We start from the raw sequence: 144179 nt of genomic DNA, 5'->3' as shown, positions 1-144179 counted from the left end.
GCCACAAAGGCAGTTGGTTTTGGTAAGCCAGGTAATGCAGGAAATCATTGTCAGATAGCATCAGATCTCCTATTTCCCCACTCCTCTTCTTTGCTCAGCCCAGCAGCCCATGTTGATCAGTGAGACAAGCCCTGGATGTACACCGAGCACAGCAAAACGCTATGGCTATATGCACCATAAAAAGCCAGCCCTGCTTTGTAATCTACCTTACAACCTCAAATGGCTACCACTAAAAAGACAACAGATGCTTACGGATGCCTGTTGTGTCCTCAGGAAAGGAATACAGAGTACCTATCACTAACTAGCTGCTAAATATCAAAGCACACTTCTTTTTTATTCAAATTCATGCTTATGAATTTTTATCTCTGTATGTCACCTTTTTGCAATAAGGAGTGATGAGAATTTAGGTATGCTCTGTACAAGTCCTAGTCTTCACAAATACCAACACAAAAGCAGGCCAAGCTTCTTCCATTCCTCTCGCAAACCAGCTGCGGCATGATCCTCTCTTATACAAAGGTTATTTTACACTTCTATGGTCTCAAAATAAGAATACAAACAGGTCTTATTGAGGCATGCTTATCATATAATTTACACTTGCTTTGAGGGCCCATTATGCTTCTAAACCAACAGAAATATGTTTTACCAAGTAAACAGGAGTTAGTGCTCTTGCTCACCTAAGGACCGTGTCCTGGGTCCTAGAGATGAGGTCCTCCATACACAGACCAAGAGGGAAACACACACTGATGATGAGGAGGCAGAACAATGCACAGTGCTTAAGCTTTTAAAAATATTGCACCTGCAGATAAGAAACCTGGAAGAAAACATATCATTCCTTTATCCACAGCGTATATTTAGAGTAATTCAGAGGAGGCAAATACAATCTGATCAATAAAGGAGCTTCTGTCTTCCACACTTGCCTCCTCCTCATGAATCTTAACCAAGAGAAATAATAATAAGTGACAGAGAAGGTTTATAGTACTTTAAATAAGAAAGTGAGCCTCCTAAAGCTATGAGCAACATTCTCTGGATATCAAAAATAATAACTGGTTTTGCAGCAGTGCAGCATGGAAACACAAGGGTATAAGATATACTGTACTTTAAGCTCTGTTTGATGAATCTGAGCACAGTTCCTGGGGGATAGATTACTTTAAACCATGCTCTTTTACTTTCTAATCCTGACTTGATTTGATTTGTACTTTAATACAGCTGCCTGGCAATTCAACAGCAAATAGAGACTATTTATGTAATCATATTGTAAGTAGTGGGACAAGAAGAAACTCTCTAGAACCTTTTTGGAAAATAGTTTGTTGTACTTTTTTATTTATTGAACAGCAGGGCTTCAGGCTTTTCAGTGCTCATTATAATTGGTTTTCTGCTTGAACTTTCAAAAACTGTCATGTCAATACTCAAACAGAATTTTTTTGCTTACTATATGGCTGTGGGCTCTATTTTCTCGTGTGCTACTTGGCAAAGTTCTTGTAATATCTTAGAGGCAAGTTCTAGAGTTTTAGTTGCTATTTAAGAAACTGGAAGGCAGAGTTATTTTATCTTCTCCATTGTTCTTGTTCTTTCCCATAATTCATTACTGCCATTTGTCGGGATTTAGCAAACTGAAGAGGAAGTTGTCAGCCTGCACCAGCTCTGGAAGTCATGGTATACTGGTGGTGTGGTTTCTACTATTAAAAATGAATATATGACTCACAATGAAATCTGTAACTTTGAAGAACAAGTATTCCCAGTGCAAACAGGGACAAAATCTAGTGAATCACAAGAAAATCTATAGGGCATCAATTAAAGACCTACTGGCTAATCTCAGGTATCTCCTTGTATTCCTCATGTTGGTCATTCAAAGCAGAGTCGTGCTAACACACCATCCCAGTTCTCCAGCACCGTGGAATAGGTGAATCTCAGTGGAGGGGTTGCCTTGTTCCCCGTGCCGGGGCTGGAGCCGCTCTGCACCCCAAAACAGTTTCCAGAAACACGGATATTTATATTCCTGAATGGTTTTGCCTTGCCTGCTCCTTTGTTCACTTGTAAGCAGCCTGTAATATCACTGTAACATTCTATGATGTTACAAACACTGGAGAATAAAAAAATTAAATGAGGTTAGTGCCTTGTCCTGAAAAAAAAAAAACCAAACCAAAACCAGACAGTTTGCGAGCAGCGAAAAGGCTGTCACCTGCTGTGTTTCACTATACAGATACTCTAACATCACAGCCCTAAAACAATGATATGGAAAATTCAACTTTGGCTATTTTAGTACTTTGACAAAGAAAGAAAAACTTCTCTATTTGCAGTTACTTACTGGATTATTAAAATAAACAAAGAAACAAACAAACTTGGTCAAGCTACTGTATACATAAGAAAAATAAAATAGAAATACAGCCTTAAAGCTCTCAGGTTTTTTGATACTGACATTGCTAATTAAACAGTAAGAGAAGGAGGCAAGATCTCTTTTCTTAAACCTAAATAATGGCAAAGCTTCATTTTAAAATAAGTCTTTTTAGTATTTAAATGTAGCTGTAAAACCAATTTTCATTCATATCATATCATATCCCTATACTGTAACACAGGCTGTACTAAAGCTGAAGGAGTTTAATGGATACAAGCTTAGTCTGAATGAAGAACAGTGAATGGAAATGTACAGGTAAGTAGGAATATATATAACTGAAAATCTGCTTGCTTGAACAGCATTGTGACTAAACAAATACGTATCGTTATTAAAATAAAAAGGCAGAATTTTGCTGTGAACTCATACCAATATGCAAAAGGAAAAAAACAGATCGTTGTTCTTTATAAATTCACATTAGGTTACAAATAAGTGACAAAATACATGCTTAGGATGCCGTAAATTTTTTCAAGTATTTAACATTGTTAACAGAAGAAAGCAGGCTATGAAATATTTCAAGTACATATAGCTAATTTCATGGAAATTCAGTGGAGAGAAGAATAAAAGCCTTATATAATAGAAAATGCTACTTGAAACAATAATACAATATGCAGCACATATTAAAATCCATTATTTCTGTCAAATATTTAGTCAGCATGAATGTGTAAACATATGCAACTGTGTGGTTTTATGTTATCCAAAATCTGACACACACTGTTGGACTCTGGAAATACAAGAGGGAAATTCTATATAGCATGATTTCGGTGACCAAAATTCACATAAAATTAATATTTAAACTTAAAGCAAACATGCATGGAAATGCTCTTAATAATAGGCTGAATAATGCCCTTGAAGCTTTTTTTTTTTAAATTACTGTGCATTTTATATTAAAAAGACATTCAATATAGTCCTCACTACAGAATTTATATTTGCTTTTTCATTTTCTTATTAACTCATGCTTTTTCTGTGCTTGACTTATGAAATCCTAATACTGCAACCCATTTAAAAAAAAAAATAAAATATTCAGTTGATTAAAAAAAATACCTGAAAATACAGTTTGTAATTTTTCTGCAGCATTTCCAGTGACAATAGAGGGTCAATAGTTTGGCAGAATCAAGAGAGATCATGGTTTATCTAGTATGTTTGACAAATGAAAAAGGGAAAGCATTGCAGTTTTGGTTCCTAAAACTATATCAAGGCTACTCTTTTAGTCAACTTGGAAATTTATATACTATACACTAACCCTCCTTTAATATCCTCTCTCTCTTTCCTCTGGGCATTTATTGCTGTTCTTTCTAGTTCAGTAACCAGTGAGCAGAAGGTTCATTACAACTAATTGAATTGGAAACTTGTCTGCCCTGGGAAATATTAACTCTTTGTTGTTATCTCTAGGAAATTCCTTTTGTTATTTTCCTTTGAATTATATTTTAGGCCTTCACGTAGCAAACACTACCCTGAAAATATTTTCATCTCGCAGCCTGTCTAGACAGTGACTTTCAGGAGGCTCCTTTTCCCCCACCCAGTTTTTCACAGCAATATTCTACGTGGGTGAAGTGGAGCGTGGTGCTCGGTACAGCCACCACACAGCCCCGTTAACTTCAAGAGCTCGCGAGAAATAAAGCATCCTGTGGCACCTGCTACGGCTCCTTCCCAAATGTTAAACAGCAGAACTACAGGTTTAGGAATCCTGGCTGTTGTGATGGAAGTTATCATGGAACAATAAACCCCGAGTGGATGCGACATTAAATACAAACGATTAAACATCGCAGGGAAACGATGGGGTGATTAGCCTGCACAGTGTAGTGAATCTTGGTGTAACTTCCTTCTTCCACTCATTTGTGGGCAATACTTACCTAACAGATAGGGAAATAGTTTCAGGACAGTGCTTTGTCCAGCTCTGTGTAGCTTGAAAATATTGATGAAATAAAACACTTGATAATAGTCACAGTGGTAGATTTTTGACAGCTTTAAAAATCAATTGAAAATAACAGGCAACCCACTGTTGCTAATAAAAGTAAATATTTATGACTGATTTGACTGAGCTTCAATACCAGTCAATCACTTTCTAAAGGATCTTTGCAATTCATTAACCTCTTTTTACTGGTCTTGTCCCTGTTGGTATTAGCCATTAAAAGGGAATACGGGAGGGGGGCTTGATTTTTCTGTTCTCATCATTCATAGCTTATTTGTTCATTCCCTCCATTCCCATACGTTGCTGTTAAATTGATTGTCTGTTTAGTCATATGAATGATAAAGTAGCTCTGCCAGAAAGAATGAAAGCATCCATTAATTTCTGAGAAGGGTGGGTTTCTTTGATTCAGCCTCAATCTAAACCAAAACTACTTCCATAGTTTCCTACAACACCAGTAACTAAATTTAGACCATAACATATTGCTGATAAGTGCCATAATTCTCCTCACAAACTTTTCAATGCCAAAACTTCAGGGAAAAATATATTTGTTAATATCTATTAAAGACTGTTGTTATCAGAATGGTATCCTTAATCTGCAACATGATGCAGTAGGAAGAAGGACAGATATTTTGATTTTCTAATTTAAATATGATTTCTGAATAACAATGTTTGCACGCTATGATGGAAGAAGAATATATGATTCTATGATTCTTCCTTTAAATAATGAAGATGATGGTGGTAGGTCTGACTTACCAACCTATACCAATTCCATGTTTGTTTGGGGTTTTTGGAACTGATGAACTACAGCATTATCTAAACATAGCGTTAGAACAGAAGAATGGTACAGTACCTTGACCCTTTAAAATATCTCAAAGAGATATCGGAGACTATGTATATAGGCAGAATATTCTTCTTACACCGATACCCGCAGTGTTGTAGCCAAAAGGACTTCTAGCTGCACAAAACTTGCTTTGTTATTGAAGAACTAGCTGCAGAGACACATAGAATCTGTCAACTGGAGGGCAACTTTGTATTATACATCCCCTCTAAGAAACACTTTCTTCTTGTCTTAGAATCCTAGAATGGTTTGGAAGGGACTTTAAAGACCATCCAGTTTCAAGCCCCCTGCCATGGGCAAGGACACCTTCCACTAGACCAGGTTGCTCAAAGCCCTGCCCAGCCTGGTCTTGAACACTTCCAGGGATGGGGCATCCACCACCTCTCTGATCTTTACCATTGCTGCCTTCTTTACTCTTGCCCCATAATCAGGGTATAACGATGAAGAAAACTGTCAAGAATTACTGTGGTGTGGGACAGCCTATCACTTTTAACAGCTGAAGATGCATATGATGTAATTGCTTTCACCAAAACCACCAGCTTCCTCTTTTTCAGAGCACTACACAGAGCACTTTTAGAACAGAACACTGTAAAAGAGAAGGTTGGAAAGTTAGATGTCCAAGGAACAAAGCAATGCTATCCTTGGAAAACTCTCCAGCTCTGCAAATCAGCATTAGGCAAAAGGGGTTCATCTGCACGACCATGCTCTAAAACATCCATTGCAACAGCACAGGAGCAACCACAAGCACTGTCCTTCAGGATAGCAAGGGGACAGCTTATTTACTATTACAAACAGCTTTTTAAGCACCACAGATAAGTCAGAGTCAGAAACAAATCTTTCCCTTCCATCTCTACTTCATGCCTTAGCTTAAGGTCCCCTCTCAAACCTCGTTCTGTTGCCTTTTCAGGGGCAATGAAGGGACTTGCTGAGGGACTAGCTGGCAGCAGAGTGTCCCTAACACACTGCGCTTACTGCTCCACTTAAAACAACAGGCATCCAGGTATGGAATGGCAGGAGGAAGGATAGCCAGAGCTTTGAATTGTTCTGGGCATGTCCAATTACAGGTTTTGCAAAACAGTCTTTCAGACAGGGTCCTTGCAGCAGTCACTCATCCTCTTGTCACCTTCAGTCTGGGGTACTGCGACAGGCTGTAGCACAGGGCTGTGCCAGAAGGTCACTCATTCTCCATCTGGTGCAGAAGGTGGCTGTGGGATTATTTAATGCCATCAGCTGAAGACAATATATCTTTATATCGCTATGGTAGAGGCCATACTAATTCCTCATGCACCACCAGGACCAATTCAAAATGATGATTAGAGTAACAGATGAATTATTTGCAGGGAAAATGTTTTTGACAAATGTACCACCCTTTCCTGCTTATGAATTATCCCTATACAAACTTCTGTTGATACTAATTTATTACATTAATTTATAAGTTACTCTGATTTATTCAATGACTCATTTACAATATCAAAGATAATTAAAGATTGCCCATAGCCTATTCTCAAGCCTTTTGGCTTAAGCATTTATTTTTCTGCCTGATTAGTCATTTAAGTCACACGATGTTGTTTCTAGTCATTGATAGCTACCCTAGAAATTCAAAAAAGGCTTGTATCCCCAGCTGAGGGAACTCAGTCCAGATGTAAATGCCTTAAAACTTTTGGCAGGGAACTTTCAATTCAAGAACTTTTAAGTCTGGATTTTTTTCTCCTGACAGTGCAGCCCAGGTTGAGTTTCAGGAAGTGAGGCACAACTTCATTTCTGCAAGCTTTCACACAATGGAGAGTTGAGAATGTACTTTCATCTGCTATTCAAGGTATTCATTTCCTGCAGATTTCATTATTTAAGGTCACTCTCTCCTTTGCTCCAAGGTTCAGCCTAAATTTTCCTAAGAAGGGCAAGGTTTATGAACAGCAAAACAACTGCTACCGAATCTTAAAAGACAAGTTCTTAAACTTTCCTTCTAGGACTTATCATCATCACGTGTTCAATGTGATGCTTGTGATGCTGCATTACCATGTTATATGATGAATATACTGATTTAACTTCATAATCGGTATCATGCCTGCTGCATGCTCACCTGGCTTCTAGCAGTTTATAGGCCATGGCTGTAGCAACTTGGGCTGTTGAGAAGGCAGCTCTGAACTCATCTAACTCAGCTTCTCTGAAAGACAAGATCTACGCAAGCCTAGACAATATAAATTCTACTTAGGTTGCAACTCAGACAATAAGATAATGATCATAAAATCCATTCTATCATCCTCTTTCTTTGAGGATGAATGAAATTCTCTTTCTGTGTTTGCAGAAGGTAAGAAAGCCATATGAAACCTACAGACAAAGGCGCACAGTAAGAGGGCCAGGAGGACATTAATACCTATTTATCTTTTCACAACACCTATCCTGTTGACTTTGTCCAGGTTGTTATTCAGATCCAGCACACAAAAACACAAACATGGCAGTAACTCCAGGTCAGTTCCCATGCTTGCTTCCCCATGTGACAGTGGCAGCAAAGGCACTGGCTCTCGGCACACAAAAGCAGTGCGATCCTGAGCCTCCAGTGTCCCAGGCTCCAGCCCGAGATGCTCCCCAGCCTCGCCCTGTGGAAAGCACCGAACCCCTTCCATCAAACCTCTATCTTCCTGCAGAAGTTGCATTTGCAACTTTTCTGCATGACAGCAACCGTTATGTAACATTTAAAAAATAAACTTCTAACTTCAGTTCAATTTTACAATTAATGATCCATATGTTTCACCTATTTCAGGACATCTATATCCAAAGAAAATGCATAGGAACCAGGCACTCAGACACTCTTTCCCTTCAGACAAAGTTCTGCTGACTGCAAGGGGCTCTTAACTTGATTCCTTGTAGATAAATACAGAACATATTTACAGCTGCCAATGACAGATGTTCAGTGTAAATATTATTCCAGCAGATTTTTTAATCAGATGGTGTAATGCATGAGAGTGTCATTAAAAAAAAAAAGTATTAATACAGTGAAAAAATTGCCATTTGAAAGGCAAAACTATTTCTGTAGAACGCATAATGAACTTATTTTTCTCATCAGCAAAACAATGCTACAAGACACACAAAACTTATTTCTTATTTGAAAGAAACCAAATAATTAAAAGTTATATACATGTTCACCTTTATGTTCAGGTGCAGAGGAGTCCCACACACCGTGACCTGTATTTGTTCAGCACCATGGAAACCATTTCACTCCATTATCCAAACATTATTTACATAAAACCGAGGGGGAAAAGGTAAGAGAAAATAAAAGTGACACAGGCAGAAATAATGACAGCAATCGGATTCATGGTAGAGAAGTGGGCAAGGAACCAAGAGGGCTTTAATGAGATTTACATTCACTGAGGGGAGCAGTTTATGAGGAGCTGATTGCATCAAAATGGGATAAAAAGGGAAAGTCAAGCCTACATGAAGTAACACTTTCTCCTTTCTGCACTGCACTAGTAGTACAACTACTTTATTAGAGTGATAAATCTTACCTAAACAGAGCAGGGGAGACTTGGCAGGAGAAACACAATGGTACGACAGGTAAACGAGCAGGTAAAGTTGGTGAACACACTGTATTTGAAACAGGCAATCAAACAATGGTCTAAAAGCGGGATACACACCTTTCTGATGGGGAGAGACAATTTCTGTGCAAGGCTGAAAACAGCTACTCAACAATCATGTGCTGGTTAAAATATTTCAAGATTGCTACTTTGAGACTGCTCTTCGCATCACCTTTCCACTGCTGGTAGCAACTGCTTCAGAACTGAACGCACAACAGCAAAACAGTTTGCTAAAATATGTTTCCATTTCAACCTGCTGAAGTTTTAAAAATGTTCTTCCCTCTCAAAAGGGAAAAAATATCCAGGACAATCAGAAAATCAAGAGAAATATTAAGAAAAGCTGAGTTTAGTGCAGACACTTCCCTGTTTGCCCAGTTCATGAAGCTGCTGAAGCAAAGAATTCTGCAAACAGAGGAAGGGAAAAAACAAGCAAATTGAGAACCTCCTCATCCAGTTTTTCTGCCTCAGGCTGAGTAAGCTACACCTCAACCGTAACTGCCAGCCTCTCCCAGGACAGCAGCTCCAACCACAGCATCAGCAACCCTGTCCATGGGCAGAGCACATGCACCAACCAACTCTCCTGTAATGACTTCCAACCAATTCATAACTGAGCATTGGAATACTGAATGTTTAATGTCACTTAATTAAAAGAATTTCATTTTAATGCCTTTTGCACATTTAGAGACAATTAATGCAAGGTATTAATTACTCTTAAATCACATTTCAGCCAAGATGAGTTAAGGATGACCGACTGTCCACAAGATGAACCTTTTCTGATTTAACAAAGGATGGGAATTCTCTGATGAGATACTGAAATGTTATTCCAAGTGACCTTTGAGCTGAGGAGTCGGAGAGAAGCAGAAGCATTGAAGGCTTCCTCTATCAACACCACCAGCACAATGTGGCAGCGCAGCCACTGCTATCGCAGAGGACAGAAGAAAACTTCAGTGCTCTGGTTACAGCCAGTTGTAGGCTGACCTCACCCTTAATCTGATCTGAACATACTATCCTCTTCCTCATCTATCACATCTTACCATTAGAGGTTTCAGAGCACTGTGATGTTGAATGTGCTACTAACCCTATGTCCTATTCCCATCTTACTCATGGCTACATAATAAGCAAGTAAAACTATTTTATGTGTACAATGCATTTATCTATGTGTGGTTTTCAATGATTTGGAAGGAAAGAGACCACAGATACTTAAAATAATTTAGATATCCAACCATTCTAAATTTTTAATTTTAGGATAACATGTCTCCATACCATGCCTCCTCTTACCTGAGTAGTATAACCAAACTCCTTAATGGCAAGGAAAAATAAACTAACCTGCATTGGAATTCCCCTACTGGAAGATGTTAAACAGAATTACAACAAAAAAATCTTTTACCTTTAACTTTCTGTGGAAAAATAAGTGGTAACTTTCATGCATTATAGCAGGAAATATAACTAGTCACTAATAAACTGTCTCCTTATGTCAGACTGAACAACCATTCTGAAATACTAGCCCCAGTAACTACTGGCTGCTCTAAAGAACATGGGCCTAGTACAGACCTATGTTTCTGTTTATCAGCTAGCACAAAATGAAAGGACCTGGCTGTATGAGAACATCTTTTTCCCACTATCCCCCATTTAATTGAACTGCATGACAAACTGATGCTTGTGTGGGTTTTTTTTAACTTGCTCTTGCCTTTCAGTATATTACAACGAAAGAGCACTGTAGGTGACATAAGGTATGATTTGCTTCAGATACAAACATTGAAGATCATCTTATTTTCACTGTTTACAAGCCCTTACCATCCCATTGACGTCATTGTATTCACTCTTGATTGACGGAGATGTGCAAGAACAAAGGACGCTTCACAGTAAAAAGGACAGCAGGGAGCAGAAACAGCAGAAGCAATGAGACTAAGACGTATGCCAAGAAAATACCATCATGATGTGAAGCCATGTCTGTTGGTTTATAGATCACTGGACACTAAAGAAGGCAGAATAAAGAAAAGAAGTTATCAGATGACTGAGAAAGCTGGAAGTTAAAAACACACCAGCAGCTACTTGAACACTGGAAAGGAGACCAAATACATCACGAATTGGATACCACTGAATATAGGCAAGCATAACAGGTCTTTTTAAACATCGTAAAACTTGATATTTTCTCATTAAGGATCCCTTCTAATTACAGAAGGATGCATAGAGCTAGAAGGACAGATTTACCCGTTGCTGAAATGCTCTTAAAACTAGTTTGTCCCCTTCTTTTAGGACTAATCAAGCACTCCTGCAGATTCCTCTGGGTAAGTCTCACCAGGTGCAATTTCACAGCTGATCTCAGATCTAGCTTAAATATTTCCTTTGTGACTGATGCAATATCATTTCCTTCCTTTTGAGTAATTCTACCTTTGATCTCTCTTCTCTACAGCTTTTCTTTTCATGTGTCAGTTTATATGAGGAGCATGTACCCCAAGAAAATGCTTACCAATCTTCACTGGTATATGTCCTAATATATCCCATAATAGCAGACATCCTAAATTATGCTAACTAGCCTGAGCTAAAAAAAATGGGCTTTCCAAAACATACTACTGTATGTAATAATTAAGAACCATCAACTAAAACATAGCATAATACCTGGTTTTTAGTTGTTTGTGATTTGTTTTTTTAATTTTGATTGTAAAAGAAATCTTTGCTGAAATTTAATAAAAATTACCCTTCCCACTCTTTAGTTGAGGAGGAGCAAGACCAGTGTTTTCAGCAAGGTAAACTCTACCTGTTTCATTACTTGCCCTCCAGAAAGGAAAAAGGCAAACTAAGTGTATGCAAAAATCTTAAAAAAGTAGATTGCATAGGAAAGATACCATAACATGCACATTCACTCTTTTCAAAAATTGTTGAGCAGAGACTAACTGCAGTGTCTTCACTGTGAAGTTATCAGTATATCTGACCAAGATCATTCTCCCCAGGCATGGCTTTTGGTTTTAAGAAATCTCAGTGAATACTTCCACACCTTCTCTGAAAGTTCCAATCAATACAAAAAATGAACCACACTTTGTAGACACTGTGATCACATCAATTGCTATTGTATTTGTAATTACATTCATTTATCAAATGTGCTAGTAGGATGATCATAATAATCTCAACATATCCATAAAACTATCTAACTAACATTATCTCAAGGTGTGCACACATCCCCAAGTCATGAATCATCCATCCTATGTTAGGAATTTACCACCATAAGTTACAGACAAGTGTTTATGAAAAAGAACCTTTCCTCTAAAACATTTAGAGACCTTACTCTCATGAAATATCTTCCCTTGCTCATTTAGCCTCCATAAAACAAAAATCTCTGTCAAAGTGTTTAATATCACTCACCCGTGCTACTGATGGGTAAACAAGAAAAAAAAATATTATTTTTTTTTAAAGAAAGATTCAAAACTCTTAATTTCACCTTTACAAGAGCATATTTTGTTTATGAAACATTGACAACAGCTGACCAAGAAGAAAGTAGAGAACAACAGTAGTACAAAGAATATCAGTATTTATTAAATGCACCTCACAAATACTACATTGCTACCTGCTTATTTTGAGAAAGCAGGAGGTGACAGACATCAGATTCTTGAATACAACAGAGTATTCAAGAACAGTAAATAGAAACATTGGATAGAAACTCTTTCTGTCCCCCAGCAATCCCTAATCTGGTGTATCTCTATTTCTCACAAACACTTCAGACAGCTGCTGAATGCACATATTTAAGAAGAGGTTTATACAAAATATACATCATGTGTGCACTAGTTAAGTGAATGGAAAAAAAAAACAAAAGTAAAAGGTGGCAAACACAGTCTTTGAAGAATCTACTTTCTACTTTCAATCCAAGACTTGTCCATTTCTGTGCTCTTTCCCCACACACATCCAAATGATACACTCTGTTGCTCACACTAAGACAAATCCCTGAATAGAGCCAATGGAAGAACCATCCAACTGGTAAGCAAGCATGTATATTAGAAAGATTAAAGATTAACTAGCATTTTTCAAGAATTTTTACAATTCTGCCACTTGTCAGTTACTTCCATAGCGCTAAGATCTTGAAGTGCAGCCATATGCAAAGGCTGGTCTGACCTGTGAACCTAATACAATAAAAGATACCTGTGGTCTTGAAGAGTAGATGACTTTGGATTTTGGGCTGGACAGAGAAGAGAACTGAAGATGACACTCATCCAGTTCATCCACTCATCCATCTTCAATGCCATCCACTCATGAAATGAAGGTGCATCACAGCTCCGCATCAGAAAATCCTACTGCAAGACAGTCATGTTCACCCAACAAGTCAGTAAGCCTCTGAGCAATGTGGTATATTTTAAAGGTATGCTTAAAAGGCTAGAGCAATTGTTTTATCCCTAAAAGCATCAGACAGCTTTTCGACACCAAGCTGATGCACACTTTTTTGCTATTTTATTTCTCAACAGTAGCCCTGTATTTTTAATAAAATGTCATTCTGGTCCTATTTTCCCACTCAGTCACTAATGCTGTGGGGCAGAGTGATCCACAAAGCCACACAGAAGCTGCTGGAAGAAAAATGTAACCCTTTAAGAATAGTATGAATTAGTCATGGGGCACTTGCTAAGCCAGCATAATGCTAAACATGGACAGACGTTCAATTACATGACGTGGAGCACACTGACACAGCTGTTCTGCACCTAAAGTATGAAATCACTTTGTTTAGAAAACAGTATAGAATAAGGCACATACAGGAAAGGAGCATTACAGAGTTCTTGAGGGCCAGTATGAGATTTCATTGCCGCACAATGCAGCATGCACATCATCATATTAAAACAGGAATCAAAATCTGTATCAGTGCCTGCAAATTGAAGTTGCTCTTCCTATTCCTCAATGCACTCATGCAAACAGGCTGCTGCTCACCACCCTCTGTGCCCATATGGATCTTCCACCAGGTGGAATACCACCTGCCCATATGAATCTTTCTCCCAGCCCCTCCATCTGCACTCAGGAAGCTGCAGGGACATTGATGGGCAGGACTTTCATACTTTCATCAAAGACTTCATATGGGTGGATGATAAAAAGGCCATAAACATTCAGATTTTGATCATTCATAGGTATTTCTAGAGCAAACACCCTCAACCACTAGCAGGCAATACAGCATGCATCTAATGGGATGCACTCTGAGCCAGACCCTGATTCCCCATATTCAGTATTACATTCCCCTCACACCACAAGGTGTTCTACTGATTTTATAGTAATGATGATGATGTCAAGAACAAGGGAAAGTATGGGAACCTGGTCCTGTAAATCTTACCTTTATTTATTTTACTGAATTCTTGTACGCAAGGCTTGCCTAATTCGTTTAGCACACACCTCTGGAAAACTTACATCTGAAACATTGAGTTTCACTCTTGAACATGAACATTTCCTAGACCTTCAGAGAGAACCAAAAGTTCTTGAAAATCTCTGGTCCAGACTTCCACCTTTTTCCTTGCATGGACAACAACGCTGATTTTTATGATCCCAAGCTCACAGAAGTCAATGGAGACTTTTTTCCCTCCTACGAAAATGATCATGGATCATATCCTAAAGAAGCATGAAGCGTTGAGTCAAGACCTAAACCACAATCTCATTACAACTTTATCTATGGTTACAGAACAGGCTTGTAACCTTAATTTACGTATTTGTTTTTGAAAAAAAGGAATGTTGGTAAATCAGACGCATAAATAATTTCTAGAATTACAAGATAGCCCCCAATATATGACATTTCTACTGTTTAAAACATCAGTCTCCTACCCGAATTTTATCAAGAGTCAATAAAGGTACAGAAGACATTAGTAAGTGACATTTTAGGTACTAATTGATAAAAATCCACTAAAAGAGGATTGGCAGTATAATCTCAGCTATTATGATTGATTTGTTAGTTAAATCTGTGTTTTTAATCAATTGCCCTCCAGATAAATAGGTGGTTTAGCCTGGGTGGTATGTTAGATTGCTAATGAAAGATCTAGGGTAATCCCTCAACAGTTATGTAGCCCTGTGCTTACAAAACAGCCTCATATACTGAATCCATTAGCAAAATTTAGGTATTTAAGCACTGTCTTTTGGATGTCCTAGAATATTAATTATGCCTAATATATATAAAACGTATTTAATTACAGCAAAATGTGAACCTGGATGAATTAGCTACACACATAAAAAATTACACACATCCTTTTCTCTGTTACGAACGATTTAGCATCAGCTCCAAAGCATGAGCTTTGTAACGTAGATGTTCATAGTGAGAAATCAGTTGTGAAGGGGCTTCAGAAGAAATGTAAAGATCAGAGCATCAGAGACCTCTTTGGTATTTGTTCCACAGGCCTCAGGCATCACCAGAAGCAACCTCCACCATCACACCAGCATATGACCAAGACCATCAACAGGTGCCAGGTAGACCCACAGCAGCGTCTGCACCAGAGTGAAATGATTCCCAGCCCAAAAAGGTTTCAAAGGGACATGTAGCATTTCAACTACCAGCACGCATGGAAATCCACATGCCTTCGACATGCTTTTCTTGTGAGCAAGTGAGCATGGAAGCTCTCGGAAATCGTAAATACCTTCAAAAGAATGGAAGACTGAGAAATGTTTATAAACTTCTGCTTCATTCAGCTACTTCTAATCATTTCCAGCTACCAGCCTGAGTTACCAAAGTGAACGGTTATCCATCTTCTGACCAACATCCCAAACTTCTCACCATTCTGCCACCACTAGCAACTGACATTTAAAATCTATGTTGTGTTTTTCTACTGCATCCACCTTAAGCAGCAAAAGGAGCTCTAAGTATTGGGTTTGAACAATGCAGTTTTCCCAAAATGGAAAAATAAATTCCAGAGACATCTCTGTCATTTCTTGTTTTGAAAGGAAATTAATTTCCATGCAGTTTATTATGTCAGGAAACTTCTGGACAAAACCTTCAAAACAGAGGCCTCATTTCTCTACAGTTATTAAGGGTCAGATTTTCTCATGTCCCCTTTGGGAATACCTTTGCCACGCAAAATCACAACTTACTGCCTCAGTGATGCACAGTGACCCAAACTACATGAGCATTAACTGAGACGATCATGAGACTGTCAACTGAAACATGTGAATAAAGCAAGCAATTAATTTTAATTATTTTGAGCCCCAAACCCTTGAAATAGCAGCTTCAGAAGAACTGGCAAAGTACTACTAGTAAATAAATGTTTCCACAGCTGAGTCACAATGGCACTATGTCTTATGTGACCTGGGAAGCCAAGGTACGTGCAATGAATAACTCTGTTTTCAGATTCACATAGCATATGTATGTTAGGCTTGAGCAGTGAAGGATTTTGCCTGCATATGGAAACAGGCATCAGGAAACACCACAGCCCACCCAGACACATTAAAACTCTTTGTTCAACCTTTGGGCAAACCAGCTTCAGAAAACTGAAGGTAATTTTTACTTCATTTCTCACCCTAAGTTCATTTTTTGTGTTTGGTTGGTTGTGTCATTGGGGGGGGGGGGCCTTTATGTTACACTTTAGAAATATACATGTCTTAAGTAGCCCAAAATATCATATATAAAGCAATTATCTGTTCTGGTTAAACATATTTTTAAAACATTCTAAAAAATAACATTGCCTCTATGCATGGATATATATCTCTGTTGAGCATGGACAACGTACAATTGTTCTGCAGCTCCACTGCTGTGTTCCTGAAACTAGTGAGATCAAACCAATCTAATAGGACTCGCTTGGCTGCATCACAGTTGTTCATAAAAATGGCCTGTGTATTACCAGTACATAAAAATCAGGAAACTGGGCATCTCGTCTGATCCCGGATCAGAGTACAAAGGCAAGAGAGACACAGCATATATGTTGTAATACAGAATAATCACCACTCATATCATATTTCTGAATAAAATAGCACATCAACATTTTTCTGCATTCTTAGACATACCCTTAGCTTCAAATTTAAAGGATTAAATGATCACTCAACAGCATGTGTCTTTGTGCCTGTACCACATTACCTTGCAAGCCTTGGCCACCCTTGTTTCACAAGCGGGATCCACAAGCACAGACGCATGCAGCAGAGGAAGGTTCGACATTGGGAACGGCATGGGTAAGGTCAGGCAGTCCTCCCTCGTCCACATTCCCTCTGCCAGGTGCAGACTGCAGCCATCCCACCATGCAGAGGGCAGCACAGGCAGCAGCATCCTGCCCAGCCCAGCCCTGGGTGCAGGGCTCACCACTGTCACAGCACCATGGGCTCATCTGGGGTGAACCCCAAAATCCCCATTTTGTCTGTTGTGCTCACAAACTGCCCATCTGCAATGACAGGCACGAAGCCATCTCTCAATAGAAATCACATTCAAAAACTGTAGTTAGTAAGAATTTTAATTTGTTGACTTTACACTTCAAAAAAAAAAAAAGTTTTTCCCAAAGCAAAGGCAAAAGTTGTCAGACCTGATCTACCCTACCCATGCCCTTGGCGGCTCTGAAGGAGCCGGAGCTACACCAGGACCTCCTGAGCATGTGAGGCCCCTGCAGGGAATAAACTGGACCAGATAATCCTTGAGATCGCTTCAAACCTGATATTCTAGGATTTTATGATTGATTTCTTACCCAGTACCCACATACCTTCACAATTAGTGATATCATCCTAGACACACACATATCTTAGAGTGTGTCATTCAAAGCACACACGCACATGGCTGCACAAGAAGAGCAAGTCCCCACTTTGAGACTGCCATGGAGAAAACATCTTCTTACATTAAGCAGCAAAGATGACCAAGACAACTTACAAGAATGCCATGGAGACATCCGCTCTTCTGTACATGGCTGAGATGCAAGGACAGTCCAGCAGAAAGCCCTGGAAGGAAGCTGGTGATGCATGAAGAATTGCAGCAACAGGTCTCTTCAATGAGTGGATCTCGGTAGAATTGCCCACAAGAAAAGGACAGTGGATGACAGTTCTAACCCATGCCAAAAATGTGGCACTCTGACTACAATTCTGAAGTTACAGTATCAAAACAAGAAAAATCACAACTAAGGCAGAGAACTGGTCACAGTAAGAACGAATGATGTTCAAGTGTCAGTTATCCTAAACTTGCATGAGAGAAAAAACACTCTAGGTTTAACTTAACATTCTAGCTATTATTTCATATTCACTCTTCAAAACATGAAATTAATTACCAAACCCAAAATTTCCACTTTTCCTCTATAATCAAAGTAATTTCAGAACTTTCCAAAAGCACGAAAACTCTACCATACAGAATCTGATTTAATGCAGCAGCCAAGAAAAAATACTCATTAAATCTTCATCTTAAAATACCAGATCTGCATTGCTTTTTTCCACATTTCAGCACTTTCACCATTGCTTAATCTTAAAATGTTAAAGCCCTTGACACTCACCGCTATCCTGCGTATTCACCTGAAACAGCTTACCTGCATAACTTCATTGCATTCTGATGCCATGCTTTTTCCATACTGCATTCAATGCGAACCATAGTCTTTTAAGCAAGTTAAAGCAAGTCCAAGTCCATGTAAACCCATGAAATTTGGAACAGTCCAGGCTTAAGATTTATGCCTAAAGTATCACTACACTTCTGAATGAACGTAGGTAGGTAGTCTGAAGATAGTCTAACCGCCTCATAAGCTGTAAGCACATTGTTGGCCACCTCAAGAACACACAGTAACATCACAAGGATTTTAAAGTCTGAAAAAACGCAGACTGTGAGAAAAAGGGATGGGCACAATTAAAAGATCTGTCACATACCTACAGCCTAAATCTAACATAAGTTCCTTAACCCTGGAATTCCCTAACTCATCTAATTCAGATGTGGCCAAGGCCTTATGAACACCATTTCTAAACTATCTTAGTTCTCTCATAGCCTTTTCATAGTGAAACCTTCCCAGGAAGAAACATCTTCCTGAGGAATATATTCTATTGAAGATCCATGAGACATAATTTAAAATACAACAGGAAACATTCGCCTTTCCCCACTGCCCCATCACCAAAATGCCAGAATCTCAGCAAGACAGACAAAAGTATCCTACCATTTTAAAATTCCCATTAAAGTATTTAATCTTGGAAAAAGAAATAATCATAAAGTGAGAAGCTATAAAATCCAAAAAGTTTCTGTAGAGTGTGGGATTTTTAAAAATGTCTAAGAGAAACGCAATAAATATACACTAAGATAAAATTGTAAGTGGCAAATTATTAAAGTGTGAGGCCAGTATTAGAAAATACTCCTTATAAGTAGAGAAAATGCAATCATGCTGCCAATGAAAAGCAGTCAGTTACAATAAATAGTGTTTGAATGCATCTCATATGCTTTCAATGCAATACACACCAAAGGAGAACTGTCAAATTGTTATAATTTGCATGGGACAATTACAAAGAAGATAAAATATTCTTTTGAAATGCAAGTTATTTTTTTTCTTTTGGAGTTACCATGATCAACAGTGATTCCCTGCATCCAAATCACCAGAGGCAGTAATAAGTCACAGAACTTATGCTGTAGACAGCACAGCGAACAGAGGGTCACCGACTGTTTTGAAGATACATTATCAGATATACTTCCCACCCTAAGTATTCTCAGGACATTAGGGGGTTTTTTCATATCTGGGTGTTAAAAAAAAAATAAAAAATCACATTATAGATGCTAGATATCAATTCCTTCTGTCCATCCTATTTTCAGGTTCTACTTTGTCATTGATATCTTTGGGCCCCTAATTCCTTACAGACGGTTTTCTTGGTTAGAGTTGCAGACACTGAAATCGTGACCTCAGGTGCCTTAGTTAATGTAAGGAAAGAAAAAAAAGTATTGGTAAATTGTTAGCATGGTATTTTTTGTGGCCCACAGAAAGTCCTTGTTCATTTATTTCCATGTCATTAGAGAGCAGCCAAAAGTCAGTCCAGGTCAGAGCTTAAAACTGTACTTCAAGAGGCAGAGCTCCCACATTTACCCAGTCCATGTTGATGACTGCCATCCCCGTGAATCAAAAGAGTAGAGAATATAAGGGTGATGCAGTACAACCTTCCAGCCACTAGAAATTTTATGTACTCTCTTTGGGCTTATGTTTTAGCTTAGGTGTTTTTCTCCCAGCTACTTAAAAAATTACAGGGATTCCACTATCCCAGACAAACACTTCCTAATGTCTATGGCTAGTTAAGAGCCTAATAAAACAAGAACACAACCCTGATTAATCAGTACTAGTGGCCATTATTTAATTTCACTTCTGGTTTCTGTAAACTGAGTATTATTTCTGCCAGAAATCCTGTATTTTTTTTTTTTTTTGTAGTTGCTGTTTATAGTGTATTATTAAAAGTAATGAATTACTTTATTGGTCTCATTATCTCCATAAGAGACACACAAATGCTGTATGCTGCTTTACTTACTCTTTGCGAAACAGCTTATCTTGCAGAAAATGTATATCCAGCCCGGAACACGAGCTCCATACAAGGAACGCCGTACCAACAACTTTATGTCAATTTCCAGAAATAGAGAAATACATGAACAGATGAAGATCCAGATTTCTTCATCTGCTGATACTTTAAGCTACCACACCTATCGTACATCTGATGCCATCTCTAAAGAGAAAACCCTTTAACAAAACAATCCCACAATTCTGTTATATACCAAGAAGAAAAGAAAGAATATAAGCTAATTAGATAAAAATTATTCTATATATAAACATCCCTACAAATGTCCAATATCTGTCAGAAGTTCTCTCAAAGAAACATGATTTTTTTAACATATTGCTCTTGAGAAAACTCTGCATTTGTGACTAGGACCAAAATGAAAAAAAGAATCTTCTTTGTACTCAACAGACAGCAACACGAATGCAATAATTTAGGAATTTTAGTGCATTTGAATGCAGAACTGTCGACTCCTCACAGAAGGGTGGTTCTCAGTCTGAAATGGGAGAATTTCCTCTTTCCAGGATTTTTAAAGCTTGGGTTGCTTGTATTCAGCAAACAAAAAATTTTGGTCAAGTAAAGGAAATCAGTTAAGGGAAGTTTTACTGCAGGGTAGGCATTCCCAAGAAAGTAATGCCTGGATTCCTTAAAAATAATTTTACTGAAATTAATGGGCCTCATGTCTTTCTAATTGTTCTTCTAGTACCTCCCTACTTTCCGTAGCACTTTTTTTTGTATAATTTATTACAATCAGGTTTCTTCAATTTATCCCATATTCCTCAAATTCTGGTAGTCTAAAGACTAATCCTTTTGAGCTACTACCTTTCATATAAACCCCCAGGTGGATTTCAAGTATGCTATGATTACTAGACCCTGGATATTCACCAGTTTCCATCATATTTATCATACTTGCTTCATTTCCTAGGAGAAAGAGTCTGATTCATTAAAAATTATATGCCCCATTTAAGCAGGTTTTCTGCATACTTTACTCAGGAAAAAATGCATTCAGCATTTTTTACCGCATAAAAGTATGTCTTTTTTTTTTTGATTTATCAACCTTTTATACCCTACCTATAATTGGATGCCTCTCAGTCATGTACCCTAGTGGTACATAACTCCTGAGAAGGGACGGAACAAGCATTTCCAACTTCCAGCTCAGAAACCACAACTATTTCGGACAGAACAAATATCACATGTTTTTACTGTTTATGGTATTTTTGTGTTTTTATTCAAGCACCTCAATTCACAGCTTGAATTCCCTGGAACAGTTAAATTCACACTAAGCTTTGAAAGACTGATAACCACGTATTTGTGGGTCAGATGCAATCCAAATAATACCAAGGGTTTGGGGTTCTTTTTTTCAGAAGCACAGATTTTCACATTACTGTAATTTATCTATCTTTATTACTTTGGAGATTTAAGTGACCATTTGCTGTTAGCCAATGCCACACTTAAGCTCAGGAACTTTTAATAACATCTAGGATGAAATTCACTCTTGGGCACAGAGCTCAAACACAGTTCTCTGGTCCACCTGAAGGCTTCAAGATGGAGTTTACATAGACAGGCACCTTTGCACAACCTCTTTATATTATGACAAATTTCATAGCTGAGGGGGGAAAAAAAGCCTTTTCAACAGTTACCTCATGAAAGAGTTTTTTCCTTTTATTTCCGTTTTGGTTGGGGGTGAGGTTATGGGATAAGGAAAGGGCATTAGGAGGAGGTAAAACAAATAGCAAGAGACAAATAGCTCTGTGGAAGCTGATGACCAAAAAGAGTAAGAGAAGGCTGTTCTCTACTAGCACACTGTTGTTTTGGAAATCCTGAAGTCAATACTGAAACTAATACTTCCATATCTTTTAAATCTGAGGAGATCTGAGACAGAAAGTTGGGTTTATAATGAACCCCTCTCATAAACGACTACCAGAAACTTAGAAGAGTCATTATTAACATTTCTAGAGTACAACTGAATTCTGAACATCAATACACATCAAAGCATAATTCTTATTTAATAACACTTTACAGTAGTCACCATTAACCAAAAAAACACCCCAGTATTTACCAAGTCTTGCTGATATTCAACCCATAGGAAAATGAAGGTGGTATCTGATATACAAGAGCATTTGCAGAATTGACAAGGACTACCTTTTAAGCAGTGACCAACTACTGAGCACTTTCATAAGAGAAGCTAGTACTAGCTTCAAAGAACACCCATGGAATATTACATGTAAGAGTTACCACATCCCTTTATGGTTAGTATATTCAGGCATAAAGAAACTTAGAAGTATAAAGAAAGATTCACCTATAGTTCAAACGTATAATTCTAAGATTATATTAAACAATAAAAGATTACCAAACTGAGTAAAGCACTGCATCTCTTAATCTTGCCACTGTTTACAATGTGTTGTTGCGCGATTGTTGCAATGATCTAAACCCAGGCTTAAGAAAGCAGCAGTGGTATTATTAATACACTAGAACACTACTGTTTTACAACACACTTTGACGAAGAACAAAACGCCCCCAAAATCAAGATATTTGTTTGCAATGCAAGGGGCATTTGTTCCATAACACACTTTTATGATACCTTGAACTGTTATACAATATAACCAATGACTGAATCATGCAGTGTCATGGATGCTCCTGCAGAAGATGGTCACTTGCTAACCTTTACTAAGGTGTAGTAACAGCAACAATGAAGAATCCACAGTCTCAGTCCCTGCAGATGTCATTGAGTTTTACATGCAGAACTGGACAATGCCCAAGAAATGCACATATCAATGGGGAAATAATCTTTTACGTAGCCATATGAAGAATTGTCATAAAAACATGCCTAGAATGTGGCTGCACTAAAATACAAGTTGTCTGCGTAAGAACAGGGAATCAAGCTGTTCTCTAACTTTAAGCTTTTGAGCTCCATTTTGAACTCAGTAATTATACAACACGAAAAGTTGGCAGTTAGCATGGAGAACAGATTTAGCTGCTGACAAAATGCTACTATTCACAAAAGTTCAACCAGTCAGAATTTCAGTTATTCAGAAGTGCTCTACTTGCAGTGTTATGGGTACGTTATTCAATAGTGTCTATTCCTCAGGCTAGCAAAAGCCATGACAAACTATACAAAACTTTTCATCATATACAACAAAACTGAAAAATGCCAGTTTCAATTTTATCTGGAATAAACAGAGAAAAATCACACTGCAATCAGAGTTTGACTTAGCTTTTATTAGTCTCCCATTAAATCAGAACCACAGTAAAGATGCCAAAAGCTAAGTTTTTTTCTTCCATTTTGAAAAACTTAATCACAGCTTTGCCTCAATATGCCTTTTGATACTGGTTACACAGTTTCTTCTGATTATTCAGAAGACAACTGACTTGCTCAGCTTTTGGATGCTGCACACATCCTAACCCGCACCGTCGGGCATACCACCTACTTATGCTTACATCAACCTGAAATCTGTGAAACAGTTACGCCAATGTCAGCACAGAAAAACATATGCTAGGCATAAACATCTCCAATATGTAAGTACCGCTATGAGCTCTCATTTCTGCATGCAAACAGCATATAATTCTGGAGCGTTTTTTAATGAAATAGGATCCAGTTAAATTTTTTTAAAACTATAAATAAAATTATTTTGCAGACTTTCCATCCCCTAAACTTAAAATGTTATTTTTGTGCATGTTTTCCACTTGTTTTACTATCCAGACCACTAATATCCCCCTAGAGATATCTTTCGATTTTGTAATCACTCCTGATGTTCCTACAATTCCATTTTATCTATTTGTCAAGCATCTCATGCTAGAATACATCTTTCTGCAGACACCATTTCAGTCAGCACCTACCTTATCAATCGGTTTTGCTCTTCTTTTGTATTGCACTGCATGCACAACTTTGCATTTTTGTGCTTTGTATTATACCCCCAAAACATTTAATTATGTTTAAATGAAAGAAAGAAGGCGCTTAGTTACTTGCTATAAGTTTCCCTCCCTCGTGCAGAACATGGCATTCATCCCAGCCAGATCATGGCAGCAAGATTAAATTGTCCAAAGTGTTTACTGGGAGAAGTGCCTCTGACATGGAATAAAACTCTGGAAGGCATCGGTGGGAGGAACAAGAAGAGCTTTAAAGATTAGAAGGCCTAATGGAGTTTGGAGGGGACGCATTTTAAATCTATCAAACTCTGACATTTGAGGTAGCTTTATATTTTGCTTTAAGAATAGTACAGACCCCAGTGAATTATATAATGGAATATGCCTCCCCAATGTAATCAAAGTTGACCTAACAGATTTGTCTTTCTGGCGATACAATCTACTGAAAATCTTTACTGTAAGGAAATCAGAACCAGATTCTAATGACAAAGAGAAAAATCACTTTTTAAATATATAACAGGCCTAGGGAAAGCAATTCCTACCAATTATAAATACCGCAGTGAAAAGCGCAGTCAGGAAACTCGTAGCTCTCCTCTCCCTGACTTCTGAAGAATGTGTGCCTGCAAGAATTTGACGGGGTTCAAGGCAGCAGATCCAAGAGGAAGGCTGGTGGGGAGAGAAGAGTTCAACATTGCCTGCAGGAGGTTAGGCGCTGCAGTCCACAGGCCTGAGACAGGGAACAGCAAGAATTAAGTAAATATCTCAATACAGCACTTGAGTAATGCACAGGACTTCACCTTAGTACGTACCCTCAGCCTTCCTAAGCAGCCCATAGGAAAAGGGTGTTTCCCAACTCAGAGCAGCTGAGGTGCCAAAGGAAGAAGCTGGTTTCTTTTCACTGTCTGTGTCGCTCAGGTTCTTTGGATAAGCATTTGTGACGGGACACCTAAAGGCAGAAAACAGCAATGCTTCTGACACTGCATGTGGGAAACTGCAGCGCTTTCCTGAATGTCACTGGGAATGCTGAATAAATACGCCCCATTTAAAAAAATACATATATATATTTATTAGCCTTGAGAATAAACCTCCTTTCTCATCTAGAGCAACAAAAGGAACGGACATCAAACTCGTATTATAAAAATATTTCAAGCGACATTTTTCCAGGTCTGTGCAAAGAGACATGGCTCTGAATTTGTATAACATGTAATTTGTATAGACATGCAAATGATTCTTCCCCAAAAATGTTTGATCAAGTCAAGTTCACCTGTTGCTATCTAACCTCAATTTTAGAATTGCTTTAATTGCAGAACATAAGGCTGATATCTACAAAGTTAAGAGCGAAGACTAAAATTCTAGAAGTGGATGCAGAAATTCAAATTTACATTGCCAAGCAACTGAGCAGGAGAACCTGAACCAAAACGCAGAGCCACTGCTAGTCTCATGAACTTGTACAATAAAGCCAGTCAGACTCCATTTCTTAAAATACGGAATTAATATTCTTATTCAATTAATTTTGCCATCTTTACTAAATAATTTGCTTGATGAATCAATTCTTTTGGTAAATAACCATTTATATATACCATCAACTTCTGTGTGGGCAAAACTGATTCTTCTTCTGGCACTAATTGCCAGTTTTCAGAGCCAGTAGGGAAGGTGGCAGGGTGGGTTAGCGGGTGAACTGAGGGAAACTGGTACAGAGCACCTGGTGTCAACAAATCCACAGGTGACCAAGGCAGCACCTTCCTCTGCAGCAGAGAGTGTAAACCAAGTTCAGCAAATCAACGGGGCCACAGAATACCCTGTTAGCTTTCAGCTGCTTGGAACCTGTGTTCATTCAAACCAGCAAAATGGATGGTGACACACTTGTATATTTTTCCCTGGTTTAGTTAGCTACCAAGATCCCCCTTGGCTATTCAGTGCAATATGGGAACTCTTAAGGACAGATTTTTGTTTAGATATTTATAAGACCACTGAAAAATGTTATAACATTTTTAAAAATGAGGCTTTCCAGTAAGCACCATCAATTTCCTTAAAATGTTTGCTGTGAAACCTTTATCTCATAGAAAAGCTAAACATAAGGATACAGAGACAGAGAAGAGATATTTCTGCATCTATTTGAAGAAATCTCATCCATAAAGAAACAAATTGCCATGGTAATTATCACTATCTTACTTGTAATTGTAAGAATAACCGTACATGCTTTATACATATGGACCGTTCTCATTCCGTTCGCTTTAATTCTCTCTAGAAAGAAATGATCTTTTATGAAGCAGAAGTATTAAATGTGTTTTGGCAACCAGGAAGCGGTGGCTTATTGAGGTGCTCTGCCACAGAGCAAGCCCCATCTGCAGATCTTGAAATGTTCCTGGTTGTGCTTCAGAACAGTATTCCCAGAGACTAAAACACCAAAGGTTCTAGGAACACTAATTCAATATTCACCAGCAAACCTGAGAATTACCATTAGGACAGTGCTACCGAAAGAATCACAGATGTAACCTCCATTATAGCAGAGTTAGTTTACGTTAGACTTCCCCTCAAAACTAATTACTGCAAAACAAGGGTTTGTATTATCGACATTATGAATTATTTAAATATCAGGGGGGTGAGGAGATCTACTGTGGTTTGGGTTGTGGGTTTTTTCTTTTAAACTGTGGCAGAGCATCATGTAAAACTAAAATTCAAATTTGCATTATAAAGCTATACATGAATTAAAATTTAGTTCTTCTAGTGTCTGCAGAAAATCTATTCTGAAAGACCAAATAGTGACAGTACTCATATTCCTAGTCCTATTAGTCAGTGGAAATAAATCAACAAATTTTTCTAAACAATAGCCAGCTACCTGTCAGGAATGACTACTATCTGCCCATTCACCCAGTCTTCAAACACAGCAGGTGATACCACAAGCCAAATCAGAAATTCAGTGTAATTAAATAATACTTGTGTGTTTATTCCCCAAATGTTTGTTAAACACTTGTAGGCAGCAGCTGGTTTGATTTCCACTTTCACGCAATTAGTTGAATAGGAAAAGTCGTACTGTAGGCTGGCAGAGCTCGGCATGGAGCTGCAAGGCTCCAAGACTACCCAAGCCAAAGACAGAGGGACTTAACCCTCATCCAAGCACGGAGGCGATTTCCCCCAGAATAGCAGTCTAGGGAAGGCCTGTGGATTGCAGGCAAACAACGTGCGCTTAATCCATACTTGGTGCAATGGAGTTAAGGCAGGCTATGAAAGCACAGCTCTACAGCTACCTTCTAAGAGCTGGTACCAAGACATGATAAAGCCTTGACAAACAGATGCAGGACTATGCGTGTTAGCCATTTTGCTTACCTAATATATGGCTATATATTTTAAAGGCTGCTCTTCCATTACATACATCTTTCTTGGGGATGGTATTTCTAAATATATGAAATTTCAGGGAGCATATTTCTATTTCCAAACAGGATTAACTGGGAGACAGATTACCATAGTTTAAAAAAAATCCATCTGCTGTTGATGGAGGGAGAAAGGAGAATCCAGGTCACAGCGAGGACCACCTCCCCATCTCACGATCAGGGCTTTTTCCAAAAGGTACAGCTACAGGCTACAGGACTTGGAAGACCAATTTCAGCAAGCCCTAAGGGAAGACCCAAGCACTGAGAACGTGCCTGTAACCATTTAGACATACTAAGAAGCTGACAGTTAACTGCTCTGGGAAATCCTCAAATTTCAAGATCTGCAATAGAGAACTGGCATTTACAGCTTAATCTTAGTCTTTGTATGCCTAAACTGTATTTAGAATTTGTATGCTTAAACTGTATTTATTAGTCTTGAGGATTAATAAATAAAACTATGTAATAATTTATTAATCCCTTTGAGTAGAGAAAAATTGGATTCCAAAACTTTTTTAATTTATTCACTGCTGGTGCAAATTCTTACTGAAGCTAACGACTGCCCACATAAGAATTAAGTGCATGCTTCCAAATGTAACCAAGCACAGTAAAATAATCTCATAGAAAAAAAAACCTTAATTTTCACATTACTAGTGGCATCCCAGCTTTGTTGTCATCGATTTGGGGAAATGTTTTATGACTCATTTCATGATGAGGGTTGTCCCACAGCTTTGAACCAAATACGTTTCAGAAGAAAAAAAAAAGTTTACCTTGCCTAAGAAAAATATTTGCAAGTAAGCTACAGACACAATAACCCATCATCATTACACTGAAAGCTTTCTGCATTTCACCTAAACATTTCTATTAAGTATTTTTAACGACAATAAAGCCCTGTGTCTGATTTCTGAGCCCACAGCTACAACATGCACAGCACATGTGTGTTGGCTTATGTTATCCTGACAACATGCAGAACAGAAATCAAGTTTATGTGCCTGCATGGCTGATGGTCCAAGGCAGCACCAGTGCTGATGGTAAGACAAGCAGGCAGGTAAGTGATTGCAAGGTTTGCAGGTGGATCTGGATATTATGCCTGTAGCAAGGAATCACCATGTCCCACAGGCAGCAGGGCAGTGCACAAAGGGGCTGTCTGCACCTACCGCTGCTCCACAGACTCACATTTAGCTGTGTCTGCTCTTGGCATTTTGCTTTATTAACACAAACCAAAACTATTTCCCCTTAAGATTGATAGCTTCTTTTCTCCTGGACAAGGACTGAACAGCCCACGTGGCAAGAGCCTGTGTACACGCGTACCTGTGGGTCTAAGGAGATGCTCATGCCCTTTCGCATCTGAGAGACTCAGTCAGCAGTCTCCTATTCAGTCAGCAGAATCACTCACTGCTTTCCCAGAAGAGCCAGCCCCAGCTGGCAGGATAAAGTATCATTTTTATCACAAGGCAAGTGCTACCTGTACTAAAATCATGTCTAACAAAACAAGGTCAGACTCGATACAGTGAGAAATACTACAGCCAGCAGGTAACTTCTATAACTTAACTTCTGCTGCAGTGTTTTCTACAGATCAGGCATGGACCTTACATTAAAAAGAATGAAGATAACAAATAGGCTCATTTTGTAATTTATATGTTTTTCTACTAAGATAAAAGAGGTGGCCAGGCTATAAATTTGCCAGTCCTAGTAGCGCAAGAGTACTTCAACTTACTGCTTCAATAGTTCTAACGCTGAAAATATTGTGCAAGATTCCTGTCTGTAAAATCCTATGCCATAGCCATGTCTGGGCACAGAGTGTTTCCCAGCTTCTCAGCCCAAAAATTAAAGCACTCAGAGTATTTTTTGCAATTTGTGTTTCATTATTTTTGGCTTACAGATGTTTAGAGCAACTGCCCTTTAGAAACCTGGAATTAGAAATCACTCATTAGTTAAATTTGTCTTCTTCTGCATGGAACTGTAGTTCTAATATTATTTATGTAATATATATGTAATATCATTTATGAGTGGGGGGAAAAGGCATGGATTTAATTTACGGCATCAAAAAGGAAAGATTGATACAATGAGTACTGCAAGCAGATACTGGAGTGGAGAAAAGTGTAGTCCTGCACCTGCACCAAGACTGTGGTTTTGATTTACACAAGAGTTTCCATAGGAATGGAGTGGCATGAAATTGGATTTCATCTACGTGATACAAATTCCATGGAATCTTCACCACAGGTGCGTTAGGACGAACGGTATCAAAACCAGTGCAGAACCAAGCCAAGTTTGCCATAATGAAACAGGCGTCCCCCATGCTCTCCCCAGTGCCACCACCGCCTCCCCTGTGGTGTCCCAGCTGCTGCAGGCTTCATCTGGTGGTGATGGGGAAGTCTTGCCCCAAAAGTCACCTGTTCTCACCTTCCCCAAGAGGACAGGGAGCAGAAGATCTATTAAAGCAACCTCACAACTCCCTGATCTTACACTGAGAACTGATCAGCCCTGGCTGCTCTCCAAGTGCAAGGAACACAGAAGTTCAAAATATCCTACTGCGTGCATTCATCCTACCTTTTACTCCTGATACATGTACGTATATGAGGAAAACGGAAGCTAAGGTTTTTTACAAATTTTTTTCTCAGGTTTTTAGCTTAAAGTTAAAAAAAAAATTAAAAAATCAAAAACCTATTCCTATTAATAAATGCAATTAAACTTCAAGCTAGAATATTAATACTAGCTCTTAGTCCTTTATAATCTCCTATTTTTCTCCAAAGACAGCTACAGGACTAAGGTGTTCATGAGAATCTGTACACAACACTTTCACAGCAGGCATTTGAGATCTAACAAATTTTATCATCCATGTCCTTTGTATCTTCACATACCATAATCATTTTGAAAGCTTCAACACATGTTTTCAAATGGTGTCACTCTCTATAATGAGATAGGCAAATCAGGTTGTTACAAGAGAGTCTTAATTGCACTACATCATTCGAGTTGTAAATGCTTATCTAATTACTGTCCAGGTAGGACAATCCGTAAAAGAAGAGAAAAATCCATTCTTTCTAAGCCCAAAACAAAACAGACTTCCATTACTCATAAGCATGCCATACACACGCTTCTCAGACACACCGCAACAGTGGGTAAACACAAATGGTTTGAGGAGGTGCATCACTTTTTCCCCTATTAATGCTTCAGGATCCCTGGCTTCCAATGTTTTGCAGTCCTCAAGGCATATTTCATATATTGTTTTTAAAGCTTATTATAGACCCCGAGGAGGAAAACTTAGATCAAATACAGTTTGACAGGTAAAGGGCATTGTGAAGACTTCGTAAGCGTATCTGCTACAGGGGGAATGTGCACACGAGGTAGAGCACCCTTTCTGTGCCATGCAGAAAGATGTACCCACATAGATTTTTCCAAGCACTCCTTGCTACCAGTTAGGAAAATCATCATTTTACTTTTGTGAAGTATAAGCACTACCTTATTCTTTTTGTGCTTTCCTTCTCACTGTCACTCAGTACCAGCTGCAGAAACCGCAAACCAAGAAGGCAGAAAAAACAGCATCACAGATTTGAAATAATGCATGTAAAACTAAATCCTTTTGTGTAAAAATCAATGCACTTCATAGCAACTACAGGAAAGCCTATAAACACGTGGACATTTTAAAAAGTCCTTCTGCTTGTCCATCAATCCAGCCAAGAGGAAAAGCTTACATTTTCACAAATGGTGAGCATTTTTACGCCTGTAACTTCAGAATATCTTAATGGTAGAGGACTCATTATCCATCTCATCCTGTAAACCATTCATATCTCCAACATGTCTAGATGCAGGTACCCAAAGCCTCCACTCACTTTTGAAAACAAACGGCCTTGGTCAACTTGGTTTAAAAGCTGAATTTTGATATATATAACGTATTTTGTTCTTAACATAATTTAAGAAACAATAGTACGTTACTCTCTTCAAGACACTAGCTGTTAGGCCGAGAAGGGTTCCTGCAGTAACAGTTATAGGAAGAAAAATGCTGTGAAATAGTACATTACAGACTTCTCTTTTTAGATACATGGGATTATAAAATACCTAAACCTATTACTGTAATAATTTCTACTTCTACAATTCCATCTAAAAATCTCAAAACTTTCTGCTCAATCTTCGCAATGCTCATGTCTATGTTCCAATTTTTTCCACATACTTGACGACAACTGTTTTTTAACAGCAGAATGGCCAGGTACTGAGATATTACACAAGAAATTGGATGGGGCTTTGGGCAACCTGGTCTAGTGGAAGGTGCCCCTGCCCATGGCAGGGGGGTTGGAACTGGATAAGCTTTAAGGATGTTTCCAACCATTCTGTGATTCTGTGATTCTATGATTCTATGAAATTTACTGTAAGAAAAGCAGATGAAAACAGCACTGAAAATAACGTGGAGGTCAAATTTATGTCATTTATTAACTTCATGTAATCAAACTCAGTTTAGCTGATGTATTAAAAAAAAAAAACAAACCAAAAAACAAAAAACACACAAACCACAAGAGGAAGACAGCCACAGCTATTCATTCAATGTCCATGAGCTGGGCACGCTCAGCTCTGGGCTGAGCCCCCATCACTTACGCCATGCCTCTGATTCTCAGCAAGGACACAGTCCCACATGGTGTCACAGCTGCCGAGTTCTCCTTACATGCCCTGCAGCACTATCATCAGGGAAATCTGTTGCAAGAAAGATCTGAGAACAACTGACAGCAGATTTACTATATATCCCACAGATATAGTACTAGAGGCCTTCAGAAGACTGTCTGGAAAAAGCAACTAAGACTGGGCATAATCTAATACACAGACAAAGAAGAGCAATGCGTCTGGTGGTTATCTTTAACTATATAATGGGGTTTGATCAAAAGCCCACCAAATGAAGAGCTTCAAGTAGAACAGGCAGTTTTTCAAACCTGAGGAATTGCACCTTGTCTTTGACCTGGAGGAAACCTATCCATCTTTTAATTGCAGCTTTCAGAGTCAACAAAGCCTACCCATCTTTTAATTACAGCCTTTAAATCAACATGCTCCAGCTCTTATTTTCCCAAATGCTTCCCTAACTGAGGGTTGACTCCCTCCTTAGAGCTCCTTTTTCCCAAAACAGGAAGACATTGCTTAAAGCAGCACCAGTCCTGTTCCCACGTTCTTCTGATGGAAGCAGGTCAGCCTCATAAGCTGTGTATCACATCAGTTCATATAAATGACAGAAGGAAAGACATTTAATTTACCCCACTCAAACAAGGTCCATTTCTTCAGGCCTTCTGAAACAATAAGGAGTAACCCAGACCTTGCTAGCAGTTGTGTGGAGCTGACAGGCTGAGACACATTGCAGTCAGATGATCATCACGCACTGAGAACACACGTGGCATTATACAAATACCTCACCACACACCGAGAGAAACAGAGAAAAAAGGTTGTTAGCTGAAGGAGGAACTGAAGGCAGACCAGTTGCATTCTGCAAGTTAATTATGTTGCTTCTTCGAAATAGTTGCCTGAAAACTAAAAAATTAAAAAAAGGAACCAGAAATACGGTATACATAATTCCACAGCAATATCCAAGAAGATAACAAATGCAGTATTACCACTCAGCAGCTAAGATTTCTGCTTAAGCCCCAGCCTTAGTGACTGGTGAGTTCTGGCTTAGGAGAAGCAGGAGAGGTGGCAGGTGATCTTCCTGGGGATGTCTGACTTCAGCACTGCCTTACAAAGGCACTCAGTGCTAAAACATCCTAATTTCCTAGGTTCCAAATACTTGGAACACAAAGTAACTCAAGGGACTGTTCTGTTAGTTCGTTAGCATGAGCCATGCGACCTTAATGAGGTTAAAGGAAGCCGCAACACATTTAATTCCAACATTTAATGAACCCAGGGCTCAAAAGGTGCCATGTGTTTGCTTTCAGAAGTCAGCAGAACTTCAGGTCCCTGAGCTACTACTGATGTGTTCTTGCTTCGCCATCACTAACAACTTCATTAGGGGCAGCCCCGCTGTAAACAGCTACCTGAGCAGGATCTAGCTGGTGCTGTGGAGAACAGAGTACCAGTTCAGCAGAAGGACCCCAGAGGCAGAATGGCTCCCCTCCCTCACCTGCCTGCAGCTCCTGCCTGTGAGATGCCCAACGCACTACAGCCTGGCACATTCCCAGCCTGCCCCCTGGCCTTGGGCTAGGTGGTTGCTCTTGCATCAAACTAAACATCTCAAGGGGACATCAATAAGGTAGGTTTGTGTAGGTTTGCTCCCTTGGATATTTTGGGGGAGCTGTTGACTTGTTTTTTTTTTTTGGTTTTGGGGTTGTTTTTTTTTTATTTAAGTGAGTGTCCCTTCATTTTTTGAGTTCACTTATGGCCAGTTCCAGGCATTCAGATTTCAGCTCAAAACCAAACCAAAACGAGGTAGGTTTCATAAAGATTTACTGCTGATGCCTATGTTGATGAGGACTTTTTCCTTCTTCAGCTTTCTTTTCTCTAGAAAGTTGGTATTTTTGCACTGCTTTAACCCAGGAAATTGTAAAAGTTGTTTTGGGTTTTTTTGTTTGGGTTTATTTTCTTTTTGGGGGGGGGGGCTTGGGGAGGGGTCGAGGAGGGGGGTGTTGAGATATTTCATGGATTCTATTTGTTTTTCCCTCACTGCTGTCTGGTAGGAATATATAATCTTTCCTTCAGAAAGTATGCACATCTACAGGCAATACAGAGAAATGCCAAATTGTAAACTTAAATACAGATACACTCTCCCAAAACCTGAAATTAAGCTATTGTTATTACACCATTCAAGGAATCGAATGACTACTAACCATAATTTAGCTAAGATCAAGTGTAAAATCTGTTTAATAATATCCGATACATCCTCTATCTGGGAGATTATATCCTGCATTTGCAGGGCATTGACTCAATAATCTAATAGGTCTTTTCCATCTCTGACTTCTATTAGCCTATGAATTATAACAAAAGGACCATTAGGCAAACCATAATTGTGGAAACAGCCTTTGACACATGAGACTAACTACTGCCATGGTACAGGAAAAAAACCCTAAAATTAAAACATGGACAGACAATTGAAAGTAAAGCTTTCCTTTTATCCAAGTGTTAACTCGCTTGATTAAAATCACAAGAAAACCTCAGAAAGTCACAGAGAAGGCACTTTTTCTCCCCATCCTGTTAGGTAAAACTGCCCTGTTTTGACAGCACAGCAAATGCTGTTTTGTCACTGAAGGAAGGACTGGGGTTTATGTGGGATGTTTCCTTAACTGCTGCATCTACCCAACCAAACTTGCCCAGCAGTCCAGACTGATGCTGTTAGACTACCTCGGTTCTGCTGGGGAAGGTCCCATGCCTTGGCTTCCAATGAGCTTTACCAGGGGAAGGAAAAAAAGACAATCCAAAAAGCCCAGAAAAGGCACAATGCACACAGCCAAGGTTCATCGCCTGTGAAACTGCTAGGAACAGCTCTGCTTATCACACATTCCTGCAAATAAGGTCATCAGCTTCGCAATAACCTTAGAGAAAAGATGAGTTAACAAATGAAGTCACACATTTTAATACATTTACAGAAAATGTAAACCTCACAAGAGCCTAGCAGTGGAGACACCTGCAAAGAGGATCAGCAAAAAATTCAGATTTCAGCTCCCTTCTGCAAGGGCTCGTTTAGATTTCTGAATGGATGCTGCTCATTGTGTTAGCAGTGCCCAGCTACTGCTCTCCCTTGACGTTGCAGGAGCTGCCAGAATCAGCGTGAGACAGGAGGGCTGCCGACATGGATGTGTTATTTCTTCCGAGCATCCACCCTGCCCTGATAGCATGTGCGGTTGTGGGCGCTGCACCCCAGGACAGTCCTGCCGCAGGGGGATTGCAGGACCCTTGTGTCCGCTTGAAACTGACCAAAGACCTGGGATCCGTATCAGATGTGTGAATAGCTGAGTTAATTCCAGAACTATTCACTGAGCATGAAGGTAACCACACACCCAAGTCCTGGGCCGAGGCCTCAATGCTCTCAATGCCCAGGCACAATGCTTTCAGCAGGTGCACAGACCCCCAAGAGTGCAGAGATCTAATATAGCAGGTGAGGGAATGAACACACCACGAAGTCCTGTCTCAATCCCACACTTTCACAGTCAGCACTGCAGGGATGTCACCCCTCTGTTCAGAGAAAGGGCTAGAGGAGCTCATCAGCATTTGGCATCAGCAAAGCACCACTGACACTAGACGTGAACCATGATCAGTGCCTTTCTAACAAAAATCACAGCTTTCAGTTTTTTGTAAAATTTCTCAAGCTTAATTAATAAGTACTTTTTTACATGAACAACTATTCCTTTTTTCCATTACCTTCTAACACAACTGTTTATGCAAAACACATTCATTAAAGACAGTTCTGCAGTATCATCTGTTTATGCTGCTATTTGCAAATAGTGCAAAGAAAAAGCACTGGCTAGTATCTTACCTTTACAGATTCTACTGCTTCCAAGATGCCTAGCTGTAGGAACTGCAAACTGGAGCCAAGCCCATGCATCCATTTGTTGTACAGGGCTCCTCACACAGCTGTGCCACTGCACCATAGAGCAGACTTGCAGCACATCTGCTCGGCCAGCCCCAGCCCTCTGTGCAAGGATGCTGCCAACTGCCTTGCCATGCCAAACCGGGTGGCAGAGAGGGTTTATTATTGTTTATGAAATAGAGGGATATCCAGTAGGGATTAGGAGGACTCTCAAGATCACTTCTGTTTGTGACTAGAACAGGATTTGAAAACAGGTCTTTTCAAATGGCAGTGAGTAAAATTATACATTTCTGCAACAACATGCTTAGAGCTATATTAACACTTTCATTTTAAAAATCAGTTTTCCAAGAGGTTTATGACTTGGCAGTAAATATTCTCCATGAGCTAACAGCGGCCACACCTGAATTATTTTTCTCATTAAAATCAGATCCTGAGAAATATCCATGCAAAGAGCCTGTTGACTGAACAGAACCCATGAAAAAGCATATGGGCAAAACCCACTTGGGTTAAACAAGAAAGCTTTACCCATTTACAGTGATGACATGCTCGCTTTCATCACCTGCTGTACTTTATAGCCACTGAGTTCAGCAAACAGCCACGAGCAGTACAGGAAACAATCCTGCACTAACAGGAGCGACAGTATGAGTTTAGTAGAAATGTTAATATTGACTCTATCACAAACACAACAACCACATTTAAACAGGCTACTCAGCATTTCATTCTGCTGGGCTCCTGCATTCAGAGAGCCTGGGCTGCTCCATTTCGCCTTTTCACCTCAAAGCACATTTCCAGTTTTCATTTTGTCCGCATGCCCCATGACAAGCTCATTAAACTCAGTTATATTTCCTTCCAGCTCAGATTTAAACACCTTTTCTTTAAAGTTACTTCCTTCTCTATCCGTGGTCTGCATTATTTCTGCACTAGAGAGCAGAGCAAGAGTTAATCTGGAAGATAAAGTCATCCTGAGCCTGGCCCTAATTCCTGGACCAGGCTTGTCTCAGGGGGTCAGAGTGGGTTCCATTCACTTACTGGTTTCTGTACGGCCATCTCTAACCTGTTTTTTGTTGGGGTTGGTTGCTTTGTTTTGTTTTGTTTTGTTTTTTGGGGGGGTGGGAGGAGAGAGAGCAGGAGGGGCACAAAAAACCCCACAAAAGTATTACTTTCATCTATAAAAACATGACAGACTTGCTGTCTGCCTTCCAAATCACCAGTGCAGATGCTCAAACACCTTGAGCTTACCACCATCAGCTGTACCAGTGTCCCTGGAAGCCTCGCCCAGAGCCAGCGCTACCTTGGTGCTCCGCCCGTGGCCCTTCCAGCCATGCCAAGGTGCTCACAGCCTGGCCCTTTTTAATTAATCTTTCATGTAAGATTGTGAGGCACCACGTTACAAGTTCAGGTACGTTGCTATCTTCCATATCCCCATGCACTGATTTGTAATTCAGTCTAAAACACTGGATTTGATGGCATGGGTTCTTCTGCATTAAAAGAACTCAGCACTCCTATTTTTTTCCATGTTTGGCTGAAGAAAGAACGCTGCAGTATTAATCCCAATTAAATATTTGCTTGAATTGTAAATGAATTGTGGATGTACGAATAAAAACAACATGGGGTTTCTCTCTGAAATTGCACTCCAGTGCAAAAACATCTGTAAATGTTCTCAGGGTTTGTGCATCCTCTGATCACCACAGAAAATAAACCTGCTTAGAGGGTCCACAGTACAGCTACCTCTAGGATTACAAAAATAATCATTCCTATTTCACCCCTTGTTTACTGAACCTGCATCTTTCTTGCCTAAGACTTTAACAAAGGCACAGACAGCAGATGTTTGTAGTTCATTTTAGCTAACAATCTCACTGGTTTCACTAATAACTTTTTCCAGATTACTTTATGCCATTATTTCATATTTGTTTGCAGTTCTGTTAAAAACACAACTCAAACAAATGTCTTGTAGGAAACATGTATTTCTCCCTCACAAGCCATATTGGCCACTTACTTACAAATGGTTACAGAAGTAATGTGAACACATTAAATTTATTTTGTTTTGTTAGGGAATTAGATTAAATACAAATTTTGCAGTTCTTCAAGTTCTGTAAGCTCCATCTTCAGGAATTAGCACAAAGATTTATTTTTATAGATGTTTTTCAGGAGAAAAGACATCAGTATATGACTTGAAATTAATCTGTAATAGGCGCAACTGTGTTTTATTTCCTTGCTTATGCTCTCAGTTACACAGTAGATTATTCTTGTTATAAATATCATAGACACATGATTTGGGGTTTCTGTTCTTTCTGACCCTCTACCATTTATGGTGTGTATATATAGATATATGATATGACATATATATGATGTTTATATATATGATGCTATACTAACAAGTCCTTAGTTTCAGCAATTTGTTAATGCCAGTATACTCATGTGCTTAAGGTTCATAAAATAGAGTCCTGTTTCAAAGCCAAACTCGTAGCCAGGTAATGGAAGTCACACCAGTACTCAGGAATCACATCCATATTATTTGGACACATCATCTAGGGAAATACCCAATTTTACAGTAAAATAGAAAAAGTCATATTACAGCATCTAGTCACTCAGCTTCTCAAAATGCTTAGTTACAGTTGTAGAGAAATGTTGTGTTTTGAAAATAGGAGACTCCTGAACCTTCACTAAGTAAATTCACTAAACAACCTTCACTAAGCAACTTCACAAAACCCCACAAAAAGCACTGTTTGCAGGAGCAGCACATTCCATGTCCATGGACTCAGCAGATTCCTGCTTCTACACTTCTATGTTTGCCATTTCTTACTCTGTTCTTTACAGGAGAGTAAAACTGTCAAAACTAAGGATGCTAAACTACTCAAATGGCTCTGAAACAAGATTACCCAATAGCTTGACAAAGGTATGGCTGCTTACAAAAAGGATGTTTAGAAGTGGAGAAATATATTTAAAAAATATGTGGGTGTGTATATATATATTTAAAATAAAAATAAATTAGAAAAACCCCCGAGTTTGCAAGGCTACCTGCTTCACTGAGCTTCCCAAGGCGATGCCTTGATGCCAGCACAGCGAGTGCCTTCCGCAGGCTGGGAGTGCAGAGGCTGCGCATCTCGCCGCAGGCTGCACCCCCCCATGCTCAGCACCTCTCAGCCAGGCTGCATCCCACCCCAGGAGCAAAGCAACCTGGCCAGGGCTGCCAGGGAGAGCTGCTCACCTGCCCTCCCGCCAGGAGGCAAGGAACTGTCATGGCGGCTGTCAGGGAGCAAGCGGAGATGAAACCAGGAGAAATATCTGGGACAAAAAAAATGTCAACCCATACCAACTCGGGGACAGTCTGAAAGAGGATAACATTTAGAAGCAGTCCTACAGAATTAGCCACATCGGTGTTAACACAGAGCGATCCCTGTGTCTTAGAGCTACCGAATCATCTCCAGAACCCTCCAACAGAGCTCTGTAGAAGCAACTGCATGTGGCCCAAGAGAAGCGTGACACCCTGCCTCTGAGCAGCAAGCAGGGTTGCAGCTTGCACCTTTTCTTTCTAAATGCTCATGCTTCCAGTTTCTCAGCTTCGTGTTTCCCAGGAGCACACTTAAGTGCCAAACAGGCAAGAGTACAAGTGCTGCAAAGCTGCAGAGTACCCGTTACAATACGCGGAGTGGACCTTGCTGCAGCCACGGGCCTTGAACCAGCTCAAGAGGGCTCCAGCTGCTGCTTCCTCCTCGCCTCGTGCGGAGGTTGCTGGGACACAGCATCCCCCCCAGCTCATCCACTAAACGTTGTGGCTGTTCTACACATTCCAAACCCAGATTGAGTACAACTGAGCAGACGCTGCTTTTGATCTGAAAGGCAGACCCATTCTGCTTTAGCGGCAGTTCCACTCCCCACACCATGACCCAAGCCCATCCCTGGCTCATGGTGACGTCCCCTCCCCAGACCCAGAACATTCCCTGAGGGGCTGTCGGCATCCACTCGCTCCTCCTGCAGCAGAAGCCCTTGTTGGCCTTTTACGTTTTGCTCCAGAGCTTGTCGCTTCACTTTATTTCTTTGTGAAGAAGCTGGAGGGTCTCTTGGTTTCAGGTATGTACCTTAACTCTTTAAGCAAGATGTGCCACCATCAACGCTGGCCTCACCTCTTCCTGGCTGCATGCCATGGCGAGCACCACCAACATCTCACCCTGTAATCCATCCATGCAACCGCCATATCGCCGGTTGAGCAGCTGTTTCAGTAACAAAATGCAGGCATTTCTCAGCATTTAAGGATTCCAGATCCAAACCATTTTTGCAAGTTTTTTCCGAGAATGGGAACACATGGAAAAGACTTTTTGCCATTTATTTTACAACTGGATTACAGATAAGTTTTATTGTCTGCAATTCTGAGTTATCATAGTATACGGTGTAATCTGCATGGAACATTAAAATGATACAATAATTAAAATTTTGGATTGATGTCTTTTTGTAGAAAACCAAGTTAGTCAAGAAAAATTAGCTAAGTAACATTATTTAGTATTTATTAACATGTGCAAGCCCCTATGTCTTTAATAAGATCTGCAACGAGCATTAAAAGCTATTTTTGCCAGTGCTGTAGAGCAGATTTGTCCTATTAAAGCCATTACAAACCTGAAGTGCTGCGATTTGGAGCATTAACCCAGCACACACAGCAACCACCACCGCTGCCGAAAACTGACTGTAACAGCCACCACCGTGGTGAACCGGAGGGACTGAGGCCCCAGCCCTGCCAAGAGAGGTTACACAAAGAAGCTGTGTGGCTGCATACAAAAGTTGTTCAAGTATAATTTCTCCTAAACAGAAACAGTAAACTCTTTCTACATTCTGAAAGCCGCTCAGTCGTGAAAGAGGGAGCTGACAAGAAAAGTGATAATTGACCAAAACACCCGATAAAGTTGTAGACGTTCCCTCATCTGAGTGAGGGTCCCAAATTTACCATTGAGATTTGGTGTCATACAGAATGCTGTGTACAGGTGTGGATAAAAATTAGAAATTATCTGAATAGACATGAGGCCTATTCAGCTAAACTTATTGTTTGCATTTATCCAAAACTAGTTTTATCATCAGTCACTCGGTAGCCTGGCACGTTCTCCATCTTACGGAAAAAACTGCACTGGCAACTCAAGCAATTGCAAATCATCTTGCTGAATTAAGCAGGGCTGTGTGTTAGTACTGTAATAAACCCAATACATTTATATTGCATCTGCATTAAGTTCTAGTTGTGCAGAAACCTCTTGCCTTCAGATTTTTACAAATCTGGATGCCTGACACAGGGTTTTTTGCAAGAGAACACAAATCATCTGTTTTGTCAAAACGAGCTCTTCTGGTCCTAGTTACACCACAAATTAAAATGCAATAATTCCATTATTTACCTAGACACATACTTTGAAATAAAATAAATAAAAAAATAAAAAAGCACCAAACAACCAAAACAACCCCAAACCCACAAAGCTGAAGTTTCTTTGCAGATCTGCCTCCAAACCAGCCCAGACCACAATAGTCTGGCAAGGGCTACTATTTACTACTAAAATAGGGGAGCAAAGACAGGAGGAAATCAGGAAAACAGAGAGAGAGCGCACACCATATAGAAAATGTCAAATATGTCAAAACGTTCATGAATACCAACATCTCCCTCTGCACCACAACCAGCTGTAAAGGTTACGTAGGGCTAACGTTTCAGCAAGTGCAGATTATGCAGCAGTGGGTTTACTTATACATAAAAAAATCAGCTACAGGTGCATCCAGAGTGTTTTTATGTATGCAGCCAGCACAGGGATTTCTACCACCAAAGAAAAGTCAGAAGGGTAAAATCACATAAAACATGAATTTTCCAGCTTTGACACAAATTCTTCTTGGCTGCTCACTATGTATGTGACATATACAATGAGGATAATTAGGTAAAAGACTAAGAAAGCAAATGTTGCTGATTGCATTCCAAAACTAATAAAGCTCCTACACAGATCTCGTGCCTGCAGTAATTCATCTTCCAGGTACTAGGCTCAGGAAAGGTGGTTTCAGAATACGTTGCGACGCTTTCTTGTCCCTAAGTCACCAATGGTGAATTATATCGGAATTACCTCAGATGAGCAGAGTTTTATGGAACTCGAAGCGTAACACATGCAAGGCATACATAACATTACCCAGGCCCCCAGATAAATGAAGCTTAAATTAAATATCTCAAGTTGAATACGATGTACTGTAAAAGCAAACACCTGCCCTGAGCTCACCCCCAGTTTGTTTGTCAAGTGTGTAGACCCTGGTGTGTTTGGGGAAATCACACCTTTGTGCAATCTTCTCATCCTTCCACAGCAGGAGGAGAAAGGTGCCCGGCACTGGAGAGGAACGACAGGACCGTCCACCACAGAACCACACAGGCTTCGCTGGAGATAGAAATGTGACTTTTGGATAGATAAAGCATGCATCAGTGCAGTGAAGGAGTAACTCTGCTGTGGACAGTGCAATTGTGTGAGAGAGGAAAAAAAAGTGAGGTTCAAATCAACCCAGTGGCCCGATAACAAACTACAAAAAGGAAATCCTGAGGGAACAGGATGGAATGGGTTTTGTCTGCTTTCTCACACAAGACAAACAGAAAAAGCAGTAACAGATTTCATAACCAGCACGGAGCTAAAATAATTAAGACAGTTACTAGTCGAAAATATTGTAAGCCTACAGAAATAAAACCTTTTCATAAATTGTCCCTGTGATACTACCACTTAAAAATTATTCCTTCAGTTCCATATTGTGTGTTGAGATTTCACTACAAACATTTTTCTAAACGTCTCTACAGAGTGTTCACTTCTTTCATTCTTCCCCTCCTTCTCTCCCTCCTTCCCGGCGGTCTGCAGAGCCGGCAATGCCACGGACTCCTCTCAGGGAGCCCCGAGACTCTGGCAGCTCTCTCCTCTCCGCCCTGCCCCGCCTGCCGCGGGTGACCCCCTGCCGCGGGACCCCGGGCACCGGGACGTGGCCTCCCACGCCACCCGCCCGACCCACCCGCCCGGTGCCCAGTGCTTAGTGCTTGGTGCCCGACCCCGGCCCGGCCCGGCCCGGCCCCCCACCCCTGGTCCCCCGGTACCGCGCCGGGCCCACCGGAGCTGCGGGCGAAGGAAGAGCCTTGGGAACCGGCCGGGAGACAGAAGCTCCCGGCAGCAGAAGGGGAGAGCCGCAGGGTGTGAGGCGGCTGTCCCGCGGCGAGGGCGCCTGCTCTCCCCTAGCTGCGGGTCATTAGCGGCGCTGGAAAAGTTCTCGCCGAAGCCGCCGCAGGGAGCGTTCGGAGGAAGCAGCTGCTGCTGGACGGGGAACGGGAGCGGCGGAGGGTGCGGTGAGAGCTGAAGTCCCGGCGAGCTCAGCCCTGCGCCGGCGGCGGCGCCGAGCTCTGGGCGGCAGCGCCCGACCCTGACCCGCACCGCTCACCGCCGGCTCCGGCTGATGCCCCTTTTCACGGTTCTTATGAATCCCTCGCCTAACCGAGCAATCAAGTCCCTGCCCGACAAACCCAAAGGGTCCCTTCCGCCAGCCCACCCACCAAACAGCTCCCGGGCTCGGCGCTCGCCCGCGCTTCCCGCAGCTAACCGGGGTACCGACCGGCGGAGCCGCCGACAGCAGCGCACCACCGGGCCAGCACCCCGGGGGTCACACCCCCCACCCCCCCTACGGCACGGCTCCCTTGCTTCCGCGGGTGAGCGGTGGCCGCGGGAGATGCGCGGTCCCTCACGTCCCCACGCCTCCGACATCCCGCACCGTCCCCCGTAGGTCTCTCCATGGCAGAGGGCAGAGTAAAACTGATTTCGGGGGTCGCGCTCTATCCCCGCGGGCATTTGATTTGATCCCCCCCCCCCCCTCCCGGCTCAAGAGGCTGAAGTTTCCTAAATCCCCAACCCTGCCGCCGGAGTCGCGTTCCCGCCTCCCGTTCTGTCCTCTTTCCCGGGATACTCGTGCAGCGTGAGCGTCCCCGTCCCACGCCGAGCCCCCTCTCGCCGTGCCCCGCGGGAGGCTCCCCAGCGCTCTGCGGAGCCGCCCGCCCCGGGAAGATCCCCAGGAACCGGGACTGTTTGGGAGGCGGCGAACGGGCAGCCCGGGCGCAGGGACCCCCGGGCCGAGTCTCACGGAGCCGAGCTCAGGGTTCCCGGTGGAGGCGCTCGCCCCGCTGGGCGGCGGGGGGTGTCGGGGAGCCAGAGGGAGCGACGCCGAGGACAGAACCGGCGAAGAACCCACCTCCGCGCCGCGGCTTCTCCTCATCTTCTTCTTCTTCTTCCCGCGAAGGCGCGTGCCGGCGGCCCCGCGGCTGGAGGGGAACCGCCCGCCCGTCTGTCCGTCCACCCGCCCGTCTGTTCGTCGTCGGGGCGGCTCGCTCCGGCTCCAGCACCGGCACCGTCCCGCGTGGGGGAGGCGGGAGGCTCCGCTCCCCACTTCGGCGGAAAGAAGACGAAATTCCATTCGTTTACATGTTTTATTGTTGTAAACATTAAAATCGTCTTTCTCAAAGAAAGAGTTATCGAGAGGGAAAAAATAAAATAAAACAAATAAATCAGCGTTTCGAACGGTCGTACACCACAGGGAGGAGGGAAAGGCAGTGACTCGTACCGTGTGCCACACCGGAAACGTACAAAGAAAACCACCACAGAATATGGCAATATTAAAAATATTACTCGAACATAAAATAATATATTAACCGACAATTTTAGACATAAAAAACTGGAACAAAACAAACCAAAAATTCAAAGTGCTCAGTAATTTCCAGGGAGTTATGTATATTATAAGCACTCTGGAAACAGTCAAAAGCTGCTGCATGCAAGATTTGTTTAGCTTTAGACAACAAAATAATCAAGATATAAACTTCTTTTTTTAATCAACATCAACAGTACATACAACACTTACAAACAAGGGGTGTCGGACGGTGTTTACAAACACGATGTGTCCCATTGGGGAAGAGTTCAGGGTTTGTAATACTTGTGCCCACCTATTTTACAACTGAGAAAATGTTTGAAGCTTAGATAACTACCAGTCTTTATAAAAGCTAACAGACTACATAGTGTCTGAAATACTATTTATATAATATAGACATTACTGAAATAGCAAGTGCCTATAACATTGTCACCCTAGAGTTGTCATGCTTTCCTGGTACAGAGAGATTTAGTTTTCTTTCTCTTTAGTCTCCTTTTTTCCCCCCCTCCCTTTTTTTTTTTTTTTGCAAACACGTTTAGCTTTTATTTTTAATCTTTTTTTTAGAATTGTTTTCCGTATTTCTTCATAAATAGGCACAGAATAATTTTTAAAAAGCCAAACTGCATCTGATAAATTTACAAGCCTTTGCCTTCTTTAAAGACATGCCACCCACGTAACATTTAGGTTGTATATATATTACAGCTTTCTTTTACAGCAGAAAACTTTAGTCTTTAGGAGGGTGAGACTTGTGGGTCACCTTAACACTTTGTTTGTCACCGTGTGAGTCTTAGTTGCGTTGCCAGATATGTTCATCTTTTTAATCAGAAGTCCTTAATAATAAATTCATTTATAAGCTGATAATAAAAAGTTTATACCATGGTGTTGTGTAGTCCATGATCTGCATCCATGATGGCCCAGAGCCAAAAAGCCCGCTCAGGTTCTGCCTGCAGGAGTTAGCAACACTGGTTTGGGGGGGAGTGCGCACCCAGGGGTGCCACTGGGGGCCCAAGCCAAGTCCCCTTCAGCCAGGCGACGTTTCTCTTCAGTTCAGTGCAAGTGCACAGGAAGAGTCTTAAAAAGGTAAAGTGTCCAGAAAAAGTTTGTCGATTATTGCTGGCGGTGGCACCAAATCTTCCAGTTTCAGGTAGAAAATGCGCTGCAGGCCCTGCGTGCAAAGCGTGCGGAGTTCGGGGAGCTTCCCCAAGAGTTTAGACAAGTAGTTGGGGCGATTCAGCCCCCCGTTATTAAAAGTCACATGGTCTTTGAGACAATTCACAATCTTGTTTTGAAGCTCTTCCACCCTCTTGGGTTCTTTAAGCCCATGCCGCTCTGCAAAAGAGAAGGATGCGGTACGTTACAGGTGGGACAGGGAGAGGAAGATGGCAAGAGGGGATGGGAGCTGCCAGGGGGCTGAGAGACACTGACCTGTGACCATGGCCAGGGCAGCGATGCAAGAGAAGGCAGAGATATCGATGTTCATGTTTTGCAAGTTGGAGGAAAATTCAACAATGGAATCAATCCACTCCCCAAAGCCGCGGACGCACTGCAACCGGTGCAGGACTACCCCGTTGCAGAAGATAAGCTTGCCCTCCACTGGGTTTGACCTGGAAGGAACGTGACAACCCCAACATGAGCAGATGAATGAATGAGTAAAAAGGAAAAAATCAGATAGAGAGAGAAAGAAAAGAAAGAGGAGAAAAAGAGACAAGAACAAAAGATAAAAAAGAGAAAGAGGGAATGGGAGAAAGAGAGAATGGTGGGAGAGAGAAAGAAGGAAGAGGGGGAAAGAGAGAAAGAGGCAAGGGGGGAAAGAGAGAAAGAGGCAAGGGGGGAAAGAGAGAAAGAGGCAAGGGGGGAAAGAGAGAAAGAGGCAAGGGGGGAAAGAGAGAAAGAGGCAAGGGGGAAAGAGAGAAAGAGGCAAGGGGGGAAAGAGAGAAAGAGGCAAGGGGGGAAAGAGAGAAAGAGGCAAGGGGGGAAAGAGAGAAAGAGGCAAGGGGGGAAAGAGAGAAAGAGGCAAGGGGGGAAAGAGAGAAAGAGGCAAGGGGGGAAAGAGAGAAAGAGGCAAGGGGGGAAGAGAGAAAGAGGCAAGGGGGGAAGAGAGAAAGAGGCAAGGGGGGAAGAGAGAAAGAGGCAAGGGGGAAGAGAGAAAGAGGCAAGGGGGGAAGAGAGAAAGAGGCAAGGGGGGAAGAGAGAAAGAGGCAAGGGGGGAAGAGAGAAAGAGGCAAGGGGGGAAGAGAGAAAGAGGCAAGGGGGGAAGAGAGAAAGAGGCAAGGTGGGAAAGAGAGAAAGAGGCAAGGGGGTAAAAGACTTAGAGCTAGAGATAGGTGGAGGCATAGAGATAGAGATACAGAGATATAGAAACAGAGATAGAAAAATAGAGAAGAGTGAAAGAGGGGAAAAAAAAAGAAGAGGGAAGAAATATTTAAAAACAAAAAGAAAAGAGAAGATGGGGTGAGAAAAGCTAAACAACTAATTACTTGAGGAGCAATAAATGAAGGATTTAAGAGGCACCTAATTACCAAGGAGTTAATAAAATGCAGATCAGTGGACCCTGAAAGGATCTGATTCCATAACGGCCCAGAAGCTCCCCCTCGGGTCCGGGCACTCACCTGTACGCCAGCCGCAGCACGAACAGCTCCAGGAAGGCGGATTCGAAGAGTAGGTCCTGGTCTGTCTTAGGGAGGTCAGTGAAGCCAGGGATTTTTTCTGCCCATCCTCGGATGATCTCCATGGAGCCAGTCAGCAGATCATAGAATTGCTGGATGTGCTGAGTGTCATCTCCGCTCATCTGGTAGTCGGGATTAGCCTGGAACTGGAAATCCATTTTGAAAAGCGCTTAATGAGGTTCTCTAAAGTATATAACCCGTGAAATTGCTAGCCCCGTTTCTAGTCGGGGAGCCGGGTTTTTACAACAATTAAACCTCACTCTGACCGGGAAGGAAATTAGACATTCCGGGGCAATTAATCCGGTTAGGAGCAGCGCTCTGAGGCGGCCGCTCTCTGCACACAGAGGCCAGTGTGTGCACGGCCTGTGTGTGGCCACAGGCAGAGCCCCCGCCACTTGCCCCGGAGCCGGCCCGGGGCAGGGGGGCGGCCGGGTCACCTCTCCCAGGCCACGGGGCGCAGGTAGATCCCTACGCGAGCTCGGTCCAGCTTACCCTGGAATAGTCCAGGCTGGTCATAGCCGGGTTGGAGTCGACATGGGCTCTCACCAGCGCACTGATCAGACTCACCGGGGGAGAGGGGGGAGAGGGCTCCTGGGGGCTCTTCGGTTTGGATGGCAGGCGACCCCTCCGGCCTTTGAGGCTGTCTGTGCGCACCACTGCAAGAAAGACAGGGCTCAGCCGGGGCCCGGCGCGGTGCAGCCAAGCATGGCTTGGAAAGCACGGCTACCACGGACTCACCCTCCTTGACCATGCCGACAGCCAGGCACTTCTGGAAGCGGCAGTACTGGCAGCGGTTGCGGCGGCGCTTGTCCACCGGGCAGTTCTTGTTGGCCAGGCAGACGTACTTGGCATTCTTCTGCACTGTGCGCTGTGGGGTGGACAGGACCAGGCAAGCAGCATCAGCAGCCAGGTCCACGGGTCCACTCCTGGGCCACCTCAATCTCCCCAACCCCTGTCTTCTTATCCCCCCCCCCTACTTTTTTTTATTTCTTTCTTTTTTTATTTTTTTTTTTTCCAGGGCATTTAACAGGAGCAAATTGATAGTGTTAACATTTGAGCTAACCTTGCAGCTCCTAGCTGTGTTTTATATGCCAAGAGGAGGGAAGGAGACGCTCGGTAAATACAAATCCGTGGGCATTCATATTATTTACATTCCTTGGAGACCTCCTCTATTTAAAATGATAAGATTATTCAATCAGGATGGTGAAATAAAGAGATCACTTAATGTTACCATAGGGAATTCCGTTCCACATGGTTAGCTCAGCTGCAGCTCTCTGTCCTAACCGATTTCCGACTGAAGGGGAAAGCGGCTGCTGGCCCCAGTGCCCCCCCGCTGCCCTGCCTGTCACCCGCTGCCCATCGCCGATCACCCACCACTCACCTTGAAGAAGCCCTTGCAGCCCTCGCAGGTGCGGACGCCGTAGTGCTGGCAGGCAGCGTTGTCCCCACAGACGGCGCAGAGCCCCTCATTGGAGGGGGACCCCCGTGAGGGTGGTGAGGGCACCTGGCTCTCCAGCAGCTGTGGAGCATGGCCCAGCTGCAGCCCTGGGAAGGCCATGGAGGGCTGCTTGCGGATAGGGTTGGGGACTGCAAAGGCCTGCCCGTCCACGGCGTGGTGGGCCCCGGCCGGTTCGGGGTTCATGGGGACGTGGAGGGGCCCGTCGAAACGCATCTGGCAGCTGGAGACAGGGGTGCCAGGGGGCGACTGCTTGAAGGAGAAGAGGGACAGGCGGGAGACGGGCGTTTTGCGCTGCTCAAGCATGTGCGTGGTGGCCACGTAGTTGGGGTGGAAGTTGTGCAGGGAGCTGGGGTCGTCCCACACAGGGCCGTGCTGCACCTGGAAGCCGGGCGTAGAGGGGGTCAGGGGCGACGAGGGCTTGTAGTACACGGAGCCTGAGTGGGACATCATCTCCTCAGACTGGGGGGGGAGGTGGCCGTGCTGCTGGTAGCCGTGCATCTGAATGTCTTCCACCTTAATGGAGGACTGCTGTCCGGACAGGGGCATTTGGTACAAGCAAGGTGGCTTCACGTCGTAGCTTGTGTTGTAGTTGTCCATAAAGGTACTGAAGCTGGGGAGAGAAGTGGTGGCAGTGATTTCAGTGTTGGTGAGGTCCATGCTAAACTTGACAAACTCCGGAGTTAAGAAATCGGAGCTGTATTCTCCCGAAGAGTGGTAATTGTAGCTCTGGGAGGCCGGGCTGGCTCCTTGAGGCGAGGACCCATACTGAGCCTGAACACAGGGCATGGCTGGAAATGAAACATGGTCATGTACACTCGGCCGCACAACGCGCTCCCTCCGCCCGCCCCGTCTCGTCCCGCCCCGATCCACGGCCGGCGGGAGGGAACGGGTCCGGCGGCGGAGCCCCCCTCCCGCACCGCGGGAAGGAACCGTACAAACCTTCAGCCGGGTGAGAGGCGTTTTCGGGAGAGCCGAAGGCGGACAGCGTCGGAGCTCAGCGGAGAGCGGAGTTTCCGCGGCTTCAGAGCACGAAGGAGGGCTCCAGCCTGCCCGGCGCGCTGGCTGAAACACAGACACACGGACCGGCTCTTCAGGCGTCCCGGGGCGGCGGCGGCGGAGCGCGGGGAGTCCGTGAGTTGAGCTCAGCTCGGAGGCGCTTTATAAATCGGGAGGAAACTTTCCGCCGGCGGGCTGCGCTCGGCTCTCGGCCACCGCCGGGGTTGCCCCGCGGTGTCAGGCGGAGAGAAGCCGGTCCGGTTTCCCGCCTCCACCGGCAAGGCGAGAGGCGCGTCCCGGGTGGGGGGGGGGAGCGGGGCCAAGAGCGAGTGTGCCCGTCCCGAGGCTCTCGGGAACCGCGGGACCATGAGCCGCCGCCCGTGCTGGGCGCGTTGACAGCCCGCACCGGGCAGCCCACGGGTGACACGCGCCCAGGGGCGGTCCGTCCCGGGCTGGAGAAGCGCCGGGCGCGCCGCGGCGCCCCGCTCCCAAGGGCGATCGGCGGGACGGGAGCGCGGAGCCGCCGCCGCCGCCACCCCACGCCCCCCTCCCGCGCCTCGCGCGTGGAAACCCGGTGTGCGCGTGGGGATGGGGGGGGACGGACCGGTTGCGCGCGCGGGCACTCACCGTAGAGCGGCGGCCCGTGCGCGCATCCAAGTGCCGGGCGGCGGCGGGGAGAGCGGCGGCAGCGTCGCGCCGGGCGGGCGAGGCGGGCGGACTGGCCCTTCCCCGCAATGTGCCTTTGTTTATGTGGGCTCCCCGCTCCACAGCCAACGTGCGCCTCGAGCCCCTGCGCGTCACCGCGCGTCACCGCCGTACCCACCAATCCGCGCGCCGCGGGGCCGGCCCGGCCCCGCCCCCGCGGCCGCGCTCTCCCTTTGGTAAATTTCCGACGGTGACGTCACGCAGCGGGACACGCCCCGCGTGGGCGCCCCCCCGGCCCCGCCCCTCCCCGCCCCCCGACGGCACGGGCGCCCACGCTGCCGCGGCAGCCCCGCGCCGCTCCCCGCGCCCCGTCCACGCGCGGCACCTTAAGCGCGAGTGAGGCGTGGCCTCATTTGCATAGAGGGCGGTGGCGTCACCCGCCGCGCGAAAGGGAAAAAGTGAGAGCGGGGCGTGGCGGCGGCGCGTGTCCCCCACCCACCCAGCACCCCGCGTCACCATTGACGCAACCGCCCGGCGCGCCAAAAATAGCGCGCGCCCCGACGGGAGCTCCCTGGGGCGGCGGCAGCTCCCCGGCCCCCGGGGGCGCGGGTCCGCGGGGCCTCCCTGCTCCCCCCCCCCCCCCCCCGCCTTGTTAGAGGGGAAAACCCCTCTCTGTGAACACGAGGAGTGGGGAGCTGCGGAGCCGCGCCGCGCCTCCTTTCATTCACCACCTCTGCTCCCTGCAGACGTGCGCAGCGCTCCTCGTTCCACTTCCCACGCAAAACTGAAGCGGGTTTTGTTTTATTCCTCCCTTGCGCAATGCCGACACGCCACCCGCGGATTCCCCCATTAATAGCGCGAGTCCCGGGTAGCGCGGGCCGGAGCAGCGTCAGGACGCAAAGCAGAACTATGCTGGTGTCGTGGAGGGCGTCGCGCTCATTAAAAACCCATCAGGCGTCTTTGTCCTGCAGGTCTGTTTGGCGGCAGCCGCACGGGGTGCTGGTGGGGTTGCTGGTCCAAAGGGGATGCAGAGGGATGGGATGCCTTAGTGAGCTACAGAATGCAGCTCCGACACTGCCCCCACATTGTCCCGCAAGACTCTCCACTGCATCAAGCCTGCAAAAAGAAAAAGGCAGAAGTCAGGTAACAGCGCGTCCTTTCCCACAGGAAGCCAAGTAAGTCACACGCACGGTGCGGCCTGGCTGCTCACAGGTACCTTCTCTGAGATGTTCAGTAGACCCGTGCATGGGAGACATGCTCAAGGGTGCACTGCCCATCAAACTCCATAAGCGCCAGTTTGTGCAGGATGACAATAAAAGGCAACGCTCCCAGCGCGGCACAGCCTTAACCCGAAAAGCCAACATCTCAATACAAACTCCTTGCCTTACACAAAAACACTACAGAGCACTTCACTGTGAACAGTTTATGCAAAACTGTGATCGTTCCTCCCTAATATGTTCCTCTCGCTATGAGTCCTCACCCTTCACACAGGCTTTTCCCTTTCAGCTCCCCCTGTAAAAACTCCAACACCTGACAAAACAAACTGCTCCCACCTCCTGGCTCACTCACATCCAGAAAGACCATCTCCACTCTGTGGTTGTGCTCTCTTGCTCCTATAGAATTACTACTGAGATGTACCCAAGAGAAGATGATAAAGCTGAGTAAAGAGGTCATGTAACGCTGTAAGACGCCTCTGATCTCAAGGGCTGTTTAACCATCATGTTGGTGGTTTGACGTGCTGCTTTGGCTTCGCCCCGTGGTGCTTGCCTGACGGGCACTGGAGGAGCTCAGCTGGTCACCCTGCACCCACATGTGCCATCGGCCATGAGGACCTTGCCACGGAGCTGTCACGTCATGATCAGCGCCAGCCAAATCACAGCAGATCATATAGTTTGAACATCACATAAGAAACTTACTGCAAAGGCCCTTATAGGGATAAGTAACACACCTAATTACCATATCCTTAGAATAGATGTAATATAAATTTCATTACTCACTTAAAAGTTCTAAAGTTAACAGCATAAACTTGAAGTTGAGTAATTAAGTAATCCTTATATAGACACTTATTAAAGTATTTATACATATTATCTTAAATCTACATCTATCATTTTGCCAATTAAAATTAGGACTTTAATTGCAATTAAGTAATTTAATTGCCAATTGAACAGCAAAATTGCTAAGTGACTAATTTTAATGCCTATTTTAATTACCAATCATGACTGGGGAGGGAGCTAATCAAGCAGTATCAGAGTAATGATGTGAAAAAAAAGGGAGAACAAACATTCGAGCCTACATGCTTTCAAAAAAGAACTCTAAATTAAATAAATGCAAACACAATTTTACACATGTGGCGAAATGCTGTATTTTGGTGTCTAAATGCAGGAGCACAAAGAACACATTTAATTAAAAAGAACCACTGCTCTCCCCCAGGTGCTGGTGGAAACAGGATGGCATGGATGGGTCCCACACACAGCAAGGCCCGTAGAAAGTGTTGCGGTGGTCACAGCAGGAGCTTCCGTGCCCATGTGAGATGCCTGCACCTCCCGCAGCCCAGAGTGCTGGGGAAACACCGAGCCCAGCCAACGCAGGCAGAGGGAGTGCCCTCCCTTCCCATTCCTGAGGCCCATTGTGTCTCCTTCCGGAAAGGAAAAGCTCAGGCACACACATGCACACGCACACGTGTGTGCACACATTGCTGTGTCATCACTGCTCCACTCCCTCCCATCACTGGCTAAAAGACACAAAGGTGAATCACTGGCATTCCTGACCCGTCAACAAGCATACTCCAAAAAGTAAAACACATCTTCCTGAAAGCCTCCACCCACTGCTAATGAGGTTTTCCAGCTTGCAGCTCATTAGAACAGCTTCCACAGGATGATGCACTGCAACTGACCCCACAGGCCATATTTGGGGATCCATTCATGCACTGGCCCGCTTCAGGCACCATCTTTTGCAATAAAAGCACCAAAATTCATGCCACTCCAATTTGTGAGCATAGCACATTCCCAAGAGAAGTCAGGGGATTTTTAAGGAACTGATCTGTGGTTGCTGTAGTTGTACCTCTAGTAGTAGAAAGACAATCACTGGATCACAGTCACTGTGATTCGGTTCCCGGCCACCATTCCAGCCAAGGACTGCTGCTGTACGCAGGGTTCGCCGTCAGTGTCGCAGCCAGCATGGCCGGATACGGTCACCACTGCAACTCACACCCGTGAGGACCACCAAGCATCATGAACTCCATGAAACGCCAGCCTCCGATGTTTTAGTAATGCATAAAGCCTGAACTATGTTATGTGTTGGGCAGCCTTGGGTGTCACAGTATCACAGGGACTCTGCACAAAGACATCATTTGTTTTGTAGAGGGACGGCCCCAGCTCTGGCTCCTGGGTCAGACATGTGGGTTTGCTCCTTCTTGTCGCCAGGCCAGCGAGCCTTGGCTGGTGCCCAGTACAACAGCACCCACACTTGTGCGTATGTGTGAAGAGGGTGCTGCACCAGCGATGCAACTTCTACACCAGGCCCTTCCCTGTGTAAAAGCACTTTGAATACTTGAGACACGCACGTGTGCCCCTCCCAACCTGTATTTCAGGGTGACGTTTTGGGAGAAGGAAGCTTTGTTTCCTCTTCAACAAAGAGAAAGCTTACGACTTACAAAAAGGTACTGGATATTGGAAGATACGATGCGTACAAGTGGCTGATTCGACTCCTGTCAGGTGTCCCTGCTACATACAGGACAGGACCCCTTTACCCTGCTGGTGAACAATGGGTGTAAGAGACAGACTCGACCTCCTGAGCACTTGCGACCCATTCCCACTCCACGAATGCACATGCCACAGATGGATGTTTACACTGACATCCACTGGTGTTATTGCTGAGAGATCCGAAATGAGTAGTGCCACTCAAGGTGTACCTTCCAGAGGGAAAGAGGACTAACGCACCTTTTTGTCCAACTTTGGCACTTCTTTGCAGGAGGTGTGAAAACCCAAATGCAAGTTCAAGTGGGGAAGGAGGCAGGCTGCATGCTCAGCGCTAGCCTTGCACCAGCACCTGGCCCTGGCACCACCAGGAGCTGCTGAAGATCGGTGTCCTCGTTGTGGTGGCTGCAGTGCCAGCACTGACCTCCCCTCCGGGAAATATTGGCAACGTCAGCCCTGGAGCAGGCAATGAGAGGCTCACACACTGTCCTGCTTCCCCATGGCAAACGACAGATGCTGCGAAGTTGCATGCTGATGTGAAGTTAGATCTCTGATGTGAAGTTAGTGCTGTCAGGGCACCAGGGGGGCTCGTCACCAGACTCGGATGCAAATGGATCAGCTCACAAGCACTCCGCTATTTTGTATTTTCCTAAAACTTCCATAGGAAGTTCGTTTTCCCTCCTTTCCTGCTCTTAGTCCACTCTTGATGCTTAGTCGGGCTGGTAGAATTAGATGATATAAGGTGTTTATTACTGTAACGTCTATTTCCACTTATATTGTTATTAAAATGTGATTATTCTATGGGAGACTATAAAGCTGTATTTCTCCTTTATTCTTGCCACCAGCACGCACAACGGTTCACACGTCGAGCTCTGCCTGCTCTGACAGCTGCAAACTCACGCTCCAGCGTTTGAAGCCCGGCTCGGTTTGGCCACATCATTCACCCAATGAAGATCCATTCACCACCTCATCGTTACCCAGGTCAAGGAACCGAGGTCGCACGGAGCCAGGTATCTCTCCGTGCTGAGCTGTGACGTTTTTCCTGGGATACGTTTGATTGATATCCGTCGGGGTGGAAGGCTAAACGGACCATATGGCACGTGTTGCGTCCCATATGCTCTCTGCCCATCCGTGCCTAAGCTCCCATTAGCAACAGCTGCCCTCCCCGCAATCCAGCTGCGCGGGAGCCGCCGGCGGAGCCGCACACCGCCCCGACCCTCTCCCGGCCACCGAACCCCCGCCCCGTCGCCCCGCGGTCCTCCCCGCCGCCCGCCGCTACCTGCCGCCGCCGCGGAGCGGGGCCCGCCGCCCGGAGCCGCAGCCCGGGGGCCGCCGGTCCCCCTCGCCTGCCGCCGCCAAGCGCGTCAGCGCCCGTCACCGCGGCGGCCCTGTGACGGCAGCGCCGCTGGAGCTCCCCGGGCCCCCCCCCGACCCTGCCCCGGGAGCGCGGCGAGGGCCCCCCGCCTACCCCGCCGCGGTCAGCGCTCCCCGCTCGGCTCGGGGCTGGCCGGGAGGGGAAGGTTGGGGGGGGGGGGGGGTGTTATCTGGGGTTTTTTTGTTTGTTTCGGGTTTTTCCACACGCCCCTGACAGTGGGCTGGCCTCCAGTGGCACTGTCCTGCGCTGGAGATGCTGCTGCAATCGTGGAATTAGCCTGCTTGCACTTGAGCACCCTGCACCTCTCGCTGCTGCACACCTCCAGGCTTTGGTGTCAGCTGAGCGTCCCCTGGATAAGCCCAGAAACAGCCCAGAAAATGGACTGTTTGAAATACCTTGTAAAGTTTTCCTACAGAAGAGGCCACAAAGATGCTCCAAGGGCTGGAGCACCTCTCCTATGGAGACAAGTTGAGAGAGCTGGGGTTGTGCAGTCTGGAGAAGAGAAGGCTCCAGGGAGACCTTAGAGCACCTTCCAGCACCTAACAGAGCCAACAAGAAGGCTGGAGAGGGACTGTTTACAAGGGCAGGTAGGGATAGCACAAAGGGGAATGGCTTTAAACTGGCAGAGGGGAGATTTAGATTAGATATTAGAAAGAACTTCTTCCCTGTGAGAGTGGTGAGGCCCTGGCACAGGTTGCCCAGAGAAGCTGTGGCTGCCCTATCCCTGGCAGTGTTCAAGACCAGGCTGGACGGGGCTTAGAGCAACCTGGTCTAGTGGGAGATGTTCCTGCCCTTGGCAGAGTCATTTAAGTAGAAGGTTTTTAAGGTCCCTTCCAACCTAAACCATTCTGTTATTCTATGATTCTATGATAAACCACACATCCATATTACTTCAACACACACCTCACCTCCCCATCCATACTATGACACAGACATAGATAGGAGTTTTAACTGTTTTCCTAAACAGTTTGAAAATGCAAAAAGTAGTAATGACACTGCAGGGACTGTTACAACTTCTCATTTGCTGTTCACTTCTGAATTGCTGTTATTGGACAGGGATGCCAGCCAGGTTGGAACAACGGCAAAACAAGGATGGTCCCAGGATCAGCATGGGCCCTTGGGCTGTCACTGGGCCAGCACAGGGAAGGCGATTTGGACAAGGCAGCAGCTGCCTGATGAGCAGGCCAGGAAAGGGACAGTCCACAAGCAGAGCTGCATTATTCCAGCCCTTTCAGTAGAATATCTGAATGTAATTGTACTTTTTTCCCCCAGAATGCATATATGCAGGCATGGAGCTGCTCCACATTCAGCAGCTTACTGGAGGCTGCAGGTACCAGATAGGCACATCTGACTGAACAAACCAGGCGCTGCAGCAGGAAAGACTGGCTCTGTGAGGAGTACTATCAGGACACTCATTGAGACTGCCTGGAGTAAAAGAACTCCCTCCATATTTAAAAGCATGAGAACCCTAAGCCATGATTTCCAAGTCCTCTTGTTGTTTGCCACCTGCACCTCTAAAGACGACCCCTTCCCTTCTGCCCGAGTGCAGCCCTCGTTAGGAATGCATGAGAAATTAGGATGGCAAAGGCAATGCAGAGCATCCCGGTGGCCGACAGCTGTCTGCAATGATGGCAGAGGTGGCCAGGGTCTGCACAAGCCATCACCCAGCTGCCTTGGGAATTGTCTCAGGGTTTGGCTCCAGGCTGTTCTGTCACCCCTGGAAACCGCCAAAAAATGACACTGAAGTGATATATTTATGCCACAAGCACTCTAAAATAGCATGAATACACATTGTTTTCCCATATTTTGGTGATTAACTGATGAAACGCAGAGAAAACTGGTTTAATTAACTATTTTCTGTAAGTGAAACCCTTTTCGTTGCTTTAAGTGAGATCGGTTCTTGTGTAGGGAGGGATTTTCTAGATGCATCTGGGATCCTTCCCCCTCATACAGTCCTCAGAAATACATTCCCTGGAAGACGCTGCCATATTTAACTGTGGGAAACCAAAAATTCACAGAAGTTTTGCTGCCAGCACGGCCCTGTCCAGCAGCTGGCTGTGCCAGGAGGTGTTGCTGGCCCCATCTCGAGTGGACAACACCTTCCGGCGGGCCTTGAGCACCGTGGGTGATGAATAGATCTGAAAGTGCCTCCAGACCTATCCAGGGCTAGCGCTGCTCAGAGCTGGAGCCAGGAAAGGCACTCAACACAAACCAAGTATTATTCCCCAGAAATGTTTTTCATTAATGGAGCCTCATAACAACAGCATGGGATTGCTCATGGTATCAGGAGCCTTGTCCCACAGGTGCCAAAACCGCCTGTGCGAGAGAGGGTGTTTCTCAGGACATCACAGCATTGTTATCATTCATCCTGCATTGTGGTTGCTTGCACAAAGCCTCACAGATATGAAACATAATGCTGGAGGAATGTCTGGTCTGACCAAGTTACCATGAGTCTATTTCTGTAATCCTCAACTAGAAACAGTTTGTTGAAGTCCTCTCAAACAATTGACTGTGAGATGGAGTCGCTGCCAGAAGCAGGAAGTGTTTGGCCTGGTGAATTCACCACCACAGAGGATGCTTGTGCACCCCTGCTTGATGAAACAGTTGTGTACAAGCACAACGGAGTTCTAAAGCAGTGGATGCGCAGCCTGCAGTTTCGAGGGAGGTGGGCAGCAGTGCTCATGGCCTCACCAGAACGGCCGCAGTTCCGGCCACAGTGCTCAAGGGCTGGTGGTGCTGCTTCGAGGCCTTACCCTGCCCCTTCGCTCCAGTCTTAAGGAAATAATTTTCTATTGAGGCTGTAAGCCTCGAGGCATCACAAAATAGAGATATTTTGAGTATTTTACACAATATCTTTGAAAACCATTGTGCTCACAACTGCTGAGTGGGACACCCGTGCATGCCAGCCCCAGCAGTGCCAGACTCCTCCTCCATGGCAGTGTAGCCTGGGTTGAAACTGCAGCAAAAGCAGAACTCCCCAGCCCCAGGCTATGCAGGGCTGGCTCTGGGCTGGTGGGCAGCTCTGCCGGGGTACCCCATGTCAGCAGCTGGGTCCCCCTCCGCCGGGACGTGGCCTGGGGCGAGGGGCTTTCCACAGGGATGGGCAGTTTTCATCTCCCTATTTGCTCAGGCAGCCCCAGTGAAGGCACAGTTTGCAAAACACATGCTCAGTTTCTAGGGGTGACCAAGCTGTATTTTGCATTCATTGCTCTGAACTAAGTCTGAGTTACAAGGGGGCTGAGGTTTAGCGAGAGGGCTGTTAAAGCTTTTTTTCACTGCTGAAGGTGCTGACAGTACCAGAGGGCATGTGACAGCCACTGAGGTGTAGACTGGGTGTGCTGTGGGACAGCCACCAGGAATGGACTTACCAGCACTGTGTGTCTGCCCAGCCACGCAGGTGACCATGACCCTCCTCGATAGCCAGCTCCATGACAGGCATCGAGCAGTTAGTGAATGCCAGAATACAAGTTCAGAAACAAGCTCTCATAGGAATTCCAGTTATCTCCTGGGTAAAAAGCTCCGACTGCACTGCAAGCTTCAGAAAATAGTGGCAAAATTAAGAAAAAACAATCATGATAGTTATGAATTTGCAAAACTCTTCATGTATGTGATGGCTGCTGTCATTAGAGGTAAATGGGAAGGAGAATAAACCAATTAATGCAGGATGTTAATTGAAAACAGGACTTGTATAGAGAATGGTGTTTGTAATTGCAAGAATAGTTATTAAAATATTATTTTGCTTTTTAAAATGCCTGACTTTAACACAGAGTATGAAGGAATTATGTTTTTAAAAGTTAATTACTTCCAGTGCTTCAAAAAGGGAAGTCTAAGCTGAAAATTATTTACCAAAATTATTAAGACAGTTTTTTAATTATCAGTTTTAAAACACTGCAGTAGAATGTCAGCTGAGCCTTATTTTTACTTTCCGTAAGAAGTGTGCTTTGGTCCTCTGTGGACTTGGTTCCTCTCCAGGGCTTGCTCTGGAGCTGCAGCCTGGCTGCAGCCTGTGCAGTGCCAGGGCTCCCAGGTGTCATTTTTGACTACTTGTTCTGGCCCTTCAGGGGCGCTTTGGTCATCCTACCCACAGCAGCATTGATGCTGGTGGCTTTTCTGCATAGTCTTCTGGTCCCAGTGTGTCTGCTCAGGCACAATGCTGTGCTCACTTCACTGCCTCCCCTCCCAGCTGGGTTGTGGCCCATGCCCTCAGGTGCAGGTAAGTTCTGCGCCCAAGGGTCTTCTTCCTTCAACTACTTTTTGGAGCCCCAGGTTGGTGGGGACCAGCACTGGGTCAGGCTGGCTGAGCAAGGGGCACCTTCTTCCTTCTCTGGGCTTCCTGGGCTTCGTGGCTTCCTGCCATGTCTGGAGGTGTGCCCTGGGGAGGACCTGGCACTGCAGCTGCTGCAGCTCCCGGAGCAGCTGCAGACATCTTGCAAGAATCAAGAGAAAACAAAGAGGAGCATTTTTGTGGGGAGTAAATACCAGTAAGAGCTGGGCACGTGTCGTAAGCAGCTCCTTTGGCACAGCAAGCTGCATGGCAACATCTGCTGCACTAGTGTCTACAGCTCGTGCATGTGGACTTGTAAGTTGTTGACATAAGTACTTACTACAGAGTTCACGTGCATGGAGGCGAACATATCATCAGCTTGTGTGCTGTGCACAACCAGTGTGTCTGCTGTGCAGGCTCACCAGGTCCTCCAGGGATCACAGCAGAAAGCACAGCCTCAAAAATCATGCTGGCAGGACCGCATTTTGCACATCTCTATGGCTTGCAAGGAGGGCATCAATGTTTTGACCCCTCTTGCCCTTCCTACAGTGCTCCACTGATTTCAGCAAGGCTCTGCTGGAATGTGGTGCAGACATAGCACTTATGTACACCCAGTAGTATGCAAAGTACCTGCTTACCATGTCCAGCCCATGAAATAATCATGGAGAAACAGGCAAGTAATAAGGCACAATAAATCACATAGTTTTCTTTGAAACATTTGAAACACAGTAAGTAATGAACACTGATTTGAGTCAGAAATAAAAATACCCAAACTGTAGTTCAGCCTGCACACAGAATGGAGAAAAAACTTCAGGTTTTTTCAGGTTTTGGCTGAACGGGATCTGGTTCTTCAATATGAAAAAAGTAGATTAAAACTGAGGTAAAAATTAATATTACTAGTACATACAAATGCATTAGTTTTTGGATGAGAGCGTTTTAATAATAAGATGTATCATGAGAGAAATCAAAACTGGATTGTATATTCTTCAGATTGTTCAATATGAAAGGCAACAAAATTAGACCATATTGATGCGATAAGCAAGAAGAAATATATGAGTTTCCAGTTCACAACATTCCAGCACAAGATACCATTGGAAAACTAAGTCAATTTCTATATCATCAAATCCATATTAAATTATCCCAGACTTGATATTGATACGGATAATGACATGTGGATGTATTGTGAATGTGTTTCTTTGGACTCAATGGTAACTTCTATGTGAAGGGACAAGAACCAGTTTGGCCAAATTCCCAGTTCCATGGGACTTTGGCGTCAGTTTATTAAGGTTTTTGAAGAAATAAAAAGTTTAGTCTAATTTTTTAAGAAATGTCATTTTAGTCTTCCTCATTTACCTAAAACAATGGTCATATAGTGGCTTTGTCAGAATTTATTCTCTCTGTTGTATGAAGATCCTCTTCAACACACACTGTAATGGTCTTGTGTGTCTAATTAGCATCCAGCCTTACATCAAGATACTTTGACATCACAAGCTCACAAGAAACTAGACCACCATTTAGGAAAATCTAAACCAATGAGAACCTTGTTGGCAAATGTGACCAAGCAAGTAGCTCCTGAAGCATTAAAGCAGCGTTTTTGTTTCACTGTCAAACACACCATACATTGCACCAGGTTAACAACTGGATTTGGGGTTGGGAAATGTATTCAGTGGGGAAAAGAGCAGGAATTAGCCTGATGTGCTGGTATATTGAAAAATGCAAACTCAACAGAACTCCGGGCCCTGCCTTACAAGATGGTTACTGGCATGGTTCATGCCATGGAGCAAAATACAGCCAGCAGAGAAGAGCCAATTCTTGGGAGAGCAGGCAGGGGTGAGTAGAACAGTGGGCAGGGAAAGGGCAGGAGGAACCATCGTGGGGGTGTGAGAGAGAACAGGGGGGTTAAATCTTGTCACAATATTGGGAAGGTAGAATGGGCAGGTCCATCCCCTCTCCCTGCCAATAAACCCATCCATACTGGGACTTAGTTGATGATGGAATTGAAATAAAACTCAGGAAATACCTTCAGCTTGAGTCCTCAGTTAAATGCTGTTATTAATAATGCATTTCATTCTGAGTGGCATCCAAATCACATAAGTCTGGGAAGGTTAAACAAGGGGAACAATTTGCCATAAGATTAATGAGCAAAATGTAATTAACTGTTCTCAAAGAACAGGCAAACCATTTCCGTCAATGCTTTGATGGCATTCCCAAACACGGCTCTAACCCGTGTGGCTGTGCCATTGCTGGCGAGGAGCTGAAGCACGGTGCTCAGTCCCCATTGCCCACCCCTGCCAGGGCTTTCAGTGCCTGGTGTTTGCAGTCACCAAGCCAATGCTGCTGACCCTCTGAGGAAGCACAGAAGTGGAAACTGGGTCTCCCATGTCATGGGTGCTGAAAGTGCCGTATGAAGAGGAGGTGGCTGGGGCTCCGTGCACAGCAGCACTGCCAAGGCAGCAGAAAGCCTGACCAGAGGCTCTCCCCACATGCCAAAACCTGGGGTTAAAATGCCCAGCACTGCAAAGTCTCAAACCTTTATTGCAGACATGTACTATGTGCCTAAGTCCTTCCTAAATCCCTTAATTTAACTAGTGCCTGAGTTTCAGGGGTGCAGGATGAGATACTATGAGGTCAGGATCTTGCTTTTTTCAAACACTATGGGCTGTTGCTACATTATCTAAGTCAAATCTAAAGTAAAAAATACTCCTTAGTCACAGAATTCAAAGTTTGTTTTTTGGGGGGTTTGGTGGTTTTTTTGTTGGGTTTTTTTTTCTCTCCTGTTTCATTGTGGGTTTTTTTCTGGTTCTGAGTAACCTCTTCTTTCTTAGTCTTAGCATCATAACAGGATAGAAAGTTTAACTTCAAGCTCCACTGAAGAGGTTACCATGACATGTACTGGTTTGTCTTCCATGAGATGAACTTGAGACTCACGCAGTATATCCCTTACAGGAATATGTTCTCTTGAGTAACAGCAATAAACTCCTGTCCTGGGGGTTTCTTGGTTATTTGTGTTCCTGATGGCCATTGCCACCAAGACTTTCACTTTGCTCAGTTTTTTAATTAACAACAAATTATTGTTGTCCTTTGGCATGTGATGCTTTTTCACAGTTATTTTTAGGTTCGTTTGCTGTAATATGGCTGCCTGGCAGCAGAACCACAACAGGATGCTATAGTTGTGTTCTAGATGCTCTTCTAAGAAAGTATCTGTGTTAATCTGCTTGCAATGGTGCAAAGGAATAAAGCAGTTGTTCTGGTATTTTTATAAAATGTAAATATATACAATAACTACTGAATTAGTATTATTGTTGTTATTATTACTACTATTATTACTATTCAGTAATTATAGTATTACTGAAAAGAGATAAAATGTAAAGCTTCCAGTTTCCTATCAGCTCAAAAGTAGCCTTGTAACAAAAATGAAGTCCAATTGTATTTTTTGCAAGAGCTATTAGTAGTAGCCCTCATTTTGGTTTTCTTTTTCTATGAGCCTGGGTAAAGAAGTCCACTTTCCCACATGGATCAGAAAAGTGGAAATATATGGTATTATATGAGAATGTTCATGGTTTCTGAGGGGAGAGCATGCAAAGTATAGCAGGGCCGTGGTTTGCAGAGGGGTTGTCCTGGTTTCGGCTGAGATAGAGTTAATTTTCTTCCTAGTAGCTGGTGCAGTGCTGTGCTTTGGCTTTAGTCTGAGAAGAATTATGATAACACACCCATGTTTTAGTTGTTGCTCAGTAGAGCTTATCCAGATCATAAGATGGGTATTGGTCAGCTTGTGATGAGCAATTGTGTTGTGCATCACTGTTGGGTTTCTTTTGTTCTATCTCTCTCTCTCTCTTTTGGTATTTCCCATTTTATTATTACTATTAGTAGTAGTAGTTTAGTAGAACAATTGGAGGGCTGCCTGTTTGGGGTGACCTGATCCCAACTTGGGGTTCTCTTCAGACTGAGCTGAGCAACAGGGGGGCATGGGCCACCCCTCTTCTGCCTCCCACTCACCTTGGCACCATTTAGCACAATGAATTACTTGCAGTTAGCAGCATGCTTGGCATGTGGTTTGGGTGGAAAGCAAACTGTGGCCACGTAATTGCTAATGGCACAAAACTAAGACCAGTGCAAGGGAAGGTGTCTGAATTGTCAAGGACAAATGCCAGTTGTGTAGTTCGTCAGGCACGCTAGAGGCAGCTTGCCTCTGGCTAGCAAGAGAAGAGACCTGCAGTATCTCAAAATTATTTATTTCCAAAAGACTTACATCTTCCTTTTGTCTGAAAGAGCATTTATGTTTTGGATTCCAGATGTAACATGAAGAACATGAAGAATAGAGAAGCAAGAGATTCCCCTGGAGAAAATAGAGCACTGGAAGCTGAAACACTCTGTTGAGATTTGAAGTAAGAATTATGCTTGGTTTAAGACAATGAGTATGAGCCTTGCCTTCCTGTTGTGCAATTTCAAGCTATCAGAAAAAATCTTACTTAATATTTGTAATGGCATTATGGTTCAGACTGGGTTAATGAGCATGTCGTATGATACTTATCGCTAGAAGGGGATGTGTTTCAATTGGGATATATATATATTTCCAAAGCTTTTCCAGGAACAACAAAGAACATTTGTTCCATGAGAGATCTCAAGATATCTTTTCCTTAAAAGTATTAGCAAGCAAACTGAAAAATAATAATAAAAATTCTTATCTATTATATTTCTGCATGCTGGGGACAGAGAGAACTGCAAATGTGGAAAAAGGCTGAGAGAATAAGTCAGGAAATAATAATAGTAGTTGTAATAATAACAGTAATAGTAATAATAATAATAATGTATGTTTGAAGAGTTGGCGTACAATATTTTGCAGAGAATTTTAATCAGGCATTCCCTAAACAAATATAAAGTGGTCTGTGGAATGACCTGTCCTAACGAGACTGCCATGTTCATTTCCAGATCAGCCTCTACCATGGCTTCACAGGTCGATTTGTAAATTAAAGGCCTGTAGAAAGGCAGGAGCATTCCGCTCTCTCAACGGCTTTAAAGCCTATGCAAACCTGTACAATTGTGCTAGATTCCATCCTTCTGAGCTTTAAAAAAATCCCTCCTATTTCCCTCAAATCCCCAAATGTTAATTTTCATCTCTGATTAATCTGAAGACCAGCCAAGGCTCCTTTTATTAAGTCATGCAGACTCCTACCTGCTTCCTGCGGGCTAAATTCGGCTGAGAAAACCATTGTAATATTGCGTAATTAATTTGCCAGTCAAATAATCTCTTCAGGGCTATAATTTACTTATCTGTCTGCAACCTTAATGAATCTCCCAGTTCAGTACTTTAATACTGTTTTCTGCCTTTTTATCTCCTTTTTTAACTCTAATTTTTGTAATTCTTTAATGTGGGCTGATTTGTAACCTATAGTTTGGGGATGTTCTTATGATGTTCTCACTGGGAACCACAAAAACCAGCTAAACACTTACACCATGATAACTGGGAACTAATGGAAGACTTTCTTGCTTCTCCATTTCACCACAGCAAAAAAGGGAGTTAATTCAATAAAAATCAAAGATGGAAAAGCACAGGAGAAAAAACAATTTGTATGTGCAGGATTGTACTTGGAGGATGTATGTTACATTGTTCAAGCTCAGTGTAACATACATGCAGAACTTGCCAAAGTTCTGAGCACTGTACTCCCTGCTTACTCTGAGCACTGTATTCCCTCATTAGTGGCAGTAGGTAAAAACTAGTCAGTAAATGTAATGTTGGCAATTTTTTTAGTTGTTTAAGTTTGCAAATCACAACTATGTCCCTGGGTTTTTTTTTTTCCCTAATGCATTTATTAATTAAAATGTTTGTTTGCTAAGTGGCATAAGTAAGTAGCTAGTGTGCTGCTCATAATTTTTGAAATATGCCACTTTACAGTTTTCCTAATCTCCAGCAGGAATGTGTTTTTGGTGGGGAATAGGAGCACTAAATGAAGTAGAAATGATGTAAGAGACTTGTGAATATTCTGCACTGACTCATTTGGATACTTCAAGTAAATGGACGATATAATCATGTGATAGAAGAAAAACAACTTTAGTTGTTTATTTCTAAATGGCTGTTGCCATTGCCACGGGCCTGGTCCAGCCTTGTAGCAGCTGTGATAGAGGGCTGCAGAGTCAGGGGAAGGAAAACTGTCCCAGGGGAGCGGAGACCTCGTTCAGGCAGAGGGATTTGGGATGGCGCAGGGCAGTGAATGCCTGCGGCTGGGCTGCATCCGGGAAATGAATACTCCGTATATGTTTGGTTTATACTGATATGCTTTGCTGCTGTATTTTATTGAATTAGAGTGCCTATTTTAAGAAGGAATTTTGAGTGCAAACATTTAATCCTGGGAAGAAGTGCAGTGATAGAAACCTGTGTCAGAAAGAAGTGTAGAAATGCCTATCTGTCTGCTCAGAATGTCATTGTGATCAGTATGCCGTGCGTACATGAGGTCACTTTGAAATGGAACTCTTTTCAGGCTGGACTTCAGAAATCCATTAGCTTGGAGAAAAACTCCTGTGGAAAATACAGAGTGAGTTTAAGCATTTATCTAACGAGAATTGATGAAAAACACAAAAACTTGAGCAGATTCAATGAAAACACCCTGGGGACAAGGCAGGCATCCCTGAAAGGCGTGAGGTTTGAGGTACCAGGAATGAGTTAATCCCACCAAGGAATGCGGAGGAGCTGCCAGATAACAGTGACATTGTTTTTCCCTGATGTCAGCACAGAAACCCAAACACAAAGAAGTGAATGTAGTCCTCTGAGGGAGCTCTGGAGGAAGCTGAATGTCCAGCTTGTGCCCTGCATCCCGTAGCATTGAAAACTGCTGGGCACAAGAGAAGAGTGTTTCCTGGAACCACCGGCTGCCTCTAGGCATCTGGGAAAGACCTCAGCTGTGGGCAACAGTTGAAGGATCATGAGATGTGCATGTGGTGGCACTGGGAGCTGTACTGCCACTGTCCAGAACCAACAGGGGTCCATTTCTTTGTCCTCAAGTTCAAAGAATGTGCACTTCTGGTAGGCTTGGCCTTATCATCGAGTAGATTTGTAGCCATCTGTGGGTAATTTTTTACTTTACAGCTCACTGTGAGCCATCTTATTTTCTCCTGTAGCATCCACCTGTTGAGTCTTGCTTGAATAATTCAATTTATTCTGTATTAGGTAGGTGATGGTCCAGGGGATATTTAGATCTAGCTGCAATAGAAGCGTTGTTTCACTTTAATATAGGCAGCACATAAGCTCTTGCATTGGTTCCACAGGGATAGTAATTAAATACTTGCTGATATGCTTTGGATCCATAGCCGCTCTTATCAGCAGCTTGAATGTGCTCTGCCTTGACCCACCTCCCACACGGGAAGTTTCACAATTGGACTGACTGTCCATCACAGCTGAGAAAGCCATAAAGGCATAGTAATATCTGTATTATTCATTTTCTACTATTCTGAGGTCTACAGAAAGGTAAACAAAAAGAGGAAAAAAAAAGAAGAGAAGGTTTTAAATTGCTTTGTGTTTTTATTGCTGTGGTTGGTATTAACCTGCCCTGCACCCTTGGCTCAGCCTCATTAGGAGCCGCTGCTATTCTGTGCTTTGTCTTAACAGACAAATCAAACAGTTTGTGTGTTGTGTTAATTATGAAAATCAAATTCAGTAACTCCTCAAAAGCTGCTGCTTAAAATCTGTTTAGAAGAAAGTCAAGCTGTTAAATGCTGCTTTCTGACAGGATAGGAATCCATGAGTCACTGAGGTTATGAATGTCTAAATAAGGTACACCAGAGGAACCGTGCTCAGTGGTGAAGGGTCCTCCTTGCCTTGGGCCCCCTGAAACAGGTACAGCTGCTTGTGGTGGCTTCTTGTAAGAGTGGACATCAAACACACTATAGTATTATGTGGTAAGGGATAAAGGCATCCTGAGGGGAGAGCAGCACATCTCATGGATATGGTGCTTAGATTCTGAAAATAAACCTGGACAGAGAGCAGGACCAGGTAGTTCCCAGTAAAGCTAGTGGAAGTTGCTGATGTTACTGGGAATATGCAACCAAAAGAACCTGTCTGTGCTGTTTTTCCTTGAGTATCAGGCCTCTACGCCTGCCAAGTCCATGCTTAGATGGGAAGAATATCCTAGAAGAGGTGCATTTTGTGTCACAGTAAGTAATCTCCTGGGCAGTTTAGAAGAATAGATTTGTTAGAAAAATCCGAGATTAAGGAAAATGCACAGAAGAAGCAGGCGGGTTCGGCAGGTTTTCAGGGTCTTCCCTCCTCGCTGCGCGCTCCGGACCCATTTGAAGCCTCTGGGGGTCCCGAAGGGAGTCTGGGGTACAGGCGCTGGTCAGGCACCGAGAGGCAGAGGTAGAGAAGGAGCGCAGATGCTAAAACGCGGACTGCGGGGAGGGGACGGGTTTTTCCGGCAGGTACTCCCCCTCCAGCGTGGACGGGGCTTGTGCAGCCCCGGTGCCCGCTCCGCGCGGCTGGTCGCTCTATTCCACGGCCACACGCGGCGCCGGGGGAGCGCTGAAACGTGGGAAGGAGTTATGTAGAGAGGGGGAACAGGGGCGGAAGGGCGGTGGGGGGGCGACAGGGGCAGCGGGGCTGCCTACCTCTGATAGCGCCCGACAAAAACCACTCCACAGCCGGGGATGTAGCTCAGTGGTAGAGCGCGCGCTTCGCATGTGTGAGGTCCCGGGTTCAATCCCCGGCATCTCCACGGGCTTGCTTTTCTTTTTTTTTTTTTTTTTAAATTTATTTACCCCTTGTCCCCGAAGGGAGAAGAAAACGGCGGCGCGTCTTCCCGCTCGGGAATCCCGCGGGGAAGACGAAAGGAAAGCGCTCTGGGTTCCCGCCGCAGCGGGTTTTCTGCCAGACACACACCGGGAAAAAAAAGAAAAAAAGAAACCAAAAGCAACCTGCATTGGCCGGGAATCGAACCCGGGCCTCCCGCGTGGCAGGCGAGAATTCTACCACTGAACCACCAATGCGCGCTCTGGAAAGAGTTTTGGCTGACCCCTGCATACCTCATCCGATCGTCCAGAAAGTTAGAAAGTGAGCAATGTCTTTCTACTTTATTCCCTTCAAGTATTGAAAAACCCTTGGAAATTGCATAATACACCCATCATAGAATCACAGAATCCCAGGTTGGAGGGGACCTCAAGGAACATCTGGTCCAACCTTTCTAGGCAAAGCATGACCTAAACTACATGGCCCAGCAGTCTGTCTGAATCTTGAAAGCGTCCAATGCTGGAGATTATTCCAATGGTTGGTTGTTCTCATGGTGGAAAATTTTCCTCTTGTGTCCAGTTGGAATCTCCCCAGGAGTAACCTGCGCCCATTACCCCCCCCTCTTTTCCAAGTGACTCCTTGTAAAAAAGGAGTCTCCATTTTCTTGGTAGCCACCCTTTAAATACTGGAACACGGTGATAAGGTCTCCCCTAGGCTTTCTTTTCTCAAAGCTGAAAAAGACAAGCTCTCTCAGCCTTTCCACACATCTGCCCTATCCTTGCATTATCTCTGTGGCACTTCCCATCATCCTTTACATTTAAAAGCTTTCAGACCAAGTTACCCAAGGTGTATTTTTATTCCTTTTCCATACCAGAAGGACTGTGCCAGAGAAGGTCACCAGTCAAGGGTTTAGAGGCTCATGTGATCTATTGATACAGGAATCCTCACTGTTCAATGCCCAAACTTTGGTCTCTTTGCTGTGTCAATTGATGTAGCGCTGTGGATCCTGACATTCCAGTACAGCGTAAATTTGTGCGGTGATAAGATATCCACAGAACACCACCACTTGCACTGCAATAGTGATGCCATGTTCTAATATAAATTGTGCACAGTCTTGACATTTAGTTTCTCTTGGTGACGCTCCCATGAATGGCCAGACCAAGGAGTTGAAGGAAAAGCAACATTAAGCATTTTGCATTCAGACAACATTAAGATGTGTGTACAAGAACAGCTATGCTTAAGAATACACTCCAGGCAGGATGCACACCTACCACCAACCATTGCAACAGAGGTGTTTTTCAGCAAACAGTAATCTGGCACTACAGATAATGTTCCAGGTTTCTGTGTGAACATACATTAACACCAAAAGCTTCCCTACGGAGTCTCCTGCCTGCTTACTGGTCCTGCAGCAGTCACCTAACTCTTCCCAACCACACCTTCATTTCGTGGAGACGGTGAAATTTTCCTGCACACACAAAGCAGAAGCTGGGCAAAACTTCTGTTCTCAGTGAATGTGGAAAGAAAGTCAAGACTGTGATTTGCTCACCAGCCAGGTAGATACCAGGGACAGTGTTTCCCAGTCACCCCCAGCCCAGAGGAACAACATGGGCCCGCAACAATAACACCACAGTTCCCTTCCCTAAGCTTAATTGCAACTTCTTCCTTTCCACTGGCAGGAGGTAACACAGTAAATACTTCAAATAATAACTATTGTTTAGGCTATTGCTTACAGTTGCATCTGTCAGCCTTGAAAAACTGTTTTCCCAGACAAGTGTAGAACCAGAAATCCTAAAGCAGTTAAGCAAAAAACATTCATATTGAGACGACTAATTCACTACTTTAATATAACTGAAAGTTAGCCATGCTGAGGTAATAGTTGTTCAATCACTGACCAACTTGGTTCCCCCCACACTCCTACTTTTATTCTCTCACCCGTTCCATTTCTGGGGAGCTGAGGCACTGCAGGCAGGGGTCAGCTGGCAGGGATGGATCGGGGGTGTCTCTGCATGGCCACATGGGAACCAGCTGTGCTCTGTAAGACAGAAGAGTCCTTGGGCCAGCCCTCCTGAGCTGATCAGGGTCATTCACAAAACAGGCCGTGCTTCTGAGGAACTGCCGCTTGTTGGGGAGTCATTCTGCAGAGGGTCACCACTGTAGCAAACTCTGCACTATTAGCAAACCTCTCTTGTTCCCAGGCTAGAAACAAAACTCATTCTTGCAGTTGTAGTTCATAATTTAGAGAACAGTTTTCCATGTTCATGAGACCACGCTTTGCATCTGCGTGGAACATCTGTGGGTGTTGGATGACGTACTGCAGAGATCTGTGTAAATCAGGAGGAGTTTGGCAACTCATGTGCCTCAAGGAGCTCAGAAGTTGCTCTAGAACATGCTCCAGAAACCCTTTTTCAAGCTGCATGACACAGGCTCGCACTTGGCTTCCCTTTTAAAATGACCCTATGTAGGAGAGTGCTGAATGAAGGAGAGAATTGAGATCCGTAATATTAGACAATAGTGGTCTGGAGTCTCAGAACCGATGAAAATTTCATAGGATCAGTTCAGCTGATTAAGAATCTGCATCTTGTTCCAGTGAGACAGTCCTTCAGACATCATTGTCTTAATCATCACAATGGTTGGGAGAACGCTCCCTGAAAAACCTCAGTGCAAAAGGGGATGTTCTGAGCAAGGCTAGCAGAGCAGTGCAGAACCATCCAGTGAAATTACTGTCCAAAATTTAAGTACAAATACTTCATAAAAACAAATGTGTCTCTAGCTGTCATCTATCAAATATCTGTAATTGTAGGAGTTCAGTAGATGGCTCAAATGGCATCAAGAATCCAACTTCATGTAAGGTTATAGCACCTAGGGAACTACTTTTAGTGAGATGGCTTATAATGTACTTTTGTACATTTCTACCCAGATTCTGATGAATGGGTGGGAGGGACTACCTTGTGAGGGACTTGGGACATCATCCCCTTTGATCTTGTTCAAGTCTTTCAGGCAGCTAAGGAGGTGCCACAGACCTTCACCAGAAACAAAGAAGGCAAAACTTGTTACAAGAAGAAGGAAAAGGATTTTCTTTGGCCTTTTTATCCCCCAGAAGGGGACAAATACATCTTTTCCATTCTGGGTCTCCTTTAAAGGGACTCTTATTTTGATGCTTCTGCCTAAGGCTTGACACAGTGTCTTCCCATGGGCTTTGCTGCTGCAGAGCCGAGCCGTGGAACTCCAGGTCTGCTGTTGACCCTGCTGTGTATGTCTGAGGAAGATGCTGTAGCACAGGGGCACCCGTAGCCTCAAACGTCCCAAGTTCGGCTGGTGTGGCTGCAGTAGGAACAAGGTAGGGATTGATAGATAGGCACTGGTGAAACAGCTCAAATCAACTTAATATTGCAGGTGTGGATTACCTGGGGCGGGGTGAGTGGATATCACTCATTCCCTCCTCCCTAGTGCACATGGACACGTGTTTCTGTGTCACACGATACGATTGCGGCTGTGCAGCCACCCACTTTAAAACTGGTGTTGCATCAATCCTTATACTGATAGACAAAAACGAGAAAGTGTGATGCCACAAATGTAGCTGTACTGTTTGCTCTGATGGACCTCTTCATGTGCTATATGAAATGGAGATCTTGTTAGAATTAATGCCTAAGGAGTAATTCAGACCAGCCTGAAATATAACATACTTCTTTGTAAGAACCAACTGCCCAGTCACCAGTTTCTCATGCTTAACTAACACATACATAGTACTTCACATTACTGGAGAAGCCTAGCCAAGACTTCTTACTGGCCCTCGAAATAAAGAAGGATAACTGCAGGCCTTTCAAAATGGCTTCTAAGTCCTCTTCAGTAAAGGCTCCCAAAGCATGCTCTTGTCTCTGCTTCCAGAGTCCAGAAAAACTGTACCATCCCTGGCGACTTCTCCACTGAGTGGGGTATACGCACATCAACTTGATTTTAACAGGTCACGGAATAAGCCAGGCATTTAAAAATATCCACCTACCCAAAAGGACAAATGAATACATATTGTAGAGCCTTCAGCAAAGATTGTTGAAACAAAACAAACAAAACAACCGTGGTAATCTTTTAGGTAAGACTTATAATGTAGAACAACTTGTCAGTGCAGGTTAAAGTTTTAAGGCCTAGCAATTTTGACAGCGTCCCTTTGAGCACAGTGAGAGCACAGGGACGAGTAGGACAGCAAAAGGTCACTTGGTCACACATATCTGCTGCCTCTTTTAAGTTTATCTCAAGACCCACTAGGCACGTCCCAATTAATTATTTAAATCTGCAGGGAAAAACACCTCTGCAGATGAACAGGTACAATCTTAAATTCTGGGAAAGCTGCAGGATGGCTGGCATGGCCAAAAATAGTGCTGAGAGGAAGCCAGGGCACAATATCCGACCCACAGGCTCGTGGATCATGACACCAAGGGAAGTCATTTACATCCAGTAACGCTGATTTGTTTCAGGTATCAGCCAAGTGGGAACTTACAGATTTTCCTATACCCCTTTGTTTTCAACCGAACAGTTCTGGATTACAAAAGGTCACTGAACCCAAACTGACAATGATATATGTGGTTATTTAAAATAACTTTTCCCAACCCAACTATTGATTATGTTGCTAACCATCTGCATAAATTCCTTATAAACCTGTGGACAACCTGAAAATGTTTGTCCCAGATACTGTTCAAATGGTGACAAACAACAGTCATCAGGCAAGCAATGCTAGTGAAACAAGCATTGGAACAAGAGCTCCAAATCCCGTCTATTCATTATGTACTGGAATATAGGCGAGGGATTTCAAAGTGATTGTATATATCTTTGAACAAGTTTTCTAAGCTTTTCCCTAAACAGTTCAATGGAGAACATACCTGAATAAAAAGTGTATTTTCACTGGGCCTGATTCACTGTCTGAGAGAAAAAAATAATACAGCACAAATTCCAAAAAGCCTTTTGTGTTCTATTTTCTGAATATAATCTCTCACTCTGGCATACATAAAGACAAAATAAATCATGTTTTTCATATTTCCAGCAACAACAAAGGTCTTTAAACAACATAAAATAAAAACTTTCGAATAGTCCAAGCAGTCTTGCTTTCTAAAAGATACTGTCTTTCTTTTCTCTCTCTCTCCCAGTGAAATTCGTGTTCTCTGTTAGACCTACCTCAGCTGTTTTCCCCAGAAAAATATGGATACTGCACATCGCTCCTTTCCACTGCCTGGCTCTCCAGTAGTTAAGTTGCTTGTGCTACCACTGCAGGGAGAGGCCAATTAATTATTGCATTTGTTCTACAACAATGAATGTGACCTGTCACCTTATTCTTTTAAGACTGCAATTTTTTGCATTTGTTTCTGTGACTCAGCCCTGATGTGTTATCTTTATATAACAGCAAACAATAAGATGTAATTATGATGGTAACACATTAGTTTTCATAGAAAAATGATCCACTTTCTCTTTTCAGATACACATATGCACACAAACACCAGGAACATTTTCATCTGTTGCAGGGTAGGGGGAAAATGACTCAACACCAGCAACAGAGCCTGGCTCAGCCAGCAAACTGAGTATCTCGTATGATGTACTACAGTAGTATTTCCGAATGATACCAGACACCAGCAGCCAGAGATGGGAACACTTCTAAATGTTTAATCATGGCCATGACTAAGTACTTTTATTTTCTAATGGGAGGACCTACTGCAGGTCCTGCTCGAAAAAATCTCGGTAGAGAAATTCTGCTTCTGTTTCTGTCACTTCATTTCAAGGCTTCTGCCATTATTACCCCTTGCTCCTTACAAAGACTTTTTCCTGAAGACAGATTAGGAGAAAACATATTTGTGAACATAAGAACAGATTTTCTTCTTATGATACATAACTTTGGCATGGAGTCAGGCAACGGTGATAACCTTTTTCTCCATCCTCCCTTGCTAATGAAGAGAAACTGCCTCTGGGGTTAAGGACAAAAGGTGAACTCTCCCTGAACACAATTTACACCTGCTGAGCACATGATTTCGGGCATCTAAAATTCTTGTCTTGGCAGGTATCCCAGGGACCAAGCCACATGCATGGAGACTTAGAAGGTAATATTTTCATCTAGACATTAAATAAAAAAACAGACTCAAGAGGGATGAATTCTGTGATACTTTAAGGCATCTAATTTTTTTGCTTAACCTTTGCTTAATCTTTCACTATTCAAACTTATGAAGACGAACTTTTACTAATCAGTAACTAAGTTAAAAACCCAGCTGAAAAGTTAACTAAGATAAAAAGACAACGGTAGTTAAAGAAGCCTAATAAAGGGAGGAAAGAACAGCCCATCCCTTGCTTGGGGGTAGCTGAACATGTGAACATGTGGAGAACCACTCCCGGAAAGGGAGATTGCTAGAAAAATGTGATCCTTATAAAAGTTTTCACTCATTCTTGGATTTCCCTTTTACAAGAAGAGCAGTATGGCACTCTCATTTTCTACTATGCTTTAAGATTATTCTGGTTTGGAAGAGTTCGCGAAACACAGAAGTACTGGAGTGCAGAATATGTTTACTTGGAAACTGGATGTACACACATTTTACACCCATACACTGCCTTGTTTTGAATCAATCAGAAATTATCATAAATTGATACTGACAATGCAGCCACATCTGGGTAGACAACAACCCTGAGGGTGGGAGGGTAACAAATTTATGATGATGTTTTGAATATTTGTTAGACACAGATGAAACAACAACATTTAGACAACATTTAGTGTCATGTTAGTACACATACATATGGGGTAGGCATTCACATCTAGAACTTGTGTGTGTTGGATCATGATGAAATTATTCAACACAAATTGCATTTAAATCCATCTTTTTCCTAGTCCAATTACTCTTCTTCCTCTCTCACACTCTCAAAAAAACCCAAACAAACCCAAAACAAAAAACCCAACCAAAAAAACCCAACCAAACCATACCCCCAAAAAACAATGAATCCACTTTTGGGCCTTTTCCTTTCATTGTCCGTTCTTTCTGTCCAGCTGAGGTATCCCTGTAGATTATAAACCTGAGTATCTGTGGAGTATACTAATTCCAGCTGCCACTCAAGACCTTATTTCCTTATAAGAGCACTCCCATGTGCCTGGGATAAAAACTGCTTCCAGCACTGGTGGCCTGAATATCACTTACTTTGCTAAACTTCTGAAATCCAACCCTTGCAGTTGTTCACTGACTTTAAATGCTACCTAGAGAGTTGATAGCCATACCTTGCTATTGCAGGGTCCAATATAGCTCATCTGGTTATATCTGACCCAGGAGGGAGGGATTAGGTTCCTATGGCCTCCTCAGATGGGACCTGTTGCTGACATTTTGCTGGCTGACAGGAATGGGAGCATGCCAGAAGGACACTGTGGGAGGGAGGTGTGCCCCATCCTTCATGGCGGCAGCAGGCTGTTTTACTGTGCCTGATAGAAAACATGTCTCAGGCTGACTATAAAGCATGTTGACTAAATAGTAAGCACGGAAGAACAGCAATAAAAGCAGTTTCTGGGAGACAGCCAAGAAGCACAGTTAGATACACTGCTGAAACCTGTGTGCCTGGAAAGCAGGGAACCACAGGGAGTACAGCGCAAGGGGTGTGCAGGTGCCCTGCATGTGTGACACCAACTGCAATGGGCAACCGATACAGCAGTATGCGGGCAGAGACAGACTTGTGATGGGCTTACAGGCATGAACAGTCACAAGATCAGCTCGTGTTTTTGCCCAGCATGGAAAAGGAGATCCCAAACTCTTGTGGAACTACAACTGCAGTGTACTAAAAATGTAAAGTTGAATGGAAAAGTACAGCTAAAAGTTCAGCAATGGGTTTTGGAGGAGGAGGAAAATCCTGGCTTATCACTAATGTGCATCTGGCTTTCTCACTGCAAAAGAAGCAACAGGCAGGAATCTCCAGATGATCTCCCAAAAAAACCTGACTATATTTGTCAGCTGTATCCCTAGGAGCCTGGAGCGTGGGAACAAGGATGAGAAACAGAGAAGACCGTTAGAGACCATAACCCTTAGCATCAGCTCTTCTAAGTCTTGTCACTTGGTGCCACAGAACAGAAAGAAGAATGAGGGGACACAAAATCACAGAACCACAGAATGGTCTGGGTTGGAAGAGACCTTAAAGATCACCCAGTTCCAACCCCCCTGCCACAGGCAGGGAGACCTACCACTACAGCAGGTTGCTCAAAGCCCCGTCCAACCTGGCTTTGAACACTGCCAGGGATGGGGCAGCCACAGCTTCTTTGGGCAACCTGTGCCAGGGCCTCACAGGAAAGAATTTCCTCCTAATATCTAATCTACATCTCTACTCTGCCAGTTTAAAGCCATTCCCCCTTGTCTATCACTACCTGCCCCTGTAAAAAGCCCCTCTCCAGCTTTCTTGTTGGCCCCTTTCGGCACTGGAAGGCTGCTCTAAGGTCTCCCCGGAGAGACCCCAAACCACAGCTCTCTCAACCTGCTAAAATGTCTCAAAGTATTACCCCACCAGCAACTTACAAGCCTTACGCAACAAGTGCCTAGGGGTGTTCAAGATTGGAAATCTGCTGGTTTCGAGAGGTAAAGAATTGGGAAGCTTTCAACTCAGGAAGCCCTCAATAGAGAAAAAGAAGCCTGCATACCCCATGCTGCAAAACTAAAGCGAGATTCACCTTGTCCCGGCACTTGTGCTGCAAGTTTCCTCACTGCCACAGGGCAAGTGTCACCCTGTGGTGGGCTCCTGAGGGCCTGCTGTGCAGCCTGCCTGCAGGTGGAAAGTCTGGCTTCTGTGAGGACCTGGATTAGCTGCTAAATTGTGCTTCTGCCAAGTCCGGTAGAAATCGGGAGCTCAGAGGGGTCTCATGAGAAGTTTCAGTTGAAGTAAAAGAGCTGGCAGATACATCAGGCCACTGAAACGTCGTTTCTCAACCATCTTCATGCCATACTGGAGCCACTGGAGAGGACAACTGAAAGAGATGCAAGTTTCTATACATCCATTATGCACAGCATATTTTTTTTTTTTTTCCCCCAAACGTGCATCCTCAGAGATTTAGCATTCTTCTGGTCTAGGACCTCCTCTGTGAATTATCCAGGTTATTAGTATTATGGCTCTACTACAGATCAAGACACGTGTCGGAAAGGTCCTCTCTCTGCTGCACTGCACTTTCACCCACTATGCAAGCAGGGAAAGATCTGCAGTAGATAAATGGGCATTAATATATATTAATATGATGGATCTGTTCCCCATAAGGAAGAAAACTCTGGTGACCCGAAAGCGAACCACCGCCGGAATTCCTCAGAAACGAAGATGATCATCAGTTCACTCAAATACCATTCCCGGTTGAAAGGCAAGGGCGAACAGCCCCAGGAAACCCCGATGCCCACCGGAGCCGGGCCCGCCCAGCCGGAGCCGGAGGAGGGGCCGGGCCCCGCGCCGCTCTGCTCACCGCCGGAGCGGGAGGCGGGAACAGGGCCCGGCGGCGGGGCCTAGCGCGCGTCCTCCCTCCTGAGGCGAGCCGGCCTGCCGCAGGGCCCGGCCGCGGCCTGCCGCCCAGGCCAGGCGGCAGGCAGGGAGGGGAGGTGCTGCTGGCGTGAGGGCGGAGCGAGGCGGGGGCGGCGAGCTACCGGCGGCAAGGCGAGGCGTGCCGCGGCCGGAGGAGGCGCGCAGGGAGCCGGCTGGCTCCCCCACTGCAGCCCGGAGAGGGACGCCGGCTCACCCGGGCTCCTGCAGTAAGTGGCGGTCGGGTCTGGCGGCGGGGGTTCAACAGCGGGAGGGGAGCGGTGTCCTTGCACCTGGGCCCGGCCGCGGAGAGGAGCGGTCCCCGCCTCGGGGGTGGCTCTGCGGGAGCCCCGGCAGCGGGCGCTGCCCCGGCTGGGAGGGTGTTTCTGTGCGCGGTCCGTACCGGACACGCGTGTGGTAACCGCGGGTGAAACGCTGAAGTTCCCTTAATTATAAATCGCATCATTACCATCTCTTTGCTTCTCCAGATCTTACTTTTGCAATGCACAGTAGGACCTTACACTCCCAAGGGCTCCCAGCCCCCTCTCCCTGTTTTATTTAAGCTTTTGGGTGGAAAGAATGACCAAAAACTGGAGCGTGTGGTTGTTTCATGGAAGTGTTGCAAAGTCCTTGGCAGCTGTCTCGCTTGCCTGCGCGTTGTCACCCTGCTTAGGGGCTGAGCTCCATCAGTGTCCTCAGACATGGGGGCACAGCCCCAGTGTCTATTTGCACGTGTGTAGGTATCTACATATAACAAACAGGGAGGTTTGCAGAACTTACTAACTAAATTTGCTTTCTCAGAGCTGGTAGATTACAGTGTCTCCTATTACTAAAAAAATAAAAAGTCATTTCAGGGCAAGGAATAGTGTAGCTGTAGTTACTCTGAACTTTGGAAAATGACAACAGTTACTTCTCACATTGAACATATTCAGGGGACCATTTCTGGATGAGACCATATTGGCCTTAACAAGTAAGTCCTAAACTTTTTTGCATTCTTACCACTTCAGTAAACGTTTATAAGCCCATTACTATAGGAAGAGATATAAATGTGTGTGTGTGGAGACCGTTAGTTTAAAACAGCCAGTTACTACCTGTGGAGCTTTGCTGTTTACTGTAAACTGTCGTACAGGTGCTTTGAAAGAGAGTTCCTTTCCACTGGTTGCTGGAAAGCAAGGGTTCTCCTTTCCACTCTGCGAGTTGCATTTTCCTCTCTGCCCTTCTCCTCGCTACCCACCCGCAAGTCTCTGTACTGTGGTGAGGGGCCCTCATGTCAGGGAGCTGTACCTGCTGCGGTTGTGCAGGGCTTTCTGGAGGGGCAAAGGCACTGAACTGTCAGGAGTGGTGGCAGGAACACATCTCCACACTTGCTCAGTGCAGTGGGTTCCCAGCTACTCACTCACAGGACAGCTGTTGAGGTAAGAACTGCTTTCTGTTGAAGGCCTGGAGCACTGCAGCTGCATGAATCTGTTACTGCTACAGACTCTTGCATTTGTCTTTCAGTGGTCCTCGGGGTCGTGGCTAGACTTCTCTGTAGATCTTATTTTCATTCTCTGCATTTGCAGTGTGCTTCTGCACTTGGATCTCTTTGAGCCATGACTGCTAGTGGGAATGGGGTTTCCATCCAGAAAGTTTCCTGTGTAAGTGGTTTGCCCAGGTAATCACACAGAGTTTGGCCTCAAGAGTATGTCCATTTGTGAGGTGATCCTCTGACCATGGATAAGAAGCAAGCTTGGAGACCCAGCTTTTCTGAGCATGGTGTATGTTTAATTGACATTAATCAGGCCCTTTTCTCACTTATTGATAGGTATGGTTCCTCAGAAATGTTCAGTGATGAGCAGGGACTGACAGTAAGCTAGTAAAGACTCAGTCTGATATTTCAAGATCTTTAAGGGTTGATAGCTAAGGCAAAATCCAGTATTGGCTCTTCTAGAATAGAAATAATTAGAATATTATTAATGTCAGATGTTTTCCAATTTTATTTAGTTTAACTTTGGATGAAAGTTTTGAGTAGGCACACGTGCATGAAAAATTATACACACACCTTCTGTCTAATTTATAGTGTAACTTTGGTTGTGTATATATGGATATACACTTTGTTTTGCTTAATTATATGTATGCATATGTATGCATGCACAGGTGCACAGTAATAATGACTTTGTGACCTAGGCCCTTTTTACATAATGTAATATTTTCTCAAGAGATCCATTTTTACCTGGTAATTTGTCACTAACAGAAATTTGGAAAACTGGACAGATGTGGGAGGTTCAAAGGCCATTGAAGCAAACCACTTTTCCAAATGAAAGCTCATGCAGGTTCCTTTCTGCTCCCTCCGTTGTCTTCACACAAGTCTCTGCAAGCTTTAGCAAATATTTAAGAAACGTTCCTTTTCCACAGTCAGTTTGCAATAGTTACTTTCTACTTTCACATGGAAATATCCCAAGGGTTTCAAAAGAAAGGTTTGCATTTGCAAGTAGCTCTGTTAAGCAATGGCTTACTTTTATGGTAGTGCTTGTTTACATGCTGGAGAAGAGGACTTGGAACTATTTTACCTTTTCTAAAATATACAGGCCTATGCTGCACTCGGTTTCAACCTGAGGTCTGATAGCCTAGTTGTATAATTTAGTTAATCTACTGTATGTTGTTTGGCCTTTGCTTGTAGTGCGAGCCTGCATTTTTCCGGGGATTAGCTTTATCACTGTGGGTGTGCCCGCTGCATCTGATGGGAGCTCATGGATGTGAGCGGGACCGCAGCCCTTTGCCTCCAGAAGGGTAAGGATAGCTGTACCAATGACTCACCTGGGCGCCCACCTGTCCCCTTCCTTGGGGGCATGCTCGGGAGGGTGGGAGACAGCCAGCAAGCCTGTCAGACAGGCAGCCTGGGTGCTGGGTAGAGGGAAACTAGCACAAAATAAAAATTAGGGGCTGAAAAAAACCCCAAACTCTGAAGCAGGAAAACTGCTCACCCTTTAAAAAAGGAAGGCCTTGTGCACTTCAGCTGCTCCATGGATATTTGTGGGTCCAGGCTGTGGCTGCTTGGGGGTAAATGATGCAGAGAGCATGGACGCCATGGAGGCTGCGGTCTCAGCAACAGCCATTTGCTCTAGGGGTCCACCACAGCTGTGCCACAGCTCTTGCTAATGTAGATGTAGCCTATTTCTTCCAAAAAAGGTTACTCTAGGAAACAGTTGTTATTACGTAACGAACAAACAATTTGTAATCGAAACTCTTTTACAGTATCAGGGTATTGCTTCTAGAAGCATTCTATATCCCTACATAACTTTGAGTCAGGTTCTCAAGTAACTTTCAAAGGGCTTTCCGAATGCCCAACGTGCTTGCCCCAAGTTATCTCCGGATAGTGCTGATTGCTGATGGAGCCTGCCCGGGTTGTCGTTCCTCTGCTCTCACTGGGTACAAGGTCTTGAACTGCACCCCATTTTTTTTTTATTTTTTTATTTTTTCACTTGTCAACGTGTTTCTCAAACCAAGGGTTGATTCTGATTTCGAAATGTTACTGAGTGCATGCCCCTCCTCTGGGATTAGATTTGTGTGTGTCGTACTATCAGGTCTCAATCTTTATTCCCGTATATAAAACTAGGCTACTTCCTTGACACGCCTAAGTAACCACCTAACGTGTAGCTATTTTTTGAGGTACCTGTTTGTATGTGCAGGTCTATGTCCAATCTTGTAATACGCAAACTACTTTATTTTCTAATCCTTTCCTCTTTAGTGTTTGACTAAGGTGGGAAAGAAAACCGTGGATATAGTTCAGTATTAGGATCAAGCTGAATTGGTAGATTGTCTAATGAAATACCTACATTAAATATGAGGGGAATGAAGAATATCAGAAGAAAGGGTGAACAGCTGTAAATTAACTGGATCTGACAAGAACATTTCTTTCTGATTACAGTGATTGGTTTATAGTATTTGCAAGTTATTATTATTGTGTATGTGGTGGGGTTTATTGCTGATCTTGACCCCCACTAGTACAGAAAGCAAGAGTGAGTATTTGAACTATTTAAGTTAAATACAGTTAAATACAAGAACAAAAAAGTATGGAAATCATACTCTGTACATTTAGTCAGTAATCAGGCCAGAGGCTGGGTTTTCTGCTCGTTAGATGGCAGATCTTGAAGCCATCTTTCAACAGGACAGGAAGGAATTTAACTCATTTTAGCTTGAAATTTGATAGATATATTATGATGTTTGTATGGTGGGAAAGCTCAATATACTCATGACCTTGGTGTTTCTTTTCTGTTCCTGTGAAGTTCTTGGGTAAGGTGCTGGGGATTGCAGCCATCACTGTCTATAGGGATTGCCTCATTCTCAGAAGCACACTGCTTTCTCTGGCAAGGTTATTGCTGTCTGAAAACCCAGTAAAGATTTGCAAATCAGACTTTTCCCCTCATCGTCTGTAAGATGTTTTTTTGGTAGGAGGGTAACAAAACAGAAGAAAAAGAAGTGGTTAGGTTAAAAATATAAATAGTGGAAAGAAGCTCCTTGTAGGATAGAGCTTAAAGCAGCTGGGATATTGTCTAATGCTGGGTGGGAAAATCTTGGTACCTGAGCACAGAAAGGAAATTAAGTAGTTTGAAACAGTGGCGACCAAGAGAAGTGATGAGGATAGTATGCCTATTTTTTGCTTTATTTTTCTGCATGACAAGCGCTGCAACTACTTTTGGGCATGGTAGTCAAGCTTATTGCCAGTACTGGAGCATGGGAAGGATTTTTCTCATATAGTAAACAGCTGCTTTGCTCCCGCTGATTAGCACAGGGTGAACTGTGGTGTTTTCAGGTTTTAATTTGGTGTACAAGAACTATAATTTTGTGGTGTGGTCTATGGCTGTAAGGGACTTGTAACCCTGTGAGCTGTCTAGATATTGTAGGTTATGTTTCTGTGCTTGGTTGGTAAGGTAGTTCTTGGATAATTCCTTAATTAGAAGTGCTGTAACTTGTATTTAAGAACCTGAAGTAGCCATCGGAGGCTTTAGGAGAGGATGTCGAGGGTGGACTCTGCCATGTTTTTTACCATTGGAACTCTTCCATGGTGTGCAGCTTCATTATAGATATGGCTTAGAGGAGTTACATGTAGAAGTCATGAGTGCATGAGTTGGTAGTCCAGACTTCTGGTGGTGAGGTAGATAATGAGCTCTGGTTGCCCTTCAAAGTGTGCTGCTTTGTTCTCTTGTTTGCTGTACTTGCTGGGTTGGTTAGAAGTAGCACAGTGCAGCCCAGGAGACCAGGCCCATATCAGCTGAGGAGAGATGCTTGATGACTGTTAGGAGTGCTGCAGGGGAAGCATCTTCTCTTGGGTTGGTTTAAGCTTTATCACTTGCTTTTAAGACGCTTACTTCAGTTAGTATGGTCTGACATCCTATATAATGTGGTGTTAACCACTTCAGTCTTTTAAAAAGCAGATGAGAGACAGCTAGCTGGTAGATGATCTTGTCAAAGGAGGTGCTGATAGGATTACTTTCTGATTACATCCCCTTTTTCTTGTTGTTTGGCCACTTCCTGCAAACTGCCAGTAATGTGCTCTCAGATTAGTACAGCTTTAAATGCTTGAGTTACCCACAGTGAGAACCCTAATTGTGGCCTGTCTTACTGCTGTTGTATGTGCTATCACCGTAGCCACCTTTGAAGCAGTCTTCCAAGAAGGATCAAAAGCTGAATTAGAGGGAGCTGAGGATAGCAACTTAAGCTGTTGGGAGAAGCAGAGGTGGTGTGAGACTCTAGGCTCAGCCTGGAAGGACATCGGTCTGGGGCTCTCATCATTCAACACCTACCTGAGAAGCTTTTGGAAGGAATGAGGCAGATCAAATTAGACAATGCTGCTGCACCGATGGCAGATTATGCAAACTGTAGTGGTGATGATTGTAAGTTTTCTATTTTTAAGTCTTCCATTGAGTGACTCACTTTATTAGATGTGTTCGTTTAAAATGGAATGTGAAGCACCCAGATTCCATGGTAATGGCCTCATAAAGCACACAGATATACAACATAACAGATTGGATTTCTTCTCTTAATTTAACAGGTTTTGCGTCTCGTACACCATATCTGATGGCAGCATACAGGGCGTCACACACTCCTATTGCTAAGCTCTACAGTTTGTATCCATCTGTCTTGTCACTTTTGCTAAAGTAGACATCTTCTTTGATCTCTACCTCACAATTCTGCATCTGAATTTCCCACCATTCCCCTTCCTTCCCTCTTCCCTGATTCCTCTCATTCTTTCCCCAACTCTGGCTGTGTGCTGCTTAGATCAACTCGATATCTTAATAATTAGAAAGTACTTGAGTGCAGAAATGCCAGCGATTGCAGCGCTTGCTTTTTAGTCACCTGGCCTTGTCGGGTGGGAGTGGGTTACACAACTCAAGATAAGATCCAGCTGATGGTCTTGCAGCTAGCCTGGGTGGGCATTACAGGAAATGAGGAAGGCAAGTCACTCCTAGGATTTATGTCAGCCTAATGAGAACTGTGGGGTGGCAGATGTTTGTTGTGTGAGGCATGATATTCAGAAGCATCTACTGAAGATGGGTGTTGAAATTACTTCTTTAAAAATCAGGACGTAAGTTGCACTTTGCATGCTTTTTGGTTTTTAAATGTGGGGTTGAAAGTGAAGCAGAAGAATCCTGCATTTAGGAAGTGTGTTAGTTCACAAAGTGGAGCCCTTGTCCATGAGGCAGGAGGTCCAAGGTCTCTTAGCTTGTGAGGTTCACCCAGGGACCTCACTGAGGCCGTGTCCTGAGGCTGGGTCACTGCTCACCAGCCTGGACTCTGAAGTGGTAATTTCCTGTGGCAGTGGCTGTTGCTGCTTTACAGCAAAGTCAGCCTGACTCTGAATTGCTGGTTAAGTAGTGCACTGCAGGAGGGAACAGTTCCTACTGTGACGACAGTTTGTGTTAACTTTTTTAACTTTTGGAAACTGAAAGTATAATGTTATCTTGAGAAATCTTTTGTGTAGTTTCCATTTCATGTAGACTAGCTCCTCCCCCCATACCTCCTTGTGTTTCCTTTCAAATTTGAAGCCTATTTTTTCTTATCAGGAATCCTTTAATAGCTAGAAATTTGAGCTAATGTCCCTGTCAATCTTTCTCAGCTGTTTCGATGAGCAATGATCCCTGGGTTGTTATTTAACTCTTTGGGCAGATCGTGCTGTACTCAGTAGCCACTCCTTGCCCTGTTAGCATGCCACTGGCCTGTGCCAGTCAAGGGCTCCCTGCTCCTGCTGGAGCTTGTTCTAGAGCCTCTTGGGGACTCAGCCCACCCTTGAATTGAGGGCTTGGGTCCAAAGGGTGCCATTTATGGCCTGTATCAAAACTAAGGATAAGCTTTAACATGCAGATTTACAGTGTCAGAGGACGCTTACAGCAATAAAGCACTGTACACTGAGCCTTTATAAAGGTGACTCAAAATATTTCTGTTATGGAAAGATCACAGAATGACTTATTTCTGACTGCATCACTTCTTATGCTGTTTGCTCTTATAATTTTCATTAAAATGAAATTCAGTTTCCATCCCAAGCTGTTGATCTCAGCTTAGAAGAGAGTCAAGTTTTATTACCTGGTTGCAAAAGATGAGGGTTTTTTAAGTGTAGGCTCCTCTCTTCCTACATAGCACTCTGTGTACAACCTTTGCCATAACTGTGGACTGCATTCTTTTCCCTTTCATCTTCTGTGCTCTGGTTTATCCTGCTGGTGCCAACAGCAGCTTTTAGCAGTCATTCTGGGACAGAGCTTGAGGAAAAAAACCACAAGTGTATGTTTAGAGAGCCTTTAATTTCTCTTTGAGGTTGTGTACACTAAGGCAATGTTTAAGCCGTCCTCCTGCTTAGAGGAGACTTTGTTGCGTGCTATTTCCCACATGCAATGCAGTTCCTTTCAGAAATAAGCTGGAGCATTTGGGCAGGGAGATCATAGAATGGTTTGGGTTGGAAGGGACCTTAAAGATCTTCTAGTTCCAACCCCCCTGCCATGGGCAGGGACACCTTCCACTAGACCAGGTTGCTCAAAGCCCCGTCCAACCTGGCCTTGAACACTGCCAGGGACAGGACATCGACAACTTCTCTGGGCAGCCCATTCCACTGTCTCATCACCCTCATAGAGAAGAATTTTTTCTTAATGTCTCATTTAAATCTCCCCTCTGACAGCTTAAAGTCATTCACCGTTGTCCTGGCACTACATGCCCTTGTAAATTGTCCCTCCAGATTTCTTGTTGGCCCCTTTAGGTCCTGGAAGCTGCTCTAAGGTCTCCCTGGAGACTTTTCCAGGCTGAATAACCCAACTCTCTGAGCCTGTCTTCATAGGAGAAGCGCTCCAGCGCTCTGATCAGAGCCCCACTGAGGAGTCGGGGCAGAGTTGGCATGGCACATGGTGACATAGCACATCTGTACTGTCTGTCCACTGGCTGTTTGTCTGAGGCACTGCCTGCTTGCAGTACCTGCTAAATGTGGGCTTGCAGGTTCCTAGGATGAAATTGAGATGTTCTAGGTGTAAAAGCACCATCTGTAGATTTGAATGCCTGTCTAGGTTTGTGTTGGAGTGGCTTATGGTAAGCCATATTTTCCTTTCTGCCCCTAAATAAGCTTCTCTTAGTGATGGTGAGCAAGATTTATGTGGCAATTTGAGCAGCTGCTCTCCTGAGAGTGTTGGGTTGGTTTTTTTTGGGGGGGGGTTTGTTTTTTTTTTTTTATGGAGAATAGTGTATAATCTGCCTGTCGGCTCTGAGGAGAGCTAATGACACCTGTACCTGGCTGTTGGGCAAACAGAGGGTAGCCCCTTCCCCAGAGCTGACGGCTGAGGCTGGAAATCCCTCCCATATAGAGGGCACTGAGTCTGACTGTTTCTTTACATTATATATGTTATCTTGCATAATGAAAGTGGCAAACTGTTCTTGGTGGCATGTCTAATGTCATTTTAGTGTGGTTAGGAGAGCTGTATCCACAGTAAGACTGGTGGAAGGTCCTGCTGCAGGAGTGATCCTGACCTCCATTACCTACGTGCATATACTTTCATGCCCTCTGTGGTAGTGTCTGGAGCTTGCTGCTGGTGTTCTTCGAGTTGCTGTAAACAGGTTGTGTTAGTAGAAGGGCTTGTCACATCTCTCTGCATCTTGTCACATCTCTCTGCATCTTGTCACATCTCTCTGCATCTTGTCACATCTCTCTGCATGTGCTGTGAAAAAATGGGACTTACTTGTGGGAGGAAGCTATGGGGCAGTCAGATCAAGTTTTAACAGTATGTGGCAACCACAGCTGTATTCGAAGGATATTAAATTGGGACAGCAGAGGTGAGTGCTACTCAGCTGTCCAGTCTGAGGCCCCTTCAAGGTTGTTGCCTTTGCTGAATCATAGAGTCACAGAATCCCAGGTTGGAAGGGATCTCAGGGATAATCTGGTCCAACCTTTCTAAGCAAAGCATGACGTAGACTAGATGGCCCAGCACTCTGTCTAGCCGAATCTTAAAAGTGTCCGATGCTAAGGAGTCCACCACTTCCTTGTGGAGATTATTCCAATGGCTGATTGTTCTCATGGTGGAAAACTTTCCTCTTGTGTCCAGTTGGAATCTCTCCAGGAGTAACCTGTATTCATTACCCCTGTCTTCTCGATGTGACTCCTTGTAAAAAGGGAGTCTCTGTTTTCTTTGTAGTCACCCTTTAAATACTGGAACTGCTTTTGAAGCATCTTCTGTCCTGCTGTGGTTTCCAGTCTGATATATAGGAATACTCAGGTCTTTCTTGCTTTTTTCCCCTTATCAGTGCATGTTCGTGTCTTGCTGCATGTGAGGAAGCCAGCTCTGGGAGGCAGCGGAAGCAAACGCAGGCAGTGCTGTTTCAGCTCCCCAGACCTGCTTGCTCAGGGTTGAGTGCCTGTACTTCCAGGTGCCAGTGGAGCTACGCAGCCTTCTTCATGTGTTGCGTTGCTTGCACTGGATTCTGTAGGGTAAAGAGTTGCTGGTAGAAATTCGAAGGGGGAAAAGGTTAGTATGCCAGAACACTGTGCTATAATAGACACCGTTCTAAAGATTTTGGATTTCATCCAAAATTTTCCGGAAACCAATTTGGAGTCGAACCTTTGTTTGATTTTGATAATCATTTAACTTCTGAAGACTGACTGTCCTTTATTTATACATAGGAAGGAATATTTATTGCATGCAATTGGCACTGGAGTTTGGGTTCTTAATAGAGGTTTTGTATAGGAAACTGTTAAATTAAAGCTGTTTGTTTGCCTCTCTAGTATTGCGTTTAGCTGGTAACAGATGCCTCAAAGCTTTCTGGATCAAAATGAGCATTGTGGGGCACAGGGGCCTTTGTTGCTTTTGATGTTTGTTTAGATGAATTGTCTTACTAGAAGAACTAGTGTTTAATCTAGCTAATGAATGAGGACCTGTAGCATCCGTAACTAAACCGTTGGCACCTATGAGTACATCAGTAGGGTGGGGGGTTGTGGAAGGTATGTTAGCATGTCAGGGTGCTGGTACCAATGGGAGGCATGGAGAAGATGGCACAGGGAGCAGCTTGAACTGAGGCAGCTGAAAGCAGAGACCTTGGGTCTGCACCAGCGATTTGCAGAGGCCTGTTGGGAGATGGAAACTGAGGAGATGGAGCTCTCTGAACATGAAGAGCAGACATAATATTTGTCATTATCTTATTTCCCAGCACTCGCCCAGTGCAGCTTTTATTCAGTATGTGAGCATACTCTGTTTAAGGGTTGGTTTTTTTTTGGTTTTTTTTTTTTGGTTTTTTTTTGGTTTTTTTTTGGTTTTTTTTGGTTTTTTTTGTTTTTTTTTTTTTAACAGAAAAGCTATCAGAAGAGTAGATATTTCAAACTACTGAAAAATAGCACAAGGCTATCTATGTAACTCAGAATTGTGGTGAGTGCTGAGTTAGTTCTAATTACTTCCACAAGTTTGTGCAGCACTGCTGTACAAACAACTTGGAAATCTACTGTACAACTTTGGGGGGATTTGTGCTTTTTTTCTTCATCTGTGCAATGACATTTCTAGTGTGATTCACAACTTCAGATTTAGGTTGATGCAATAAGGGTTTTTTAACCCATAATTAAAGACATAAAGATAAAATAGCTACATTATTACTTCAGTTTAAAACTTGGGGGGGTTTGGGTGGGGTTTTTTTTGTTTGTGGTTTTTTTTTTTTTTAAGAAGTATTGATATAATGCTTGTTAAGAAGGCCTGGTAGAACATGCACTCCTGAGATCATGACTTCCTTTCTTTAAAAACAAAAATAAATGACTTCCAAAGCTGTCTGGGAAACTGCATATTCAAAGTAAACTGGTGTGGGCAGTGATCACAGAGACATTTAGTCAGTGGTTTGCATACCTTGTGCTGCTCTAATTCATTCCCACTCAACAAAAATGTAATGGGTTAACTTAGGTAGGTAGGTACCTGGTCTTCAACGTGAGGTCTCAGAAAAGACATGAGGAGGCAGCGTGCCAGAAAGAAGGATTAGTGTTGGCTGGGCTTTCAGTCACCCCTGGTTCCCCCGGGATGGAGGGTGCTCAGCACTTGACCAGGAGCCCCTTGGACTGTGCTTTCCATCCCACACAAGCTTCTGAGCTGTGGCACTCAGTTTGTTTGTGACTAATGAACCTTTGAAGAGTTCAGTTGAACGGGGATAAGTACCATCCAGAGGGACCTTGACATGCTTGTGAGGTGGGCCAATGCCAACCTTATGAAGTTTAACCAAGCCAAGTGCAAGGTCCTACACCTGGGTCGGGGCAATCCCAGGCACAGCTACAGGTTGGGTGGAGAAGAGATTCAGAGCAGCCCTGCAGAGAAGGACTTGGGGGTGTTGGTTGACGAGAAGCTTAACATGAGCCGGCAGTGTGCGCTTGCAGCCCAGAAAGCCAACCGTATCCTGGGCTGCATCAAAAGAAGCGTGACCAGCAGGTCGAAGGAGGTGATCCTGCCCCTCTACTCTGCTCTTGTGAGACCTCACTTGGAGTATTGTGTACAGTTCTGGTGTCCTCAACATAAAAAGGACATGGAGCTGTTGGAGCGAGTCCAGAGGAGGGCCACGAGGATGATCAGGGGGCTGGAGCACCTCCCGTATGAAGACAGGCTGAGAGAGTTGGGGCTGTTCAGCCTGGAGAAGAGAAGGCTGTGTGGAGACCTCATAGCAGCCTTCCAGTACCTGAAGGGGGCCTATAAGGGTGCTGGGGAGGGACTCTTCACTAGGGACTGTAGTGGTAGGACAAGAGGTAATGGCTTCAAACTTAAACAGGAAGTTTAGATTGGATATAAGGAAGGAGTTCTTTACAGTGAGGGTGGTGAAGCACTGGAGTGGGTTGCCCAAGGAAGTTGTGAATGTTCCATCCCTGGTGGTGTTCAAGGCCAGGTTGGACAGAGCCTTGGGTGACATAGTTTAGTGTGAGGTGTGCCTGCCCATGGCAGGGGGGTTGGAACTAGATGATCTTAAGCTCCTTTCCAACCATACCTATTCTACGATTCTATGATTCTATAAGTAGGGATTTGTGCTTCAGCCATCACCTTTTCTTACTGAACTTGGCAAACACTGAAAGGATGCACTTCCATTTGTTTTGTTGAAAGCCAATATCTCTGCAGACATGTGAGCCGTCTTGTTGGAAGATGCTAATTTGTTCTTTTTAAACTCCTGTGGATTCTAGAGCATATTGTGTTCCCAGAACAGGCACTTGTAAGTCTTTCATACTCTTGCTTGAAGTGACTCGTTTGCTGATGCGTAAGGTGTGTGAAACTACTTCAAGACTGCCACCAGTTTGCAGTCTGAAAGATGAGTTATTATTCTAGCGACTTGAAGAAGCCTTATGGTAGAAGTGTGTGTAGTACACAGCGTGCTTGGATGACGTGTATGTATCCACCATCACCATATGCTTCATGTGGCTATAGACAGCATGTGAGCTGATGTTGATTGTCTTAGTTCTTTTATTTTGCAGGAGATGATGAGTTTGGTAATGGCAGTGCAAGTTTTCCAGCTGCTGTTTTAATTCTTGTGCAATATTGAATTTCATATTGTGGTATGACTTCATGAGTATCCGCAGGTATTTTCGGATACGTAGAAGTGATAGTACAAAAGGTTGTCTTACTAGATTTAAGGTGGTAAGGTTTAGCTGATGGTTGGGTTTTACTTTTTAATTTTTTTGGGGGAGGGTAAGCCTACAGGACAGGGTCTGATTCTGAGGCACCCTGCTCCTGTGGTAAGACATGTCTCAGATTGCTCAAATGCTGTGGTGCAGGCCTTATGCCAGACTGTCAGGAGAGAGACTCCATAGGCGACAGGCTTGCATCCTGGTGTGCGTGGCTTTCCCATGAGCTGGCTGTGCTGGGCTGCTGGCGGGTACCCCTGTGGGAAGCCTTCCTTGCTGGGCGCTCTCTTTCCTCTTGCAGAGGCAGCCAGTTGGAGCACTGCCACCCTGACAGGGATCCCCACACCCCTGGAGAGAGGTAGCCACGCCACGGTGCCATGCTCCGTTCCGCAGGGAGTGGGAAGGGCAGAGTGGTATCGGCGTGACAGCCGCCCTGGCACCGTGCACTTCTGACAGGGCTGTGTCCTGGTGGCAGCGCCGCTGCTTGCCTTGCTGGCAACGAGGTCACGGACCTTGGACTCACGCTTACCTCCCTGTTTCTGTGGAGGAGCCGCAGCTTGTGAGGCCAGGCCTCCACAGTAACTCCCCTTTCAGAAACTTCCCTTGCTATGAGGGTTTTGTCTGTTGCCTTTCATTTTTATTCCCCACTGTCATGTAAAGGAAAGAGGAAGTTGGTCTTTTTTGAGGGTGAAGTATGAAGTAAATGGAGAATGTGATACTCTATCTACACACAAATGTTATGGTGGGAATCTTCAAAAGCATGCATGCTGCTCTTCAGAAAAACTGTGGGAAGCTCAAAGTCTTGGCCTTCTGTATAATAATCACTTGCATAAAGCACATGCATACGACATCTGTACATCAGATGTTTGTATATAATAATAATGTATGGAATTTCCCTACATGCTGAATGTATTGCACAGGGAATGAAGTTAAGATCTTCGCCATCTTCAAAATGAAGCTTTCTTGTTTGGCTTGTGTCTTAAACATGTTTGGGGTATTTTTTAAGAAAAAAGAAGAGTTATGGTAGCTGGAAGAGCTAATGGGAGAAAAAAGATGAAATGTGTACAAATGTATAGTAACATGCAGTATTTCATATTTACTTGTACTTATGAGGCTAAAGAAATAACTCTTGAATTATAAATAGTGTGCTGCAAATCTTGACAAGAGAGCTGTACACTGCTGAAAGTGATGGTTTACAACCTGGTCTGGTGTGTGTGGGATAGGACAGACAGCAGTCGTGGAGGGAGGGCTGTGAAGCCTTTGGATCAGGAGGTGTGCAGTGAAGCCTTTGGATCAGGAGGTGTGCAGTGAGGCACTGTACTGTGCCGGAGCTGTGCTGGAGCAGGGCAGCAGGCCAGCCTGGGGGACCCAAACGAGGCATGAGACCCCCGCCAGGCTTCAGGTGAGGCTACCGGGACCTACCCCCTGCCCGGCCTGGGATGGGAGCCCCTGCTGCTCCCTGCTCCTGGCCCCAGCTGGTCCTTCTGTGTTGTAAGTCCGCTGGTGTTCCAGCGTTGGCATGGGGCTGTACACTCGCCGCCTTCTGCTTTGAGCCTTAATGGTGATAAATCTCTTGTACATAGACTGCTGGGTGAATGTGGGGCTTGGGCAAAGATGTCTTCATAACTGGAGGGCTTGAAGTGCTGACAGGAGTCCTTCAAACTTGATGTATGTTGTTTCTAATGCGAGGCGAGCTGCCGCAGTCCTGGGAAGATGGATTAGGTTGTGCCTGCTTAAGATTCAGGTCAGTGCCATGCAAATTTTTCATTCAGTATCTGAACAGTGGGTCTTTTAAGAATTTGCCTGACCCACATAGGGCTAGTTTTAAACCCTCTGTAGCTGGATGATAAAGTTCTGTGCTTATTTCAAGCCACTTAATCTTGTCTGCTGTCTCTGCTGCTGCTTCTCACTGAAAGACCAACTTCCTGACTAGCAGCACATTGCTTCTCTGCCATTCCTGCGTAGGACAAGCTTTGCTGGTATACAACGATTACAGGGATGGTAATTCCTGTCTGGAAAGCAAGATGGAGTGCTGTGGGGCAAACGTGATTGTAGAAATAGTTTGATGCAATGGGAGGGTAGCTAAAGGTGGTCTTATCAAGCAGATTGTCTGTTCTGTTGTGGTGAGGATTTGGTGGCCATCTGGCTGATGATGTGGTGTTCTTGTTCTGCTATGCCACAGGATTGTAAGCACTTGTCACATATACAAGTATTTAGAGTTTACATTGTGTGTGTGTGTACATATCTACTTGCATATCTAAATACACTTTTGTCGTTCAGCTTTCACAGCAAATACCAGAGCACTCTGGCTTGCCTCTGTCTAGACTTTGTTTAGAAATTATTAGTATTGCAATGAAAATCACTAATTAATATATTGCTACCCTAAATTTCAATTTGTCACAACATTGTCATTAGTTTCTACAAATGATCTGTGTAGCCTAGATTCTAACATGGCAAAACTGCCTATTAATTTTTATCTTCTTTTCTTACAGTAAAAAATGGCATTTCAGAAGGCTGTGAAAGGAACTGCTCTCATTGGAGGAGGTGCCATAGCAACAGTTTTTGGCCTCTCTCAATTTTCTCAGTATAGAAACAAACACGTAAGTATTAATTATGATTTCTGATAAGATATGAAACTTAAAATCTGTTTGAGCGTATGTTAGGCTTATACAGATAGTTTTGTTTGGAAAGGAATGCCAAGAGGCTCTCAGCTTGATTTGGTGGGTGCTAATCTGGAGGATGGCATTAACGCTATTTCGCTGTTGTAGATCTTTAGCCAGTGGGGAAGTGTGATTGTTGTAAATTGTTTTTAATGTTTAAAAAATTACCTTTGTGTACTACTCGGGATTTTACTTAGTTGCAGGAGGAGTGGAAAATACCCATTGAAGTGTAAGCACGAAGTAGAGTTTGGATAGTATTTTCAAACTTATATTTTTGAAGTGAAACCAACAGCACTACCTCTGTAAATCTCAGCTTCAAACCAGTCATGGTGCAAGCTCTCATTCAGTTCAGAAAGGTGAAGGCTGTTTGAGGGTAGGATCTGTGCCACAGAAGTCAGTGGTGAGGCTCCTGTTGCTTTTGGTGGGCATCAGCTTCTGTCTAGGTGGGCACAACCAGACACTGGTAAGCTCAAAGTACAGATCAGTGCTCTCTTCCAGGTAACTAAGGCACAGGCAGAATAAATTCCCCAAGCAGTGAAGGATGATGTTGGAGACTTACTGTTAAAGTAAAGTAGTGATAGGAGGAAAAGATGCAGTAGAGTCTATTGATTCTTGCTGTCATACAAAACAGACTTCATTGGCGTATCTTCTCCTCGCAGTAAACTCAGAGTCACCATGCCCTTTTAGCTTGCTTCTCAGTGCAGAAGCCAAGGAGAAATGAGTAAAAGGAACACGAGTTGTGAACTGGTTTTAGGTAGAGCTGGTGTGAATTGACAACTAGTCTTTGTCTTAAAGCAAATAAATCCTCCTTGTTTTAACACAGTTGTGCTGTAATTTAGAGTTTTTGTAAAATAACCACATCTGGGCTTAGTAGATGAGTATAAGGGAACATGTCTTCTCTTGTGTTAAATATGGGCTGTGAGGCTGGCGTCTTGCAGTTGGCCGAAAATATTTGCGATCGGTGTTATGTAAAATGGTTGAAGTAGGTGTAGTCAGAGCTCTGGCCTGATTTGCTTCAATCTGGGTTTGGAAAAAGCTGAGGCCCAAGAAATACCTCTTTCTTCCTTTGAGGTGGTATCAGTCTGAGCAGCTAGGTGAGCAGGTGCTCATTTCACATGGCGTTTTCTGCTTCTCACCTTAGAAATGTAATCAGTCAGCTCTTCATCTAGACAAGCTGTTACTCTGTGAATTGCTTTAGTTACCACACATTTACTATAAGTTGCCATTCAAAGTGGGCAAACTGAAGATAGGAGCAGAGGTGGATCTTGATGGTCTAGTTGAAGGTAAAACAGTGGGTAATGAGAAGGAATCTTCACTGAGCTCCATGAAGGTGTGTATTATGTCTGAATAAATGATACTCCAAAGCTTCTGGCTGTTTCTATGGGGAGGAGTAACAGCAGCTGAGGTATTGGTAAAGCAAATGAGGTGAGTCATGTCTGAGGAACCTAGCTGGAAAGTGGATAAGACAGGATCCTTATGGCTTCAGATAGAGTTGCAGAAAATAAAACTTCGCATTTAAAGTGAGCCTTTCATTGGGCTGCCTGTCTTGTGCCTAGCTGATAATACTGCTTCTAACTCTCGCTGGAGTCTTTAGCACAGGATTTTACAGTCTGGCTTCATTACTATCACAAATGGCAGCTTCAAATTTTAGGACTGCTTAATAAGGGGAGTTGGAAAGGAAAAGTGATCTGGATAGCTCACTTGTATATGCAGTACTCCAGAATTCAGGGAATTCCCATTTTTCTAGGGATTGGATGGCCAATATAAATTTCCAGAGATGGGTTAAATCCTGAAGTTTTACAGAAGGGATTTAGTCTCAAAATGAAATAACTGCTTGTCCCCTGATTTGTAAACCTATTGCTTCGGATCAGCCTACAAAGGATCTGAAAATTTTCAGCATATGTGTAAGCAAATGGATCTGTCAAGTGAACAGCATGTTGTTTTCATGTTGTACTAACTTGCACATTTCCCACGTGATATCCCTTAAAGCCGCTGCCTTAAACACCTAATATAGGGCAGCAGGTGGAACATAACTGGAGGGATTGACACAAAGGAGGACAGTCCATTTGTCTTGTTGACATATCTAAGCTGTGGGCATGTCCCCCAGCCCAAGTGTCCTCTTTTTAATAATGCCTGCCAATCAAAGATATGCTAGGGCAAAGATCTTGTCTTCCTTTGCCAGAGGAGGATATTGCCCCAAGATGTGCACTAATTGGCTACACATTGTAGAAAAGCTGTTGTTATTTCAAGAACAGAATCCATCACATAATAACACAGAAATAAAATGCTCAGTTTTTTCACCCACATTCATATTGCTTCACTCAGTGACTGGATGTCTGTGCTGTGGCTAGAGTCTTGGAATTAGCAGCACCTGGTTACGGAATAATGACCTTGGCAGGCTAGTAATCCTGAACACACAGGCTAGTTGATCTGTCTGTCTTTTGTTTTCCATGTTTATTCTGCACGTAGTTGATGTTTCTGTGAAACTTGGCTGTCTAAGGTAACTCCAGGGGAGAAGCTGAAGGATGGTAAAGTTCTGGCTCTGGAGAAAGGGTGAAACATTTGGACTTGTTAGTTGAGTGTACTAGTGAGTGGTTTGCCTACTAAAAGGGATAAGGATTGGTAATTTCCGGTGCTGAAATTTAAATTGCCCTTGCTAGGTTTGAGAGTCAGAACCTGCCTGTGAGGAGAACGGCATAGTTAGCCTCGTCTGTGTGTAAACAGCTGTGAAGCGTTTACACCTTAGAAATAAAACACTCCATAGATTAAGATCTATCCTGGTTTTCAAGACTTTTACCCCAACTTATTTTTCTGCTCACGCACGTGTATGCTGACATTTTGGAGCATGCTTCTGCAACAGCAATTGAAACGATATAACGGGAGAATACATATCTGTGCATGGAGTATGTGGCATACAAGGAGTTTAGTAAATTGCCCTTACCTTGTGCTGGGTTTTTTGAGTTCCTGCTGAGCAAGGGAGGATGGGAACATGTGGCAACATGACAGAACTGTTGCTGAATACATGGCAGAACTGTTGCTGAATTTAATGCGTAAGCTGATAGATGAATATTGCACTTCGGTGTCTTTTATAGTAACCTGATCGCTGGGATATTTACTGAATTAATAAGCTGGGGTAGCTTAATGCTATGTGTAAGGGAATAAGTAGGAGTGACACTTAATTCAAGCAAAACCTCTTTCAATCAACACACAGGAGTGGTTCTTTCATATGGAATAACCATTGCCCTTAAGGAAGCTGGTCAAGCTTTCTGTGCAGCCTTACTGACCTAGGCTGTGGAGGGCAAATGCATAACTCTGACAAGGAGGACTTTTGGTCAGATTAAAAAGAAAAACCCTTTTCCAGAGAAAAGGAGGCAGCTGGGGAACTCTTCACAGCAGGTAGTGCAGAGGTCTGAGGAAACTAGTCCTTCCCAAACTTTTTTTGGGTAAAGCAGAAGTGCTCAATAGACTCAGATCTTTTTCAGTGTTCCCACTGTAAATGGGTTTAATCTTAGACCATACAGAAACTGCTGAAATCCATGTGTGCTACATTGACTACCAGTCATGAGCCCCTGAAGAGAACTGCATCTGAGATGGAGTTGGACCCCTCTGAGACCACATGCTATATACATAACCAATTAATTTGGCCTCAAATATTCAGATACCTGGATGGCGAGTATGACACAGCCAGCCTTTGCTGGCTGTTTCATCAGGGCTTCTAATGTTAATGGTGATGGAGAAATGGAAAGACCAGTTTCTCTTGTTTCCTGGAGGTGCTGACTGCATTGTTGCGTTTTTTCTTTCTGTGCCTTTATTTTAATGCATCAAGCCAAGCGGGCTACTACTTGATGTGGCGCAGGTATTCCTTGATGTGCCAAATCTGAGCTGGAGACCAGGGATTTTTAATGTTATTTTCTTTTTCCACTCCCGTCCCCCTGTAATCATTAAGGGAAAAGCAGTGCTTTGTTTTGGGGGTGTAAGAGACCCCTCTCTCTTCCTAACAAGGGCCACCAGGCAATCCTGCTCTCTTTCTGGTGTGTAAGTGCATTGGTGGTCAATAGGAATTGCTCATCAAGGTGAATCCAATCGAGTATGATAATATGATAATGCATTGGGGCCTGCTTTGGGGGTTTTTAATTACTTTTTTTTATGAATAAGGATGATGAATTTGACTCTTCAAACCTACCTGGAGATTTACATTAGCCAATTAACAAGAATGCTTGCTTATGGATTACTAGATCACTTTATAACTTTATGATTAAATTCAAACTGCCAAACCAAATTTCTTCTCACTAAGAGTGTAATCAAAACCATTCAAGGAACTCTTGCCTGAGAAATTGTAGATATAAACAGCAATTGCTTATTTCAGTAAACATGCTTGTTCACTGCCAAACTAATCACGTTATTGCAGATGGAATCCCTGTATGCAGCTTTTCTTCGCTCTCACATTTAATTGACAGCAAGATGAATCATATCTATATCAATTCCTGGTGCGTTAATCACTTTGCTTGTATTTCAGCACTAATCTCTATCCTCTTGCTATGCGAGTGGCTGGCTGCTTGGGACTCTGGTCTGTGCTTTACTATAAGCCATTTGTTGTAAATAATGTATTTAAAAATCAAAACAAAAATTACAGTCAAAACCAAATGATGCTAGCACTTCTTAAACTCTGAATTTTGTTTTTCTTGTGTTCTCTTACCTTCCTGAAGTTGTACACTTTGAAAATGGTCACTTGTTTTGCAGAAGGCAGCATGTCTGGAAATGTGCGAAACTAATTTTGAAATGGGGAGTTTCACTTTCTTAAAGCTCATGAAAGTTGAGAGTATGTAGCTGATCGGATGTGAAAGGTTTTAGCACTGCTATAGATGAGTAGGCTGGGGAGAGAGCAGAGCAAAAGGCAAAAGTAGCTGGGAAAGTACAGAATTCATTAGTCAGAAGAATAACATGGAAGCTGAATTTCTTGAAGGGCCAAAACTTTGTACCTTCTGTGGTGATCTTTGCTAGGTGCCACATGTTAGTGTAAACCTGTGAGGGGAGGGAAAACTGTAATTGGGAGGCTCATCAAGATTCACCTCTGCTTCGCTTTGACTCAACCTCTCTGCCATCTGTGTGTGTCTTGTAACTTCTTGAACTCCTGGGGCTGGCAGTGCGTCTGTCTCTATATGAGGGTTGTGGTGGGTTTAAACAAGCTTCTAATTAGGAGACCTTTCATTACTAATTTGTAGTCAGGGACTAAGCCTGGTTGAGTGCTTGGTGTGGCTCCTCACGCGCCTGGAGGTGAGCCTGTGCTCAGGCACCTTCTGGGCTGGGCTCCGGGGCTGCTTGGGCTGGAGGGGACCCCAGTGGGACTGAAAGCACCATGACATGGAAAAGTCAGTGGTGGTACTGAGCTTGGGTCATAATTTACCAAACTTTGGTTGTTTTAAATATGAAGTTTTGCTATTTTCTGGGAAGGTATCAATCCTTAATACAAAGTGAAGCACTCTTTCTCTAGTCCAGCTTTTCTATTGATTGAATTGTAACACACATGCAGTGAAAGTGGTTGCTGCTATCTGAAGTAATTTGCATGAGCTACTTATGTTATAGTCAATATAATCCATGATTACAGGATGAACTTGAACATTAATTATCTTATGAGTATGCATTTCCTGTAGACATGGCTACTAGTTATTAGACTTTATTTTCAGTTGTATAGTAGTGATAGTAACATTGAGAAAGAATGTGTTTCAATCATAATACTGCTGAAGAATGAGGAAATAATTTTGAACAAAAATATTTAGGTTGCATGCACCATATAATCTGAACTCAGGCTTCTTGTGTATGGCTGGACTGGCTGTTAATTTACAGTGGACGTGTTGCAAGAGGCGCTTTTACCTTTCCCCTGCAAGGCCTGCTGATAGAGCTCTGTGGCAACCGGTGAATTGGTTGCTAAAGAGGAAGTACACTGCTTGGGTAGCTGCTACCAGGACCTGTTCTGCTGTGAGTGTGAGCAGATGGAGGCAAGCGACTGCATTAGCTTTTGTCAGTTGAGCTGTTTTCATACGGCAGGTGTATATTCCCTCCCCATTGCACATGCCAGGGAAGGTGGCTGGAGTTCCTAAAACCTGGAGGTGGTGAATTATCTTAGCAGAGAGCTTTTCATCACCGCAGTGATCTGGGACTGTCTCTCTGGGAGACACAACATGTGGGCCAAGCAACAGTACAGCACCTAGGCAGTGCCTGCGCAGGTGTGTTTGCAGTATGGGACTGGGCTTAGGGGCTGTTCCATGGCAATTGTAATTCACTGTTAACCGTGTAATAGGCAATAAAGTTATAGAAATAACTGAACAACTTCCCTAAGGAATGCTTGGAAATAAAAACTTAATGGAGAGAGCTTGCATGTTGTAAGCAGTGTATGGAAAGAGATTAGACAAAGAGATGATAGTAAGAAAGTTTTGGATGATAGTAAGAAAGTAGTATTTTGTTTTGTCATTTGAATTTGTATAAGTTTACTCTTTCTTGTCTAGGAGATGTGGACACAAGCTATTTTAAATCAGTTAAGTCTGCCGTTTGTCCTAAAGACTGGATCATTCTCAGACCTTACACTATAGGGTTTAAACAGGTTTTTCTTGTGTTGAAAGTGTATATAATTTTCAGGAAACTCTGAAAACATTGATTCTTAATTTCCCATTTGTTTATTTTGATCCATTCTGAATTGGACAGTTAGTTTTTCCATCCTGGTCTGGGTAGTGTAGGCATTTGTTTCCACATATGTATTTCAAATTGGCAGTGGTTAAAACAGCTCCTTTGGAAGTGCGAGCTACTAATAAAAGCACTCCTCTCAGTCAAACAAAATACAGAGCACCAAGATCTGGTTGTTTATGAAAGAGCTGGCTCAAGTCATGGGGTGTCTGCTGCTGATCTGGGAAGTGCTGCAGGCATTTGGCTTGGTGGCTGGTACCTCGACTACCCTTCTTAGACTGTAAATGTCGGTGCTTTGTCTGCCAGGTGCACTTATGTACAAGTGATTAGTCTGTTGTGGAAAAGATGTGTCCTTTGGGTCTTAAAAAATAGTGATGAGGGAAATTCACTGTCTAGTTTTGTGCAGAATGAGGGGCAGTGTTGAATGAGGGAAACCTTGGGAGGAAAAGAGCTGGAACAGAAAGCAAAGCTAGAGCTGAAAGCAAAGAGCCAGTGAGCATGAGTTTTGCGGTCTTGCACCCTATTTAACTGTCGGAGTAACTCAGATATCTGCCTGCAGCCCATTGTATGTAAAATTAGTGTGATGAATATGAACCTACAGTGATGGTGCTCATAACATAGATTAAGAAATATATGATCATTAATAGAGGCTCAGGATTCTTGTGACTGTAAAGGTTTTCAGAATACACTTTAAATTCATGTTAACAGGAGACAGCCTTTGGAAACTGGTTAAAACCTTAGAATTTAAACCATAGTCCATGTTAGTTGACTGAGCAAGCATGGCACCCTTTCTCACCACCGTCATTAAATGGAGAGCCGCGGTGGCTCCTGGAGTGTCAGGCAGAGGACTAGAGAGATTATCAAAGCCATTCTAGTAAAATCTGAACTCCTCTGAAAACTGCCATGTTATTAAGTTTTGTCACTTTAAAGACATGTTGTATTTTACCATGTTGTAGGACATAAATTGCTTTGCTTAGAAACTTTTCAAAAAGGATATGTAAATAGTGTTTCTTTGGTGTTTCAATAATACTGTATTTCACAATAAACCACATCGTCTCATGAACCTGGTCAAATTTGAGCTTAGATTAATGCCACTGTACAAGTAATCAATTTCAAAATGTAAAATGTACGTTCATCTTTAAGTCCTTTGCTTTGATGGATTTTTTGGGTAGTGAGTTGAGAGCCTAACCATGCGTCTGTTTATTAAACTGCTTCCTGAGCATCCTGTAACATTCAACATAGCAGAAGACAGTTCCTAGAAATAATTAATATAGGTAGTAGCCCTTGACTACAGCTCTGTATTGAAGTAAGCAAGATGAAGTCAACGTGTGCTAACACTGTGTGGGTTTAGTACTGTTTGTTGCTCCACAATGTTTCAATACAATATTATTATTAAATACAGGTAAAGCAACTGGGAATATTTATAACCTTTATGGTTATAGAAAATGCTGTAATTTGGTTCTGTGTGTGTATGTGTGCATGTGTGTGTGTGTATACAGAATAAATACAGATCCTCCTGTGTGGTTTTAATCTTTGCAGGGTACCTTCGTGAATGTTCAGGCTGCAGAAGCTGTGCCTGTTCCAATGAAGAGTCATCTCCCCACAAGAGAGCAACAAATTTTGACACTGCAGACCACAAGTGAATTTGATGTCCTTGTTATAGGTGGAGGAGCAACAGGATGTGGCTGTGCTTTAGATGCAGTCACTAGAGGTAAGGCTTGAAAATGTGGTTGTATTCTTATTCTTGGATTACATGGTTTGAAATAAGTTTATCAGATTGGCTTTTCAGAAGTACTCAGAGATAGAGAAGGTGTACTCTGCATGCCTGGTTATAAACAGTCTTCTCTGCTCAGAAGCTAAAATGAGCAAAATGAAGAAAAAAATAACTGCATTTTGGTTTTTTCATCAGGGTCTTTATTGTCTAGGTGTTTGTATGCAGTTGTCTAACATACTGGGTGCTCTTGGATGGTTTCTGATTCTCTGTTGCTCCTTGTTTAGTTGGTTTATAGTCACATTTCACTTGTTTGTACAAGAAAAAATTTGCAGCAAAGAGAATACAAGACTTGCACGGTGCTTTTAGCAACTGTTTTTAAAGGGCCAAGCATGATTTCTAGATGAGGCAAAGTGGCTCTCCAGCTTGTGTTTCTTACAACATGAGATATCTGCAACTTCTGCTAATGCTTTGTAGCTGCTTAGTACATGGCAGGTTTGGAGAATTCTGTTTGGATTTTTAGTGAAAGATACTAGCACCATTCAGTCTGAAGGTACAGGTGGAATCTGTGCTCCAGTTTCCCGTTTTTGGGGGATTAGCTGTGTTACTGGTACTAGAAGCACCAGAATTGATGTTAACTTTAAATGTAGCCTTAACTTAGGGAAGGCTCAAGATGAAATAAGCTAATGTTTTTTACCTGACTTTTGCAGGAAGATGAAAATGTGTGTGGTGACAGTCAGTTGTTGCAACATCTGCACATCTACTGGGCCCTGTAGCTTGTGCGGTTGGTAGAACATGTGAAAAGCTCTGTTATGGGGTTGAAAAAGCAGGACAGTAATGCCCACTCTGTCTGTGTCATCCACCTCACACAGTAACTTTGAAATTGGCCAGCAGGTTCAATCAGATCTGACAGTTTTCAAAGAGAATAAGTCATTGCACAAGTTTTAGTGAAAAATAGATCTTCAGATACGGAAAGGAGCATGCATGGGTACTGAGGCTGTAGCATCAACTCCTGTTCTACTAAAATGCTGTATTCCCCCAGAGTAACGTATTTTTATCCAAAAAGCTATGTAAAAGATTTTTTTGAGAAAAGCTTGTCTGGGAATGTGCTCTCTTGGTTGTCTTTTCCAATACAATGAGCCAGTGAGAGAGAGAACCAAGTTTCTTTAGTTTCTATCTTTGTAGATCTTGTTTGTGTTTTTTAAACTAAAATTGAAAAACAAAAATACGGTGTAAAATATAGTAGATAGTCATAAAATTCTTCAGGTTTTTTAACCTGTAGATATACCTCAGAAATAAGAGGCAAAATCTAACACCAGGGGTGTTTTGTAGTTTGATTTGGAAAATAGTTGTCCAGAAGGTGTGATCGCTTTGAGATAGGTAAAGGAAGGTCCGCACCATTGGCAGGATAAACAATCAGATTTGAGTTTGTACTTGTTTTTTTTCCTGGTTTTTTTTCCTATATTAAATATAACTTGGGATCTTCTCACTTCTGCCTCAGCTATATTGTGGAAGATGCAGTTGTAAAGCATACAGAAGTTATTATAGTTAATCTATGTTTATCATTTTACCAGATATTCTGATTGTATCAGTAGATTTCTGAAGTGTGAAATATTCCTAGGCATTTGGTTAATGAATTGTGTATTGTTGCTGTTCATTCATGGAACTTGCTCTTTTATTATATTTGCTTCACTTAACAACAAATTTTGCTTTTCATGTGTTTGATATATCTTCACCATATTATTTCTGATTGTATCCATTAATCTTCAGTCACATTTGACAAAAATAAATTACTCTGATCTTTGGAAGTTACCAGTAATAATTAGATTTTTTTTTTTTTTTTTTTAAGGACATAAAAGTTTTGGGCGACTAAAAGATGTTAAAATGTGGGTTCACCAACCAGTAACATGCAGCATCCCTCAAGGAGGGTGAAGGAAAGACCCAGGGGATAACTTCTAGAGCAGATGATGCTCCCCTTCTTGGCTATTTATTGTCTTGTTGTGGCTGTTTGGTAGCAATATCACTGAATTTAATACACTTTTTTTTGCTTGTCTGCTTAACTTGAAAATTCTGCCAGTGATCTGTTAATCATCTCTTTCTTGCCACTCTTCCCTTGACTGAACTTCTATCACATAACCTGATGTCAGTCTCCTTCATGAAGAGGATGCCAGTGCTTACAGTATTGGGGTATATGGTTTCATAGCGATTTCCGTATGAAGTAGCATGCCTTCACCCATGAAAGCTTTTTCCTGGCCTTCAGGGTGACTGGGAACACGACGTGCGCAACAAACATGCCAACAAACATGCCAGCTGCATTCCAAGTGTTTGATGGAATAAACATTATACTGTTTGGTTATGAAGCACTTTGTGTTCTGGATTTGTGCGAGCCATGTGTTGTCCCCTGCTTGTGCTGGTCAAACTGCCAGTGCTGGCTGGTGCCAGGGAATATGCTCACACTGTTTTGAGTAAATGTTTTTCTGAAATACTTGGTGATATCTTGCAACTCATGTTTTGTGTATGTGTGCCCTTTGCATATGTAATGCCTAAAAGGAGGATGTCTGTGCTATATGAGCACTGTAGTATCTGCATAGTAAACTGTAGATGAATTTACTTCCACATTTTGCTACACTTCCTAGGTAAGCTACTATATTTCATATTAAGCCTTATCAAACTGTTTCATGTGTATGGCAGAATTCTATGTATGTGGACATCATGTTCCTCCACTGAGCTTTCCCTGAGTGGTGAGTGTGCCTGTGAGCAGCTCCCCTTTGGTTTTGGGTGCCTTTAGCAGACTATAAGTAAGAAGGCAAGGATGACAGTTGCTGCCTCCCTGGTACAACATTTAAGTTGTTAGTGTGACCGGTTTAGAGCTCTCTGCTGCAAAGAGTTAAAAGTATTAATGAAAATATTCTGTTCCTGCCACGAATATGAACTATAATTTGCTTGAGGGAGCATGGCCCCTATAATGTACTGTAATGCCTTTCTATTGTGAAATATCCAGGTTTTAATGTGCTTCTGTTTAAGTTCTGTTTTGACTTTTCCCTTAGGAAGAAGGCTAAAATTTTTCATTACAATATAGACAGTGCACTACACTTTGAATACAAATTTATCCATGTACAGAGTAATTTTTCTTGTGATTGTCTCTACCCTAGAGAAGTGTCTTTAATGAATTACATACAAATTGTGTAATTTAAGAAGTTAATTTGGTTTTCTGGTAACACAGGACTAAAAACAGCCCTTCTAGAAAGAGATGATTTCTCATCAGGGACCAGCAGCAGGAGTACTAAATTGATCCATGGTGGAGTGAGATATCTTCAGAAGGCCATCATGAAGTTGGATTTCGAGCAGGTAATTGTTTGTGCTGGTTGTTAAGCAAAAATTGCCAGTAGATACTTTCCCTACCCCAATTATATCCAAGTCTCCTTTTTATTTTTTTAATACTTGACTGTTGTATTCTCCAGCCACCGTACATAGAAAGTGTTTTCTCCAGTTGAGCTTTCCAGACTAGGGAAACTGGTGCTGCTACCTTTTGCTAAATTGTTTCATGGACGATCTAATTGCCATAGCTTGTAGACTGTGTATAGTTGGGGAAGGAAGGCAGAGACAGGGCTGGTTTCAGAATAAAAGGAGCATCCTACCTGTCATGATCAGAATTTGGGGGAGTGAGTGGTTGTCCTGTTCATTTTGGAATGGGTAAAGAAAATATGGTAAATGAGTGATTTATTTTGGAATGGGGAAAGAAAATAGGTAAATGAGTGATTATATATAAATGCTTTTATGTATTCTTGTGGAAGCATGATATTCTTGCTTTGATAAATTGATTGATCTTCTCATTGAAACCTCTCTGACCTAAAGTATGTTTTGATGGTTATAATACTGCTACAGAAGTAGTGACTTGTTAGGGAAAAATATATAAAACATGGAGCTACCCAGCTACAGAAATTACCTTGTTTTTGCTGAAGAATAACTTCATATTGATTCATATTGATTGATTTGGAGAAGAACATTTCTACATTTGCAACTCAGCGTTAGTATGGGATTTAACTGTGGGAAGGGCCCAGAATATCTACTTTGGGATGAGTTCTAGCCCACCTTGTGTGCCTCCTGCCCATAGTTAGGAGTAACACGGCTTAATGCGCTTTGTGTTCAGATGAAAAATTATTCAGCTGACTTGCCAAAACACCAAAATGAAACTAGTGAAACTTAATTTTCTGGGAAACGTTTTCGTTAACTTTCAAATTTTTCAGCAAATCTCAGTGTGGTTTTGAAAGAACAGTAAGGATTTTGTGAGTTCTTTGCTTTGATAAACAGTTTCTTATTAAATGTTGCACATGAAAACAAAATTGAGTAACATGGGATTTGCATGTACACTTGTGTTTTTCAGTACAAGATGGTGAAAGAAGCACTTGAGGAGCGTGCAAATCTGCTTGAAATAGCTCCTCACCTATCAGCTCCTTTGCCAATAATGCTACCTGTTTACAAGTAAGCTCTGCTATAATACCACTCCTTTATTGTTGTTTTTCACAAGCAAGCTATTTCCCTGGAGAAGTTTCTGGGTGCCTCTTTCCAAGCATGTCTTTAAACCTGTCATAAGCTTTGTCCTCCAGGAGGTGAGATGTTGCCATATTGTAGAAGCATGAAATTTCCTTATGGAACCAAGCAGCTTTCCCTGCTGCCTAGTAACCCATCTTAGACTTGAGCTGTTTGCTGCATTTCTGCCACCCTGCAGGGAGGGGAGGGGGATTTGTAGGTGGAACAAACTCTCATTCCCAGGATGTTTTTTGCTATTCTTTCTAGTACATCCTTCTCTTCAACACAGGCTATCTTAGTGTTCTTAGTAATGTGTTGTTTAGTTCATGCAGCCACCAGTGCTCAGTGCAGTAATTGTGTGGACTCGCCTTCCACAGCAAATGACAGTTGGGTGTTGAGAGAACAGTTTCCTCCTTCTACAGGAAAGAGGCATTAAGTGATTTGGGTTAGGTTTTCAGATCTGTAAGAACAGTTACTCACTGTAACAGGCTACTTGGAGCAGCAAGTTTTTGCTGAATGATCTTAGTGTATGGCTTTATTCCTGTCTTTGTAGAGGAGCTCATAATAGCTGGAGCTCATGCCAGCCAGCGGTTGGCTGCATTTATTTGGTCCTGTTTGTGCAGGAGGCATTAGCCAAGATGTGCATTTAAGGAAGCCCTTCAGTTTGCACGCACAGCCAAGGTCTTCCCTTGACATATAGCTTTAGTGTCTCACCTTACACTGAAGTACATAAAGCCAGTTTGTGATTATAATTCTAGGATAAATAAAGCCTTGAATCTGCTTGACTAACTACAGAGAATAGATCAGTTGAAACCACTAGCAAACAATACATAAGTTCTTGCATGTTTACATGATACTGCAATACTATGAACTTTTATGATGGTACAAAGCAAAACTAGTGTAATATAACATACTGTGTTACTTAACATGTTCTATATCATAACAACAGTGTGTGCATACCCTTTATTTCACTTCATGGGGAATTTCTTTTGTTGTTGTTTCCTGCAGATGGTGGCAGTTGCCATACTACTGGTTTGGAATAAAATTATATGACCTTGTAGCAGGAAGTCAGTGTCTGAAAAGTAGTTATGTCCTTAGCAAGTCAAGAGCCTTGGAGCATTTCCCAATGCTACGCAAAGATGAGCTTGTTGGAGCTATTGTCTACTATGATGGTATGTTGCCCTTTTGTGCTTTCATTATTACATTGCTCTGTGTTTTGAGGGGGGAGAAACAGAAGTATGCAACTGTAGATCACATACGTTGACTTTTTAAAGGGAAGAACAACTTGAAGGATTCAATGTGCCTCTCATAAGCATTGATTTGGTAGATAAATTGTTTTTTATGTCAGTAACTTACTGGATGTAGGAGAAAATGTATTAGCTTTCTTGGCTGGTAGGTATAGTGATATGCAAAAGTATTCTAGCGTTCTGGTGGTTCCCCACAACTTTGCAGCTGTTCATGATTTTGCTGTACACTTCTCAGATTGTACACTTCTGAGGTATTGTAAGACAAGAAAATGTGATGATTCCTGTAATGTTAAATGTTTTGCTGTAGCACTTCCACTGTGCAAATAACTCCAAACCTGTCAGGAGGATGTGGCTGCTAGTTGTGGTTCTTGGCTGCATCGGATGGAGGATCAATTACTTTTTGTATCACCAGTAGAATTGATTGCTCTGCAAAGGCAGCATTCATTATAATTATAATCAAATACTAGAGATTGTTATAAGACATAAATGTTTTCTGTGAAAACCCTTTTAAATAAAGGGTTATAAATTCATAAGAGGAAAAGTGTCTGCAGCTTGAGTTATTTAATCTATTTTATCTGCTAGTTTTAGGTATGTTTGTATTTAACACACAAATTCAATGTCTGAGTGGAAGAAAATAAAGATGCTTTCTGCAAGTCATTTGGTGTTCATTCAAAATAGAGTGATGATTTAATAGAACTCATTGCAGTCATCTAGGAACAGCAATTTTCATGTTTGAAAGTGTTCATGTTTTCACATTTGGAAAGAGTGTCACTCTTGTTTGTAATGCAAGAATCAGGAAGCCTTTTTGCCTTGTTCTGTGAAGTAAGTCTGGTCATCAGTCCCTGGCATAGCTGTGTGGCAACAGATGCTGCATGGGATCTGCCCAGCAAAGAGTTGAACTCTGTCTCTTCAGACTTCATAGAGACACGAGGCGTTCTGAAACAAAATTGGAGGTTTAACTGGCTTACTTGACAGAAACTTTGCTTCTCTGGAATATTAGCGCTTGTGTTGGTGTAGAGGTGTCTTGAGCTTTATCCAAACTGCTTTAACTTTTTATAAGAGCAAGTAGTGGCAGGGTGTTGTGGTTTAATGACTTTAAACTGACAGAGGAGAAATGTAGATTAGATATTATGAAGAAGCTCTTTACTGTGAGGATGGTGAGGCACTTGCACAAGTTGCCCAGAGAAGCTGTGGCTGCCCCATCCCTGGCAGTGTTCAAGGCGAGGTTGGACGGGGCTTTGAGCAACCCGGTCTAGTGGAAGGTGTCCCTGCCCATGGCAGGGGGGTGGAGCATGGTGACCTTTAACCCAAACCATTCTATGATTCCATGATCTCAATACTTTCTAATGTCATGCAAGTTACATCCCCAAACAGTATTTAAAAACCACTGAATTTGCACACATTCTAAATGTTGGAAAGCTTACTGCTGAAGCTGGAGTGCTAGGGTACATGATAATAATTGCTTTCTTGCTGCACTTGGTCATGTTGGCCTATCTAGCACGTGGAGTATATTTACTTTGCAGCAGACTTGTACTCTGTTTCACAATGTGTTTCTAATTGGATTGGTATTCCTCCTTTTCCAGTCCTCTTCCACTTCCCTTCCAAGACAGAAAGTTTGGTAAAACTTTCTTGGTAATGGGGCCAGCTAGGTAATATCAAAATGTCAAATGAGTTCAGGACTGGGCAAAAAGACATGGATTTCTTGCAGGCTTGGAGAAGCTCTCCAAAGAATAAACAGCTTAAATACTGATTTACTTCAGTACTGCTACAGTTCTAGTTAGGTTTTACCTTGAGATGTAGTTTCTGACCTTTTGGCAGGCAGAAATGTCTTCACACAAAATTGACTGTAAAAGTAGTTCTTTTCCCTTTTTAGAACTGCATTTACACTATTCATCATCTTATCAATAGGGGCTTTTGTACTGGGAAGAAGTAGGAGGGGCTCTTGAAACACACTGGACTCGGTATTTATAAGGCTTCTGGCAAAAGCATATGTTGATAATTTCAAGTTGCCTCATACAAAGCCCAGCAGAATGGAAAAAAAAAAAATTATATGTGTGGGATCAGATATGTGTAGGTTCTTATTTGGAAGTAGGGTGAGATTTAAAGGATGGACTTGTTTTTTAATATCTCTGATGGAGAGTGCATATTCTCTACCTTATTTTTAAGGTCTCGAGGAAATAAGAGGTTATTTAGAAGCAAAATCTGGTATGGGTTTATGTGGTATTTTTTGTATACTGTAGCAAGAGCTGCTGTAAATAGCATACAGAGAAGTAACTCGGATTTATTTTTTCATTAGCATAACTATCAAACATAACTTAAAACAGTCTAAGGGATCCCAAGAGCATGCAAGTACGAAGTGGTTCTCTTAGCTGTAATTACACTTCTCGTAAGAGCACTAAGACTTGAAATCTATTTATAATCTATTGAAGTTTTTTCTGATTAAATAAATAGTTTGTATGTATCATAGCTATTTTCTACCCCAGTATTCCAAAGATATGCATTTACAAGATAGTCTTAAAATTAGTCTTCAAGTTTCTTGGACAAATAATTATTTTAAACAGTGCTGGAATAAATCTAAAAATTCAGCACCAATATAGCATGTGGTCTTTTAGTGGAAAACGTCTGTACAGTGATACAGCGCAGAGTTCTACATGCCTGAGGGATATCTCTGATGGGTTTGTTGCCTTCCAAAGGAATAAGAAACAAACCTGCAAGCTGCATATTGTAAACAAAGTGTAAAATAGAGAAAAAAAAAGGGGGGGGGGGGGGGGGAGAAAAAAGGAAATGTACCATTTATTGAAGAGTAGTTTAATGGAGAAAGAAGACTGTGTAATTGCTCTGTTCATTCATACAAGTTTCATGAAATTGGGTAAAGACTCTTGACGATTCTCCCTCAGAGGAAGAGCTGCAATGCTAGCAGGACTCTCGGGCAAATTTGGTGAGAGAATCAAAAATAGACTTGAAGCTTTGCTGCCACTGAAACTACTTGTTCATGCTAGGATAGCTGGACTTATTTTCTTTTCCTTGGAAGACTACAACTTAGTTATCCACATTCTGATGAGAATGTAAAGAAATGGTAATTTACAGCAAGAAAAATAAAAAAACCTCTCAAAGCTCCATCAATCCTCAATTTTCTAGGATAAAGCGATACTGAAGGACTAAAATATCAAATTTGTGAGTTTATAATATACATTTGGGTGCTTTGAGGCTGAACCTAATCCAGAATAAGAACTTTCCAACTACAACGTTAAATCAATTCTTATCTCACCCCATCTTAGAACTAACTGAGGAATGGAGGACAAAAGGAGAAGGAAATTGAACTTAAAGTAGAGAAGGGAATGAAAAGATTGAATTAAACTCCTTTTAGGCCTTTCAGAAGGATTAGTCATAAAATAGAGCATTAAATAGTGGTGAAAAAGTCTTAAAGCAGGTTATATCTTTATTTTCTCTGTTCGTCCCTTCTCTGTTTTCTCTAAATAAATTGGCCCTTTAAGAATGGAGCATCCCAACTGATCTGTATGTGCAGTTACATGTAGTTTTATCTTGGTTTCTTGCTTTTCTTTATTCCTGTCTCTACCATATTTTCTTTGTATCTGTAGTTGCTATCACTTTCTAGCAGTGTCTCACTGTTGGGCATGCTGATCACCACCACCAAAGGGAAGAATTAAAAACATTCATTATTTCAGTTACTTTTTAATTTGATAAAATCACCTGTGCAGTTATGACTTACTGGTGGCAATGTTCTTTTGCAGAAGAAAGATGAGCTCTTTGCTTTGGTTTGTAATTGTTGATCAAACTAGTGGCGTGTCAAATAATCCATAATTCATGGATCTATTTTGTTCTAAAATGATGCTGTGGTCTTAATTACATTTTAAAAATTGTTTATACAGGGTAAAAAAAAAAAAAAAAGAAAAGGTACATTATAAATGTTGGAAGTACCAGCACTAGCAAATCACAGGCTTTACCAGGGGCTATTCTTGCTCTGTCTCAGCATCGGGAAACTAAAGCATATGTTGGATGTTAGCCTGGGTGTACACAATGTGTCCTATTTATTCAAGGTTTCCTTTGAAGCTACAACTTACAAGTTTGTTTCTTAGGGGTACATGTCAGACTTCATTTAGCATTTGTTGGTATTAGGATACTCCTGATTAGCAAAAAGGCAACATTTTGGGGGAAGAACGTGGCTGCTATCTGAGCAGAGCAGTGATCTGTCAGTTCCACTTAGGTAGCTCAAGGAAAACTGGAGAAGAGGCACTGCAGAGACGCTGGGCTGAGAGCTCAAGATCATAGGCAGAATTATTTTAAAGTACTTTAAATGGAAGAATTAATCTCCATTTAAATTATCTATAGCTCATGATGTTAAGAACTAGGAAAAACATTAAAGCAGAAATCCAACTGGCCAGAATATTTCAAGTTAAAGCATTTAGAAATTCTAAGTGGTGCAGTTCTTTCTAAGATGCATTATTTTTCTATCTCTAGGTGCTTGCAGACTTTGTTAATGCATTTTGCCTTGCAAGATGAGCCTTTAGGTGTGTAAGGAAGATTTGTCTGCTGGAATCAGTCATGAATTTGAGATTTTTAGGGCTTTGTTGACCCTGTTCTTTGAATTTACTGCTATTTTACAAAAGCAGGAATTAACATATACTACTTCTGTGACTGTTTTACCACATCAAGGTATTTTATTGTTTAATGTCTTGTTCTACAGATTTCCAGTATGCTTGCTGAAGTGTAAGTAATTGTTTATATATTGCATTCTCAGTATTTTTGTATATATTCTTTCCTGAAATATTTTAATATGGAGGTTATTTAATGGTAGGAAAAGAAGCTTTGGCAGAGGATTTAGCTTTCCTTGTTTACAGCAAACCCCATGAGAAATCCTTCCCAGGCACACATGTACGCACACAGACACACATACACACAAAAATCAATGCAAAAGAGTAGGGCATTCATTAAGCTGTCAAAAATGGAATAAATGCCTTTTTTTTTTATTTAGGCTCTTGTAGCTATTTTTCCTAGTATTTGAGTGTGTCCTGAATTATGAAATGTTATAACTTTATAATTCATATTTGACAAATTAATATTTTGAGAATGTTGAGCTGTAATAGGGGTATTACCATATTACAGATGCAGACAACTGTATGACTTTTTTTTTTCCTTCCCTGGATATAAAAACTCTTTGACAGTTTGTCACTAAAAAGACATTCTATAGGTGAAATACGCGGCTCACCATATTTCTTGGTATTTCAAAACTGAAGCTGGATGAATGAGAGAAGCCTTGCAGGCACACTAACTGTAGGTATAGCCTGGAAAATACTATGTGCATTCTCCATATCCCGTTGCTTTCAAATACATTTTGTCCCATGTTCTGTGTAATAGAGTTGTATATGAAATCCTGAGCAAAATGGGCAGCCTGCTATGAGAGGGCTTGGAGAGGTGAGAAGAGCTGCCTCTAGTGGAATGCGTGTAAAATAGAATGCAGGTGTCTGGTGGAACCTATAGAAGCCATAGGATTCTCCCTTGCTGGCCTTAGTAAAAACACTGGTGGGGATCTCTTATAAACGGTGCTTCCCAATTCTCTGAGAAAATCCACCGGGTCTCTTCTTGTAAAGCTTCTTGGCACACGGTGGCTCAAGTCACGCTGTGCTGTAGCCATCAGAGCTTTTTTATCATTTTCAAAAGGGATAAAATCAATCTCCAAAAATGGCTCGTGTCTTTAACCCAGTTTTGCCTCTGTCAGGGTGCAGCTGCAGCAGCGGCCCTGCAGGAGCGGCCCTTTGCTCTTAACAAAAGGGACCATGCATCCACAGCGCTCCTCTTCCTTGTGCTGGAGGCATCCTTCCCAAAAGCACGCCGATGATAACTGCAGCTCCTGCTGTACCTGTAACAATTTAATTGTGTAAGTCAGCCCAGTCAAGCATCCCCAGCTCATGACTGGGAGACATGAAATTCATTGTCATTATTGTCCCTGTCATTTTGGATCATTATATCCTGCTGCAGAATTTTCCTCACTCCAGTGCTTTCTTACCTCCAGGAAGCAGGGATTATGGCTGAGGTTGGGGTGGGGGCAGGACTGTGAACTACATTTACCTCAGGGGAGCCACAGATTAAATTGGCTTTGCTTTCTGACTTGCTGGATTCATCTGTTTGTACGCTGTGGGTTTAAGGTTGGAAATGATGAATATTCTAGTGAATTCTGTGCCTTTCTTTTCTTTTTTTTAATGCTCGTATAAGCAAAGGATGGGTTTCATGTCCCTTAAGAAGTGAATGGGGAATAATTCTTCAGATCATGTTACCTAAAAGATTTAAGATTATTCCTGAGCAAAACGACATTATTTGCACATTGTGCCACAAACATCTGAGCATTCCCCAGTGTGTCGTGGCTTTTAGGGGAAAGACTCCATTGAAGCATGTAACTCTGCTGTAACTTATATGTGTGCGTTTTATGTGAACTTAATAGTCGGTCATTAGTTAATATGTACACTGTTCCATACTGCAGGTATGATTACATGTATATTGAAGAAAAACGGATTGTGGGATGCCTGTCCATCATGTTGCTCCTTCCCCTGTTCTGGTGGGTGTCCCTGTGTCCATCAGCATATACGGGGCTGGAGCCACCCCAGTCCTCGGGAAGGGTTGAGAAGGTGCGCATTGCTCATCTTCCTTGCCATGCTCTTCCTCTCCCATCAGCAGTTCACCACACCCAACACCTCATGGCCTGTTTCTGTATCCCTTCATGCTCTGGTTTCTCTACATGTAGGGGAGAATTATCTCAACGTGCTGCTGCTTGGCTTCTCAATTGGATGGTGTGGATCCCTCCATCAGCAGCAACCCTGTCCCCTGCCTGCTTGATGCATGGGGTGTCTGCTGGCTCGCACCCTGTGGTGCGAGCACAACTGCCTCTCCTGGGCATGTGCAGCATGCCACATCCCTGTCCTTGGGAGCAGCACAGCCCCTCATCAGCTCTGGCATGGCACTCCATTCCTCCCATGACTGCTGTTCCTCGCTGGTCCCTCTTGCTCCAGCTGCTCTCCACTGGGTCACGCAGTGGAGGTCAGCATCCCACCTGCTGAACACAACATGCAGTAGCTGACAAACCCATCACTGCTTCATTTGGGCTTAAAAAATAGCTATTGTGGTGTGCAGCACAAAGTTTGCACTGCATCTGAGTTTTCCCCGAATTCAGCTGTTAGTGTGAGGGTTGGGAGTGCTAGTCTGCTCTGATGCCACATGGGTCCACAATAAGCTGTGTTGCCATCATCTCATTTTTCTGGTGCGGTGGCACAGCCGCAGCAGACCTGCTGTGACAGTTGCTCATGGTGACATTTTGCACAGTTTCCATAAACTGACAGTGACAATGTTTAGTTTCATTTTAACACTGTGCTTTTACTTACCTTGACATTGCAATATGATTGTAGTGACAGGTTGAAGGCTGATACAAAGAAGTGGGGAACAACATAATTATAAAGCAGTAGCACAGAACAATGATTCCAAATTTTGTCTCTCACTTGATGTGCCTGGATATTGTGTCTTATTTTTTGTTCTGGTATCTTAGTTTCAATACAGCTTTTAGCTTCTGTACTGTAACTTGACAGTAGACTTGATTAGGCATTCTCAGGCTATTGTGATTTTTATTATTTTTTAAAGCTTTTATGAGTTTCCTGTCTCTTGATTATGTTACTCATTTGTTTGTAACTCTGTATGTAAGTTGGAACATGTTGTACTTTCATTTCCTAATCTTCACTGTGATCTTCTTTGGTTTTATCCATACATGCAATTTGTTTAGTCACAGGTTCCTCTATTCCTTTAATCTTGCCTTATGGAAATAGTCTTGATCTTAAGTTCCATAAGTTCATCTTGTAAAACAGTGGTGTTACAGTGTCCTGGGTGGTCTCTGCAGCGTGTGCCAAAGCTGTGTGTGTTAAGGTTTGATAAATGTGGCTGTTGTTGATAAATGGCTATCAGCTCTTTCAGATTCTTGAGGAGTAGAACCTGAAAGTTGGATGCTGCTGGTTACCTTTTCACCTCTGACACAGGAATACGAAAGTTAATTTCTTGTGGTCTAAGCTGGTGCTAAATGGAAGAAGCAAGAAACTCTTTAAAATGACTGCTACTGGGTTATTTAAACTTGATGTGTCAAGTCTGAGTTTGAATCTGCTAGAATACTTGTGAGAAGACCAAACTCAAGGCTTTCCATTACAGCTCCTACAAAACAAGGGCTGAAAATACATTCATCTTAGGGCAGATCTCAAAGAACTAAAATACGTGGGGTGCATGGATTTTTCCAGTGCATATTTTAGATGTGTGTCATTCTGCCCACCTGATTGGGCCATGTTTCAGCAGCACAGATAACACAGTGGAAAGCAGAAATCAAATGATACGTGATTTGTACGAGACGCATTAACAGTCTGCTGCGGTATCACTGGGTTGTTACACGTGGGTGTGATAGAATGGAGTCAGCTGAGTCAGAGCGCTCGTCCCTCGGAAGCAGGCCAAGAACAAATGCGTGCGTGCTACGTATCTGAGGAAGTCTGTCAGCTTTCAGGAAATTTTTGACTTCAAATTCAGAGAGCAAGAAATAGTCCAGGTCTGAGGGCGTTCTGAATGACTTGTGACTTAGGAGTCAGATTTGATGTTTACCTCTGAACATTTTACTACAAACATATTCTACTTATGTTTGGGGAAAAGAATTTGCTGAGCTCTTTCTCAAAGAAGTCTGGAGCAATTCTGAGTCACTCCAGCTGATTCATAACACCTAAACTTGGCTATAACTGATTACCGTATGTACAGCAGATGTTGAGTTCCTGTCTTAATGCTTGTAATAAAACTGTTCATGCAATTACGTATTTATTTAAAAACTAGAGGATGCGGGCAGGCATGGTAACTTAGTTACGTAGAGTGATGTATAATTATCACTCATCAACCTTAAATTTGGTGAGGTTTTAGTAAGGTTTGTATAGACAACAAGAAAACTTTCATGCACATGAAACTATTTGATTTTGTGGATTGCTTTTCTTTACTGTGAGCATGCAGTTATTTAGTGTAAGGCTGTCACAAATATATAACATGGGTATAGAAATATACTTGTAAAATATCTTTTAGAATATCAGTGTTTCTGGGGACAGTGGGTGCCATCATTGTGGTGATTCAGTAGCATCCCTGTCTTGATCATGGGGACAGGTTGTTGGATATGTTCCAAATTCAAGGGACTGCCTTCTGAGATGCAGTTAAGTATTGTAAGTTCAGTAAGTGGTGCTCACTAGTGTCAGTAAAGGAGTAACACACAAGCAAGAGATTAATTTGCAAGTATTTGTTGCCTTTATTACCTCTGCTTTTTAAAACAACAAACAACCCCCTTATTTGGCTGCATTAGGTAGGGATATAAGATTGTGACCATGTTGTGGGCCTGGTTGTCTCATTCAAATATTTCTTTTAATGTATTTTTCCTTTCAAAAGAAGCTTGGTAGGTGGTTCTGTGAAAAGATTTGCCCTCTTGAGAAAGTTCATTAAGACTGTCATATAGCTTCTTGCATGGCTGATTTCCACTCACCATTAAAGTTGACCTCCACAGCAATAACTAGATGTGCCTAATCAGAAGAGACTGTAAATTGAGAAAAGGTGAGAAGGCTTTCATGTATGTTGCAGGGACCAACCTGTGCTTTGAAGCAAGAAGTTTGCAAACTCACATATTAGAGCTATACTGTTGCGGTATGAGCCAGGTGTGTTTGGGGCCATCACTGCAATGCTTTTGTGCATTGTTGGTACATGACTGCTTGTTGGGCAGCAGATATACTCAGTAACAAAGTGTTAGTTCTTAACATAAGAAGGTTAAAATGAACACAAGTTACCCTCTTAGGATTGAAAGAGCTTCCAGCATCTTTAAAAAGTAAATAAATAAAATGCAGTCACTGGCTACTCAGTGCTGTTTATCTTCAACTGAATAGAGTCGCAGAAAAGGAAGCAGGAATTGGTATAAAAGTAATAGGTGTCGGAGTGTGACAGAGGACAGAATATACCAGAACTGCCGGAGTGCCTTATTAATGCAGTGGTTTTCACACAACTCTACTGAATCAGTCACAAACAAATTTCTAAGTCTGTGGGCTTTGTTACCACTCCTGGCTGTGGTTCAGCATTGATAAAAATAAAATTGAATGTACACTATGTGCACTCTGTGGGAGGATTCTTTTAGTGCCAACGGAAACATTGTCTGTTCGTCTTTGAAGAAATACAACATTTGCTACTAAGGAATGAAAATAGAATTTTCTTAAATTACACACACACACACACACACACAAAAGAAATTATAAACCAAATGGCATCACTGTTGGTCTTAACATGATGTAGGACACACTTATACAAAATGTCTTCACACACTAAATGTCGTCAGTGGTATGTCTTCTAAGAATAAGGTGGGGTTTTTTTAAAGAGGATTTAGTGATAATTTAATGAAAGCACTTAGGCCAATGTTGTAATAAAAGCTAGGTTGACTACCCTTAATAAAAATTAAAGCGTCACTCTATTGTTACTATATTACGAGCAGATGACAATAATGAATAACAAGATGGATGATTCTTTAATTTGTTTGAAATATCTTAAAGGATTTAAAATAAAGGATTTAAAGTAAATAAAAATAAAATATTTAAATTTTAAAGATTTAAAATGAAGGATTTAAAATAAAGGATTTAAAATAAAATCCTTTTATTTTTGAGAGGTATCATGGGGGGAGTTGCAAAGAAAACTCAGCATATGCCATCAGTTGCCTCTTGGATGCTTTTCCCAAAGATGCTGAGGTGTGACTGCCTTTCGCACCACCACTGAGATGCGTCCAGCTGACAGCTGATGTGTGCACAGCACACCGCAAACAAGTGCTCTCCAAACTAGCCTCCAGCAACAGTTCTGGACCACCCAGGGCAGGGTGTTCGCAAACATCTGTTGCGGTGAAGGTCATAATTAGAATTTCACTGTAGTGCCTACAGGTTAGTTATGAGATCTTCAGGAGCTTACTCATTTACAGAAAAAGACACCAAATTAATTGGGCTTAGCCATTTTGTTGTTATAAAATAACTTTTTGACTTACGACATTTGGGAAAAAGCCCCATGGTGTCATGGAGGGGTTACCTCTGGTAACAAGGGGCAATCATTGTTTTCGTTGTTTTGCTTTGGGGCACTAGTGCCTGATGTGGAGAATGATGGATGCAGAGATATCTTTAGGTGGGTAATCTGGGACCTCCCATGGAAGCTCTTGGTTACTTTGCCATTCACCACAAAACTATAGCTTGGGTTTCCCGAGCATCTTCTCAAGGTGGTAACAGTGCTCAGGTCAAGAAGGCTTTACACATCTCTTCTGGAGGAAGTTAAGCTTGGAGGCACTTTTATCTTGGGTCCTGTTCTTATTTGGGGACAATGGCATTTCACTGAAGAATTGGAAAGGTTGAGGTGCAGAATCTTTGCTTCACCCTTCCATTTCTCTCTAGAGTGGTAAGGATCATCCAAGTACCAGGACACACAAAATCATAGAGTGGTTTGGAAGGGACATCAAAGATCATCTACTTCCAACCCCCCTGCCGCAGGCAGGGGCACCTTCCACTAGACCAAGTTGCTCAAAGCCCTGTCCAAGTGGCCTTCAGCGCTTTCATAGATGGAGCAACCACAGCTTCTCTGGGCAACCTGTGCCAGTGTCTCACCACCCTCATAGTAAAGAACTTTTTCCTAATACCTAATCTAAGTCTACCTTCTTTGAGCTTAAAGCCATTCCCCCTTGTCCTATCCCTTGTAAAAAGTCCCTCTCCAGCTTTCTTGTAGGCCCCTTTGGTTATTTCTTACACTGTCTTTAACCACGTGTGCTGGGACCTTGCTGCCTGGTTACTCCTAGCTGTGATGCCAGGCAGGGAGGTGCCCACCATCCCTCATATTCTCCTTACCTCCACTGAAGGAGGGGACGGGCATTAGAGCAGGTTCCCCATCCCACATGCCAATATCACCCTGTACCATAGCAATACCTCTCGTCACTGAGCCACCTCCTGTACAAGCGCTACAGAGGGGGTTTATTAGAGGGGAGAGTCTGAAGGACAGGTAGGAAGCAGTACCATTTCATCTTTCTGTTGCTCACATACCACTCTCTTTGGTAACTTGTCTCTTTGAAACAAACATTCCTGACTCCAAAGTAGTAATTAGCTAGTTTTACTTTAATTGGCAGAAAATATGCTTTGTCAGCTGTGAATGGTGCTGTAGTAAGAAATGGTTTGGCTGTGGTACCTTTATACTGGGAGGCATGCATGGAGGAACAGCAACTGCTTCTTCAGACATCAAGAAGAAAGATAATTGCATTTGAAGTGCAGGGTTTTAATGTAATTGTCTGGGGGAAAAATGTACATGTGTGAGTTGGGGGCTTTGAAAAAGAAAAAGAAAAAAGAAGAAGCTGTTCTTTGCATATAAAAACTATTGTACTGTGACCTCCATCTCTACCAAAGTGTTGCAGTATTATTCTCTACAGATGATAAATTTCTGAGCCAGTAAGTCACTCTTCATTTCTTTCAAATCTAGACCTCTACAGATCTCTGCTGTTTATACTGCGGAATATTCGAGGACTCCACACCATGATCACATCAATCTGAAGCCAGTGGGTTTTTCTAGATGTGTAGTTAATCAGGAACTGGTTATTTCCCAGTCCTCCTCCTGCAAATACATTACATAGGCACTCAGAGTTCCTTTTGGACAGCTGAGATTTGAGTAATAGGAAAGGGTTTCTCGCATCAGAATAATGATGAGGGGAAAATGGATGAGAGTTTCAGAGAAAGCATGGAAATGTTATCTTGAGCACAGTGGTCCAAATCCTGCAATGCACTGAGTGTATCCTTAACTCATTCTGATGTTATGGGCATTAGGAGTTTCAACAAAATGCTGAGCAGCTCTCGGGTTTGGGGCTTAATGAACAATTGTTACTTAGATGTTTGTTCTTTTTAGAAATCACAGCTGTTTTCACGTTATTTATTCTGCTGATTGTCTTCTCTGGATTGCATTTGGTCTGGACAAATAAGTCACAAAACTGGGAAGAAGCAAGCTTGCAAAATTCAAACAGCAAGACTTCCCATAGACCAAAGCTAATATTGGCTAACAGTCGGAGTTGGGCTGGTTTTGTGTGGTGAATCCACACCCTATGTTAGCTGGAGAAGACCAGTTTGTAGGGGATACCACCTTACGCACTGATGGCAAGAACTAATTGATGGAGGATCAAAAAGAGACTAAGGAAACCCCCTTGGTCCTAGGGTCCTTCTACAATGAAATAATAAATCCTGCTGCACGGAAATGGGTACTCTAGGGTTTTGTTTATACATAGACAGCACTGGTTTGAGGGTGGCATTCCTGATGTCTGCTGGGTTCCTTCTCCTGTAACATCAAGACTTGCAGCACCCTGTGGGTCAGGCAGTCCCCCAGGTCAAGCATCACCGTGAAGAGAGATGACTCCAGAACGCTGCCCTCTGAAGCCTTCAACTTTGGCCTAGAGGAGCATTGCCTGGGTTACTCTGAACCATGTCCTGTATTCTGCTTTATGTAGAAGCAACTGCTGTAATGCAGCTCATCGCTGTTTTTTATCTTTTTTACTGTCTAGTGCTCCCTCTACATATATTAGGTGTACATTCGCTCAAGCCTGCATTAAAATGTGAAAGTTTGAGGTAAACTGCATAAGGTCATTTTATCCATTCCCCGCCAATACCACAGCATAAATGTTGATGTATTTATTTAATGATTTGCCTGCCACTTCTGACAGATGGTTGTTTCATATTACGCATCATGTGTGATGGAGTATCCCCAACTTTTCTTGACATCTTGCTCAGTTGTTTTGCTGTTCTTTTATGCAGTTTATTTTGGGCATTGTTTGCTTAGTTGAATTGGAGTTACTGTTTGTTTCTTCATCGGTGCTTTATCATGTTGCTGTTTCCATACGCTTCGCATAACTTTTTTTCTTGTAGTTGAAGACTGATTGCACTGTATCATCTGGGCTGTGTTAGAATGAGGAGTTTGGGGAGGGGACGCGGCACCTTCGAGGCCATTGATCCCATCTTTATAACTTTGCCCTTTTAGCTAGGAACAGATTATTTGCGTAGTGGTTCAAGATTGCACAGGCAGAATCAGAAGGACCAAACTTTACATAAACCATTTATACTAAATGTTGGGAATGCTGGAAACATAAATCAACTACAATATCTGTTGCAAATTCATCACTTTATCAGTATTATCTTTAATAGAAGTGGTCCAAACACGTGGGGAAGTGAACCATACCTTAGGAAGTTTAGCCTTCTTTTAAATTAATTATTCAGGACACACAGAGCCTGGCCCATTCAATGTATAGTAATTCTTTCCAGCCAGCATCCAGGACTTTTAACTTCAGTGGCAATAATAAATAGGAAAAGTCTCAGGTGAAGCCAGTATTTCTAAGTAATTAATCATCTTCCCCTCATGGTCCCTCCACCTCTTTCTTGGTTTTCTTTAACGAGGGAATTTCAGTAATAAATCTTTAATGATATATGTTAAGAATCCTTCATTAATTCTTGTCTACTTACTTCTCTTTCTTTGATGCTTTATGTTGTATGTTAGGAAGTTAAAATGCATATGCAAGAAAAAGCAGTTCTAGAGAGTTTGTAAATTGGCACAGTCTCTGACAGGTTGTTTCTTGGCTGTTGGATGTTGTGTGGTATACTTGCTAATAGGGATTGTTGATTAATACTAGTTGGAATGTCAAATGAATCCTTGGATATGTTTACAGAATTGCAGCACGATTGCACAGGAAAAGGTAAAGAAAAAAGTGGTTTGTCTGCTCCTTAGGTGGAGGTGAGCCTGATTCAAAGTTTTATTCTAATCTACTTCTCAGTTTCATATGTTCAGAGGCTGTGCTTGTTGTAAAGTCTTGGGTACCGGAGCGGCCCACATCGGAGCTCAGCTGGGTGCATTGCTGCTGATGGAGCAGAGGGGATGTATCTTTAAATAATTCTCGTGAAATGCGGGCAGCCATCAAGCCTATTCGATGTGACAGGGACAGATGTGACAGATCGGTTCTGACACACTTCCATAGCACAAGTCTGTGGCTGGAGGTGACTGGTGTCCTTCCTCTGGTCCCGTCCCTGCTGCAGGACAGCACAACGATGCGCGGATGAACCTTGCCATAGCCCTCACTGCTGCCAGGTATGGTGCTGCCACCGCCAATTACACTGAAGTGCTGCGCTTGCTCAAGATGACAGACCCGGCCAGCGGGAAGGAGCGTGTGTGTGGTGTGCGCTGCAGGGACGTCCTAACAGGTGCGTGCCTTCCTGGCAGTGGGAAAGGCATGGGATGCAAGGACAGCTTTCTGCCCAGCTTTGCCAGACAACTGGGTGGCAAGTGGTGTGACCCCAAGTGCCCTTTGGTCCGCAGCACCCTGCTCGGTGGGTGGAGGTGATGGCAGTCTGCAGCAGGCTCTATCACACTGTGATTGAGCGGGAAGCAGTGTGCTTCAGGAAAGCCTACTCTTCATTAAAGACACACAGAAATAATGAAACGAGGGAGGAGCAGGAAATGCTGCTGTTTGTAAATATCAATGAACCGACAAAGGAACCATCTTCCCAGAGTGCAGTAGCATACCATTAATGTCAATCATCTTTAACTTCTGTCAGATTTTTCACTCAAATCCTAGCATTTTGGCAGGGTAGGCTAAGCTTTACATCCAAACCCTTCTGTCGAGCAAAGATGATATTGTAAAATGCTACGTGCTGTACAGTAGTAGTCCCATTTACCAAGTCTATGGGTTGAGACTGAAATCTCTCTTGTTTGAGAGGCAGATTTCAGCTGAACTTCTTCCATCCAGTCTCCCTCCTTCTGCCTTTGCAGATAAGATGGAATTTCACTGTAAAACATTTTCTTTCAAATCTGGTGTTACGTGAAAACTTTGTTAATTTTAAAAAATCATTCCAGCTGTTCTGTTCAGACAAGCAGGATATGTTTTACAGTAGATTAAGTTCATAGATAGATTAATAACAGAGGGTGTCAGTGAGCAGGAAAACAAATGGTTTAGGTGATTGATACTGTTTTCTTTCACAGGGCAGGAATTTGATGTCAAAGCCAAATGTGTTATCAATGCTACGGGACCTTTCACGGACTCTGTGCGCAAAATGGATGATCAGGAAGTACCAAACATCTGTCAGCCAAGTGCAGGCGTGCATATTGTGATGCCTGGTTATTACAGGTAACGGTATTCAAAGCCTAAACCATTTGTAACAATCTCTGCTGGTGTCTGTAATAAATAAGCTTGCAGAGACGCGTTTGTGGGTTTTATGGTAGCTTTGAATGCATGATTTGGTTTTTATTTTGGGCGGTTTTTTTAAGAGGATTCTGCACTGTGCCGATTTGAAGATCAATTTCATATATTCCAAAAAAGACTGAAGTCTTGTAGTTCTTAGTTAAAACTCACCAAGGCAGAATTCCTGCTGAAGCAGATGGGCATTTAGGCAGAGCATCTACAACAGACTTGTGAAAGGCGCCTTTTTCAATAATGAGTTTGAATTGAGTGTACTGGCTGCTTGTTCACTCTCCTTAAGAAAAGAAGCAGCATATGAAACCTTCCAGAGAGGTTGCTGCCTTCATAGAAAAAGTCTTATCCTATTAAGCATGAAACTCTCTATGCAGGACACTCTACCACTGTACTTTGCCACGTTCTGACTCCACTCATAATACATATGAACACAGCATGTAGGCCATATAATAAGCACTTCAAAATAACACGATTAAATTTTCATGCTGCTGTGACCACCAGCCTACCCACCATTCTGGTGGAGAGGACTTGCCTCCCCTGCTGACCTTGTCACAGAGGTCCCTGTGGCACTCAGTGAGCACGCACTCTGCGGAATCCTGCTTCTGTCCTTATTTGCTGTGAAAACCAAATCCCCTTCTACCAAGCAAGCCTTGTCAGTTGAAACTCAAATATTACCTTTAGTTTCTGAAGTCATTAGCATCCTAATGGAAATTCACATTTATGGACTTAGCTCAATTCTGTTGATACAGTGCACTTACAATAATGCCTTTCATATCATCATTGCACTCCTCTGTGAATATAAATTTAGACTTCCAGTGCACAACATGTTGGTTTTGCCGGAGCTGTCCCAACAGGACATGACCATGACTGTAAAATTGAGGCATTTCTGGCCTAGTGTAAAATCACTCTTGCATTTTGTTCTTTTTTTGGTGTCTTTCTACATAAAATGGGAAAATGACCTGATAGCTGCTTGAAAGCACTAGCAATGTGGAGGAATAGGTTGTAATCCTAGTTTCCTCACATGCTATGAGAAGGATGTGTGTGATTGACTTTATGGCCCTACAACAAAGCCATGTAAAGTTTTAAAACTTTGACTCACTTTGTAAATTCAAAGTAGAAAATAGCTTGGTATGCATGAGGGCTCTAATTTATTTATTTTGTAATAAGCTAATAATTTTAATTGGAAATGTAGAGAATTCTTGTTCTCCTTGTTCCCCTGTGTATGTCAGCATGTGGGCATTACGTTTCTTGTGAAATAGTATCTACCCACATGCTGCCTCCACAGTGCAGCTGATTAGATAAAACTGCACTGAATTTCCATGAAGTGGGATAGCTTAAACCAAGGAACTGTCTGCTAAATAGAAAATACTCGTGGTATTTAATGTTAGTTGTATCAGGTCGTCTCCGGGTGCCAAGGAACACTCCTCAGCAAACGAAGATTGTCATTTCACTGTGACCGCTTGCCTTGTGGTAAATGTTTTATAGAGAATTTTGGCCCATACTCACACAAATTTATTTTTTTTTAAGAGGTAGAGTTTTTAGATATAAACATAGTTAAGGTTTTGTAAAACTAATGTTAACTTAATGCCTTCCTTTCCCATGGGTTTCTTATTCGTTTATGTTTTTCATTAATAGTCCCAGTATTCCTCCTCTCATTAATTCTATTTTTAGTATACACGTATCTATTCTGGTAGCTGCAGCAAGTCCCTCTCACTCCCTGTTGTTTGAGTATATTATCTGCTAACTGAAAGTGGTTTTTGGCTACCTCTGTTCAGATAGGCTTCCTGCCTGAAATGTGTCTATGGATGAAATACTTTATTTCCCCTCCCTTCTGACAAATGTCAGATGTTTTCTGTCTTTCTTGAATTTTCCTGTCTGCTCTGCATTCCAAATCCCGTGTAAAATTGTCTGCTAAACCTTAGTTCTACTCTGTGGAAAATCACCTATTTGTTCTTTAACTGCATTTGTGGTGCATTCGTCAAATGCTTCTTCAAGTAGAGATCTTCGATGTATCTGTTCTGCTCCATAAAATGCAATGTCCAGGAATGAACCACTTACTGACCTCAACTTCAAGACTTCTGATCTGCCCTTCAGTTAAAGTATCCTGTCTTGTTCAATAGTCTACAACTTCTTACATTCTACAGGTACTTTACTCATCTGTTTTCAAGACTTTTCCCCTGATTTGTCATATGTTCAATATACATTGTCCAACTTAACTGCACTGCTTTTTGGAAAAGGAAGCTCCAACCACATTCAGTTGTTATAAGTCAACTCTTCAATATTGTACGACTGCTTAAACATTAGGCCGGGTATCTTAATGATTTTTTTGCTGACAGCCATTTAAGATCCATCTGTATTACACTCCAAGACCATTTGTCCCTATATTTCTATGTAAAGGCATTGCTTTAGACTTTATATTAGAGTTTACAGTCCTGAACTTACCCATTTCAGTAGTCTTTAAACACTGCTAGAGAAATCTTACAGTGGCTGATGCTGCTATACTTCATAGCTTGTTCTCACATCCATTTTGTAGTCGTAAGAATTTATGTCTTACAAAAACATGCTGTTTCAGGACTATTTCTGGTGTGCAGCAGATGACTCCAGAGGCGTTCCAGATCAGCCAACATTTGGGTGTTAGGATGCCTCTTTTCAATGGGAAACATCTTATTTTAATTTGTTTTGGTGGCTCTTTAGTTATTTATGTAAGATGGAACAAACATAGCAATGGGAGATTGAGAGTGTACTTCCCGGGATAGCTAGTAGTCATTAATTCAGTAAATTAATTGGCATATGGAGAACTGTTTCATCCTTTCTCATCATTTGCTGTGTAATCTAATTGAAAACACTTCACACCATTGATGTTGTGGTGAAACTTAGTTTTAAGTCTTTACTTGTTTATCTTCCTTATTTTTAAGACTTCTAATGAGATCACATTTAAAAAAAAAATCATACTTTTGAGAAAACGTCTGAAGTTTTCTGAATATTCTGATACTGTATATTAAACCTCTAGTTTCCTCTGTCTCTAAATCAATAGCTTTTTCATTTTAAAAAGTAATCATTTATCTGACGCGATTTACCTTTCACAAATCTGTGTTGACTTCCCCTATTAAATTGTACCTCTCCAACTGTATGCTTAAGCTGTCTATAAATATCACCTAAAAAATGTTCTAATATACATGCTATGTATGAAATTTTCAGCTTCTCGTCTAGCCTTTTCAGATATTGAAAACTTACCTTCAGTAATCTTAGACTTCCTAAAAATAATAATTCAGTGGTTCAGCTGGTGGCTCCCTAGAATAGGTAATTCATATCCAAGCAAGTCTTTGTCTGCCTTCGGCTTATTGTGTTAGTAGTTATTTGAGTCCATTGAATTAGTCCCCTCTGATGGTCTTTATTACCCCTGAAATACATACCCTTCTGTCCTCCTTCTGTATACTTCCTATATGCTCCTTCTGTTACCAGGATCAGAGGCAAAACCTGAAGACTGCTAACCTGGCTGCAGGTGGTTTTGCAAGTACCTACAGCACTGCAAATGAAAGTTGGCATCTTTCCTTTAAATAAAAATGAACAAAAAAGGGGCAGCTTAAGTGTTCCCCTATATAGAAGCTGTTTACTTCAAAGTGTTTATAGAAGCCTTTTGTTTTCTGAAATACAAGCAGAGCTATTTAGTAAGTCATGAGGATAGCTGTGTTTGTACCTGTGGATTTTTGGTGGGGTTTTTTTTTGTTTGTTTTTTACGTTATACTGGAAAACATTGATACAGAAATTAAAATTTCCTGTGTGAAGAACTACTAGGTATCTTCATTTAACTAAATCATTGTTTGTAGCACTGGCATAAATAATTGACAAAGCTCTGAATAGTAGCATCCAGTTAGTGTCTCTCTTGTCTTTTTTTCTCACAACATGGTTCCCTGTTCAGGAGCATGGGAGCTGGGAGTATTCTGAGTATACTTCTTGGTCTGAGTCCCGTGGTAGTCTGGGCATTTGCTCCTGTTGAAGTGGCAGATGGTTAACAGACCCAGGCTGTGGTATTGCTGGATGTTTACTGTTGGAATGTGCTTATAATGCTTATGATTTCAGTGTTGCTGTTCTCTTGTTTTCTTTATGGTTTTCTGTTGTGAACTCTTACCCCTTCCACCTCACCGTTACTGCAAATGCAGGTTGAAGTTGTCACTGGGATTCTGTAGGTCTTTACTTTTGTCCTCTCCTTAGGGCACAGATAGTTGAGAACTGAGGTTAATAATACTTAATCTTTAATTTTTCTTGTTATATACTTAGATGCATCAAAACAGAACTAGAGTTCTGTTCTTTTTCTTCCATTCAAATGTGTATTCTGTTTCAGCCTTCCCTTTCTTTTGTGGCATAATATAAATGATTGGCCTTTTTTTGATTAAAAGCAGTTACTCATTCCATAAAGAGTTTCAAGTAATTGCTGGTTTAAAATTTCCAAATGTTTGTATTTGAAATTCCAATGAACACAACTTTCCAGAGTGAATGGAGATGTGAGATGCCAAAGGCCTGATCACTCGATTTAAGGCTGTGGTCTGCTAACCTGCTTAGCAAAGCAAATTCTAGTCATATCTGAGCATCACTTTCAGGTGCCTTATTTCTCAAAAAATCTGGGACTACTTTTTAAAGTCAGGTGAAATCTCTGATACTTTTTATTTTTCTGTTTTTTTAATCATTTGACCTAGGAACGAAGGTAACACTCTAATACTTTATATGGGGTACAAGGTGTGCCGGAACAGAATTCCTGGTGATGTCTGCCCTGTTTTGAACCATGTCCTTTCTTTATTTCAGCCCTGATCATATGGGTCTGCTTGACCCAGCCACCAGCGATGGCAGAGTGATTTTCTTCCTGCCGTGGGAGAAGATGACTATTGCAGGGACCACGGACAGCCCGACCGATGTCACTTCCCATCCAATACCAACAGAGGAAGATATAAACTTCATTTTGAATGAAGTGCGCAACTACCTTAGCGCTGATGTTGAAGGTAAAACTTTGCCCACTCAGTTTTAACCTGGGAAGGTGCGAGTGAGTCTGTGGCATTTAAGTTTGAGTACATTCTGTCTCTCTGTGGCTCTGATAACTGTGGTTCTTGTGCATCTGGGTGTTTCTAAAACTAGCAGGACGTAAGCGTCATTGTGATCTATGTTTCAGAGCTATAAAATGACGCTTTTCCAGATACACCTGCATTCTGGCCTCTCCAGGTGGCAGATGAAAGGTTTTGCAGAACTGGAACAGTTCCATCATACATCATGATGAGTACATCAAATAATTCACCTGTTTTTCCTGAAAGAGAAGTTGTCCTGACTTTTCCCATGTCTTTGTTTTTATTTCCACTTTTCTAGGCACTTTATTTGTAAGAGTTGACTCTTCTTGAAATGGTAAATATCTAATAGTGTCCGTTTTCAGTGCAAGAGGAAGGTGTAAAGGGCAAGAAGGAGAATTTATAAAAATTACTTGGAGCCAGTTGTTCCCTTCAGTGGCTGAGCTGAGAACACATTTGTTGTGAGAAGCTAGCCTGCTTTGACTTGGTGCTGGTTTAAAGGAGAGAGGCTTCTTTCTTTCTTAGTAATTTTTTTTTATTATTATTATTTTTTTATTCTGTGAAAGCATTTGTACTTCTGTATTTCTGTTGTATAGCAGCATTAAAATAAATCTGAAGAGCACTCGGTTAGGAGGAACATTGCAGCATCCTTAGATTTAGGAAAACTTGTTGTCCAGAGATTGGAAATGCTAGGTTTTTTGTTTTCTGAAGTGAATAATTGATTGACCTGTATTGTATGAAGTTCAGAAAAAGTCCTCAGGAAATGTACCTTTAAGCTTCATGAGCAGAAGTCAATGTAGGTAGGTGTGGTGGGCCAGCAACATAGCTGGTAAAGGTAAGAATGTGAATAAGATGGAGATTTCGTAAGGTATTTTACAGAAGTACATTATGAAGTGGTTAATTCTTTTCAATGAAACCTGCCTAGGTGCGCGCTGTTTTTCACATATGCAATTAGCAGTGTTTATAGATTGCTTGTTATTGAATTAACAACTGTGCTGGCCATATCAACTCACTGCAGACCTGCCTTTTTGCTGCCAGAGACAGTGCCAGGGTTATCAACTTACACAGGCTTGGATGAGTTCCAACTGTTTAATTATAGTGTCACGCATGCTGCTTTTTCTAGTTTCATTAGTTTATAAACGTAATATGGTATCTTATTTCTGTGATTAACACTTCATTTTGGCAGGTTAAACATGCTGGCAGAGCACCATTGATTTCTGAAATCTATTTTGTGTTCTTTGGGGGATATTTTTACACCCTTTTACTGATTTTCAATTATCATTTATTTGAAAATTGTGTTAAAAAAAAATGTTCCAAAGGCTCCAGCATAAAGCAAATTGGTCAGTTTTTTCTATTGCAAATTTAATAAGCAGCAAAATTAATTTCATTAAAATCTATTAGTTTCATGCTTTTTATATATATATATTTTTTTTTTTTTTTTTTTTTAGAGACCTTCAGAGGCTAGGGTATTTTCCTACAACTGCTAAAGGCTTTTGTGACTACCTGGTGCCTTCAGGCTCTCTTCCTCCAAGTTTACAGACAAGTCAGGGTTGGCTTTAGGGATATACTTGTAACTGACAGGAAGCAGGAACAGCATCGGGGGTTTTTTGAGGCGATGGGCGAGTTTGACAGTTGAATCTCTCTTGGTTGATCAGGTACCAGGATATCTCTGTTCTGCTGGATTTTTAACCAGTGTGAAAAACAGACTTCTCTGACTTTGCTTTGGGCTAGAGAGTGTTACTGATACCGTTCAGGGCAGTGCTGATTTTAGTTCTGTAGCCCAACTTATTCCATTACTTTGGAGAATCATCTCCAGCTTTTTGAGTTGCTCAGCTAACAAACATGGTGTGGTGCAGTCCTTGTTTCACAGCGAGTATCTACTCAGAGGCAATGCCACAAAGACCACGGGAAGGATATGAGATAAATACCTATCAGTTCCTGGCTGATTAGCTGATCTTTTTTTCTGGACAGTGAGAAGAGGAGACGTGCTGGCAGCCTGGAGTGGCATTCGTCCTCTGGTCACAGACCCCAACTCCAAAGACACACAGTCAATATGCCGGAATCATGTCGTTGCCATTAGCAATAGTGGCCTTGTCACGATAGCAGGTACTCTTAAAGTAGGAGTTTCTTGTAAAGTATAGCTTTGTTGGGCTTCCCCAGTGTATTTTATTCAAAACTTTTTCTTGTTACAGGATAATCCTTCATGTTCCTCTAGCCAGATAATCATCTGCCAGTAGTAGTATGACTGGCTTGTTGGAGCAAGTCTAGTAAGAGTGATGTGATCTACAAAATAAATATAGTATATAAAAACTTGGTGTTCCCCTTGCTTTCCCCAAATAAAGAGGTAAATGTGTGGTTACAGGTGGGAAGTGGACAACCTACCGTGCCATGGCGAAGGACACCATTGATGCAGCTATTGAGGCGCACAATTTGAAAGCAGGTTCCAGTAAAACTCTTGGACTGCAGCTGCAAGGGGCTGAGGACTGGAGTCCCACTCTCTACATTAGATTGGTCCAAGACTATGGACTTGAAAGTGAGGTGAGTCATGGTGTCTGTTGATGCTCTGATGTTTCTTTGTTGGAGGGTTTTGTTTTTCCACTAAATCTAATACCAGTGTAACTTGTTCAAAGGTCTGTTGAACCTGATAAGAGCTTATTATCTAGCTGGGGAAAAAAAAAATAATAAAAAATTCTAGTAATTGTTCTTTTCTTCCCTTTTTCCTTCCTCCTAATCTTGACTGTTTCCTGCTTTAAAATGTTACAACATCCTAGGATCTATCTTCCTTTGAGCCTCAAAAAATCTGTACCTCAGATATGATCACAGCGCAGCAGAAGAGTTGGAGCATCATTAGTCACAGTTACACTGATACATACATAGCGGTGTCAGTGCTGGCCTAAGCCATTCTCAACACAAATAGTTTCCTCCCACACAATCAAAATCTAATACCCTATTTGTTATTGGTGACAAGAGAATTGACAAGAAAAATGTGTGCATTTGATGTGCATTCAAAAGCCTATTGAATTTATTTTCAACTCCATAGGTGGCTCAGCATCTAGCTTCAACATATGGCGACAAGGCTTTTGAGGTGGCCAAAATAGCCCAAGTTACAGGAAAGAGATGGCCTATTGTTGGAAAGCGTCTTGTATCTGAATTTCCTTATATTGAAGCTGAGGTATGTGGAAAAACTACATAATGTTCTCACTTCTCTTCTTGGCATAAGCAGGTTCTAGAGCAGGTCGGTCTTGCTCTGTAAAACATCTCCATAAGCCTTTTCCTTTGGTCAGATCCAGATTTTTTTCTGTTCTTGTTTTTCTCCTTCCCTGGAGCATGCTTTATTTTTGTTTGTATATATACATATTAATTTTTTTTTAATTAAACATTTGTAATTACATATTTTTTATTTTATATATACATGTTTGATGCCAGGTGCATTTTATAAAATGTCCCAAGGAACATTTTATGTTCCTTTATAAAATGTCCCAAGCTTTTCGAACCCTCTGCCTGCTTGGGTGGGAACAAGTTCATTTTGTATAGCCAGCCTAGCAGCATGGTTTGCGATGCTAAACATAATTTCTGACAGTGCCCGTCTGCTTTCTCATCTGCATTTTTTCCCCTTCTCTTATTGTTCTAGGTTGTCTATGGTGTCAAAGAGTATGCTCGCACAGCAGTGGATATGATTTCCCGACGTACTCGCTTGGCCTTTCTGAATGTGCAGGCTGCAGAGGAAGCCCTGCCAAGAATTGTAGATATAATGGGGAAAGAACTTAACTGGAGTGAGCAGAAAAAAAAGGTACAAAGGGCCTTTTTCATCTGAAACTGTTTTGTTCTTCTTAAGTAGTTTCCATGTTAACGATCTAAATTAGTTGAATAGAAAACTTCAAGTGATGCTTTCTTCCCAAGAGAATGATTCACTTGGCATATTTCACTATAAAGACTTTATCAAAATAGCTGTGAAATGAGTTGGCATTGGCTGGGGGGTGGAGGGGAAAGTGAAGATCTGTGTTCTGTTGTTCCCCAACTTTAAAAATGAAAGCAGACTTGGCATTACTATCCTATTCCTGTGCAATTATTTTGTTTACTGACACTTTTCAACAGATCTGCCTCAGAAAAGGAGGATCTTGTAATCTGTGTCACTCCTTTTTGTCTGCTGTGTATTTTGAGAAGTGATGATACTGAGTTTGCATGATTCTCTGGCCTAAATTAACGTTTAAGGTCATTGTTACCTTCCTTTGCCCATAGTGGGTCTGTGCCCAGACAAAACATGCGGGACTCATCTTACTGTTACTTGCAGTCCTGATAACAGGATATCTCTATGTAAGCTGGTTTCTGTGTGCCTGCTTGTAGTAAAGGCGCTTCGGTCAGATCACTTACCCTAATGAAGGCATCTGCTGTGTGTGCGTTGAATTGCACCCTACAGCCCTGCTTAGATCTCCACAAACTGACAGGAGTACCTTGGATAACTAGCTCAGATGTAGACATCCCACTTACTGACATGAATCTTGCCCCTTCTGAACCATCACGTCATTTAAGTTACCAATTATCAGTTGTTTCTATTGTCACAAAAAGAGGCTGCGTGTGTAATGCTGTCCTGAGTATGGTGGAGAAGAGGCAGCGCTAAGAGTGCTGTACCCAAATGGGACCTGTGGTCTGGGACTTCTTTCACTTCGATGCAAACAGAACCTGTGAATGCTCACCTAGCTCTTCCACTCCAAAGGGGATGGGAAGTTTCCTTTGGACTGTTCATGAAACCCTTTAGCAAGATAGAAGTGTGATTAACATTCTGGAAGGAGCTCATTTGAATCCTGCTAGCCAGAGGACCTGCTGTGATCCTAAAGCCTCCTCACAGGAGTACGTAAAGAAAGGGCTACCATCATGTCACCAATGTGAGCTGCATTGCTTTTGTGTACGTACGTTGAGCAACCTCATAGTTGGAGGTGTTTGACTGAACTTAAAGGTGTCTCACCCTTACCGAGCAAGATTTGCTCATGTAATAATTTACTGTATTAAAGAAAGCTGTATCAATTCTTCCATAACGATAGATTGGAAAATGGGAAGCTTGCAAAGCAAAGAGTTTGAAACCAGCATGATGTTAGGGTTGCATGGACAGCCTTAACTCCAGCAGCCATGGTTGGGGAGTTAGGCTCTGGTTATATTCTCACTGTAACTTGCAGGAAGGAAAATTAACGCATACTGCATGCACCTGTAGGACTGGCAAAACCACCTGTGCTTGCATGAGCACCCTAATGCCAGCAAGACAATCTCTGCATTCCCCAAATGCCTGCTGGGCTTTCTTTTGGAAAAGTCTCCTCCTCTTTCAAATGAGGCTAAACCCTCACTGAGTTACTGAGCATCTCCTCTGTAACCAGTCTTGGCCATTTTGAAACGCTACATTTTTACAGCAGTCTTGCATGTGTTGTATTTCAGCTTGATGGACAAGGCAATTCAATGCCTATCCAGAAGAGCATTCTTTAATTTAGATCTTACAGTGAGACCATTAAATAAGTCTTTGTTGATTTGGGACTTTAAGGCTCATTTCTGTGCTTGTATTGAACTATGTAGAAGTAGTACGCCTTCACAAACAAGGCTTTGCTAGATGACTTGGCGTATATGTACATGCCTAAGGAATCTTTTACTGCTGCTGTGGCCGTTCTGCAGTTTAATATTGGTGCCTGCATGGCAAATGCTTGTATTGCTCTTAGACCTGTGTTTGGTGTACCCATTGCCGTAGAAGGAATTCTGTTCTACAGTACTCTACGTATGTCAGGTGCTTATCACTTACTAAAACTCTGGCTATGGAAGACCTTCCACTAAACTTTCAGGTAACATTTTACTACCATCCAGAAAACTAGTGTAAAACATAAAAGAACCTGCTTAGTGTTGAGCCTCCTGGTTTTTTTTGCTTGCTGATTTTAGACAATTAGGTGAAACCTTGCACTAAGATATTAGCTGTGAGTTAAATGGCATTTTGTAGGCCTGAACTGCAACTGCCATTTGTCATGAAACAGATAGATACACCATGTGTGACTGTAGGCAGTGTATGGTCCTTAAAGCATTTACATGGTAATTAGAAGTCTTTAGTTCTTTAGTAGTCTTGATATCTCTTTTCAAGACTAAAAGTGCCTAAGCTTAAGTTTGGGTGGTTTTGTGTTTGGTTTTTTTTTTAAAAAAATACTTCTCAGCTACCACTCCTTAATTTTTGGACCTTAGATAAATTCTACTTAAGTGGAAGAAACTACTAAATACTACATTAAAAATAATTGTGTGAGAACTTGCTATTCCTCAGATACATGGTTTTTCTGTTTTTTCTTGTAGGAGGAACTTGAAGCTGCTAAGAAATTTCTCTATTATGAAATGGGCTACAAAGTAAAATCAGATCAATTAAGAGACAGCTCTGAAATCAGTCTAGTGCCTTCAGATATTGAGAGGTAAGTAAAGTAAAAGAGTTCCCTATGCTGCTAGGAATTAATACTTGTCATTCTTCTGAGTGCAGTTTTTCCCACTGATAATCCTTATCTTGCAGGTACAAGAAGCGATTCCGCATGTTTGACAAGGACAAGAAAGGGTTTATTACTATATTGGATGTGCAGCGTGTCTTGGAGGTAATGTTTCCCTGTGTTCTTTTGGTTTCCTTTTTAAGTTTCTTATCTAAATTTGAGACCGTGGCATAAATAGTGCCGAACAGCGCAGCTGATGTACGTCTGTGCTTTTATTTGTCTAGAGCATCAGTGTGCAAATTGCTGAAAATACTCTTCATGATATTCTAAATGAAGTGGATCTGAACAAAAATGGACAGGTTGAGCTCAATGAGTTTCTGCAGGTAGGTGTCTCTTTGTTACGAGAGAATCTGTAACTTGAATTAACAAAGGTGTAAGTATTTAACTTTTTTTCCCCTCTGCTGAAGGGCTGGGTTGGAGACTAGGTGAGTGTTACTTGGGTAAATGCTGTAGTGTTGATGCTATTTGCCAGATCACGAGGTAAGTGACACACACAACTATCCTCAAGCACTTTGAAATTCAAGGATTTTTATTTTTTTTTAATGTGCAGAAATAATGAGTCCCAAAACCAGTTCTAATTTACAAAGCATACTACAGTACAGGCCTGAATTTGGCCCTTTATAATACAGAAATGCTGTTTAAGTATATTCAAAATGATACAATTGTCCATTGGAAGGTATATGGCACAGTTGGGCACACTGACATTTACCTTGGTCTGTTAATCGATTAGTAGTTTCTAAACTATTTTGCCTATTTTAAAGAATAAGCTTGTAGTTAAAGCACAGTCCATGCCTATAACCCTGGTTTAACTCCTGGGTTGGCTAATGGTACCTCAGTTTGTGTAGATGTTACATTGACAACCCATGCACCTGACTTTTGTGGGGCTTTAAAATAAAACAAAGAGTGTTATGGAAATTTTTGTTTGCCCAGCTTCTCGTGCATATGCTGTTCGCCAGTCAGTGTTGTTTTTGTAGAGTCTTCCTTGGTGTGGTATTTCAAGTGACTGCCATGTCTTCCCTGCATGGTGGCAATGATGAATGCCAAACATGAGATAAATTCATGCTGGGGATTTTGGTCAATGTCAGCCCTTTCTTCACTGTGTCAAGTTAAACAAACAAGATCAAGGCAAAGGAAATGGTAATTGTCTCTCTTGAGATGAGCTGTAGATAAGAGCAGCATTGTTGAATCTAAATGCAGAAAATTTTCACAGGTTGTGTCCAGCATTAGAAAAAGGGACTATTTATTTGCCTAAAATGCAGCAATTTAGCTGGGTAACTGAAATGCACTTGGGGGAAGGGTCAAAAAAAAACCCCAATGAACAAACAAACAGTGGTGGGGGAAGAAGAAACAATGGCTTTGGGAATTCATGCATATGGATTCAAATAAAAGAGAAAATCACAGCTGTTTTTCTGACTGTTGAAAAGGGTCTCCCTTCTGCATGTGAAAACTTAATTGATGGGGGGAACCCACTGTTCACTGTAAGGGCTGTGTTAAACTATGATGTGGCTAGTTTGGATACATTGTGGTTACGAAGTTGGAATGACTTGTAATTATGTCTGCGGTGGATTTTTGGTGGTTTGTTGGCTTTTTTGCTTCCCTGTGCTAAAAAGCATCAGTTGGGGTTGCGTGCCCCAAGGCACTGTATCTGTAAAATATGAAAGGCAAGCCAGTGTTTTGGTATAGTTTCAAAGGTAGCATTGTAAAATTGTGTAACTGTGGCTACTGGCTTCGCCTATGCATTTCACAATTGGAATATTTAATACTGGTGACTGGCACTGCAGTAAGGATCGCTTGTGCCTGTGCACCTCCTTCCTGGGGAGACAGGGAGCAACACACAGGTTGCTCCTGCACAGCCGAGTGCCTAGGAGGAAGTGTGGTAATAAAATTATCAGGAGGTTGCCATGGAAGGAACAAAATACATTAAATGTTTGTTTAATTTTTTTTTTTTTTTTTTTTTAATGGATCTGTTAAGTCAGCTCCCAATACTTTTGTGTCTGCTTTCTGAAAACTTTCAAGTAATTGCATTTTACCGCAGAATGCTTGTGGAAAGCTATGTGCAAATATTTGTGGACATTTATATTAGAATATAGGAACACAGCGTACCAGGGAGGCAGCGCAGCTCTGCAGGCAGGGAGCGGGGCAGTGCCAGGTGCTTCCTTTGCCCAACTACAGATGCCTCTGTCACTCTGTCACTCCAGCAAGTCTGGTGAGCACCGGTCCTGGCGGACACTGATGCCTACAGGTTTTTCACAGAGAGAAAGCGGCTTGTGTTGGTCAGGAACTCCAAGGGGTTGTTCCACGTGGCAGGAAGGCAGAGCTCTGATGGTGTCTGGGTGTAGATGGTGCTGTCCTACGGCAGTGACTGTTTTTCTGAAGCTTAGTGGTGCTGTCATTTATGCTCAGGAAAGGAGGGGGGGAACTTGGAAACTAGTTTTGGTATGCAAAGCCAAAAAACCCCATGTTAAATCAAGAGGAGGCTTTTTTCCCAACAGCAGATTTCCTTTCAGGTCCTGACTGACCCACATGTCAGACAATCTTCTTCTCATGGCAGTGCCAGGGGAGCAGCCACCAGCAACCACTGTTTTATGGTTGCTTCTCCAAAAAGCATGCTATATAGGCTGTAGTTGGTATAGTTTCACAGTTACTGCTGTAAAACTGTGTACCTCTGTGGCTACTGGCTTCTCCTGTGCAGCGGTATAGTCAGACCAGACAGACCCAGGACTGGAGGACTGGTAGCCGAGTATATTGCTGGGCAGTGTGCATGGGTGACGGCAGGGCCTCTGCTCTTGAGACCTCCCTGCTCTGTGTAGAGATCACTGTGGAAGCAGGGTGGTAGGCGATGGGGAACACCAAGCCCAAGTGATCATGGGCTTCCCTTGCTGGCTGTAGCTACTGCTCTTGCTGCTGTTGGTCCTCTCCTTCCCAACTCCATCGTCTGCCTTGCCTCAGGGCTACACAGGGTCAGTAAACGCCTTCAAAGTGCAGGGAGGCTTTTCCAGTCTCGTCTGAGTCTGCAAAGCACAGGGTTCCCCTCTGACCCTCTTCCCTCCGGGTACTAATTCCTGTTTTGACAGGGTTGATGCTGCATTTGCATAGGTCCAGCTGCAGATATAATTAATAGATTTTCCTATAGAGGGGAAGAAATCTGAAGGATTCTCAGCACTGGATGGGAGTAAGAAATTGCATTTTGTAAGTGCCAGTTGCTTTCCATAGTAGTTTTTGACAAGCTGGCTGCATGTAATTTCAAGTCTAAGGCTTGCTTTATCCATGGGATAAAGAAGAATTAACTAAAATCTTAGCACTAGTGTGTGTTCGTTAAGATAGAGCCAAGTCCAGTTTCCAGGACTTAAAGGCAAATTAGTTTTAAAAGTCTGGAAAGGAACTTGGATTTGAAAGAATTGTGGAAGTCAAGTGCTCTGTCTCTACAAAGAAGGGCATATAAATGTAAGAGGGTCAGTGGTGGATCAGGAATGGTGTTTTATTAGTTACATCTTTCAGATATTAAAAAAAAAAAAAAAAAAAGCCTCTGAAATGGATGGGTTATCCTACATTTTTATATGCAAAAACCCTGGGGTTGACCATAGCCCTCACCGTTACTTCCAAGTGGATCGTATTTGGTACTTCCGCTCTTCCTGCCACCCATGCCTGGCCAAAACTTTCACTGGCATTTCAGGGAAATGTAAATGAGCTTTGAAACCATACAGCAGTTTTGCTTTATATATGGAAAAATCAGTTCTGTGTATTCATTAACACTTGCTAATGGCTCTTGGGCAAAACAATGAACTCTGCCGTTGTTCAGAGTGGAGCTATGTGGGTGTCCCTCACTGGTGGCCCTTGGGTGGGACACTCAGCAATGCCTGTCTGCCTCTCGTGCAGGGAAGCCAATAGCACCAAGCTGCGTGGGTCTGCTGGGCTCCCATGTCCCATAAGCTACATGGGCAGCAGGGGTTGGTGGTGTCTGCCCAGGGACTGGTGTTGGTTGCTGTCACTTTGGCTGCCTGCTGAGGCCTTTGATGGAGGGCTGTACTTCTGCCTCTCTTCTTTGCCTTGCAAAGGAGTTAACAGCATGCTCAACCTCTTGTCTCCTAAGCTCATGAGTGCTATTCAGAAGGGCTATGTGTCTGGAAGCCGGCTGGCTGTGCTCATGAAGACTGCTGAGGAGAATCTGCATCGGCGTGTGGGGATTCCAGTGGACCGGAGCGGTGGTGGACTGTGAGTTCAAACACAACGTCTGCGCACAGCCATGGCTGATGGAGATGCGTCTCTGCTGAAAAACATTCCAGTGCTTCTGATTGGCCTTGCTTGTTCCAGATGGCCGACATCTGTCCATGGGTGTAGCTCTTACAAAAATACATTGGTGCATTTGTTTTCATTATTAATGGTTTTCTGTGCAGCTCTTAATACTCCAGTATGTGGCCTTTTGGATTGGGTATTCTTTAGACACAGGGGTTCATTAACAAGAGTTCAGGAATACAGGTTAGAAAGATTTGGGTGCACACGCAAGCACATGTGCACATACTGCCTCGTTCATTAACTTCTGTATCACCTTTACCTTCAAAGAAAACAATGCTCAGAAAGTGCGTCCTGCCTTTAAATGCATTGCATTGAGTTTTGTGAATATGCATTTAGTGTTTAAAAGCTGTTGATCTCTCCTCAACAAAAGTGAGACAGGGAAAGCTGGTGTTCTGGATTGGAGATAGTATCACAGCAGGATCAAGACTGGCACTTTCTGGGGCAGCAATTGTGAAGAACTGTCATGAGCCTTCCGTAGGTGGCTGGTTTTGCTCTTCCGAGTGCTCTGTTATTTCAGTGGTACCAATACTTGGCCAGACAAAAATATCGGCAGCATGAAGCTGGAAAACTACAGGACATATTGATTAATCACCCAAGCTAATAATTTATTTAAAAGCAAGGGGACAGCTTTCCTTTCTCCCATATTAATAAAAATAAGCTTCCTTTAATAAATAGTGTAGTCTAACAGGTGGTGGTTTATGCTGTAAAGGGCTTCATACTGTTTCCAGTTTTGGACAAACCCTGATGATCTGTAGAATATGGCAGTTTTAATAGCATAATTATCTTAATTGTTCATTTAAAAATGCTCAAACACAGAGTGAAACAATTAAATTTGTTTTGCACTACACTAAATTGTATATAAAAGTGAAAGGGCTATTTTTCAGCAGATAAATGTGGGGGGGGAGGGGGGAATAGGATCACTCGAGCTGTTTTCAACCATGTTGTGTCTGTCTGTTTGCCTTTCCGTTGTTGGATCGACTAGGGTCAAGATCAGGTGGAAGACTCCTGCCTAATGTAGAACAAGGAAGGGAAAAACACAAGAATGGTTTATTGATGAATTTGTCATTCTGTTATATTCTTTAAGTATAAGTACCAATTTACAACTTAAATCAAAGCTGCAGTTCCAAGGTGTTAGAATCTCTACTTGTGTAGAATCTAATCTATTTTAACCAATGTCACCACTTTCACTAATGGAAAATATCAGTACAGGACTGAACAACAAGGATTGATTTGATATTTTAAAAGGGAAGATGATTACATACACAAAATAGAGATGGTGAGGAGTGTTCGTATGGAGCATAGTAAGTACAGAGGTTATGTTTGGCTGGAGAGGAAGAGTCCTTTAAAAAACATAAAAATTCAGGTGCTTAAAAATGATAGATAAAAAACAAAACAAAACAAAAAACACCAACCAAAAAAGAAGGGCAAGCCTCATTTAAAATTCAGTAAATGGTTATATTTCTATCAGCCCAGTTTGTAAAATCTGGAGTGAAGGAGACAGTTTTGGGGAAAATGCCTTTCAGATGGTTTTTGCATGTTAGATTTTTCGTTGACCCTGCCTTTTACCAAAACGATGGTGTTATTCAGGGTTGTGGCTTTTTTGCTTGGAGTCCTGTGCTGGGTGGGTCCGATGCACCCACCCTGCATCGTCTGGGTGACTGAGGATTTAGCATGTTTGGCAATGGAAGAATTATTATTATGGAAGAAACAAAGGGTTTTGTTTCTGCGGTCCTGCAAACTTTTCTTTTTGAAATATGTTCCAGTATCTTCAGGTAAAGTATGTAATGTTGGGCACAGCTTCATATCTCCAAACCCCTCTTCAGATAAAAACACAATAACAAATTTTGCATACACTGTAGAACTGGGGGGAATGAATGTAGGATACACGGGTTGTTTGGGTTCAGTGAGCAAGGTCAGGAGGGAGGGGGCTTAGGATTCTACTACTAACAATAAGTAGAGAAAAAAAAAAAGGGAAGAAAATAAAAGTAATGAGACCTTTTCCAGGCCACATAGAGAAAAATATTTACAATATTTACAAAGAAAAATTCTCCTTTCTAAATGGCACTGTTAAGAATTAATAATAAAAGTTTACCTGAGAAGCCAAGGCTTTCTGCTTTGCACCCAAAGTATACTCTTTGTTCTCTCGTTTTAGTAATGCTGCATACAGGATGGGACCACGGGATTTTCCTGGCTCAATGTGTCCTCCGATAGGAATTTGCTTTGCATCTTAGGCACTTTACTGTCATGCTTCTCTGCTCTTTGTATGCCATAGCAAGATCTTGTATGACCACCCTGTGTAACAAGATTGCATGTGTGACCTAAAACAGCTAAATCTATACTTGGAAAAATCTAGAAGTATTTATCACCCCACATCTGTTTTCAGGAATGTTGGCTTTGGTTTGTTTGGTTTATTTTCTTTTCATGTGAATGTACTGTAGAAAGAGTTGTACAGAGTCATTGTCTTGCATGGTTATGGTCCTAGGTGGATAGCCATTAATGTGTTTTGGGTTTTTTGGGGGGGTTGGTGTTTTGGTTTGATTTGGGTGTTTTTGTTTTTGGTTTGGGTGTTTTTGGTTTTTTGTGTTTGGGGTTTTTTTAATGGGTTGTTGGTTTTTTTTTTTTGGTCTTTGAGGTGGGAGTTTGGTTTCTGGATGTGGGAATATTTTTGATTTTAAATAAACTGCACGCCTGGAGGGGAGGGGATGCATGTACATGCAGTGTGTTTATATATGTGTGTATAAACACGTGTGTACGTATGTGCACACATGTATACGCATTGCCTGTTTTACACTTGGCACTTAGGTATTTTGTTAGGTTACTGTTCTAGACTGAACTGTTAAATACTGTGTTTGAGGCTGGGTAGTCATTTTTATAACTGTCTTGGTGTTTTACTGCCATTATTTATTACTTTTGATATACAGAATGAGCCGCATGCATTTATAGAGCAATAAGAGGATGTATTTAATGTGCCTTGTTTTTAACTGAGTAAGAAAGAACTGAAAGCATGAATCAATAAAACTGATTAAAAATGGTCCCTTCACTGGCAGTTTGTTACAGCACTTACAAAAATAACTTTGATTAGCCTTGAAAAAGTTTATTTTTAAGGGAAGAATGTTCAGATAGTTGCTTCTTCATAAACATAACATAATTTTGTCCATGCTTTCTCATTTCAGCTCAGAATTTAGCGCTTCATAGTTTAGAAGTGAAAATTAGGAGTTAATGCAGCACTTAGCATTCTTGGGATGTAGGAGCTGTGTGTGCTCGCCGCTGACACACAGGGTGAGGTATTCTGCACTGCCATCTCATACTAAAATCACAGCCAGCCAATTGGCCCAGATTTTGGGGGAGCGTTGGAAACGCCAGTTGCAAGTGTTCCTTTGCACACTGATGAATTTTATGATAACTAAAATCAATAGAAATGAATGGAAGAAATTTCATAATCCATTTTGATCATTTTACATGTCAAGTTAGTCCAGGGTTGCCATGTGTTGATAAATGTTCTTACCAAAAAAATGCTATATATTTTCATTGTCAGTAAATCAGTAAAGCTCTTATCAGTTTTAACACAATTTTTATAATCTCCATATTATTTTATAGGTTTTAATTTTCATTTGTAATAGGGATATTCCACAACTGTGATGCAGCTGTGCCGAGTACAGGGCTTGTGTACATGCAGGCAGGATAACTCCCCTCCACGTCCCCCACAGAAATAAACAGGACCAAGACCTCCAGAGTGGAATTACAACGATTATAAATTTTATCCAGTCGGTGGTGTGTAAGTAATATGTCAGAAAATGTTTGCTGCAATCATTTTTGTCCCAAATATTTTATAGCACTAAAATTGCCTTGGGTTGTGATCTTGATTTTGCTGCTCTTCACAGAACTGAGAGGAATAGGAGTTTTTTGAGAACGGTGTTTTGGGGCTGGGTTCCCTTGCTTTGCACAATTTTCTCCACTGAATGTTCGAAAATTCAGATTTATTGCAACTTATGTTCTTTTGTGCTCTGCAGCCTGTTTTAGAAATACGATATAGACTATCATAGCAACATTAATATTTAAGTGTTGGTGCTTGAGCTGGGTGTTTCCCGTGTCAGATATGAACTGATTGCGTCTGTGGAGGAGAGAAAACCATCTTCAGTGAGGGTGAATCTTTGCTGCTAAGTGAGCGTTGCTTCTCCTTGCTGAAAAAGAGGGGGTTCGCATTTGTGGGAGTGTTCTGCCTTGAGGTTTTAGTCCCCATTCCCCTGTTTAACATTCCCCCCAATTTTTGCACGTCTGCACTCCAGCGCAGGAGCGCTGCCGGCACAAAGCAAAAGTGCTCAGCGGCGGTGGCTGGAGGTTACAGGCTGTGT

At 42.7% G+C, this 144179-nt stretch overlaps 2 protein-coding genes, 1 long non-coding RNA gene and 2 other non-coding genes across 8 annotated transcripts; 2 read left to right on the top strand and 3 right to left on the bottom strand.

The window, feature by feature from the left end:
* Positions 1-44275: 44275 nt before the first annotated feature.
* Positions 44276-50373, bottom strand: NR4A2 (nuclear receptor subfamily 4 group A member 2). 2 transcript variants are annotated; one of them, XM_030487120.1, is made up of 8 exons: positions 50253-50373; positions 49569-49691; positions 48552-49417; positions 47909-48038; positions 47663-47826; positions 47114-47316; positions 45930-46108; positions 44276-45833 (listed from the first exon to the last, which is right to left on the bottom strand). In XM_030487120.1, the coding sequence occupies exons 3-8, from the start codon at positions 49413-49415 to the stop codon at positions 45577-45579; spliced, it is 1797 nt and encodes a 598-aa protein (XP_030342980.1). In that variant the 5' UTR covers positions 49416-49417; positions 49569-49691; positions 50253-50373; the 3' UTR covers positions 44276-45576. The 2 variants fall into 2 exon arrangements, with proteins under 2 accessions (XP_030342980.1, XP_030342981.1); XM_030487121.1 differs by having other exon boundaries at positions 47738-47826; positions 50253-50353.
* Positions 50374-51055: 682 nt separating this feature from the next.
* On the bottom strand, positions 51056-55346 carry LOC115608374. The gene is made up of 2 exons (XR_003991519.1): positions 55245-55346; positions 51056-51386 (listed from the first exon to the last, which is right to left on the bottom strand). It is a non-coding gene; the product is annotated as an uncharacterized LOC115608374 (long non-coding RNA).
* Positions 55347-68234: 12888 nt separating this feature from the next.
* Positions 68235-68306, top strand: TRNAA-CGC. The gene has a single exon. It is a non-coding gene; the product is annotated as a tRNA-Ala (tRNA).
* Positions 68307-68506: 200 nt separating this feature from the next.
* On the bottom strand, positions 68507-68577 carry TRNAG-GCC. Its single transcript has one exon. It is a non-coding gene; the product is annotated as a tRNA-Gly (tRNA).
* A 9160-nt stretch (positions 68578-77737) lies between these two features.
* Positions 77738-142861, top strand: GPD2 (glycerol-3-phosphate dehydrogenase 2). Of its 3 annotated transcripts, none has more exons than XM_030487116.1 (18): positions 77738-78036; positions 93377-93484; positions 101762-101933; positions 105157-105281; positions 106318-106415; positions 107472-107635; positions 122836-123000; positions 123779-123923; positions 128790-128983; positions 131012-131146; positions 131403-131578; positions 132081-132212; positions 132672-132830; positions 135353-135465; positions 135561-135639; positions 135759-135857; positions 139625-139746; positions 141980-142861. In XM_030487116.1, the coding sequence occupies exons 2-18, from the start codon at positions 93383-93385 to the stop codon at positions 142056-142058; spliced, it is 2259 nt and encodes a 752-aa protein (XP_030342976.1). In that variant the 5' UTR covers positions 77738-78036; positions 93377-93382; the 3' UTR covers positions 142059-142861. The 3 variants fall into 3 exon arrangements, with proteins under 3 accessions (XP_030342976.1, XP_030342979.1, XP_030342977.1); XM_030487117.1 differs by lacking the exon at positions 77738-78036 and adding an exon at positions 92849-92863; XM_030487119.1 differs by having other exon boundaries at positions 139625-142861.
* Positions 142862-144179: the final 1318 nt, after the last annotated feature.

This window comes from Strigops habroptila, chromosome 5 (assembly GCF_004027225.2).
Source record: "Strigops habroptila isolate Jane chromosome 5, bStrHab1.2.pri, whole genome shotgun sequence".
NCBI classification, from domain to species: domain Eukaryota; kingdom Metazoa; phylum Chordata; class Aves; order Psittaciformes; family Psittacidae; genus Strigops; species Strigops habroptila.
Note: the sequence above shows the minus strand (reverse complement) of the source record. Positions and strands in the feature narration are given on the sequence as shown.

Excerpts from the sequence above, each read along its gene's own strand:
- NR4A2 (XM_030487120.1), bottom strand. The coding sequence starts at position 49,415 with ATGCCCTGTGTTCAGGCTCAGTATGGGTCCTCGCCTCAAGGAGCCAGC. Across the intron at positions 46,109-47,113 it reads GTGCTGCGGCTGGCGTACAG|GTCAAACCCAGTGGAGGGCA; the intron begins GTGAGTGCCCGG and ends CGTTCCTTCCAG. Across the intron at positions 45,834-45,929 it reads TGCCCTGGCCATGGTCACAG|AGCGGCATGGGCTTAAAGAA; the intron begins GTCAGTGTCTCT and ends TCTCTTTTGCAG.
- GPD2 (XM_030487116.1), top strand. The coding sequence starts at position 93,383 with ATGGCATTTCAGAAGGCTGTGAAAGGAACTGCTCTCATTGGAGGAGGT. Across the intron at positions 131,147-131,402 it reads TGGCCTTGTCACGATAGCAG|GTGGGAAGTGGACAACCTAC; the intron begins GTACTCTTAAAG and ends GTGTGGTTACAG. Across the intron at positions 135,640-135,758 it reads ATGTGCAGCGTGTCTTGGAG|AGCATCAGTGTGCAAATTGC; the intron begins GTAATGTTTCCC and ends TTATTTGTCTAG.